Raw genomic sequence first — 144,179 nt, 5'->3', positions numbered from 1 at the left:
CAGAGGTGTTTGTTCTGGATACTGATTTCTCAGGATCTATGCACCCAAATTGCGTGAAAATGTAATCACATGTCAGTTCTAGTATAATATATTTGTCCAATGAATACCCGTTTATCATCTGCATTTCTTCTTGGTGTAGCAATTTTAATGGCCAGTAGTGTAAATTAAAACATGCCAGATACTGGCCTTGTCAAGCTTAAAAAGTTAGTACTACAGTACATGTTCATAAGGCTGCGTCACTTGTACTAATGTTTTGCCGTTAGGTCACACCAACGGGCCAGACAGGTGGGCGGCGGGCGATGAGTCGTAACTGGGCGCCGAGGGCAGCGACGCAGGGAGCTCAGCTGGTGGTGGCGCGCATGCGCGTGCGCAGTAATACTGACTTAAAACCAGTAAATATTAACTGAGATTATTATGGGAAATAGTTTATTACAATAGTTCGGACTATTAATGGTATTAAAAACATAAGTCACTGAAGTTACCGTTCCATAAAATCATACGTTTGTACAGTACACTTTTCATATGTCTTTTGCCTTTTACGCCCAGTTACGACTCAGCGCCCGCGGCCCACCTGTATGGCCCGTTGGTGCGACATACTACATGAGTAGAAAAGACGCTGTCTTATGACTATGTACTGTAGTACTAACATTTTAAGTTCGACAAGGCCAATATATGGCATGCTTTAATTTAATTTTATATTGTGACTTTTCTGAAGAAGGCTACAATATTATAGCCGAAACCTAGGTAAAGTTTTTTTGCTTATGTAAGTGGAGGCTGAAATTTAATATAATTTTGTAATGGTCTTTCTCTGATTTAATGTTCATGTGCATTATTACCCATAAAAATCACGATAGTGTATGTCAGATTTTCTGTTACCCATTAGAAGTTGTTCATTTGTACTCGCAGCCCTTGCACGTCACAGAAAATTCGAGTGACAATAAGGGAACAATTGACAGGAATGGGAGAAAGAAATATAGTAGAAGAAGAATGGGTAGCTTTGAGGGATGAAGTAGTGAAGGCAGCAGAGGATCAAGTAGGTAAAAAGACGAGGGCTAGTAGAAATCCTTGGGTAACAGAAGAAATATTGAATTTAATTGATGAAAGGAAAAAATATAAAAATGCAGTAAATGAAGCAGGCAAAAAGGAACACAAATGTCTCAAAAATGAGATCGACAGGAAGTGCAAAATGGCTAAGCAGGGATGGCTAGAGGACAAATGTAAGGATGTAGATGCTTATCTCACTAGGGGTAAGATAGATACTGCCTACAGGAAAATTAAAGAGACCTTTGGAGATAAGAGAACCACTTGTATGAACATCAAGAGTTCAGATGGAAACCCAGTTCTAAGCAAAGAAGGGAAAGCAGAAAGGTGGAAGGAGTATATAGAGGGCCTATACAAGGGCGATGTACTTGAGGACAATATTATGGAAATGGAAGAGGATGTAGATGAAGATGAAATGGGAGATACGATACTGCGTGAAGAGTTTGACAGAGCACTGAAAGACCTGAGTCAAAACAAGGCCCCCGGAGTAGACAACATTCCATTGGAACTACTGACGGCCTTGGGAGAGCCAGTCCTGACAAAACTCTACCATCTGGTGAGCAAGATGTATGAAACAGGCGAAATACACTCAGACTTCAAGAAGAATATAATAATTCCAATCCCAAAGAAAGCAGGTGTTGTGAGAATTACCGAACAATCAGTTTAATAAGCCACAGCTCCAAAATACTAACACGAATTCTTTACAGACGAATGGAAAAACTAGTAGAAGCCGACCTCGGGGAAGATCAGTTTGGATTCCGTAGAAATACTGGAACACGTGAGGCAATACTGACCTTACGACTTATCTTAGAAGAAAGATTAAGGAAAGGCAAACCTACGTTTCTAGCATTTGTGGACTTAGAGAAAGCTTTTGACAATGTTGAATGGAATACTCTCTTTCAAATTCTAAAGGTGGCAGGGGTAAAATACAGGGAGCGAAAGGCTATTTACAATTTGTACAGAAACCAGATGGCAGTTATAAGAATCGAGGGACATGAAAGGGAAGCAGTGGTTGGGAAGGGAGTAAGACAGCGTTGTAGCCTCTCCCCGATGTTATTCAATCTGTATATTGAGCAAGCAGTAAAGGAAACAAAACAAAAATTCGGAGTAGGTATTAAAATCCATGGAAAAGAAATAAAAACTTTGAGGTTCGCCGATGACATTGTAATTCTGTCAGAGACAGCAAAGGACTTGGAAGAGCAGTTGAACGGAATGGATGGTGTCTTGAAGGGAGGATATAAGATGAACATCAACAAAAGCAAAACGAGGATAATGGAATGTAGTCGAATTAAGTCGGGTGATGTTGAGGGTGTCTTTTCTGAAGAAGGCTACAATATTATAGCCGAAACCTAGGTAAAGTGACACTTAAAGTAGTAAAGGAGTTTTGCTATTTGGGGAGCAAAATAACTGATGATGGTCGAAGTAGAGAGCATATAAAATGTAGACTGGCAATGGCAAGGAAAGCGTTTCTGAAGAAGAGAAATTTGTTAACTTCGAGTATAGATTTAAGTGTCAGGAAGTCATTTCTGAAAGTATTTGTATGGAGTGTAGCCATGTATGGAAGTGAAACATGGACGGTAAATAGTTTGGACAAGAAGAGAATAGAAGCTTTCGAAATGTGGTGCTACAGAAGAATGCTGAAGATTATATGGGTAGATCACATAACTAATGAGGAGGTATTCAATAGGATTGGGGAGAAGAGGAGTTTGTGGCACAACTTGACCAGAAGAAGGGATCGGTTGGTAGGACATGTTCTGAGGCATCAAGGGATCACCAATTTAGTATTGGAGGGCAGCGTGGAGGGTAAAAATCGTAGAGGGAGACCAACAGATGAATACACTAAGCAGATTCAGAAGGATGTAGGTTGCAGTAGGTACTGGGAGATGAAAAAGCTTGCACAGGATAGTGTAGCATGGAGAGCTGCATCAAACCAGTCTCAGGACTGAAGACCACAACAACAACAACAACATAATAAATCAGATTTTACGTACAGTACATTCTACTTTTCTCCATAAGAAAAACCAACAGACTCATAATCTGAGCTGGGGAGGGCGAAAGGGGGGAGGGAGGGGAACGGTGGTTATAATAGAGGGAGGGGGGCCATGGCTATCACAGGCACCTAGTGCTTACTTAACCCTTAAATGCACGATTTTTTATTTCAAGCTGCAAAAATTACCACGTTTAGTTTATAGTGCCTGCATTACGAAAAAAATATTGAAATTTTTTTAAATTAAATTAACAAAGCCTTATTGTTGATAATCGCTACAAACCCAAAAACAGATCTAATTTCAGATCTATCGTAAAGACATTCGAATTAACTGTCTACACCATATCTACTTACGTTTTCAAAATAAAAAAGTAATTTTCAAACGCCGACCGAGGTTGCCGAGCAGTTCTAGGAGCTACAGTCTGGAACCGCGAGACCGCTACGGTCGCAGGTTCGAATCCTGCCTCGGGCATGGATGTTTGTGATGTCCTTAGGTTAGTTAGGGGACTAATGGCCTCAGAAGTTAGGTCCCATAGTGCTCAGAGTCATTTTAACCATTTTTTTAAATTTTCAAACCCACAAATCAGTGCATAAACGCCAAAAAAAGTCTCTACTTTCCGCCAAAACACATGTGCGGCAGTACATCCACACACCTGATTGACGAACTGGTTCAGTTCATCCTGCCATTTACGATCGCTATGAAGAACTACTAGCAGCTTAGCAGCTGCAGTAGAGTGTATACACTTAACTACGTAACGAATTTGTTACAAAATGTTGCTCAGTATAGGATACATCGAAGAAATAAAGTCTGTAGCTGATCAGTTACTCTAAGCATTAAAAGGTTAATTGAGAGAGTATAATTTGTACATATTACACATCCTGACAAAAAATGAAGCACCCAGAAGACGCGGTTGGATGTCATTGGAACTTAGTACACATACAGGGTGTTACAAAAAGGTACGGCCAAACTTTCAGGAAACATTCCTCACATACAAATAAAGAAAGGATGTTATGTAGACATGTGTCCGGAAACGCTTAATTTCCATGTTAGAGCTCATTTTAGTTTCGTCAGTCACCTACGCTCAATGGAACAGGTTATCATGATTTCATACGGGATACTCTACCTGTGCTGCTAGAACATGTACCTTTACAAGTACGACACAACATTTGGTTCATGCACGATGGAGCTCCTGCACATTTCAGTCGAAGTGTTCGTACGCTTCTCAACAACAGATTCGGTGACCGATGAATTGGTAGAGGCGGACCAATTTCATGGCCTCCACGCTCTCCTGACCTCAACCCTCTTGACTTTCATTTATGGGGGCATTTGAAAGCTCTTGTCTACCAAATGTAGAGACTCTTCGTGCTCGTATTGTGGACGGCTGTGATAAAATACGCCATTCTCCAGGGCTGCATCAGCGCATCAGGGATTCCATGCGACGGAGGGTGGATGCATGTATCCTCGCTAACGGAGGACATTTTGAACATTTACTGTAACAAAGTGTCTGAAGTCACGCTGGTACGTTCTGTTGCTGTGTGTTTCCATTCCATGATTAATGTGATTTGAAGAGTAGTAATAAAATGAGCTCTAACATGGAAAGTAAGCGTTTCCTGGTCACTTGTCCACATAACATATTTTCTTTCTTTGTGTGTGAGGTATGTTTCCTGAAAGTTTGGCCGTACCTTTTTGTAACACCCTGTATAAACCATCGGCGGGAATGTAAATAAATGATTTAGAGTCGCCGTTCTGTATGACAGTTAGGCGCCCACCAGAGTGCTTTAATATTGTTCATAGAAGGGAAGTGGACAGCTTCAGATGTTGAGTGACAACTGTGAAAGATGTGGAGATGCCGCATACTCATGGTGGACAGCGTTATCAGCACCTGACAGAGTTTGAAAGGAGCCTCATTGTTGGTCTCCATTTTGTCGTGTGGTCGAATCGTACAGTACCCAGATTTGTAGAGCACTCGAGTGTGACAGTGGCCTGCATGTTAGACTGCATAGTAACTTGAAGACAGACGTACTCGTCGTAGAGGTTCCTGTCGACCACGCCTGATCACCACAAGGTAGGTCGCCGTATTGTCCACCACACATCGTAAGCACTTCACATCTGCACCTGCCATACATGAATAAGTAATGTGCTCCCTGGGTTATTCTGTCATCCCGCTCCATTGACTGGAGACTAAAAATTACATTATAATCTCATGAGCCCCTTGCCAAGCCCGTGAGTTAATTTATTTCTGGCAAATGTATGTCTTGAGATTTTTGATACTCCCAAGTCAGGATTACACGGCGAGACGTTGCAAGGAACTTTCTGATATCTTGATACTCCCCGCCAGACGAACTACAAATCTTCCTTACTATCTGATCTCGGAACTTGTAGTTCAACAAACAGGCTTTAGCAAGGCAAAAACAACAGCAGAACTCGTAAACATGGCACGTATGTCGCTTGCCCCTTAGTGGCCCCTGTGTGTGAATACTCCTTCTAGCGCGTCGTAGCCAACGGGTTTTTGACACACAGAAGCGAACAGATTGCACAAATTATGTTGTGCAACAGGAAACCTGCGATGCGTGCGGGAAGTCGGGTTTCCGATAAGTGAGGTACAGTAACCACTGTAATTCAAGGGCCGCATTGTCCGACGCATCCTTGAAATACCGCTGGCGCTCTGCTCGCAACAACTACGTAACTGTTCGCACAGATGTCACCTGCAGCGTTTTGCACCGGTTTTTGGATACAGTAGCAAAATTTGAAGAAAAACAACTTGTCAAATGAATTTAATTTTTTCGTCATTGATCAATGGAGCAACGGTCATTGTCGATGGTGGCGTGCATTTTCCCATTGATTCTCAAACGCATCTAAAAAGAATGCAATGATTTCGGAATAAAATTGGCTTTTAAGGTTTTTACCATTTACGAGCAGTGGTAATTTAATACCACCATCACTTCTGTAGGATCTGTATCTGACAGAAGCGAGAGCAGCAGAGTCACAGTTCGGAGACAATGGCCAGATCATACATAATTTGCATTTGCTCAGAATGACTGCAAATCACCGTTAAATAATCTGCAAATAATCTCAGGGGCACGCTCTGCTTATAGAAGAATGAAATCAATGGCTAAACGCGGCCTGCATTCGGCACGTGGTCTCTTTTACCATGATCCGCTGAGCTCGGCGATTACAAATATGTAAAAAACCATAACTCATGTACAACTTAATAATTTCTGGGAGAACTTCTTCTTCTTTCAAACAACCCATTTGGAGAGTACGATGAATCAACTTTGGCTACTCTTCGTTGTATTAGATTTCCTTAGCTTCCAAATTTCCTTCATCCTTTTAGAGTGTTGTTCCCTTTCTTCTTGAGTCCACGTTCATCTAGTTGTTTTCTTTCTCTCCTGAAATTCTGCCTTTTGAACTGCCTTTCTGGAATGTGTAGCCGGCTGAAGTGGCCGTGCGGTTAAAGGCGCTGCAGTCTGGAACCGCAAGACCGCTACGGTCGCAGGTTCGAATCCTGCCTCGGGCATGGATGTGTGTGATGTCCTTAGGTTAGTTAGGTTTAATTAGTTCTAAGTTCTAGGCGACTGGTGACCTCAGAAGTTACGTCGCATAGTGCTCAGAACCATTTGAACCATTTTTTTCTGGAATGTGTTCTCTTTTCTATTGTGTCTATTGTAATTCCAGCGTTTTCCATGTCCTTTTCAGTCTCTGTGAACCATGCGGGCTTGGATTTGTAGCTATTGAGTAATGTGGGTAGCCGCTTGTTTAGTCTGTTGTTATCCATTCTGAATATATGTCCAAAAAACTGTAGAAACTGTAGTCTGCGCTTCCTCATTACATCAGTTGGTTTTTCAGTTTTCAAGTATAGCTCTTGTTTGGTCTTAACCTGTATTCAGCATTGCCGCGCGTGGTAGACGCACGGTCTAAGGCCATCTTGTCACGGTTCGCGTGGCTCCCCCCGTCGGAGGTTCGAGTCCTCCCTCTGGCATGGGTGTGTGTTGTCCTTAGCGTAAGTTTAAGTTAGATTAAGTAGTGTGTAAGTCTAGGGGCCGATGACGTGAGCAGTTTGGTCCCATAGGAGCTTACCACAAATTTCCAAAAATTCAGCATTATCGTTTGTTTTTTAACTCCCAGTATTTTTCTTAAAATTCTTCTTTCGACCTTCTCTAGCTTCTCAAGATCTCCATTTCGTGTATAAGTGTTTCTGCTGCATACAGAACTTCAGGTCTGGCCACTGTTTGGTAGTGTGTTCATTTCGTGTTCCAGGACAAGGATTTTTTGTTATAAACGTTTTTGGTCATATGAAACACTCATCCATTTTGTGCACTCTAGTTTCTATAGCTGTCTTTTCTTTTGCATTGTATGTAATCTACTCTCCATAATATTTAAAAGAATCTGTTTTGTGTATTGTCAACTGCTATATTTTGAAGAGCATCACAGATGCTTGTCATGAACTTTGTTTTTTCCAAGGATATTTGTAGTCCTACTTTGGCTGCTTGTTTTTGCTGTTCTCTTATTTGTTCTTGGGTATTATCTAGCGAATCTGTAATCAATGTCATGTCATCTGCGAAGGCTAAACAGTCGACAGTGATCTTGTTTGGATTTCTTCCTAGTTGAATCCGTTTGGTATAGATGGCCTTTCTCCATTCTCGGACTACCTTCTCTAACACACAATTGAAAAGCAGAGGTGACAAACCATCTCCCTGTCGGACACCTGACTTTATTTCAAACGATTTTGATAGCTTTCCCCTAAATTTTACTTTCGATTTTGTATTTGTCAAAGTTGCTTTTATTATTTCACCTGTTTTAGTATCGAGTCCCAATTCTTTTAAGATATCAAGCACAGTATTTCTGTCAATTGAATAATAGGCTTTCTTTAAATCCACAAAAGTAATTAGATATTTTAAGCTCCTGATTTTCCTCATTTCTATTATGATCTTTAAGTTTAATACACTCCTGGAAATTGAAATAAGAACACCGTGAATTCATTGTCCCAGGAAGGGGAAACTTTATTGACACATTCCTGGGGTCAGATACATCACATGATCACACTGACAGAACCACAGGCACATAGACACAGGCAACAGAGCATGCACAATGTCGGCACTAGTACAGTGTATATCCACCTTTCGCAGCAATGCAGGCTGCTATTCTCCCATGGAGACGATCGTAGAGATGCTGGATGTAGTCCTGTGGAACGGCTTGCCATGCCATTTCCACCTGGCGCCTCAGTTGGACCAGCGTTCGCGCTGGACGTGCAGACCGCGTCAGACGACGCTTCATCCAGTCCCAAACATGCTCAATGGGGGACAGATCCGGAGATCTTGCTGGCCAGGGTAGTTGACTTACACCTTCTAGAGCACGTTGGGTGGCACGGGATACATGCGGACGTGCATTTTCCTGTTGGAACAGCAAGTTCCCTTGCCGGTCTAGGAATGGTAGAACGATGGGTTCGATGACGGTTTGGATGTACCGTGCACTATTCAGTGTCCCCTCGACGATCACCAGTGGTGTACTGCCAGTGTAGGAGATCGCTCCCCACACCATGATGCCGGGTGTTGGCCCTGTGTGCCTCGGTCGTATGCAGTCCTGATTGTGGCGCTCACCTGCACGGCGCCAAACACGCATACGACCATCATTGGCACCAAGGCAGAAGCGACTCTCATCGCTGAAGACGACACGTCTCCATTCGTCCCTCCATTCACGCCTGTCGCGACACCACTGGAGGCGGGCTGCACGATGTTGGGGCGTGAGCGGAAGACGGCCTAACGGTGTGCGGGACCGTAGCCCAGCTTCATGGAGACGGTTGCGAATGGTCCTCGCCGATACCCCAGGAGCAACAGTGTCCCTAATTTGCTGGGAAGTGGCGGTGCGGTCCCCTACGGCACTGCGTAGGATCCTACGGTCTTGGCGTGCATCCGTGCGTCGCTGCGGTCCGGTCCCAGGTCGACGGGCACGTGCACCTTCCGCCGACCACTGGCGACAACATCGATGTACTGTGGAGACCTCACGCCCGACGTGTTGAGCAATTCGGCGGTACGTCCACCCGGCCTCCCGCATGCCCACTATACGCCCTCGCTCAAAGTCCGTCAACTGCACATACGGTTCACGTCCACGCTGTCGCGGCATGCTACCAGTGTTAAAGACTGCGATGGAGCTCCGTATGCCACGGCAAACTGGCTGACACTGACGGCGGCGGTGCACAAATGCTGCGCAGCTAGCGCCATTCGACGGCCAACACCGCGGTTCCTGGTGTGTCCGCTGTGCCGTGCGTGTGATCATTGCTTGTACAGCCCTCTCACAGTGTCCGGAGCAAGTATGGTGGGTCTGACACACCGGTGTCAATGTGTTCTTTTTTCCATTTCCAGGAGTGTATTTGTTCTGCACATGACCTTCCCTTCCTAAATCCGGCTTGATACTCTCCTAGTCGTTTATCAAGTATTTCTTTTGCTCTTTTTAAAAGCGCCTTAGACAAGAACTTATAGGTCACTGGTAAGAGGAAGATTCCCCTATAATTGATAGGGTCTGTTTTCTTCCCTTTTTTATGTAGTGGATGTATTAGTGCAGATGTCCATTCTGATGGTAAGCTGTGTGTTGTCCAGATTTCTTTGAGTATTTCTGATAGCCATTGTATCATGTTGTCACTAGAGTACTTCCATAGTTCAGCAATTATCCTCTCCAGGTGCTTTATCATTTTTAAAGTCTTTTATGATTTCTTTTATTTTTTCTGTGGTTGGCGGCTGCGTTTTTGAGGCCGTGAAAAATAGACTAGGTGGAGTGTATTTCTTTAAGCTACTTTTGAAAGTTTTGTAAAAGTCCCTAGCACTGTTCTGATTGAAGTTGGAGTCTATTGATGCTAGTTGGTCTTTCACGCATTATACTTTGATCTTTTTAAGGCCTTTTGATGTTTGCTTCCGGTCTTCTTTTTGTGAGTTCCTATTTTTATCATTTTTATTTGCATTCCATATGTTCCAAGCTCGTTGTCTTGTTAGGATTAGTTCGTCACACTCATCATTCCGCCAGGCATGTTTCCATTTTTTAGTAAGGAGAATGGTTTCTTCTGCTGTCTGTACTACGTCTTTTTGAAGTTGTTCCCATATTTTAAGAGTTCTCTTTTCCAAAAGTGCCCTGAAATTATCTTCCTTAGTTAATTTCTGAGTTTCAAACTTTTTAGGTTTCTATTAACTCTTTCTTTTATATATTGGCCTAATTTTGAATTTAACGTTAGACCCTCAAACGATGGATGGAAAGGAAAGTCCTCTCATTCACTACATGCCACAGTGAAGCCTATAACACCCCATTTACAGAGTAGGAGCTCCTCAGTACCTTTGCACATTGCCCCAACACAGCTCCTGGGCCAGATCGGATCCACAGTCAGATGATTAAACATCTCTCGTCTGACTACAAGCGACGTCTCCTCGTCATCTTCAACCATATCTGGTGCGATGACGTCTTTCCATCGCAATGGCGGGAGAGCACCATCATTCCGGTGCTCAAACCCGGTCAAAACCCACTTGATGTGGATGGCTACCAGCCCACCAGCCTCACCAACTTTCTTTGTAAGCTTCTGAAACGTATGGTGTGTCGGCGGGTGGGTTGGGTCCTGGAGTCACGTTGCCAACTGGCTCCACGTCAGGGCGTCTTCCACCAGGCTCGCTCTACCACTGATAATCTTATGTCCCTCAAGTCTGTCATCCAAACAGCCTTTTCCAGACGCCAGCATCTGGTTGCCGTCTTTTTTGACTTACGTAAAGCATACGACACGACCTGGTGACATCATATCCTTGCCACATTGTATGAGTGGGGTCTCCGAGGCCTGCTCCCGATTTTTATCCAAAACTTCCTGTCGCTTCGTGCTTTCCATGTCCAAGTCGGTGCCTCCCATAGTTCACCTCGTGTCCAGAAGAATGGCGTTCCGCAGGGCTCCATGTTGAGTGTCTCTCTATTTTTAGTGGCTATTAAAGGTCTAGCAGTAGCTGTAGGGCTGTCGGTGTCACCTTCTCTGTACGCGGATGACTTCTGCATTTTGTACTGCTACATCAGTACTGGTGTTGCTGAGTGGCACCTACAGGGAGCCATTCACAAGGCGCAGTCATGGGCTCTAGCCCACAGCTTTCAGTTTTCCGCCGCGAAGTCGTGTGTCATGTATTTCTGTTGGTGTCGCACCATTCATCCAGAACCAGAACTTTACCTTAATGATGCTCCACTCACTGTAGTGGAGACATATCAATTCTTAGGACTGGTTTTCGACGCCAGATTGACTTGGCTACCTCACCTTCGTCAACTTAAGCGAAAGTGTTGGCAGCACCTCATTCCCTCCACTGCCTGAGCAACATCAACTGGGGTGCAGATCGCTCTACGCTGCTGCAGCTCTACGGAGCCCTTGTTCAATCCCGCCTTGACTATGGGAGTCTGGTTTACGGTTCAGCAGCACCCTCAGCGTTGCATTTACTCGACTCAGTGCACCACTGTGGCGTTCGCCTAGCGATGGGAGCTTTTAGAAAGAGTCCGGTGACCAGTGTCCTGGTGGAGGCCAGAGTAGCTCCATTGGAGGTTTGGCGTGCACAACTGCTCGCCAGTTACGTTGCACACGTTCGTAGTTCTCCTGCGCATCCAAATTACCGACTCCTTTTCCCAACCACAGCGGTTCATCTTCCGCATTGGCGGCCCAGGTCACGGCTTACGATTGCAGTTCACGTCCGGTTCCTTCTGTCTGAACTGGAGTCCTTCCCGTTACGAGGCTGCAGATTCTTTTGGACCTTTCACATGGTTCTAAGGACTCCGTTAACCTTGCGGCTCTCCGCTATCACTTCCTCTCAATTCTCGACATGTACCAGGGCCATGAAGTGGTTTACACTGACAGCTTGGTGGCTGATAATCACGTAGGCTTTGTGTATGTTCATGGAGGACATACTGAACAGCACTCCTTGCCAGATGGCTGCAGTGTTTTCATTGCAGAGTTGGCTCTTGCTCTCATGCTCTTGAGTACATCCGTTCGTGCCCTGACGAGTCATTTCTTCTTGAGCAGCCTACAGGCTATCGACCAGTGCTACCCTCGCCATCCTTTGGTAGCGTCCATTCAGGAGTCCATCTATGCCCTGGAACAGTCCTTTCGTTCGTCTGTGTTTGTGTGGACCCCAGGACATGTCGGAATCCCAGGCAACGAACTTGCCGACAGGCTTGCCAAACAGGCTACGTGGAAGTTACTTCTGGAGATGGGCATCTCCGAAAATGACCTGCATTCTGTTTTACACCGCAGAGTTTTTCGGCTTTTGGAGATGGAATGGCATAACAGTATGCACAACAAACTGCGTGTCAGTAAGGACACGACGAATGTGTGGAAGTCTTCCATGCGGTCCTCTCGCAGGGAATCAGTTGTCCTCTGCCGGCTCCGCATTGGCCATACGTGGCTAACGCATGGTTACCTAGTCTGTTGCGAGGACCCACCTCAGTGTCGCTGTGGCTCACAAAGGGCGGTCGAGCTTTACTTTTACGCTTTATTCGAGAGGGAAGGTTTTATCATTTGATCTAATTTTTAGCGCATGTCCTTTGTCCCTCTGTGTCCTTTACCCTAGTGCTTTCAGGGTGGAGGTTTTAATGTGTTGCAGAGTGGCTGGTTTCTCCTTTTTATTCTCATGGTCAGCCAGCCATGGTAATCTGCTCTCTTGCATTGATCTCTTCTACATGTTTCTTGCGTCTCTATGTGGTTTTCTTGTCCGATTTTGTCCATTCTGAGTGTTTGTTGCCCTTCTGTCATTCTTGTGGTTTTCTCCTTTCTTCCAGCTGTGTTTTGTATGTCTGGCTTATTTCACTCCCACCCTTGTGGGATTATTTCAATCGGAACGAGGGACCGATGACCTAGCAGTTTGGTCTCCCCCCCCCCCCCCTCTCCCCTCTTTTAAACCAACCAATCTTCTTTTTAGAACGGAGATTGTAACAATCTCTGTTTCCCCAACATTTTTAGATTTGATTATTAAATGATGGAGGGGCGTTTTCATCCTTAATCCACTTAATTGGCACATACATTTCCTGAGCACGATTTACAGTTCGTTTAAACTTTGCCCCTGTACGTCTATCATATTCCAACTAAACGATGTCCACTCATTGTCCAAGTGGGATGCCAACAATTGCTTATCTGATATGTTTTTTTCTGGAATAAATACTCTCCTAGCCTTCTTCAGGGATTTAAAACTTTAGTAACCACCGTCGCTATAATGACATTATGATCTCTAACCCCTTCTCTGTACTGACACTGTTGATAAGGTCAGCCCTGTGTATAGTTACAAGGCCTAAAATACATGCGTTGTGCTGGAGTATCTAACTAGTTGCTCAAGGAAGTTTTAGGAAAACGTGTTCAAAAGTACTTCACAAGACCGTCTGTCTGTACCACCTCCACTGAATCCACAGATGTCCTAGTCTATACTCGGTAGGTTAAAGTCAATTCCAATTAATACTGCATGATCTGGATATTTCCATGCTACTGAGCGTAGAATTTCCTTGAATGATTCTACACCCAAAACGACTGAATCGGGTGGCTGGTAAAAACATCCAGTGATTAACTGACTACGCCTATGGCTGCTACTCGTTGTGCAGATAACTTCACATGTATAGCTCAGTTTCGACTTTGATGGACACAACGTTTTTGTCGACAGCAGTGAACACTCTTCCTCCTACGGCGTCTAACCTGTGTTTTCGATGTTTGTTCCATGCCTCTCTCAATATTTCGGAGCTTTCCACTTCGCGTTTCAGCCAGCTCTAAGTCCCGAGAATAATTTCAGTGTGACAACTTTCGTGGAGGGCAGTAAGCTCAGGAACTTTGTGACGAATACTTGAAAAATTTACTGATGAAATTTTGTGTCCTACTTTATAGTCAATCTGATTTCGCTCTCTGTGAATCGACTGACTAGCGTTGATCAGAGGATCTCAAACTATTGCCTAGCCTAAAAAAAAAACCATGTGCACACCACAGGTTCAAATGGCTCTGAGCACTATGGGACTTAACATCGGAGGTCATCAGTGCCCTATAACTTAGAACTACTTAAACCTAACTAACCTAAGGAAATCACACACATCCATGCCCGAGGCAGGATTCGAACCTGCGACCGTAGCGGTCGCGCGGTTCCAGACTGACGCGCCTAGAACCGCTCGGCCACAACGGCCAGCGCACACCACAGGTACTCTGCTATCTAAGTAGCTGCTTCCTTTGTGCAGTACATCCCTGGCCTATCAAGAGGAGCCTTACAACTCTCCACCACATAAGCAAGGTACAGAAATCTGCAGCCATGACCGCCACAGAATCGATAGAGTCTCTGGTTGAGACTCTTCACCTGGTTCCAATCCAAAGGGCATTGAAATTACAATGAAATAAATACCCCTAGCTGCATACAGGCGTTGATATAAGTCAACGGGGGCAGTTGAAAATGTACACCCCGACCGAGACTTGAACCCGGGATCTCCTGCTTACATGACAGACACTCTATCCATCTGAGCCACCGAGGACACAGAGGATAGTGCGACTGCAGGGACTTATCTCTGGCACACCTCCCGTGAGACCCACATTCCTAACTTATTGTCCCGCACTATATTCATAGTGCCCCTGCCCATTATACTCATTACTCGCGGCTTGCTGCCGATTCCTGTAAGAGTTTAAGAGTTTGGGCACTGTTTGTGCATCCGCACAGAAGAAGATCGTCAAATGGCTGGTGAGCCTTGTATATATATATATATATATATATATATATATATATATATATATATATATATATATATATATATACTCCTGGAAATTGAAATAAGAACACCGTGAATTCATTGTCCCAGGAAGGGGAAACTTTATTGACACATTCCTGGGGTCAGATACATCACATGATCACACTGACAGAACCACAGGCACATAGACACAGGCAACAGAGCATGCACAATGTCGGCACTAGTACAGTGTATATCCACCTTTCGCAGCAATGCAGGCTGCTATTCTCCCATGGAGACGATCGTAGAGATGCTGGATGTAGTCCTGTGGAACGGCTTGCCATGCCATTTCCACCTGGCGCCTCAGTTGCACCAGCGTTCGTGCTGGACGTGCAGACCGCGTCAGACGACGCTTCATCCAGTCCCAAACATGCTCAATGGGGGACAGATCCGGAGATCTTGCTGGCCAGGGTAGTTGACTTACACCTTCTAGAGCACGTTGGGTGGCACGGGATATATGCGGACGTGCATTTTCCTGTTGGAACAGCAAGTTCCCTTGCCGGTCTAGGAATGGTAGAACGATGGGTTCGATGACGGTTTGGATGTACCGTGCACTATTCAGTGTCCCCTCGACAATCACCAGTGGTGTACGGCCAGTGTAGGAGATCGCTCCCCACACCATGATGCCGGGTGTTGGCCCTGTGTGCCTCGGTCGTATGCAGTCCTGATTGTGGCGCTCACCTGCACGGCGCCAAACACGCATACGACCATCATTGGCACCAAGGCAGAAGCGACTCTCATCGCTGAAGACGACACGTCTCCATTCGTCCCTCCATTCACGCCTGTCGCGACACCACTGGAGGCGGGCTGCACGATGTTGGGGCGTGAGCGGAAGACGGCCTAACGGTGTGCGGGACCGTAGCCCAGCTTCATGGAGACGGTTGCGAATGGTCCTCGCCGATACCCCAGGAGCAACAGTGTCCCTAATTTGCTGGGAAGTGGCGGTGCGGTCCCCTACGGTACTGCGTAGGATCCTACGGTCTTGGCGTGCATCCGTGCGTCGCTGCGGTCCGGTCCCAGGTCGACGGGCACGTGCACCTTCCGCCGACCACTGGCGACAACATCGATGTACTGTGGAGACCTCACGCCCCACGTGTTGAGCAATTCGGCGGTACGTCCACCCGGCCTCCCGCATGCCCACTATACGCCCTCGCTCAAAGTCCGTCAACTGCACATACGGTTCACGTCCACGCTGTCGCGGCATGCTACCAGTGTTAAAGACTGCGATGGAGCTCCGTATGCCACGGCAAACTGGCTGACACTGACGGCGGCGGTGCACAAATGCTGCGCAGCTAGCGCCATTCGACGGCCAACACCGCGGTTCCTGGTGTGTCCGCTGTGCCGTGCGTGTGATCATTGCTTGTACAGCCCTCTCGCAGTGTCCGGAGCAAGTATGGTGGGTCTGACACACCGGTGTCAATGTGTTCTTTTTTCCATTTCCAGGAGAGTATATATATAATTAAGGCTCACCAGCCATTTGACCATCTTCTTCTGTGCGGATGCACAAACAGTGCCTGAACTCTTACAGGAATCGGCAGCAAGCCGCGAGTGATGAGTGTAATGGGCAGGGGCACTATGAATATAGTGTGGGACAATAAGTAGAGTATGTGGGTCTCTCGGGAGCCTTGCCAGAGATAAGCCCCTGCAGTCGCACTATCCTCTGCGTCCTCAGTGGTTCAGATGGATAGGGCGTCTGCCATGTAAGCAGGAGGTCTCAGGTTCGAGTCGAGGTCGGGGCACACATTTTCAGCTGTCCCCATTGACTTATATCAACGCCTGTATGCATGTAGGGGTATTTATTTCATTGTAATTTCATTCTAACAAACTGCATGGTCAGCGATGGTATCTGTTCTTACGGACATATCCCAAAAAACAGACACCATCTTCATATATATCCAAAGGGCATTGATCGAATCTATATAGGAAACCGCAAACTGTGAGCTCTGCTTGCACGCCGTGAGTGAGGCCAGCAACCTTCATCACTTCCGCAAGCCGCCTGTACAAACTGAGAATGGCTTCCGAACCCAAGCGACAGGTGTCGTTGGTGCCAACATGAGCAACAACTTGCAGGCTACTGCACCCTGCACCCTCAATAGCTGCAGGCAGGGCCTCCTCAGATCTCGTATAAGGCCCCTGACAGACACACTGAGTGCACACTGGAATTCTTTCCGGCCCTGAACGTTATTTCCCCAAGGGACTCCACAATGTGCCTAAAGCTATGCTCAAGTTGGGTCATTTGTAACGTAGCCTTGTGCCTGGCACATGTAGCCGGTGAGGTGTGGCACAAGTTTCAAGCTCCTGCGACATGTGCTTGTAACATCGACGCTGGTATTCCAGGAAATACTCTGTGCTGGTACATATTCCTCTACCCATTCGCTCATCTAAAACACGCCACAAATCTCTGATCCATTTTCTACTGTGCATGCACAATCATTTCACAGGCCGACTCGTGATGTTGCATCTTAGATACAAGTGAACAGCTTTGTACAATCGGTAGCAGTTTGCGAAGCTAGAGTGGACTGAGCAAATGGCTCTGAGCACTATGAGAGTGGACTAAATTATACCGTTAGACTAATTGAAGAATTTCGCCAAAAGCGTTCGTTATAAGATGCCGTGATTCTAAAAACCTCATCACCAAACGCGATGCAGTTCTTTATTTGCGTGTCGAATAAAAAATTGGGTAGTAAAATTCACAGCCTGAGGTCACGATTCCTCCTTGAATTTAAAAAATGTTCATCCTTGATGGGGCAAAGAAGAGCTGTACATATCGAAGTGGTCCGTCTACAATTCGCTGCTCTTCCTAAAGGATGTAAACAAACCAAGAATGAGTTTATCCACTTTTGAGATAAGTTAGGGTGTATTTATTTTATACAATTTTATCACAAATATTTATTTACATGTTAATGAAGAATTTGAATGTGTTGTTTACAGTTGTGCCTGAAAAAGAAAGTGTTTTTGATGAAGTTGATGGTTATCACTGAACTATCTTCGACACTATGCAAACAAATATTACCGCTCTATTTGTCCTTCGGCAGTGACAAAATATACTGAAAACCTGTTTCTCACTTCCTTAGCGTCTTTAGTAACATTTCTACTGATTCTTGATATTGATGTAAGTGATGATGACGATGATGATGATAATGATGTTCGGTTTCTGGGGGCTCAACTGTGCGGACATAAGTGCCCCTACAAAGTCCCAATTTTTACACAGTCCATTTTCTTATCGCAATCCAATCTAGTCACTCTCACAAATGATGATGATGATGACGAAATGATGAGGACAACACAAACACCCAGTCCCCGGACAGAGATAATCCCCAACACGGCCGGGAATTGAACCCAGAGGCATCAATGCTAGCCCCTAGACCAGGAGCTGCAGACATTGATGTAAGTGGTGGGTGATGTCTCCATCTTCTGGGCTCTAAAGTCCCCCTTTCTAGGTTTCGAGAATCGCAACCGCCTAGTGGTAGGCAAATTACGCGAGCTTCTCCATTTCTTCTTACAAGTTATGAAGATAAATGCAGCACAAAGTCACAATAGTTGCTTTATGGGGCTCGAGATGAATAGGTGGGACATGAAAAACAGACGATAGTATACCAAAAGCATTTTCGACAGCTTTTCGGGCTCTACTGAGCCTGTAATTAAGTATTCTTTCTTTGCTGCTTTTGTTATGACATATTCTTGAAGTGAAAAGACATCGTCAGCAATAATTACTTGGGGGAGGGGGTGGACATTGCTCTGTCAGGCAGAGGTTCTGATCTGGGTATGTGCAGCTCACCTGTTTGAAGGTTGTATGGGTAAATACGTTTCTGCACTATCAGACGCCACTGAAGGAGCGGCCACTTGTCCACTCACGGAGTAAATCGGCGAGGCCAGACGGCCAGCCTCCACATTGGCCATCTGCGACTGTGTAACAACCCGCCACTCATCCTTCAGTGAGCACGGATCCCCTGCATCTGGTACATTGGAAGGTGCCCCAACAACAGAGCCCGAAAGCAAGTGACGAAGCAAGTGACACCTGAGGTGTCATACTCGATGGCCACTTTCTCTGCTGCCACCACACCCCAAGCCAGCAGCCTGCGGACGTTTGACCACAGTTATAAGTGCCTTCAGCTGTCCCTCAACTCCAAGCAGCTCCTCCTACATCTGCACACAGCATGCACACAACCTGTATGTCCTACTACTGCTAACTTAGGAATTAAACCATGAAAAAAAAAAGAGTAGAGACTAAATGTGTGACTTGCTAGTCTCCTGGTACTTCAACAGAGGCTGGCAGCTGACTGAGCTGTGGTCAGTATCACTGGCCATCCAAAACAACATACAGCTACTGTGCTACACACATGTACAAGTGGTTACAGAATGCAAATTAGTTACAAAAAATTGCTTTGGTAGTAACTAACTAAACTGCTGACTGGCTAATTGATCAGGGTTGTATTGTGTAAAGTACGCTCATCAGCCAGAACATGACAACCACCCACCTAATAGTGCACACTTGGCATGGATAACAGCAGCACCACATCATGGAGTGAAAGCAATGAGGCCACAGTAGGTTGTTGGAGGGTGTTGGCACCACATCTGCACACACATGTAAATTCTGGGAAAGGTTGCGATCAGCTCTGAAGCCACGAAAATCACATCCCAGATGTCTTCGATTGGGTTCATATCTGGCGACTTGGGGGGCCAGCACATCAATTGGGAGTCACCACTGTGGTCGTCAAACATCTCTGTCACACTCCTGGTCTTGTGGCTTGGTGCACTATCTTTCTGAAAAATGCCACTGCCGTCAGGAAACATGACCGTCATGAAGGGGTGGTGTGCTGAAACCTGTGTACCACACTCCCTGGCCATTGTAGTGCTTTGCACAAGCTCCACTGGACCCATGGATGCCAACGTGAATCTTTCCCAGAGCATAATGAAGTCACTGCCAGCTCAGCTCCTTGTCCCAGTGCAGGTGTCAAGGAGCTGTTCCCCTTGTAGACAATGGATTAATGCCCTCCCATTGGCATGATGAAGAAGGTATTGGTATACATCAGACCAGGCAATGCTCTGCCACTGTGCCAACATCCAGTGCCGATGGTGATGCGCCCATTTCATTCACAGTTGCCTATGTTGCGGTGTTAACATTGGAACACGCATCAGTTGTCGGCTGTGGAGGCCCAACGTTACGAGTGTTTGATGCACTGTGTGTTCAGACATATTTGTACTCTGCACAGCATTAAAGTCATGTTAGTTCCACCACAGTTTGCCATCTGTCCTGTTTTAACAGTCTGCACAGCCTACGACTTTCGACATCTGTAATGAAAGGTGGCCAACCAACCACATGCCGTCTGGACATGATTTCACCTTGGTTTTTCCACCTTTTGAAGACCCTCACCACATCACTCCTCGAATAACTCACAAGTTGTACAGTTTCCGAAATGCTCATCCCAAGCCTCTGGGCCATCATAATCTCCCCTCGGTCAAACTCAGATAGGTCACACGCCTTCACCATTCTACACACAGACAGCACACTCACTGATACTACATACACATTGCGTGTGTCTGACTAGCAGTCATTCCTCGCCAGATGACACTGATGTTGCCTGGATTGGTTCATATCAATAATAGGTAAGTGGTCATAATGTTCTGGCTAATAATAATAATGTCGTGTGACTCGGGCCTCCCGTTGGGTAGACCATTCGCCAGGTAAAAGTCTTTCCATTTGACGCCACTTAGTCAACTTGCACGTCAATGGGGATGAAATGATGATGATTAGGACAACACAACACCCAGTCCCTGAGTGGAGAAAATCTCCGACCCAGCCAGGAATCGAAACCGGGCCCTTAGGATTGACAACAGAAGCTAAGCGATGTCAAAGTTAGCGTAAGGAGGGCTATGCGAGAAGCGTTCAGTGAATTCGAAAGTAAATTTCTATGTACCGACTTGACAGAAAATCCTAGGAAGTTCTGGTCTTACGTTAAATCAGTAAGTGGTTCGAAACAGCATATCCAGACACTCCGGGATGATGATGGCATTGAAACAGAGGATGACACGCGTAAAGCTGAAATACTAAACACATTTTTCCAAAGCTGTTTCACAGAGGAAGACCGCACTGCAGTTCCTTCTCTAAATCCTCGCACAAACGAAAAAATGGCTGACATCGAAATAAGTGTCCAAGGAATAGAAAAGCAACTGGAATCACTCAACAGAGGAAAGTCCACTGGACCTGACGGGATACCAATTCGATTCCACACAGAGTACGCCCCCCTTCTAACAGCCGTGTACCGCAAGTCTCTAGAGGAACGGAGGGTTCCAAATGATTGGAAAAGAGCACAGGTAGTCCCAGTCTTCAAGAAGGGTCGTCGAGCAGATGCGCAAAACTATAGACCTATATCTCTGACGTCGATCTGTTGTAGAATTTTAGAACATGTTTTTTGCTCGAGTATCATGTCGTTTTTGGAAACCCAGAATCTGGTATGTAGGAATCAACATGGATTCCGGAAACAGCGATCGTGTGAGACCCAACTCGCGTTATTTGTTCATGAGACCCAGAAAATATTAGATACAGGCTCCCAGGTAGATGCTATTTTTCTTGACTTCCGGAAGGCGTTCGATACAGTTCCGCACTGTCGCCTGATAAACAAAGTAAGAGCCTACGGAATATCAGACCAGCTGTGTGGCTGGATTGAAGAGTTTTTAGCAAACAGAACACAGCATGTTGTTATCAATGGAGATACGTCTACAGACGTTAAAGTAACCTCTGGCGTGCCACAGGGGAGTGTTATGGGACCACTGCTTTTCACAATATATATAAATGACCTAGTAGATAGTGTCGGAAGTTCCATGCGGCTTTTCGCGGATGATACTGTAGTATACAGAGAAGTTGCAGTATTAGAAAATTGTAGCGAAATGCAGGAAGATCTGCAGCGGATAGGCACTTGGTGCAGGGAGTGGCAACTGTCCCTTAACATAGACAAATGTAATGTATTGCGAATACATAGAAAGAAGGATCCTTTATTGTATGATTATATGATAGCGGAACAAACACTGGTAGCAGTTACTTCTGTAAAATATCTGGGAGTATGCGTGCGGAACGATTTGAAGTGGAATGATCATATAAAATTAATTGTTGGTAAGGCGGGTACCAGGTTGAGATTCATTGGGAGAGTGCTTAGAAAATGTAGTCCATCAACAAAGGAGGTGGCTTACAAAACACTCGTTCGACCTATACTTGAGTATTGCTCATCAGTGTGGGATCCGTACCAGATCGGGTTGACGGAGGAGATAGAGAAGATCCAAAGAAGAGCGGCGCGTTTCATCACAGGGTTATTTGGTAACCGTGATAGCGTTACAGAGATGTTTAATAAACTCAAGTGGCAGACTCTGCAAGAGAGGCGCTCTGCATCGCGGTGTAGCTTGCTCGCCAGGTTTCGAGAGGGTGCATTTCTGGATGAGGTATCGAATATATTGCTTCCCCCTACTTATACCTCCCGAGGAGATCACGAATGTAAAATTAGAGAGATTAGAGTGCGCACGGAGGCTTTCAGACAGTCGTTCTTCCCGCGAACCATACGCGACTGGAACAAGAAAGGGAGGTAATGACAGTGGCACGTAAAGTGCCCTCCGCCACACACCGTTGGGTGGCTTGCGGAGTATAAATGTAGATGTAGATGTAGATGTAGACATTCCGTTGCGCTGACCACTCAGCTACCAGGGGCTGACATGTTCTGGCTGATCAGTGTATAGTCTTGCCACTCACTAAGTGCAGTGTTTCAAATTATGGAAATTCAGGTTGGAGTATCAAAAATATTAGAGAATTGATGGTCTGCTACTCACGATGTCATCTTTACAGTGAGTAGCACTCTATCGTTTTTGTAACATTGTTAAAGGTGTTTCATTAACTATCTGCTTTGTTGTCTTAATTCCAGACCTTAATAAAATACAGTAGTTATTGTGTTAGGGATGTGAAAAGTGAAAGACCAGGCTGTCCTGTGACATCCTGATTAAACTTACACCATATTGGGGGGCTGTATCATTACTATGGCTACATGGATTGCTGATTGGTATCTAACTGATAACCACAAAAGACACTAAAAGACTGGCAAACATTTAATCAACATTTCTTCCTTGCTGACTTGTCACATCTCATGTGTCAGCCTGCCTTGTGCCATCAACTACCCCCATGTCTGCAGTAGTGCTACTCAATTATTGCTGGAATACTGGTTTTTCTTCCTCATTTACTATCCTTCTTAATACATTTTGACAAGTTGAATATTGTACTAGACTAACTTAGGACTGCTCTATCAACTGGCTATATAAAATTCTGCTTTAAAAATAATTTTGCTTGTGACAGGCAACAAACTGACATTGTACTTTGACACTTGGTATTGCATGGGAGACATGATGAGCAGTATTTCTGTTCAGAACTCCAGCTAAACATTGGAGAAGCTAAATTGCAAATATCTGCCAAAACACTAGAAAACTGTGGCTGATGGCTCTAAACCTATATATACCAGACGCTTTAAAAAAAAAAAAAAAAAAAAGAGTACGATTTCCTGTAGGAGTAGTACTGGTAAAAACAAGGAGGAAAGTTTCTATAATGATATGTTCAGAAACCAATACTTGTTGAGATATGGGCGGCTGAGGACCCACAGTTCACAGCTTGCATTTTATTTACAGATGAAGTAGGATTCGCAAGATATGGCATTGTAAAATACAACATAAATGTTTGGGCAGATGCAAGTCCTCAAGCAATCATGGAGATGTGGCATCAGTATCAATGTATCGGCATGAACTATCAGTGACAGCCTCATAGGGACCTAAATTTTACCAAACAGGTGTGGTGCTATGCATCAGTGATACAGTTTCCATGTGATGAATTACCAGCACTATTGTACAATTTTAAAGTCACAGAAAGACAAATGTTGATATCTCAACAGTTATTGGTTTCTATACATATCATTATAGGAACTTTTCTTCTATATTTGACCAGTACTACCTCCTGTATGAATATGTACATTTCCTAAACCTATGTTGAAAATGACTATAGCCCTTTCTAGATTTAATGATTCATTTAAAGCATCAGTTAACCATCCCTGAGAACCAGTGTTTCCTGCTATTTGTGTATGCAGCAGCATAAAACTCATAAAATTTGATTGTTATTGGACATCCTAGTATGAATCTAATGTTGTGACATTTCTGACTCCCTTAACAGTGAAATTTTGTTCTTATTATTACTGGTATGATTAGGCAGCATTTAATTTCCTCCAGCCATTTAATCATTACCTATTTTTGGTTGCTGGAGGATGGGGAGGCAGTAGTCACCTTAACAACAAGGAGGCATAAAACTGTCCTTTGAAAATGTCTCAAAGCTATAAAACAAAGGAATCTGCCCAAAAAGTCTCACATTCTCTGCACAACAATCTTAGGTTTTATTAACAGGTCCCCATGCTCCCAATACCCAACCCCAAAAAATCACTGCAATAAACCAGCAACTGATGTCCTTCCTCCGCAGCTAGTTATTTTCTCAGTACTCTAAAATACATTCGAAGACGAAAAAAAGTTGTACCACAAAGGAATTATCCAAATGGAATGGATATCAGTAGATGTGGTCTGCACGTGCAGACAAGCAAATGATTACAATTTTAGAAAAATTGAAAGATTTATTCAAAAGAAAGAGCTTCGTAAACTGAGCAAGTCAATAACATGCTAGATACCTCTGGCCCTTATGCAAGCACATATTTGGCTTATTATTGACAGTAGTGTTGTTGGATGTCCTCATGAGTGATATTGTGCTGAATTCTGTTCAGTTGGCATGTTAGATCATCAAAACCCTGAGTTGGTTGCAGGGCCCTGTCCATAATGCTCCAAACATTCTCAATTGGGGAGAGATCCAATTACCTTGCTGACTATGGTAGGGTTTGGCAAATACAAAGACAAAAGCAGTAGAAACTCTCATTGTGTGGGGGCAAGCCTTATCTTGCTGAAATGTAAGCTCAGGACGGCTTGCCATGAACAGCATTAAAATGGAATACACAACATTGTTGACATATCATTCTGCTATTAAGGATGTCACAAAATAATGACTAAATGGGTCCTGATATGAAAAGACATGGCATCCCAAACCATCACTCCTGGTTGTTCAGCCACACAGTGTGCAACAGTCAGGTTGGTAATCCATCACTGTCCACAGCATCTCCAGACATGTCTTGGAGCTGGAATCTCATTGACTGGAGTAGAATTCTCTTCAGTGATGAATCCCACTTTAAACTGAGCCCCAATGGCCAGCAAAGATGTGTTTGGAGGTTCCCCAAATAGCGGTGTGATACAAACCTGACTGTTACCCATCATATGGCCTGACAACAACGAGTGATGGACTGGGATGCCATTTCTTTTCATAGTAGAAGCCCTTTGGTTGTCTCCCTTACAGCACAGTGGTACATCAACAATTTTCTATGTCCCCTTTTGTTGCTCTTCGTGGCAAGCCACACTGGGCTTACATTTCAGCAAGAGTTTCTACTGCTTGTTTCATCATTGCCAAACTGTAAGTTGGCAAGTAAGGTTGCCAGATCTCTCTCCAATTGAGAACATTTGGGGCATTATGGACAGGGCCCTTTAAGTGACTCAGGATTTTGATGCTCTACCATACCCGTTGGACAGAATTCAGCCCAATATCCCTCAGGAGGACATCCAACAACTCTATCAATCAGTTCCTAGCTGAATAACTGCGTGCATAATGGACAGAGGTGGACCGGCATGTTACTGACTTGCTCTACTTGTGAAGCACTTTTTCTTGAATAAATCATCCAATTTTTCTGCAACTGTAATCATTTGTTTGTCTGTACATCTACATTGCTCCTAATGATTTCCGTCCCCGTTGAGATAATTCTTTCATGGTGTGTCTTTTTTTTCTTTTTTGTTTTAGACTGTTTGTTAGTTTCTTCCACCATATTTATCCTCTTTGATAGTAAGCTGCAATTTTGGCTTCACAACTTAGGAGGGCTTGAGCCTCTCTGCTGCTGATGCACTTTTGGCACATCAGTGGGTCACTTACATGTTATTACTCATGAAGAGACAGATATCATCTTGATATGAATTAGTTCACCTCATTAAATGATTGAAGAACTTTAGGTTAAATGCCAAAATGACTCAGGGAATTTTACTGCTGACACAATCTTCCATATCCTGCATGCTATTCCTGGGTTTTCAGCATATGTATGTGGTTATAAAGCATCCTGTCTGCCTTATGTACCTGGCTATAAAGCACCCAGTCTGCCTTACTGAGCATCTGTACAGAGAGTCAATTTCTATGTACTGCTCTGTATGGCAGAAAAATGATCTATTACTTTTAGATAGGTTTTTCAAGTTTTTAGGCCAACGTATTTTACTGAGAATCTCTATATTATTATTATTATTTCTTTACTTTCTCAGACGTTAAGTCTGGTTGAGAATGGAAAGTGACGCGGACCTTGATCAAGCGTCACTTCCTATTAACTGTACGGTATGTGTTATATTGCATTTAGGAACTTTCGGGTAATTGAACATGTATCAATAATTACGGATTTCTGTAGTTGTATATATGTGTTTGGATGTACCTGTATTGCATTGATGTACTGGTGGATATTGTGTGGTATGACTCCTGTAGTTGATACTATAATTGGTATGATGTCAACTTTATCCTGATGCCACATGTCTTTGACTTCCTCAGCCAGTTGGATGTATTTTTCAATTTTTTCTCCTGTTTTCTTTTGTATATTTGTTGTATTGGGTATGGATATTTCGATTAGTTGTGTTAATTTCTTCTTTTTATTGGTGAGTATGATGTCAGGTTTGTTATGTGGCGTTGTTTTATCTGTTATAATGGTTCTGTTCCAGTATAATTTGTATTCATTATTCTCCAGTACATTTTGTGGTACATACTTGTATGTAGGAACTTGTTGTTTTAAAAGTTTATGTTGTAAGGCAAGCTGTTGATGTATTATTTTTGTGACATTGTCATGTCTTCTGGGGTATTCTGTATTTGCTAGTATTGTACATCCGCTTGTGATGTGATCTACTGTTTCTATTTGTTGTTTACAAAGTCTGCATTTATCTGTTGTGGTATTGGGATCTTTAATAATATGCTTGCTGTAACACCTGGTGTTTATTGTTTGATCCTGTATTGCAATCATGAATCCTTCTGTCTCACTGTATATATTGCCTTTTCTTAGCCATGTGTTGGATGCGTCTTGATCGATGTGTGGCTGTGTTAGATGATACGGGTGCTTGCCATGAAGTGTTTTCTTTTTCCAATTTACTTTCTTCGTATCTGTTGATGTTATGTGGTCTAAAGGGTTGTAGAGGTGGTTATGAAATTGTAGTGGTGTAGCCGATGTATTTATATGAGTGATTGCTTTGTGTATTTTGCTAGTTTCTGCTCGTTCTATAAAGAATTTTCTTAAATTGTCTACCTGTCCATAATGTAGGTTTTTTATATCGATAAATCCCCTTCCTCCTTCCTTTCTGCTTAATGTGAATCTTTCTGTTGCTGAATGTATGTGATGTATTCTATATTTATGGCATTGTGATCGTGTAAGTGTATTGAGTGCTTCTAGGTCTGTGTTACTCCATTTCACTACTCCAAATGAGTAGGTCAATATTGGTATGGCATAAGTATTTATAGCTTTGGTCTTGTTTCTTGCTGTCAATTCTGTTTTCAGTATTTTTGTTAGTCTTTGTCTATATTTTTCTTTTAGTTCTTCTTTAATATTTGTATTATCTATTCCTATTTTTTGTCTGTATCCTAGATATTTATAGGCATCCGTTTTTTCCATCGCTTCTATGCAGTCGCTGTGGTTATCCAATATGTAATCTTCTTGTTTAGTGTGTTTTCCCTTGACTATGCTATTTTTCTTACATTTGTCTGTTCCAAAAGCCATACTTATATCATTGCTGAATACTTCTGTTATCTTTAGTAATTGGTTGAGTTGTTGATTTGTTGCTGCCAGTAGTTTTAGATCATCCATGTATAGCAAATGTGTGATTTTGTGTGGGTATGTTCCAGTAATATTGTATCCATAATTTGTATTATTTAGCATGTTGGATAGTGGGTTCAGAGCAAGGCAGAACCAGAAAGGACTTAATGAGTCTCCTTGGTATATTCCACGCTTAATCTGTATTGGCTGTGATGTGATATTATTTGAATTTGTTTGGATATTAAGTGTGGTTTTCCAATTTTTCATTACTATTATTATTTCTTTACTTTCTCAGACGTTAAGTCTGGTTGAGAATGGAAAGTGACGCGGACCTTGATCAAGCGTCACTTCCTATTAACTGTACGGTATGTGTTATATTGCATTTAGGAACTTTCGGGTAATTGAACATGTATCAATAATTACGGATTTCTGTAGTTGTATATATGTGTTTGGATGTACCTGTATTGCATTGATGTACTGGTGGATATTGTGTGGTATGACTCCTGTAGTTGATACTATAATTGGTATGATGTCAACTTTATCCTGATGCCACATGTCTTTGACTTCCTCGGCCAGTTGGATGTATTTTTCAATTTTTTCTCCTGTTTTCTTTTGTATATTTGTTGTATTGGGTATGGATATTTCGATTAGTTGTGTTAATTTCTTCTTTTTATTGGTGAGTATGATGTCAGGTTTGTTATGTGGCGTTGTTTTATCTGTTATAATGGTTCTGTTCCAGTATAATTTGTATTCATCATTCTCCAGTACATTTTGTGGTGCATACTTGTATGTAGGAACTTGTTGTTTTAAAAGTTTATGTTGTAAGGCAAGCTGTTGATGTATTATTTTTGCGACATTGTCATGTCTTCTGGGGTATTCTGTATTTGCTAGTATTGTACATCCGCTTGTGATGTGATCTACTGTTTCTATTTGTTGTTTACAAAGTCTGCATTTATCTGTTGTGGTATTGGGATCTTTAATAATATGCTTGCTGTAATACCTGGTGTTTATTGTTTGATCTTGTATTGCAATCATGAATCCTTCTGTCTCACTGTATATATTGCCTTTTCTTAGCCATGTGTTGGATGCGTCTTGATCGATGTGTGGCTGTGTTAGATGATACGGGTGCTTGCCATGAAGTGTTTTCTTTTTCCAATTTACTTTCTTCGTATCTGTTGATGTTATGTGGTCTAAAGGGTTGTAGAGGTGGTTATGAAATTGTAGTGGTGTAGCCGATGTATTTATATGAGTGATTGCTTTGTGTATTTTGCTAGTTTCTGCTCGTTCTATAAAGAATTTTCTTAAATTGTCTACCTGTCCATAATGTAGGTTTTTTATATCGATAAATCCCCTTCCTCCTTCCTTTCTGCTTAATGTGAATCTTTCTGTTGCTGAATGTATGTGATGTATTCTATATTTATGGCATTGTGATCGTGTAAGTGTATTGAGTGCTTCTAGGTCTGTGTTACTCCATTTCACTACCCCAAATGAGTAGGTCAATATTGGTATGGCATAAGTATTTATAGCTTTGGTCTTGTTTCTTGCTGTCAATTCTGTTTTCAGTATTTTTGTTAGTCTTTGTCTATATTTTTCTTTTAGTTCTTCTTTAATATTTGTATTATCTATTCCTATTTTTTGTCTGTATCCTAGATATTTATAGGCATCCGTTTTTTCCATCGCTTCTATGCAGTCGCTGTGGTTATCCAATATGTAATCTTCTTGTTTAGTGTGTTTTCCCTTGACTATGCTATTTTTCTTACATTTGTCTGTTCCAAATTATTATTATTATTATTATTATTATTATTATTATTATTATTATTATTATTATTATTATTATTATTTTATCTTCTATGAGTAGCCTTCATTGTGACACTGTGAAGTTTAGAGATATGTTGCATAAATACTTTGTGAGATGTCACAGTTTTTTTAGTTGCACTATAACAACACTTTTCTCTTCATCACAGTTTTTATTGACTTTGTTACACCTTACGACTTATGCATTTAAGCATTATGCCATTTTCAAAGGATCTGAATAAGAAGGGTATGCATGAGAAACATGTGATGACATCAAATAATTGTAAATACACCATGACAAGTGAATCAAAATAACACTTACCAAATATATTATACACAATGTCTTATAGATAAAAAAACAGCAAAAATGTTTCTGTTGAACATATACAGGTATGACATAAGACTGATGAGATACAATGTATTGGACAGATTCGTTTTTGCTTTTTGTTAGCCTACAAAGCAGTGTGTCATATACACACATCAAAAAAAGTTTTGCACCACCCTAGTTCCCAGAACTCCTGAACACAGATGTCGACTGTGGATATTGTAGCATAGACAAAGCCCCTTTGACTATTCAGAGATGTTCCTAAACCCACCCAAAAATGTAAACAACCATGCACGAGCAGCGCCTGTTAGACGGTGGGGCTCCGACAGCCGATCAGTTCGATTCATTCCATCAGGAAGGAGGTACACAGCTCATGTTGTCTGTAGTTCAACCATGTCTAGATGGTCAATACTGTGGTTCAATGATGTCCACATTGTTACTTTTTGCCAGGAAGGGCTCTCAACAAGGGAAGTGTCCAGGCATCTGAAGTGTCCAGGCATCTCGGAGTGAACCAAAGCAATGTTGTTTGGACACGTAGGAGATACAGAGAGACAGAAACTATTGATGACATGCCTTGCTCGGGCCACCCAAGGGTTACAGTGGATGACTGCTACCTACAGATTATGGAAGGAGGAACCCTGACAGCAATGCCACCATGGTGAATAATGTTTCTCATGCAGCCACAGGACGTCATGTTACCACTCAAACTGTGCACAATAGGCTGCATGATGCACAGATTCACTTCTGACATCCATGGCAAGGTCCATCTTTGAACCACAACACCATGCAGCACGGTACAGCTGAGCCCAACAACATGCCGAATGGAGCGCTCAGGATTGACATCACGTTATCTTCACCGATGGGTTTCGCATATGCCTTCAACCAGACAATTATTGGAGACGTGTTTGGAGGCAACCTGGTCAGGCTAAGCACCTTAAACACACTGTCCAGTGAGTGCAGCAGGGGTGGAGGTTCCCTGCTGTTTTGGGGTGGCATTATGTGGAGCCATGTACGCCGCTGGTGGTCATGGAAGGCACTTTAACAGCTGTACGATACGTGAATGCCATTCTCCAACTGGTAGTGCAACAATATCAGCAGCATATTGGCGAGGCATTCATCTTCATGGATGACAATTCATGCCCTCATCATGCATGTCTTGTGAATGACTTCCTTTAGGATAACGACATCGCTCGACTGGAGTGACCAGCATGTTCTCCAGACATGAACCCTATCGAACATGCCTGGGAGAGATTGAAAAGGGCTATTTATGGACGATGTGACCCACCAACCAGTCTGAGGGATCTACGCCAAATCACCGTTCAGGAGTGGAACAATCTGGACCAACAGTGCCTTGATGAACTTGTGGAGAGTATGCATCAATGCAAGAGGATGTGCTATTGGGTATTAGAAGTACCAGTGTGTACAGCAATCTGGACCAATCTGGACCAGCACCTCTGAAGGTCTTGCTGTATAGTGGTACAAAATGCAATGTGTGGTTTTCATGAGCAATAAAAAGGGCAGAAATGATGTTTATGTTGATCTCTATTCCAGTTTTCCTTACAGGTTCCAGAACTCTCAGAACCGAGGTGATGCAAAACTTTTTTTTATGTGTGTACTTGGTAAGTGTTAATTTCCATTTACTTGACACAGTGTATTTACTATTTATTACTTGATGTCATCACTTGTTTCTCACATACACACATTTTATTGCAGATCCTTTGAAGATGGCGTAACACCAAAACACACGAGGTGTAACAAAGCCAATACAAACAATGGTCAAGAAAAAAGAATCATTATATTATAGAGTTTCTAGTAATGATAGCGCCTGTCAGCCAACTGACAGTGTTGTCACAGATGATAATGATCTCCTTCATGTGTTATAGCTTTTGACAAGTTGCAGAACTTCAACCTTGTTTAACTTTGGGCTAATAGTGACAAATATGAGAATCAATAGAAAACACAACAAATGAAAGTTGTTTAGGTGTATGTTAATAAAATCTTTGTCTCTAGTAATAACACAATCCACTATGGAAAGGTAACTGATATGAAAGCTCATGATTCATTCATGAGCACACACTTTCATACTAGCAAAAACTTTGACATTGTGAGGGACATGCATCATTCTAAATACAAGGAGGAAGGAGCTCTTTTAAGGATAACAGATCATAGTAACAACAGGTGAAATGCAAAAGTAAAGAATTATAGGCAAAATGTAACAAACGTTAATGTATATTCTCTGAAATGAAATACATTACTCGAGAAAGTTGTAAATAAGAATTAAAAATTACCACTGAATTTATCTTGTAAATTTTCTCTCTCATAGTCAAAATTGTTTGAAAACAATTTTTCATAATATCAAAATCATATTTTCAAAACAGCTAGTCATTAATTAATTACACAATATCAGTCTGTATTTGAAGAGTCCTTTCGTGTATGCCCTGATCTTATAAGTAAGCACATGTGCATAAGACATGTAGTTATCTAGAAAAACATACATATTTATTCAATACATTGTTGGTTAATAAACCTGATCTCAAAAACAAATTTAGTGCTGCAGTTTTGCAAGCATCCTTTTCATAATCATTATTAAATAAATATTTATTCCATTGCAGCACATACTTTGTTGTTCAAAAATAAGCCAGATCATTAAGTACACATCCATCATTTCTAAGATTGTAAAAGTGATGATTATTCTAATCGAAAACATGAGTAATGTGAGGAACAATTACTGATATTATGTGTTTATAATGTATGCAGGTCACCAAAAAATAAAAAGAACATGAAAAAAATGTTTACAAAAAGTTCCAACATTCATTTTAGAAGACCTCTGAAGTGTATACCTGAACATGATGTTATACTATTTCAAGTACATCCAGGTATACCCACAATGTGTAACTGCATACATCATGTTACTGATCAGTTCACCATCCAAATTTACATTAGTATCACAAACCTCTATCCAACCAAGCACTTACAAAGAATTGTCATTGCATATCATCTGCCATAGTGACAAGGAAAGAATATCATCAAAATAGCCATAGCAATGTGTGATATCACTCCCAATACAACTATAATGAGCAGGTGCATTATCGTGTTGCGCTTACAAATAACTGTATGTCGGTGAGGTAAATCTTCAAATTACTCAGACGGCTTTTGTTGAAAGTAACGTAGATGTATTTCTTGTATAAAACTTTCTTTTCCAACAGCTGGCCAAGTGAACAACTTATTAATCGTGCCACAATATTCATTGTGAGGATATTAAAATCAGCCTTTATTTTCAGTGACTTCTACAGAAATTTTTGTAAAGTGGAAGTGGTGCAAACATAATACCTTGATAACTGTTAGTGATAAAACTCTTGTTATAAACTATTTTTCTTTAAGTGATAACAATAATATTCCTAGTCTATGACAAAGGCTGTGTTCAGTTACAGTACTTCATTTTCACATTTTCAAAAAATAAAATAATACGGATAACTGTCAGTTTTGAAGCATTGAGAAAAGTGTGTATGTGTGTGTGTGTGTGTTTGCCACATTTGAATAGTACAGTTAAAGACTATGAAGACCATGTTAAATAGCCAACCTTAATAACACATTGACAACCGTAGAAAATAGTTACTAATCATTCAGAGAAACACAGAACACAGAAGTCTTCAGGTATGAAATTATTTGTTTGTGAAGTCATGATAGTTACAGTTATAACACAGTATATTATAGAATCAGAGTTACAGAGTGTATACCAGAATGTAAATGATCAAATGTCAATTGCTTATGGACTTCCACTAAACAAAATTAGTATCTAAATTCTTTAATTCCAGGCAGCTGAATATGTTTATTTAAATACAAAGAAAATGACACATCACCAAGAGATAATGCAGGATGCTGTTTCCTCAAATAAAATTAAATGATTCCAGAAGCACTAAAACAATGTGTATACGTAGGTGATCAAGAAATGACAATTAAAATTTTCCAGTTCCTATGTGTATTTATTATGAAGGTGAAAGTTTTTGCCATATGTATTTGGTATCAAACAGTTTCTGTATTGAATATTTTACAATCTACAGAGTATAAATGATAACTGTTTACAATATACCATATTGGTGTAAAGAGAGAAGAGATGAATAATTTTAAAGTAGCAAACTTGTGGTCTATCAAGCCCGGAAACTGCCTCAAATTGGCCTGCAAAAACCACCTAACCTACAATGCATGCACACCATGAGATTTTCAGTATTCTCTCATTCTCTTCATGCAATCTATTACTCCTAGAGAAAAAATGAATAGAAACTGTTTTGAATGAAATTTAATGTAGTTTAGTTTTGTGTTGGGATTGTTACAGATCATGATTTTAAAGTTATTCAAGAAAATCGTATGAAAGTGACCTTCAAAAGTGTCCCACCCTCTACCCACCCGACTCCAGTCAGGATTTTTCATGTGTTGTCCTCCCTCCTGTCACTACAAAAATTTGAAGGTATGCAAATTATTTCCATTTTCAACCTTTTTGGGGTTCTGTTCATAAATTAGTAAAAATGGAACCCTTATGGGGTCACTTTCTTGTCCATCTCCCTGCCTGTCTGTCCAGCTCTTAGAAACCCTTTCCTCAGGATTGGGTAGATGTATTAAATTGAAATTTATGTCAAATATTGAAGTCTATGGTCCCATAGATGTGTAATGAAAGTAAGCTTCTAAATCAATGCAGACATGAGATACAGTTATTTATGTCATATACTTTGATACTCACAAACTCATTCATAAAAACCTACAGGGTGATCCCCATTGGTCTAGAATTGTGAAATTTGGCAAGAAGCAATGTTTCGTATACAAGTAATGGAAAAAACAGAAAATTGTTTACTTGTAATTATATCGCATGAAAAACGTATTTCTTTTGTCACTTGTTATCTGACTTCAAATTGAAAATTAAAACATTCTCAAGAGCCTTGGAAACCACAGGACCAACATTTTGCAAGTATCAATGTTGATAAAAGGCAAAAATCATTTCTGCAATAAATGAACAATCTATACAAACAGTTAAGTCTGTGCAGAATCCTTAGAGTATGAGTCCTATTCTAATCTGACCAACTATTCTGGTCTTCACTGACTGGGCTATTATACCATCGGCTTAGTCGTGCACTCACAAATTGTATAATTTATGTTTGTGTACGTTTTACCTCACAATTTTCTGATTTTAACAGCACGAAATTGACATTTAAATTGTGTTGTTTGTGTGGTCTTCTTAGTATGAAGCTACTACAGTTAAATGTAATTAGTTTTTGCAAAATGTCTAAGTAACACTTTTTTTCTTTCATTACCCTCAATGGAAAGTTTAAATTAATAATAGTCAACTAAGCCAGTGGCATAAGAGCCCATTTAAATAAGATCGAAAAAAAAAATAGTTGAATATGGGAAGTAACTTATGTAGTCGCAAATTTTTGTACAGTGTTAGGAGGAATGCCATGAACAACATACTAAAAATCCTGATTGGTGTGGGAGGGGGGAAGGGGGTGCACCTGAAAATCACTTTCGTATGTTTTTCTTGAATAACTCCAAAACTGTGTCCTATAGTGAAAACTTATCCCAATACAAAATTGAAGTACATTCAATTTCCTACAAAAAAGGACCCATTCATTTTTTCTCTAGGGCTAATAGTCTGCTCAAAGAGAGTGAGAGAATACTGAAAACCCCACATGATGCAGATGCACTGTAGCCCAGGAGATTTTTGTAGTCCATTTTGAGGTAGTTTCCCAGCTTGATAGACCACAAATGTTGCAAATGCTATTAGGATTATGTGTGACTGAAGATGGCAGATTTAGTACTATTGATAGGCACATACAAAAATAAATGCAACTATTTTAGTTTTGGGAATTATTACTTATTTCCTTAGAGAGGAGAGATGGATCGATTGGGCAATTGGGCAAGGTTAAAGATGAAAGGTAGGTCACTCAGACTTCAGGATGAGACAGTCCTATCAACAGCTGTGTTTGAGCAATTGAGCACTGTAACCATGTAGTGAGCCAAGTGAGCAGCAGTTATTCCCCGTCACTAACTATCCATGCAGCTTCTGTCTTGCTTGCTTCCAAGTGGGCAAGCACTTGGTGAGTGTGACCCAATGGACATGTCAAATTTTCCAAATGGCTAAGGAAATGTGATGATTAGCTATGTTAAAAAAAATGCAGTGCAAGGCCTATGGGAGAGCACTGAGCCTGTACACACTGGAACTTCACAGCCTTTGTGCATCATATGATTTGCGTTTGGCTATGCAATCAGATTTGTCATTAGGCAAGTCAATGAAATATCTTTGGCAACTTCCGCTAAGCTGTGCTAAATTTATTCGTCTTCTCTTACACACAGCTGCCGAGAAAACAGCACACAGGTGGGCATTTGCTTGCAATGCTCTACTGGGTGACCTCCCTTCCTTTTTAACCCTCCCTGGCCTACCCCTCTCTTCTCCCCTCTCTTCTCCTTCAGGAAGGAACTAATTGTTCTGAAAGTTAGGACAGTGTTTACTGTTAAATGTGTTTGTTGGTTTTACTAAATATTTTGTTTCCTAAAGCCAGGTCTCATAATTTTATAGTTTTCTTGAGGAAATTTTACTTTTGATGCAATTAACTCTAGCAATAACAACACCCTTTTTTTTATAACGTATTCTACAAATGGGAGGAGGGTACTTTATGGCCACCACAAAAAAATGCAAATTTTGTTAATCGTTGTTGACTTTTATTAACAACATACTTTTTAAAGAGATTCTGATGTCTAAGTATGGTCCAGACCTGAAAATATTGAATATGGCATCCACTGTAAAATGTTGCATCTATTACTACACATCAATTACACTTCAATTTTTGGATTAAGTTAACCTCAAAAAATTAATACAACTAAAGAATTTGGTAGAAGCATTCAGTGAAAATAATAAATATTTCCTCCAGAATTTTAAAATATAAAGTACATGGCTAGATTACAATATTTAAAAAAGGTGGGCATAAAGTAACCCCTGTTGGAATTGTTGAGAGTTGAACGTAATATAGCATACTCAGTTACAATAATGGTGAATAAACAATCATTCCATTGTTAAAATCCTGTACACATCTGTAACAAAATCCATACTCCAAATAAAAAATAAAACTACTCCTATAGATAATGAGACTTGATATTTACATTACATGAAATTGCTAGAAACTATGGTGTCTGTTACTGTAAGTCAGGCTGAAAACTACTTCTGTCATAAGTTACGAAACATATTTCCCCTTCCTGCTATTGACCACAATTATGTGTTAACAAAGTACTGAACTACACGAATTTTGTTTGGCATCACAGAAAAGACAGTGACTGTTCATAACCACAAATGCTACTTCCTATCAAATTGTAAGTTACCAACAAGACAATAGCTCATCTTTTGTAATAGCAATTCTGTAAATGTTCAAAAAATTTAAAAGAACACTCATACTCATATACACCATTTGGTAAACCTCACACCAGAGGTTACACGATGAATTTTTTCTTATATTTAACTTGCAATGTCTGCCTGATTCAGTTTTTTAGTTTTTATCTAGATATAATTAATGATATCACCTGCACTAAAGATTTGTCTCTGATTTCATTTTGCATTTTCCCAAATCATTACTGAGAAACGCTGTGCTACCTTGGAAACAGAGTAAATTCATTGAATAAAGTGACCTGACTGTTAACACTACAGTGGTACTAAATTTGTATTTGTACACTTCACTTTAGTTTAATTTGTCCAAGATCACAAACTAGATGTTTCCGTTTTGAGGAATTTGCTTTAAAATGAGTGGGGCTGCGTGTCATCAAAACATGAATTTATTTTGAGGAGTCTGTTAGTGTCAATACAGTACATAACACAAACTAGATATCATTATAAAACTATTTCATGAAAATAAAATTTGAAAATTATCATTTATTGTAATATATATAAATATTTCTTTCTTGTGAATAACAATAGTTGTTAGTAGAAGAAGAAGAAGAAGAAGTTATTAAGAAAACATAAATAAACAAGATCAACATCCCAATGTTTTGTATCCAGGGACTCTTACATAACCATCATAGAAAACAGCCACATCATTTGCTGTGTTGAGAGCCAATGCTAAAAGCTTCTCTGCTGCCAGAGGATGCCAAACACCAAATGTACATGAAAGGTCTTCAGCTACATCCCAGTAATGACATCGTTTTGTCAGTCGCACAGAGGGCACATATTCAAACAGATCAACATATGCACAATGTGGAAGCAATAGTGCAAGTCCTGCAAAGCAAATATATAAGACAGAAAGCTACTTTCATAAAAGACAAGAAATTCAAGTATTTAAGTGTAACAGACAGACTGGAAATGAATTACAGAACATTTAACTATGATGTACTACCTTTGGCATGACAAACAAAAAGAATATCATTGCAAAAGTCTTGAATTTTGAGTTTTCTTGAAAGCATTTAACATTATGTCCTTATTTTCTTTCCACACATTTAGGGCAAAAAATATATATTGATTGTACTCTGCTTACAGTATAATCATTTCAGCATGACCATTTTCATAGTTAGAAGTTATAGCTCAAGAAGTTTCCTTTGGTGCCAACAAAGGACTTACAGGCTATGAGAACACAGAAATGGAAGTTTTTATTACATATAATTTTTTCTTTTGATGCCACTTGATCAAGACCAGATAAAGAGATAGATCAGTTTTATAAAATGAAAGTGATAACAAGTGAATATGTGTGCAACACTTACGGAACCAGGAAATAAGAAGAACCAGAAACAAATGGAGAAAATGTCCCAGCATGAAATGCACGATGTAAGAATAAATAAACTAATATTGTAATGTAGCATACTATGTGGAATGTAAAATATTATGTAAGAAAATCCAGACATTCACAATATAGAGAAAGCACTGAGCACTGAGTAGTGTCAGGAAATGTAGCTTTGTTAAGTCCATATGACAAAACATTAATCATCCCATTCAAAGGGCACAATGGTCAATTTAGAGCACTGCAGACGGTGCAAAACTGCTAGCAGGTTGTGAGATCCTCAATAGCTGACATAGGTCATGGCAGTGAAGCAGTGTGTATGTGGCAGTCAATTGTATGGAGTCAGTGCAGTAAGGTGGGTCAGCATGGCGATGGGACGGAGTCAGGAAGGAGCTATCATATTTGGACATGCCCATTACCACATCATGAATGAAGTTGCCTGGTACATTGCTGTATCAACTGCGTGACATGTCTACAAGAAGCAGTGTAACATTCACAGACATGTATCACAGCATGAGGAGTGTGGTTGTAAAAAGATACTAACTGTATTGGTGCCACTTGACATTACCATGGAAGCCAAGTAGTTGGCACCACTTTACTGTCAGCTGCTATGGCACTGTTTCTCACACATGCCTGCTGATGGGACCATGCCAGACTCCAGCATATAAGTCAGTGACAGACTGGCCTGATTCTTACCTATGTGTGTCATGATGCCAGCAATGGAGTGCATGTCGAGTATTATCTTTTTGGCTTGAGCATTATTTTGTGTACTCTATCCGTAATGTGCAGAATTCTAATAGGGCTTGAATTGTACTTTGTTTTCCAACAGACTTAACACTGTTTCTGAATAGCATCTTATATATATATATATATATATATATATATATATATATATATATATATATATATAAAAACAAAGATGATGCGACTTACCAAATGAAAGTGCTGGCAGGTCGACAGACACACAAACGAACACAAACATACACACAAAATTCAAGCTTTCGCAACAAACTGTTGCCTCATCAGGAAAGAGGGAAGGAGAGGGAAAGATGAAAGGATGTGGGTTTTAAGGGAGAAGGCAAGGAGTCATTCTAATCCCGGGAGCAGAAAGACTTACCTTAGGGGGAAATAAGGACGGGTATACACTCGCACACACACACATATCCATCCACACATATACAGACACAAGCAGACATATTTAAAGACAAAGAGTTTGGGCAGAGATGTCAGTCGAGGCGGAAGTGCAGAGGCAAAGATGCTGTTGAATGACAGGTGACGTATGAGTGGCGGCAACTTGATATTAGCGGAGATTGAGGCCTGGTGGATAACGAGAAGAGAGGATATATTGAAGAGCAAGTTCCCATCTCCGGAGCTCGGATAGGTTGGTGTTAGTGGGAAGTATCCAGATAACCCGGACGGTGTAACACTGCGCCAAGATGTGCTGGCCGTGCACCAAGGCATGTTTAGCCACAGGGTGATCCTCATTACCAACAAACACTGTCTGCCTGTGTCCATTCATGCGAATGGACAGTTTGTTGCTGGTCATTCCCACATAGAATGCATCACAGTGTAGGCAGGTCAGTTGGTAGATCACGTGGGTGCTTTCACACGTGGCTCTGCCTTTGATCGTGTACGCCTTCCGGGTTACAGGACTGGAGTAGGTGGTGGTGGGAGGGTGCATGGGACAGGTTTTACACCGGGGGCGGTTACAAGGGTAGGAGCCAGAGGGTAGGGAAGGTGGTTTGGGGATTTCATAGGGATGAACTAACAGGTTACGAAGGTTAGGTGGACGGCGGAAAGACACTCTTGGTGGAGTGGGGAGGATTTCATGAAGGATGGATCTCATTTCAGGGCAGGATTTGAGGAAGTCGTATCCCTGCTGGAGAGCCACATTCAGAATCTGATCCAGTCCCGGAAAGTATCCTGTCACAAGTGGGGCACTTTTGTGGTTCTTCTGTGGGAGGTTCTGCGTTTGAGAGGATGAGGAAGTGGCTCTGGTTATTTGCTTCCGTACCAGGTCGGGAGGGTAGTTGCGGGATGCGAAAGCTGTTGTCAGGTTGTTGGTGTAATGGTTCAGGGATTCCGGACTGGAGCAGATTCGTTTGCCGCGAAGACCTAGGCTGTAGGGAAGGGACCGTTTGATGTGGAATGGGTGGCAGCTGTCGTAATGGAGGTACTGTTGCTTGTTGGTGGGTTTGATGTGGACGGACGTGTGAAGCTGGCCATTGGACAGATGGAGGTCAACATCAAGGAAAGTGGCATGGGATTTGGAGTAGGACCAGGTGAATCTGATGGAACCAAAGGAGTTGAGGTTGGAGAGGAAATTCTGGAGTTCTTCTTCACTGTGAGTCCAGATCATGAAGATGTCATCAATAAATCTGTACCAAACTTTGGGTTGGCAGGCCTGGGTAACCAAGAAGGCTTCCTCTAAGCGACCCATGAATAGGTTGGCATACGAAGGGGCCATCCTGGTACCCATGGCTGTTCCCTTTAATTGTTGGTATGTCTGGTCTTCAAAAGTGAAGAAGTTGTGGGTCAGGATGAAGCTGGCTAAGGTAATGAGGAAAGAGGTTTTAGGTAGGGTGGCAGGTGATCGGCGTGAAAGGAAGTGCTCCATCGCAGCGAGGCCCTGGACGTGCGGGATATTTGTGTATAAGGAAGTGGCATCAATGGTTACAAGGATGGTTTCTGGGGGTAACGGATTGGGTAAGGATTCCAGGCGTTCGAGAAAGTGGTTGGTGTCTTTGATGAAGGATGGGAGACTGCATGTAATGGGTTGAAGGTGTTGATCTACGTAGGCAGAGATACGTTCTGTGGGGGCTTGGTAACCAGCTACAATGGGGCGGCCGGGATGATTGGGTTTGTGAATTTTAGGAAGAAGGTAGAAGGTAGGGGTGCGGGGTGTCGGTGGGGTCAGGAGGTTGATGGAGTGAGGTGAAAGGTTTTGTAGGGGGCCTAAGGTTCTGAGGATTCCTTGAAGCTCCGCCTGGACATCAGGAATGGGATTACCTTGGCAAACTTTGTATGTGGTGTTGTCTGAAAGCTGACGCAGTCCCTCAGCCACATACTCCCTACGATCAAGTACCACAGTCATGGAACCCTTGTCCGCCGGAAGAATGACGATGGACCGGTCAGCCTTCAGATCACGGATAGCCTGGGCTTCAGCAGTGGTGATGTTGGGAGTAGGATTAAGGTTTTTTAAGAAGGATTGAGAGGCAAGGCTGGAAGTCAGAAATTCCTGGAAGGTTTGGAGAGGGTGATTTTCAGGAAGAGGAGGTGGGTCCCGCTGTGACGGAGGACGGAACTGTTCCAGGCAGGGTTCAATTTGGATAGTGTCTTGGGGAGTTGGATCATTAGGGGTAGGATTAGGATCATTTTTCTTCGTGGCAAAGTGATACTTCCAGCAGAGAGTACGAGTGTAGGACAGTAAATCTTTGACGAGGGCTGTTTGGTTGAATCTGGGAGTGGGGCTGAAGGTGAGGCCTTTGGATAGGACAGAGGTTTCGGATTGGGAGAGAGGTTTGGAGGAAAGGTTAACTACTGAATTAGGGTGTTGTGGTACCAGATTGTGTTGATTGGAATTTTGAGGTTTTGGAGGGAGTGGAGCTGGAAGTGGGAGATTGAGTAGATGGGAGAGACTGGGTTTGTGCGCAATGAGAGGTGGTTGAGGTTTGCTGGGAAGGTTGTGAAGGGTGAGTGAGTTGCCTTTCCGGAGGTGGGAAACCAGGAGATTGGATAGTTTTTTGAGGTGAAGGGTGGCATGCTGCTCTAATTTGCGGTTGGCCTGTAGGAGGATGCTCTGAATAGCCGGTGTGGATGTGGGAGAGGAAAGATTGAGGACTTTTATTAAGGATAGGAGTTGACGGGTGTGTTCATTACCTTGGCAAACTTTGTATGTGGTGTTGTCTGAAAGCTGACGCAGTCCCTCAGCCACATACTCCCGACGATCAAGTACCACAGTCGTGGAACCCTTGTCCGCCGGACACTAACACTAACACCAACCTATCCGAGCTCCGGAGATGGGAACTTGCTCTTCAATATATCCTCTCTTCTCGTTATCCACCAGGCCCCAATCTCCGCTAATATCAAGTTGCCGCCACTCATACGTCACCTGTCATTCAACAACATCTTTGCCTCTGCACTTCCGCCTTGACTGACATCTCTTCCCAAACTCTTTGTCTTTAAATATGTCTGCTTGTGTCTGTATATGTGTGGATGGATATGTGTGTGTGTGCGAGTGTATACCCGTCCTTATTTCCCCCTAAGGTAAGTCTTTCCGCTCCCGGGATTGGAATGACTCCTTGCCTTCTCCCTTAAAACCCACATCCTTTCGTCTTTCCCTCTCCTTCCCTCTTTCCTGATGAGGCAACAGTTTGTTGCGAAAGCTTGAATTTTGTGTGTATGTTTGTGTTCGTTTGTGTGTCTGTCGACCTGCCAGCACTTTCATTTGGTAAGTCACATCATCTTTGTTTTTAGATATATTTTTCCTACGTGGAATGTTTCCCTCTATTATAACCATATCATTAATTTGAACCCAACAATTACGTTTGTTATTGTCGCTGTTGCATTTCGAAATCTTTCCTGTCGTCTTATTTTCTCTTTATTTTCTCTTTCTGTTTTTTCCAGTAATCTCACTTTGTATTCACCTTCCGCTTTTCACCGTAATCTACTATACAATTTTATCCCGCCTATATATGTACTCAATAACACGAACCCACTTCCAAACCATAACCAAAAAAATTTTATTTTCCGCTTTCAACACTACCGCTGCTATAAAATCCACCGTTTCTAGTTCAATAACAGCTGCTTTCACGTATTAAACAACCATTTCGGCCAGTTCTAATAACTTTCACTTTATTTCCACTTCCGTTTTTCGCACATCACTGATCATTTTAGCCGCTCCCCACAGGTTTTAACGTCATTATTTCTTCGTCAGACAATTTTTAGCCCCATTTTCGTAATCTTTCACCACAACACCACTCCTTTCAATACGTTTTTTCGAAATTTTCCCGAATTTCTCCGTCCTTTAACGTGTTTTAGCGGCAACACAACCACCTAACCTTTATGCACATCGCTGTCTACCAACCCAAGTTCACCACAGGATAAACTCAACCAACACTTTTTCGCCTTTTTTCATACCAGATCTCCAGTTGCTTTTTGTTCACCTTTACCTCTCCCCATATATTTTTATATTTCATTTTCATTTCAACCTCATGTTAAACTTTCCACCTTCAATACCATGTCACCCTCACAACACCCCCACAACAACCCCATTAAGTTTTATTTACATTCCCTCCGCAAACATGCCTTCAGCCTAGCCAGATTACGCTCGCATATTTTATTTTCCCAGGCTTGCCTGACATTTGGCATAACCCCCAAAGGCCTCACACTTAAAGTTCCCATCTCTGGCTGCAACCCTTCTTTCCATCAGTCCCTATACCAGTTCCAAACTGAACAATCCATTGCCCTCACCCACCTAATCCTTCACCTACACATCAACTCAGCCAATGAACACACCCGTCAACTCCTATCCTTAATAAAAGTCCTCAATCTTTCCTCTCCCACATCCACACCGGCTATTCAGAGCATCCTCCTACAGGCCAACCGCAAATTAGAGCAGCATGCCACCCTTCACCTCAAAAAACTATCCAATCTCCTGGTTTCCCACCTCCGGAAAGGCAACTCACTCACCCTTCACAACCTTTCCAGCAAACCTCAACCACCTCTCATTGCGCACAAACCCAGTCTCTCCCATCTACTCAATCTCCCACTTCCAGCTCCACTCCCTCCAAAACCTCAAAATTCCAATCAACACAATCTGGTACCACAACACCCTAATTCAGTAGTTAACCTTTCCTCCAAACCTCTCTCCCAATCCGAAACCTCTGTCCTATCCAAAGGCCTCACCTTCAGCCCCACTCCCAGATTCAACCAAACAGCCCTCGTCAAAGATTTACTGTCCTACACTCGTACTCTCTGCTGGAAGTATCACTTTGCCACGAAGAAAAATGATCCTAATCCTACCCCTAATGATCCAACTCCCCAAGACACTATCCAAATTGAACCCTGCCTGGAACAGTTCCGTCCTCCGTCACAGCGGGACCCACCTCCTCTTCCTAAAAATCACCCTCTCCAAACCTTCCAGGAATTTCTGACTTCCAGCCTTGCCTCTCAATCCTTCTTAAAAAACCTTAATCCTACTCCCAACATCACCACTGCTGAAGCCCAGGCTATCCGTGATCTGAAGGCTGACCGGTCCATCATCATTCTTCCGGCGGACAAGGGTTCCACGACTGTGGTACTTGATCATCGGGAGTATGTGGCTGAGGGACTGCGTCAGCTTTCAGACAACACCACATACAAAGTTTGCCAAGGTAATCCCATTCCTGATGTCCAGGCGGAGCTTCAAGGAATCCTCAGAACCTTAGGCCCCCTACAAAACCTTTCACCTCACTCCATCAACCTCCTGACCCCACCGACACCCCGCACCCCTACCTTCTACCTTCTTCCTAAAATTCACAAACCCAATCATCCCGGCCGCCCCATTGTAGCTGGTTACCAAGCCCCCACAGAACGTATCTCTGCCTACGTAGATCAACACCTTCAACCCATTACATGCAGTCTCCCATCCTTCATCAAAGACACCAACCACTTTCTCGAACGCCTGGAATCCTTACCCAATCCGTTACCCCCAGAAACCATCCTTGTAACCATTGATGCCACTTCCTTATACACAAATATCCCGCACGTCCAGGGCCTCGCTGCGATGGAGCACTTCCTTTCACGCCGATCACCTGCCACCCTACCTAAAACCTCTTTCCTCATTACCTTAGCCAGCTTCATCCTGACACACAACTTCTTCACTTTTGAAGACCAGACATACTAACAATTAAAGGGAACAGCCATGGGTACCAGGATGGCTCCTTCGTATGCCAACCTATTCATGGGTCACTTAGAGGAAGCCTTCTTGGTTACCCAGGCCTGCCAACCCAAAGTTTGGTACAGATTTATTGATGACATCTTCATGATCTGGACTCACAGTGAAGAAGAACTCCAGAATTTCCTCTCCAACCTCAACTCCTTTGGTTCCATCAGATTCACCTGGTCCTACTCCAAATCCCATGCCACTTTCCTTGATGTTGACCTCCACCTGTCCAATGGCCAGCTTCACACGTCCGTCCACATCAAACCCACCAACAAGCAACAGTACCTCCATTACGACAGCTGCCACCCATTCCACATCAAACGGTCCCTTCCCTACAGCCTAGGTCTTCGCGGCAAACGAATCTGCTCCAGTCCGGAATCCCTGAACCATTACACCAACAACCTGACAACAGCTTTCGCATCCCGCAACTACCCTCCCGACCTGGTACGGAAGCAAATAACCAGAGCCACTTCCTCATCCTCTCAAACGCAGAACCTCCCACAGAAGAACCACAAAAGTGCCCCACTTGTGACAGGATACTTTCCGGGACTGGATCAGATTCTGAATGTGGCTCTCCAGCAGGGATACGACTTCCTCAAATCCTGCCCTGAAATGAGATCCATCCTTCATGAAATCCTCCCCACTCCACCAAGAGTGTCTTTCCGCCGTCCACCTAACCTTCGTAACCTGTTAGTTCATCCCTATGAAATCCCCAAACCACCTTCCCTACCCTCTGGCTCCTACCCTTGTAACCGCCCCCGGTGTAAAACCTGTCCCATGCACCCTCCCACCACCACCTACTCCAGTCCTGTAACCCGGAAGGCGTACACGATCAAAGGCAGAGCCACATGTGAAAGCACCCACGTGATCTACCAACTGACCTGCCTACACTGTGATGCATTCTATGTGGGAATGACCAGCAACAAACTGTCCATTCGCATGAATGGACACAGGCAGACAGTGTTTGTTGGTAATGAGGATCACCCTGTGGCTAAACATGCCTTGGTGCACGGCCAGCACATCTTGGCGCAGTGTTACACCGTCCGGGTTATCTGGATACTTCCCACTAACACCAAACTATCCGAGCTCCGGAGATGGGAACTTGCTCTTCAATATATCCTCTCTTCTTGTTATCCACCAGGCCTCAATCTCCGCTAATATCAAGTTGCCGCCACTCATACGTCACCTGTCATTCAACAACATCTTTGCCTCTGCACTTCCGCCTCGACTGACATCTCTGCCCAAACTCTTTGTCTTTAAATATGTCTGCTTGTGTCTGTATATGTGTGGATGGATATGTGTGTGTGTGCGAGTGTATACCCGTCCTTATTTCCCCCTAAGGTAAGTCTTTCCGCTCCCGGGATTGGAATGACTCCTTGCCTTCTCCCTTAAAACCCACATCCTTTCGTCTTTCCCTCTCCTTCCCTCTTTCCTGATGAGGCAACAATTTGTTGCGAAAGCTTGAATTTTGTGTGTATGTTTGAGTTCGTTTGTGTGTCTGTCGACCTGCCAGCACTTCATATATATATATATATATTGTTATGAATAAATACCTCCCCATGAACCATGGACCTTGCCGTTGGTGGGGAGGCTTGCGTGCCTCAGCGATACAGATAGCCGTACCGTAGGTACAACCACAACAGAGGGGTATCTGTTGAGAGGCCAGACAAACGTGTGGTTCCTGAGGAGGGGCAGCAGCCTTTTCACTAGTTGCAAGGCCAACAGTCTGGATGATTGACTTTATCTGGCCTTGTAACATAACCAAAACGGCCTTGCTGTGCTGGTACTGCGAACGGCTGAAAGCAAGGGGAAACTACAGCTGTAATTTTTCCCGAGGGCATGCAGCTTTACTGTATGGTTAAATGATGATGGCGTCCTCTTGGGTAAAATATTCCGGAGGTAAAATAGTCCCCCATTTGGATCTCCGGGCGGGGACTACTCAAGAGGGCGTCGTTATCAGGAGAAAGAAAACTGGCGTTCTACGGATCGGAGCTTGGAATGTCAGATCCCTTAATTGGGTAGGTAGGTTAGAAAATTTAAAAAGGGAAATGGAGAGGTTAAAGCTAGATATAGTTGGAGTTAGTGAAGTTCGGTGGCAGGAGGAACAAGACTTTTGGTCAGGTGACTACAGGGTTATAAACACAAAATCAAATAGGGGTAATGCAGGAGTAGGTTTAATAATGAATAGGAAAATAGGAATGCGGGTAAGCTACTACAAACAGCATAGTGAACGCATTATTGTGGCAAAGATAAATACGAAGACCACGCCTACTACAGTAGTACAAGTTTATATGCCAACTAGCTCTGCAGATGGCGAAGAAATTGAAGAAATGTATGATGAAATAAAAGAAATTATTCAGATAGTGAAGGGTGATGAAAATTTAATAGTCATGGGTGTGACTGGAATTCGGTAGTACGAAAAGGGAGAGAAGGAAACGTAGTAGGTGAATATGGATTGGGGCTAAGAAATGAAAGAGGAAGCCGCCTGGTAGAATTTTGCACAGAGCATAAGTTAATCATAGCTAACACTTGGTTCAAGAATCATAAAAGAAGGTTATATACATGGAAGAATCCTGGAGATACTAAAAGGTATCAGATAGATTATATAATGGTAAGACAGAGATTTAGGAACCAGGTTTTAAATTGTAAGAAATTTCCAGGGGCAGATGTGGACTCTGATCACAATCTACTGGTTATGAGCTGTAGATTTAAACTGAAGAAACTGCAAAAAAGGTGGGAATTTAAGGAGATGGGACCTGGATAAACTGACTAAACCAGAGGTTGTACAGAGTTTCAGGGAGAGCATAAGGGAACAATTGACAGGAAAGGGGGAAAGAAATACAGTAGAAGAAGAATGGGTAGCTCTGAGGGGTGAAGTAGTGAAGGCAGCAGAGGATCAAGTAGGTAAAAACACGAGAGCTAGTAGAAATCCTTCGGTAACAGAAGATATATTGAATTTAATTGATGAAAGGAGAAAATATAAAAATGCAGTAAATGAAGCAGGCAAAAAGGAATACAAACGTCTCAAAAATGAGATCGACAGGAAGTGCAAAATTGCTAAGCAGGGATGGCTAGAGGACAAATGTAAGGATGTAGAGGCTTATCTCACTAGGGGTAAGATAGATACTGCCAACAGGAAAATTAAAGAGACCTTTGGAGATAAGAGAACCACTTGCATGAACATCAAGAGCTCAGATGGAAACCCAATTCTAAGCAAAGAAGGGAAAGCAGAAAGGTGGAAGGAGTATATAGAGGGTCTATACAAGGACGATGTACTTGAGGACAATATTATGGAAATGGAAGAGGATGTAGATGAAGATGAAATGGGAGATACGATACTGCGTGAAGAGTTTGACAGAGCACTGATAGACCTGAGTCGAAACAAGGCCCCCAGAGTAGACAACATTCCATTAGAACTACTGACAGCCTTGGGAGAGCCAGTCCTGACAAAGCTCTACAATCTGGTGAGCAAGATGTATGAGACAGGCGAAATACACTCAGACTTCAAGAAGAATATAATAATTGCAATCCCAAAGACAGCAGGTGTTGACAGATGCGAAAATTACCGAACTATCAGTTTAATAAGTCACAGCTGCAAAATACTAACGCGAATTCTTTACAGACGAATGGTAAAACTAGTAGAAGCCAACCTCGTGGAAGATCAGTTTGGATTCTGTAGAAATGTTGGAACACATGAGGCAATACTGACCCTACGACTTATCTTAGAAGCTAGATTAAGGAAGGGCAAACCTACGTTTCTAGCATTTGTAGACTTAGAGAAAGCTTTTGACAATGGTGATTGGAATATTCTCTTTCAAATTCTGCAGGTGGTAGGGGTAAAATACAGGGAGTGAAAGGCTATTTACAATTTGTACAGAAACCAGATGGCAGTTATAAGAGTCGAGGGACATGAAAGGGAAGCAGTGGTTGGGAAGGGAGTGAGACAGGGTTGTAGTCTCTCCCCAATGTTATTCAATCTGTATATTGAGCAAGCAGTGAAGGAAACAAAAGAAAAATTTGGAGTAGGTATTAAAATCCATGGAGAAAAAATAAAAACTTTGAGGTTCGCCAATGACATTGTAATTCTGTCAGAGACAGCAAAGGACTTGGAAGAGCAATTGAACGGAATGGATAGTGTCTTGAAAGGAGGATACAAGATGAACATCAACAAAAGCAAAACGAGGATAATGGAATGTAGTCGAATTAAGTCGGGTGATGCTGAGGGAATTAGATTAGGAAATGAGACACTTAAAGTAGTAAAGGAGTTTTGCTACTTGGGGAACAAAATAACTGATAATGGTCGAAGTAGAGAGGATATAAAATGTAGACTGGCAATGGCAAGGAAATCGTTTCTGAGGAAGAGAAATTTGTTACCATCGAGTGTAGATTCAAGTGTCAGGAAGTCATTTTTGAAAGTATTTGTATGGAGTGTAGCCATGTATGGAAGTGAAACATGGACGATAAATAGTTTGGACAAGAAGAGAATAGAAGCTTTTGAAATGTGGTGCTACAGAAGAATGCTGAAGATTAGATGGGTAGATCACATAACTAATGAGGAAGAGAAGTTTGTGGCACAACTTGACTAGAAGAAGGGATCGGTTGGTAGGACATGTTCTGAGGCATCAAGGGATCACCAATTTAGTATTGGAGGGCAGCGTGGAGGGTAAAAATCGTAGAGGGGGACCAAGATATGAATACACTAAGCAGATTCAGAAGGATGTAGGTTGCGGTAGGTACTGGGAGATGAAGAAGCTTGCACGGGATAGAGTAGCATAGAGAGCTGCATCAAACCAGTCTCAGGACTGAAGACCACAACAACAACAACATGAATAAATTCTGTTGGTAGTACATGGAGATCACCTTTTTTTACAAAGGTGGCAACAAGGATGAGATTTGTGATGCTTGTAAAATGGATTCTGAAAATTTTTGTAATTAGGAGAGAGTGTGAGTTACTCAACAATGGAAGAATTCCAACAGCTCCTAATGCAAACTGTGCCGACTTAACAGGACTTAGTGACATTTATATAATAGGCAATGCATGTGTTAGTGACTGTAACAGGAATGCCTCCCATGCCACTCTCACTTACAACCTTTCCACCATTTAATGAACAACAATACCAGTTATATATTTTGGCTTGACAAGTTTCTGATACAGAAAGACAAAAGTCCATGTTCTTATCAGGAAATCATGAACTATATCAGCTTATACAAAAGCTACAGCCATGAATAAATCTGTCAGAACTTGAGTTACCTATATTGTTTCCTCTATTGCAAGAACATTTTTCAATGAATAAACATATTATTGAAACCAGGTTAAAATTTGGCAGTGAAAAAAGTGCCCCTATCACTTTTATGCAGACTGGGCCACTGACCTACAGAGGTAAAGGAGGGATGGCAATTCAAATGTTTGTGCACGTAGAATTATGCAGACACTCTAATTAGGGGCATTATAGTGTATCTTATTTCCAATGCAGAAGTGAAGGATCGCATACTGCAGGAATGAGATCCATCTTGTATGGAAGTTATGTGGGTAGCTCAAGCCTATGAAACTGCCCACACAGCCCACAATTTGTTTATGGAGGAAGGACACATCACAGCGATCTGCTCCATGGCACTGGTTATGTGGGACTACACGCCACCTCAGATGGGGTCCCAACCTGCTCCACAGTCCAGGTAGCATCAGCAGCTGAGCTGTTATCCTGCTGTAAACATTGTTCCTTCACCTTGCACACAATATGTGCACATATCGACATGTGACATGCCACAGGTGTAAAGGAAAAGGACACTTGCAAGACATATGTCAAAGCAGGATCTAAGTGTATATGTCCCAATCAACGGAAGTGTACCAAGTGAGTGATGACTCTGCAGAAGTGCAGATGTCTCAGGATGAAAGCTAGCAAGTGTACTTAGATGTGTTCAAAGGTAAACACCCAGTGCAGTTACTTCTCAGCACCAGTGCTCTGTGACCTTGCTAGTCCAGTTAACTTACTTAAGTTTCAGATTGCTGCCCTTGAAGGCAGCTGAAACAAACCTATGGATGGACCTATGGTTACTATCAGATGCCCTTGCTGGGAAAATTTAGTTACAACAAAGAAAATTTCCTTGTGGCAGATGATCTCATTTATGGGATAGACACTTCCCATATTCTTGGATTTACAATTCGTGAAGAAGCAAAAGGACTAAAATGCAACCTGCACATTGTTTCAGGCAACCCCTCCTGATAGATTTTTGTTTCAACTTCTCAGGCAGGACTCAGACTAAATGAAGATTTTATCACAGTCACCATTCGTGTGGATATGATGCCTCACACTGCATCTGATATGCACTCTGGTATTCTGGTAACTTATAGGGCCAACCTGACTGAAGGTCACAGCCCTGCACTGCCAGTACTTCATGACTGCCCATCACTGCACCCTCTCGGACATTTTGCATCTGCTTCTGGAGCATGTCTTTGCCAAGTGACCTCCCTTCTAGGTGGGCTCTTTGGTACAGACTCCTCAGCTAGGACTCAACCCAATGTGGATTAGTGGCACAAACTCTGCCCACTGTGGGCCTGTGTTGTATGCCATGGGATCCATCCATGGACTTCTATAGCAGTTTTTGTTACAATAAGATTCTTTCAAAACATGTTGGAGAGAACAACCAGTCACATTATTTCTATGAATCATTAAGTCATGACAGGAAGTATACCAGATGTGAGCTTTGTTCCATGGATGGCTCAACACCCTCAGACTTGATATGACTGTGAAGGTCAATAGATATCCTCATTGGTCAAAACTGGGTATGTATATGTCAAAGTGATATAATGAAGAGGTTTCACCATAGTGAACGTAACATCATCTTTTCTGTGACAGTCATGCAGTAGAAAGTTATGGATCTTGCTTAGTGTAACTGATGTAAGATTGTGCCTATATTGAAGTCTTATACATCTAAACTAATGTTTCTGGTTGCAGCAACTGACATGTCAACTGACATGTCAATTTCGTTATTCAAGAAAACATAGTATTAACTCAACAAGAGTAAATAATTAGTTCTCAGTCTTCTCAAGAAACCAACCTGGACCTATATAATGAAAAGTTTGGATAAATTATTACAGCCCCTAGATGACAACAACTAAAGGGTAGATGAGTATTTATCGACTTTTTCCAGTAACATTCTCTTAATGGAACCCATTTATCCTTTAAGGTTGGTGATGATTCACTATGATTGTATGCTAGTATTTTTGTCAATTATTGTTAGTCTTACCATTGTGTGAGAGTGTTATACTAGTATTTGGGTTCATCAGCTGGTACCTGATAATCACATTCTGAAGTACTAATTATTATTGCATTTTTCAGCAGAAAATGTCATTTCCAAGATGCATAGGTGGCAAATGCAGAAGAAAGAGGAGGCACTTGAAACCTGAAAATTTCTGAAAAAACTGAGAACAGGTCCCACTGTCAGAAACAGCTGCTGAATTGGACTGCATCACATGGAGATAAGCATAGTATCACGATTATAGAACAGTGTGGTGTCTTTCAAGAACTTTATTTTTCATTATTTTGTGTGTGTAAAACAAAAGGAGCACAAACATGGCAAAAACAGAAGATGAAATAAAATCAGGATATAGATGTTGTTTTAAATCTGTTAAATCAGTCCATGGCAAGTTAGAAGGGGTAAAGGATCTTAACTTTGCAGAACTGATTGAAATACTTTCCACACATATGAAAGGAAATAATGAGAGTTGGAATCAGAAATGAAACTTAACAATGATGAAACTAGTAAACAATTACAAAACAATAAGAAACAGTTTGAGGCTTTCAAACTAGAAAACAACAAAAAGTTTCAATTTATAAGATGGAAATAAGTGATCAATTACAGGTGAAGCCAATGGACAGTTTATGGTGTTCAGGGAGGAAAGTAGCAAAATCCTTGGTGAAACTGAAGGTAAAATTGCAGTAAATACTACTCAAATGGAACAGCTAAAAGTCTTTGTTGAGACTGATCTATAGGGAATGGATAATGTTGAAAACAGGATTCTTAACTTAGAAACTGAGTTTATACAAGAAAGTAGTAAATGTGAACAGAAGTTTGAGGAGACTGGATCTGTTATTAAAAAGGAAGATAATAAAATAAAAACAGCCTTCACAAAATATATTAGCAAATGAAATGAACCGTGGTGGTATCTTAGATCATGCAGATTTTCTCCAACACTCTAAAGATAACTTTAACTTTATGAGTGGTATGACAGACAATTTAAAAATTAAATTCATCAAAATATTTCTTGATGGAGAAGTTTATATTGGGCAATCCAAACCTTTAATCAGTGGGTAACACTTCCTGTGTTTGAAAATGTCATTTTAAATAACTTTTGATCATATTCTGAACAAGGCAGAATTAAAAGCAAGTTCTGAAATGGAACAAACTACAGGGGAGGAAATGGGGATATGAAAAACTTTTTCAAAATCTAATTGAAGAGATTAGTACATTTAGACAGCCTTTTAATGAAATGACACAAATCGAGCCACTGAAAAGGAGATTGCTTGAGAACTTACAATGGAATTTAATTGATGAACTGGATGATTCAATGCAACAGTTTTTAAAAATGTGTTGACATGTTAGGTAGGGTTTTGGAGAGTGTTAAAAGACAAAACTTCAGTCAGAGAAATCATCAATATGGGGGATGAAATCAAAACTCAGTATGGAAATTTTAGAAATGAACATCACAACAGTAGAATGAGAAGTGATTGTACTGGAAATGGTAGAGACAGAAATTGAAGAGGCAATTCTGACAATAGGAACAATGGATGGAAAAGGACAACTAAAGTGCAAACACAAAAAATACCTGTTAACAGGGGAAAACAAGCAATAAACTGAGGATTGTTCCAATGAGGCCCATAATTTTTGGGTAAGGGGATCAAATATTAATCAGACCAATGAATTTTGTTGGAATGTTAAAAGTAATTGCAGTCAGATGACACAAAAACATATTGACAATACTTTACACCAAGTGAATAGATTCGAGTTTAACAGTGAATTTTGCTATACCATGAGAAAGAATGATCTATTACAGAATGACAATAGGCAAAAGGATGTTAGAAACTTGGGTCTGGATACAGAAGTAGTTGCAGACAGTTACAGTTTGGTTGAAAGTGACTTCAAAGTAATGAAGTGGGAAGAAGTGGAAATAAGAATAATGTTGATCCTGAATTTGGGGGGAGGGGGGGCAAGGTTGTTTAATGAAGAAGGATATGATGTAGTGATTACTAATGCTGTTATGCATAATTCTGATGATTAGACACTGGGAGCTGAGCAGGCTGAAAACAACATTATTGATTATAATGCAAATAAGGAAACTAATATAAATAGTGGTGATAAAAGTTCTGAAGCTGCTACTGAAGTTTATATTGAAATAAATGAGGAATAAGCAGTCACCAACAATCTTTCCCTCTCATCCCGTTTGGTAAGTCTCCCTCATCCAGGATTCCAGATGGCATTTCCAAACTCTACCCCTTTTCTTAAATATCACCAGTCCTTTCCCTTCACCCCTCTTCCTTCCCCTTCAACCCTTCTGCCAGAAGAAGGAGCCATTAGCTCTGAAAGCTAGCAGACTGTCATATCTGCCACTTGGCAAGTAGATTTGTTATCTATCCAATTACTTACATGAAGAAATAGTAAAGTTAGATGGTGAAGATGAAGTTTCAAATGAGGATAGGGTTAGTGATCCATTTGTATCTCATAGACCATTGTTGCCCATTGGAGTAAGCAAATCACCGAACATTACAAATGGTCATGATGATTTGGGCAATTAAGTTTTTTATGTGTGTGGAGGGGAAGGGAGAGACATTGTTAAGATTATTCTGAAATTACTGTGGGAAAACAAATTGGAAAGATTTTGGGACAAACTTGGGGAAATTTGTGAATCTTTTAAAGGAAAGGGGTGTAACAACAGATTTATTGTTTTGTAACCAACTTATGTCAGAGGAGAACACATGCATCAGAGACCCTGGTGTATCCATCAATCTGTTAAAAACTGAGATGGAAAACTTAAGGGAAAAAGAGATAATAAAAGAAATGAGTTTTAAAGGAACTGAAAATGATTTGTTGTATGAAGATTCTGAAAGAAGAATTGGTTCCCAGATAGAAATTACTCCAGAAGTTGTATATGGATTAATTATCATATTTTTTGTCTCTTCCACATTCCCAGCAGAGTGATATGTCTCTGCTAATTTCAACATGTCATTAACAGCCTAAAATGATCCAGAGTGGTAAAATTTGAATGATTGCTTTATTGTTTATAAGTGTTTGTAGATGTTCACCTTTATATGTTTTACTGAACTGCTCAAGTGTAACATAATTTTGTCAATACTTACACTATGAATTCAGATCAAAATTTTTGTGTAATGATTATTTAGATTACTTGTAATGATTTATGTTGAAATTGTTTATTAGAAAGTAGGAAGGAAGAAGGCTGTGGAAAAGTCGAGAGCAATGGAAAAAGGTTTTGCTGATTTTCAATATGGGTTTACCTTTTCAATTTACTAAGCAGTACCCTATGATAGGAGGAAACCCTTATGTAAAAATTTTATTACTGTTTCTGAAATGATGTAAAAGTCCATAGAATTGTCAGACCTGCCTGTTACCTAGCCCTCTCTTTAAATGAGACAAAGGCTAATTTTGTGATAGCAGAACACCACTGTTGGGTTGGAATAGCTGGGTAAAAATTGATTGTGGCAAGTTGGATAAGCTATCGTTTTATCCTTCAATGTGAAACACTATTGAAGATTGTATATAGTATATATCTTGGGCAAATTCTCTTTTCTTCCCAGAATGAAACTTCTGTGGTAGTTGCACATAGTAATTTTTTTAAAACTTAGTCTTACTTACATAGTATGACACTGTAGGTAGTGGAGAGAAGGTGTTGTAATTACAACAATAACTAATCACTCGCACTCCTGTCGCTTACTATGAATACTTTCATTCTCGCACGTACACACAATGTGTGTAGCATAGACTGCGTACTACAGAGAACTGATCTGGCAAGGTTACAGTTGTTCTTGTTGCAGTAGGGCAGTGTAGAAGTGTGTAACTCTAATATGAGAAAAAGTTACAGTTATGTGCTAAAAAAGGGAGTTTGCGAGAATTGTAACGTCGAAATAACAAATTTAAGAGAAAGAATTTCAGGTCTACAATTCTTAGTCAACACTTTAAGAAGCAAAATCACCACACTCAAGAATGAAAATCGGGAACTATGGTCGAAGAACAAATCAAGCGAAGTGGCACCTGACGAAAGGCACAAATCGTCCGAGTGGACAGAAGTGAGACACAAAGGTAGGACTTTAGCTGGAAAAATAAAAACGAACTTTGGAACAGCAGTTACATTTACGTATAAAAACAAATATGGTGTTCTGCAGTCCAGTGACAGTGTTAAAGACAGTGTAAATGATCCAGACCATTCAAAAGACAATGCGCTGAAAATGAATAATCACTCTGGGAAAAAGGTTGACAAACGGGGAACAACAGGTACAAATAACAGTGTGCTTTTTCTAACAGACAGCCATGGCAGGAATTTATCAAGTATGTTTCAAGAAATAAATCGAGACTTAGCAGTGACCAGTGTTGTTAAACCTGGAGCGGGAACTAAACACTTTTTAGACCCTTGCATTCAAACAAAATCCACGCAAGAAAATGACTTTGTCATATGCATAATGGGATCAAATGATGTGAAAAATGAAGCAGATGTCTCCGTAAAAGTGCTTTAGAACTTTCTCGAAAAAAATAAATCAAGGAATACAGTTGTTGCTACAGTGCCTCATAGGCACGATTTAATCTATAGTTCATGTGTTAATAAAGAAATTCGAAGAACGAATATTAAAATAAAGAAACTGTGCTCTGAATACACAAATTGTGCTGTGGTCGATATAAGTAAACTGCAGCATAACCTTCACACCAGACATGGGCACCACCTAAACTATGAAGGGAAAAAGTTTGTGTGCAAACGTGTCAATGAAATAATTAAAGAAAGACTCACACAGAATAAAACAATCTACGAAAGTAGCGGTTTGAGTAATACCTGGAATGTACGTCATTTTTTAGTATAAAAGTCTGTGAATCGGCAGGTAATAAACCTCCTGTACTTGAACTAGGTGCTAAAAGTGACATTCGAATGAGAGAGTGTTCACAGACAATAAACAATAAAGATAAATCTGTTACTGTGATGCAAACGAACATCCGCTGCATTAGGAACAAAGTATTACAATTAGAACATTTTTGCAGTATTGAAAACATTGATGTTGTTTGTATCTCAGAACATTGGTTGACAGAAGATCAAGTACAATATTTTGTTCCTCAAGGGTATGCTGTCGGAGACATTACGTGTAGAAGTGAAAGAAGGAATGGAGGTGTCCTAATATTTGTTAAAGATAGTATAATGTTTACTAAAATAGATGTTAGCTCTTACTGTGCAGAACTAGATTGAGAATTTAGCTGTATAAGACTAAACGCAGAGAATACTATAATTGTTAGCTTATATAGATCACCAGGAGGAGATGTAAATACATTTTTCGAAAGATTTGAGCTGCTTATGAGGAAAATACTAAAATCTAACATAAAACTAATTATCTGTGGCAATTTCAACCATTGAAATGGCCAACAGTGATGAACATGTTACTAGAACGTTTTTTTAATATCTTAAGATCACTAAATTCACAATGTACAAATTACACATCAACACGGGATAAGGCGTGCTTAGATAATATTATAGTAAATTTTTCTAGAGATATGTATGACATCAGACTTGCCAGTGGAGCCCTAGCTGATCATGAACCAGTGATTTTAACATTCTCCTGTGATCAGTTGCCCAAATCAGTCAGAATCAAGTCTAATGCCACATGGGTAAGAGGGCAGAAAGATGAATATATTAATTTATTTATTGACAGAATATCTGATGTTAACTGGGACTTTGTATACAGCACACAACCTGAGAAGGGTGCTGGTGAAATGGTGTTTAACAACTTCCTGGAAATACTCATAGAGTTATGGTACTCCTGCTCACCATTAATCAAAAGTAGCCCCAAGCATAAACAGAAAAACAAACAGCTAAAATGTTATACAGATGAGCTAGCTCTCACTAGGGAGATGCTCAGACTGTACAGAATATATAAAAATTCTTGTCAACAAGGACCTGAGCTAGATAATACTTCTTATAGAGCTTATCTAAAATGTAAAAAAATCTACAAAGACAAACTGTCCTTGGCCAAAAAACAAGCATGTGAACATTACATTGAAAGTGCTCCCAACAAACGTAAAGCAGCATGGGATATCATCAACCAATATAATTCACCAACCCATACACAAGATGCAATGCTTGGTCCCAGAAGAAGTAAATAATTACTTCCTAACCTCAGTGAATGAGCTGAAAAACAAAATCAAGCAAAATGGCACTTGTGCACTAGATCATCATCTTGGTGCTGTGCCCCATAGGATGTATACTTTCCACTGGAATGTTGTCACCCCAGAAGATATTGTAAAAGCTGTGGCAAGATTCACCAACTCCAAAAGTACGGACTGTTATTGGTTTTCTAGCTATGTAATGAAAAAAATAATACACCTTATCTGTCAACCTCTTTCTTTCATTTTTAATGTGTGTTTAGAATCTGGAGTTTTCCCAGATGCACTCAAAACTGCTAAAGTGATACCAGTCTTTAAAAAGGGAGATAAACATCTGCCCCAAAACTATCGACCAGTTTCTATTGTCCCAATTTTCTCTAAAGTTTTTGAATATGTAATGTACAGTCAACTAAATAACTATTTTGATAAGCATGGTCTCCTCTTCAACAGACAGTTTGCATATCAACATGGTAAAAATACCACTACTGCTGTCACTGAAGTTGTTGACCAGGTGTTAACTGCATTCGAAAATAAGGATTTAGTATCAGTCATACTTTGTGATCTTAGCAAAGCCTCCGACTGCATACCATCTAACACCCTACTTGCAAAACTGGAATTTTATGGAATACACAAACCATCTTTGGATGTAATCGAATCATACTTAAGTAACAGGAGACAGTTTGTATCAATTAAAAATAGATGCTCCTCACTGAAGAAAGTTCGGACTGGAGTGCCTCAGGGCTCGGTTCTAGGTCCTTTTCTGTTCATCGTTGCAATTAATGACTTACCTTACCATGTAGGAGAAAATTCAATAGTGTGTTATGCAGATGATACAACATTGCACAATACACACCATGACACAACAGAACTGCATCAGGCAACACAGGAAAAACTAGAACTAGTAATGGATTGGTTTTCTTCCAATGAACTCCTGTGTAATCCTGATAAAACACAAGAACTAATTCTGGGTTTAACTACAGCTGTTGAAAGCAAATCAATAAAATTGTTAGGATTCCACATTGATTCAAAATTAAACTGGGAGGAACACATTAGCCATATCTGCAAGAGAATAGCAAGAGTGCGTTATCTCATCTGGAAACTGACAGATGTAGTCACTGATGAGTATCTAAAGGTGGTATATTTTGGCCTCTTTCAGTCACACATTTCCTATGGCATATTGTTATGGGGACATTCTTGCTTTGTCAGTGAAATTCTGAAAATTCAAAAAAAAGTAATCAGAATAATGAGCAAAGTTAAGCCCAAGGAACACTGCCGCCCCCTCTTTATCAAGCATATGATATTAAGTGTTGTGAATCTATACATCTACACAGCACTGCTTTATGTCAAAAGCAACTTAAATGTGTTCGAGACCAGAGGGAACATACATCCCCACAACACCAGAGGCAAACTGGACTTCGACATACCAAGACACAGACTCACAAAGACTGCAAACTCACAGAAAATAATGAGTTTAAAACTCTTCAATAAACTTCCAGCATCTGCCCGGTCACTGACCAGTAATATTTTCAAACGTAAGGTTTATGACTGGTTACTCAAACACCCATTTTATAAGATAACAGAATATTTTGAAATAATCATTGACATTAGTATATAAGAATATTCCTAAAAGAAAAGGAATTAAATTGTAAAAACTTTACTGTAAAGTTATTGTTAATTATATATTTAATGTTCAGACCTATTCCGCTGTAAGTGGTCAATGGTGAATAAACTGAATACTGAATACTGATGTTATTGGGTGGGGGGTAGAGCCAGTGATTCTACAGCTCCACAATATTTCTGCCCTAGAAAAGTGCATTTTAGTGGAACTCCTTTGAGGATTGTACATAAAAAGTAAACTCTATAATCTTTTGCATATTTCAGAGTTTAGGAGATCTTCTAGAAGAAAGAGCATCAATTTCATGTTTTATTTTGAGAGTGAAGTTCCTTTGCTTCCATAATCAAAATAAATCTGTGTACAAAGTATATTATCTGGGGTTTTATAAAATGTCAATTTAAAAAACAGTGCTCAACTTTTGTCACACAAAATAATGATGTCTAAGATTATTGCGGGCACAAATTTAAGAAAATTGACTGTATTGCAAACTGAAATGTGGCACAAAAGAAACAAGGGCTGCATTGCACCAGAAGTATGACTAAAGAAAAGGACTAATATGTCACATGAAGTGAAATGTAAGAAGTAAATTATTGAAAACAACTTATGTAAAAATAACCTGTAGAACAGTGATAATTTACTTTTGACAATATTATGAAAAGTATAGTTGCTACTGACCATATAGCAGAGATGCCAAGTCGCAGACAGACACAACAAAAAAGCTGTAAAACAAAGCTTTCAGCCACACAGGCTTTCATCAGAATTAGAAAATGTACACACACACACATTCACTGGCCACAATCTGTGGCCACCAAGACCAGCTTTGTTTGACAGTCTTTTCGTTATTGCTATCTGCAACTCAGCAACTCCGCTATATGGTAGGAGCAACTGCCCTTTTCATAATATTGTCATTATTCCATCCTGGATTTTCCATTATTTGACAATTTGCTTATATTACTTCATTATGAAATTAATTAATAGACATTATGTCATTTTACTTAACATTTTCTTGAAGTCACTAGGCAAGTCACTTAATTATAAAAAGATGTTTCTGACAACAACAAAAATAAAATAAAATGTAATATATGACATAACTAAGAACTAATTACTGCTTTACTAAACACTATGACATATGAAAAGATAGGAGTAATTTAATTTTGCAAAATATTATATCCTTCTTACTTTAAATTTGTGAAGAAGGGAGACATTACCTAAGAATCCTGAAGATGGTGGATTTTTTCTTATACGTACAGGAATGTGGCTCTGTATGTATTCCCATAGAAGCCACTGTGAGCGTGGATCCAGCAAGTGAAACACTGCATCTGGAAACTTTTCTCGATGTTTGAAGTATGGGGTGAAAACATCAAAATCAGGATTTTCATACCACTGTAATTCAGAAATAATCAACTATGAACAACTTCCTAGAAACTGAAATGGTTAATGAATAAATTTACAGCTTGCACGACATAAAATTTTGTGACATAAGGGAGAAAATAAAAAAGGTAAATGTCCAAAATTGAAAATGTTAAAAGAAGAACACCATAAAGCAGGGCAACTTTGTTACTTAACTATTTTATTTTGACAATAGCTTTTTGTTCTTAAATACTGTAAGTTGGATCAATGTTCAACACTTAGCTATGCTGCAGTGTGTTCTTGCATAGTGCTGCAATTAGTGATGGAAGCAACAAGTATGTGCACTACACTTGAGATTGTCACAAAGCCATTTTGTCTGCAAGTGGAAAAAGTCTCTGAAAATTTCTTTGGATCTCTTTTCCACTGTCAATAACTTTGAAGAGCTGGCTAACTGAAGGTAAGTTGTTATAAATAAGTTTCATCCACAGACCATTCTGTATAAGAGTTAAATTTCCTTCAGGCATTGGAGAGTGAAATAAGTTATTTCCATAGATTATAAGGGTAAGTTTGTGACTACACACATACCTGCAGAAACAAGTGTGACAATTTAAAATACAGATAACAAGTCTCATTAATGAAATTAGTGATATCTGTGAATGGTTTAGTAAAAAAAGATAAAATATTTTTCACATTTTAACTTCATTTCTAAAAATAATACACAGTTGCTCATAATATAGTATTAAATACATCACGACATTTTTTTGTTTCTCATACCACTGGAACATGTCTAATAGTTTGCACTACTTATCTTGCTTAAAATATATAGAGTTAAATGCAAGTGTTGTGACCTGCCCCTTTTTTCCCTCCGTCTCACAGTTCCACTGAACAGATGGGTAAATAAGTGTGTAGAAGTTTTATTTAATTACTTTTCTTATTGCAGTTTACCATTTTTCTTCATTTTTATTTTGTTTCAATCAGGATAGGTGTACAATCATTTGTATTTTAAGAAAGTTAGAGAAATAAGTCTCACCAATTTGCCAGACTTTGTAACTAATGTTTTTCTGTGTATTGATGAAACAAAAATCATAAAACTGAGCAAATCTGTAACAAAGTTATAACTGTGTGCCATAAAGAAACACTAAGTCAGCCCATCTCATGTTATGGATAAATTTAACCCTATTCTCCATGTCTTAGACTTCATGTCACAATTTTGTCCTGAGTTAGGTGGTAACTTTGTGACAATTAATATTCTATATTCTGAATACCCCATCATCATAGTCATTTGTTGCACATAAACAGGCCATTTAGGCCCAGGCAGAAGACAAAAATATACAAATACTTAAACACAAAATATAAGAAAATAATCATCCAGTCCATCAATCATAATTAAACAGAATTGTAAAATCATAAAAATTGATTACATATGTTTGGCCATTTACTTCTGTCTCAGGCATCTTCAATCCTGGCTGTTGGATCTGTTTCTTTCAGGGTCACTAGAGTTCTGTCTTTCCACCTTGTCCACAGATGATCCGTTGGACATCTACCAGTTGGCTGATGTACTACTTCTTTGTTAGGGAGAGTATCAACTTCTGCTCATAGAACATGTCTTCTCAAATGTGCCCTCAAAAGCATGGATCCACTCTTCTGTTGCCTGTGTACTTGCACATCTCACAACCATACATTATAACCAGTTGCACTAGTTACATGTATCTTGCTTTCCTGGGATACAATGCATGACGTATGTAGGTGGTTTAAACTGTAGTACACTCAGGTCACATTTATTGTCCTTTGTTGAATTTCTTTCTCTGTTCCATTTATATTTGACAACATTGACACTGGTACTTGAATGTTTCGACTCTCAAAATTGTGACTGTCTATACTGGTGGCGTCCTTATCATTTTGTCAACTAGAAACTACCATATATTTTCCTTTCTCACCATTGACCAGTATGCCTAGTTTGCTTGCTTCTAGCATAAATCAAGATGTATCTGCTGCCATCTTATTCAGAGTTTCACCTACCTTCACTACATCATCTGCAACTGCAAGGATAATCTCTCTTCCAAGCATTTCCATAATCCTGTTACAGCCAACTGCACACCACCATTTCCAGTGCAAAGTTGAACAGGACTGATGACAGAGTGTCACCCTGTCTCAGCCCATTCTTAACTGTGAACGGTGCTGACAACTGACTTGCGAAGTGTACTAGTCAACTTGACCAGTTGTAACAAGCTGCAATCACCCTAAAATACTTCATTGGTATACTGAACTCCCATGTTATCTTTTGGAGGGGTGGCCTATTCATGCTTTCATATGCCTGCTGGTAGTCAACGAATATAAGGTGTAAGTCTTTATTGAATTCATTAAACTTCTCCATCATTTGTCTCAATGTGAATACCTCATTCACATAAAAACTTATTGTCACCAAAATTAAAGGATGCAGGTTATAAAATTATATATATAGAGTACACATTTGTGTAAGGTTATGTTATAAAAAGTGCTCGTTCAAGGCATCACAAAGTTGCCAGTTTATGGTATATTTCTACCTTCATAAGATATAACTCATTATGTAGTGCATTATATAATTCACAGATCCTCCAAAATAAACATTAAACCATTAAGATAAGGTGGAGTTTACAACTAAATTAAAGAACTTTCTGTTGCATGGCTCCATCTTCTTCAATAAAGAGTAACTTTACAGACTCTGTTTAAATCATTGGTTTAGTTTATTTCATGATTAATGTCAGCACTAAAATACAGCAATATGTCATACTATGAAAATAAAGGGTTTTAGAGCAGGAGGAAGTGTCTTCCAAAACACTCTGACACACTATGAACTGATAGGCTAAAAAAACTGAAGAAACTTACACTGTGAGTGTCGGTAACACTAAGTCATTTTATTGTATTGCTCTTAAATAAAATGTACATTTTACACTTCTTTCCACATCCCAGAGATTGCTTGGCATTGTGTCCATATAACACAATTATTTTAATGTAATGTAAACTAATACTTTCATCTGGAAAGTGCTGAAGAAGAAAAGGAATTGGGAAGGAATTATTCGGTGTTAAGCTTGAGGACCATTCTACAATATCTTCTCCTCCCTTTATCTCTGAAAGTATGTACTACTGTTTCACAAACCTGGGGTTTATATTTACAAATATTTTCTTTTGGCCAAGATAAAGTTTCCTTCTAACAGGAAGATGTCAGTCCCACTTCTGAAGCATGTCATTACCAACACTTAGTACACAAATATACAATCATATACCATTTTAAATTACACCACTCATGACTATGATCATGAAAGGCTTAAAGTCTTAATGAAGAAATGGCGCATTTATGCAATGAAAGAACTGTTTGGGTTACACTTCATTTCTCTACATCAATTGTTATAATGTGTTTCATCAGACTGTCATCACTATCTCCTGCTGCAAAATTTTTCTTTCAAGATTTCCTGTTTTGCTTATTTTTATGATAGAACTTAATGATGGTAGTCTGCTCAATAGATTATGCAATCCAGACAGTTCTTTCACTGTATTCTTGGTAGTATCACAGAACATCATTATGGCAACAATCTATCCCTTCACCCTCATTTTGAAAATAAAAATAATACAATTCTTGTGAAAATACAGTGAACAAATTCACAACAATGCACAAAACATCATCATTATGCTATTGATCCACACCTCAGATTATTTTGGTGTCACATACATTTCTGGAAGAGAGATATGTATCCCTGCTTCTACTTTACCAACAAATGATACTCACAAAGTATAAAACAATGTAATAATTAATATTTAAAAGAGTACTACTGTTGTGAATGTTTTTGGTATACATTTACATGTGGTGAGTAATCTGGAGTAACGACTTGTGTCTTCGAAGTGGGATGATGATCACATAAACTACACAAGTGGCTGTATCCGCAGGGTCATTTGTATATCCTCCAAGAATCGAGACACATTGGCCCTGATGCAAGAGCAATAGATGACAATATGGAAAGCAAATAAACTGAGCCAAAGAACTTGAAATGTGTATTCATTCTATTGTTTATTTCAATCTGTCATCTTGGCACTGACACTGCAATAGAGAGTTAAGGAACTACTGTATTATTCAATGTAAAGAAATGTTTAATATGAATAGTTGCTGTATTTGAGAGCAAGAAAATATGGCTCACAGATCTGGGAAGTGTCATATTTATGTGCACTGTTGGATATTGTGCTAAATCCATAGCTTCCAACATTTACTGCCAAATCTGAAGACAAAGTCTGAGCCTTATCCCTGGTCATGATTAAAAGTGAGCTTAAGTCATAATCAGGAGTCACCACTCATGAGAAATGTCAAGTTCTATAACACTAATCATGAATATAAGGAATATTACACTATGACTTTGATTGTCAGCCTGTGTGCGCAGTGTTGTTGTGTTCAGTGTAGAAGCTTGCTTTCTTGACTTCGTAAAATATTTTAATTAGTGTTTATCACAGTCTAAAAGATGCAAGGACTTGTTTTTATTTTTTGTTTTGCTTCTTTGTCGTTTATATGTTCTAATAGTGTAGCATTATGCTGACAACAGCATCACAGTGTAGTTTGACCTCTTGCTGCTGGAAGGAGATGAGTATATACTCGTTAACATGTCATGTTATCTCAGCACTGCCACTTTACCAGAGGTCCCAGAGATTTGCATCACTTGCATTAACATATTTTACAGGAAATAAATTCCTTAACATGAACCTCAAATTTACAGTGTGTTTGCATAGTTCCTCTTCCAAGATACTCTAGGACCAGTAAAAACATCAATTAAGGAAAACAGACAAAATAAATTAACTTTCTGGCACATTCACCTTTAAACTCAATGTAATGGACACATTGTTCATCTTAGATATTTGAGAATCTGTCCAATATGTGATTAAACAATGTCCAGTGCTTTTCAACATTTTTCTGTGCATAATGTCTCCTAGGTATCTACAATAGTCTAAACAGAGATGTACACATTTACAAAGTAGGAGAGACTATGGTTATCATCTGGAAAGGCACAACACAAAAAGTGTAGACCACAGCTCCTCTTATGTGGGGATCAAATTTTAAAACAAACTTCTAAAAAATTTAAAACTCAAGTGGAAACGGCTTTGAAGTAGCCTTGAAGGAGTTTCTTATCAATATTTTTTTTTCAAAGTATTAATGAATTCCTTTTAGAGAAGGAGAATACTTCCATTTATACAAATAGCATTTATATGTAGCATTAATCAGGTTATTAATTATTTCTTTCATTTTTATTGTTCGTAATAGTTGCCACAATGTTATGACAGGAAGTGTAAAATATGACCACAATCTAAAACAAACCCTTACATTTTTCTATGGAGAACAAATAAAAATCTTTGGCACCTCTAATTAATTGATAAAGAATTAAAGAGATTAAAACAATATATTAAACAAGCGATCGGTTCACAAAATAAACAATTCATTCATGCAGTCACAAGTCGTGTTCTGTAAATCCCAGAGTTAATGTTTTAAATATTACTTGTGTGGATAATAAATATATATTTATCAGTGAGATATGGAAGCAACTAAGTGGCCTCAATTGAAAAAATAATCTTTTTTTTTAACCTTCTTTAACTCATATTCTGTAAATACCATCATGTAGCAGAACCATGTGGAATATTGGATTATTCGAAGTATATGGTAACAAAAAAAAGGTGCTTAGCTAAAATGCATGCACTAAAAGTAGCAGTAAAGCCTCTTATGTGAAAAATGCTGCTTCTCCCCCATTACAAAAAGTATTTGCTATTGCTTGCTAAATAAATCTGAGAGTTATTGGACAGAGATGTGCAATCATACATCATTTGCTGATGCTTGCAGTGGAATGGTTTTCTGAAATAACCTGACTCATACTAAAAGTAGGTGCCAATACTGTGGGTACTGCATTTCTTTACCATTATCTGGTATTTACGTAGCAATTGAAGTCAAACTATACTCTACCAACAGCTTTGTCATTCAACTTTTTATGCATTATTTTGATATTCTTATGAAAATGTCAGTGCAAACACTAATGAGCACAGTATTATTGTACCCTTCTTTGCAAGAGCTACTAAAGTAAAACTAAGAAACTACTTTTATCCCTTGAGATGACTGTATACTTTTTAATAACTTGGCAACAAAAAGAGTTACAAATATTAATCACACCACAAAACTTTTCTTGTTCCAAGCATTAGTCAAAAACTTTGATTTAATATTTTTAACAGTCTATGATATATTAAGTCTGTTTATGAAACATGAAATACACTGTGTAAGCCTACGACAGCTGTTTAAGAGGGCACTGCTGGGTCCATATTTGTGTTATTGTCATTTTGTTCTAAACAGTTGTTAATTCACAATACCTTCCCCTGCATGTCATGCAACTCCCTTATATTTTACATGCTTCATACATTGTATTAAATTCTCCACAAATAGCAGTATATTATTACATAGTGACACTTGTACTTATCATTCAACATTGGCATTGAAATATTTTCGCTATATTATTTATCATGCTGGAAAAGTTCCATTAATAACATAATTTTATATGTCAACAAGCATAAAAACAATAGCATGATGCACACAATTAACTCTAGAACATTTTGCATAATTTCAGTAAATTATCATTGATCAATAGTCTTCCTTTATTTTCCCTAGCATTTATCCTGTCAAGTATGGGGTCCACTTTTATATGGCAAATTTTATTTTGTTATTTAACTGTGTAGCTGGATGCTCCTACTGATGCCAATAGTTGTCAAGGAACCTAAGGGAAGGAAGTTGTGTGGAGCACCTGCCTGTGAATCATGTACCTTTGTTAAGTGCATTGTCATATTTAAACTGCTTGCATATCATATTCTCTGATGCGGAAGTTAGGGTCCAGCCCAACAATTCCCTAAATGAGCATGGGAGACAGCCTATAACACACTCATGCTGTCACTAAACCAGCTGACAGTTGTTAATCCGCCATGTGGATTCAGTGTGGGTCTGGCGCATCTCCCTATCTCACAAGCCACCGCACTGCATGTTGAGCAGATGCTAATCAACAGTACATTAAGAATAGCTAACAGTTCAGCATCAGCAGGTATCCGTAGTAGACCACATGATTTCAAATCCTTTCATCCAAGGTATCAGAGATGTCAGCAATCACTGATTGAGTAACATATGAGAAAATGTTCATCCAATGAACAATAAGTAGCAGGATTTACTATGAGTATCATATACTGCTATACAAACAAGAAGGAGACAATGCGAGAAAGTTGATTTTCCTCTTAAACCACTGAGCAAAATTTATCTGATAAATTAAGACTGTGGGTATGTTCACTGAATCTCCAAGTTTATATATTACTTTCATTATTATTATTATTATTATTATTATTATTATATATTATCAGAAGTGACACCAGTAAAATTAAGGGACAAGCTTACCTCTTCAAGAGATGATGAGTAATTACTTGGATCCCAAGCAAGGAGAGAGATACCTTGATAAAGTGCTGATGTAAGGAAATTGAATTCAGGTTTTGATACAACCTGTGAATTAAGAATGCGCAGAGTTGTCTTTGATCCAACATCAGATTCATAACCTTCTGTTGGTGCATGGTTGAACCTCAGAACAACATCATGTGTATCTAAATCGTATAAAGTCAAATGTCAGTACGATATTCATGTAACAATTTAAGACTGCACAGAAAAGAAACAAATGAAGCAAAATAATAATGCATGCCAGAACTAATGTTATTCATTATTACAAAGCACAAAGCAATTTGTGTTCAGAAACTGCAAATATATGTCTTTGGATCATTGCTTTTCTGATTTGTAGAACTGCATTTGCTGACTGTAAGCCTCTGAAAATAAAACTATCTGGATATATTACTCAGTGAGCAGAGAACTATAGTGTAGGCATACAAAATTTATTTCAGATGAAGACATGATTACACTAAGTGTGCTCTCTTGGGTAATATCAGCTTGTTCAGATAATTAGACTGGGAGCATGTTGTCAACTCAATACACAAATATTTACTCTGCAAGGAAGAATTTCAGCACAATTGTAAGATGACCACAAGTATCTTAGTTATGAAGCTGTAATTTGATGCTGTAAGCATTAACATTATCATAAAACAAGGAGGGACATGGTATTAAGCAAAACTGATACTCCTTAAACCTACATAGAAAGCATCTGGAGATGGTTGACCACCTTTTTGAAAGTCTCATCTATCCAATTCCTGGAGGAAAAAAAACATGCTATCTACATGTTAATGGGAATTCTCCACGAATTTATAAAAAGGGGATTATTATTATCTTTCTCCATATTCATGGATACTTTCCTTCAACCCAAATATGGAAAAGATGAAAGAGGATAAGTTTTGCTTTGTTGCAAAAGTGGCACAAGTACAAAAAGTCATAATGCAGCGGCAGAAAAATGCTCCTATCAGAGCACAGAAAAGGCAAATATGCTCATATTTACAAAAATACTCTGACTGAAAAGTGGGGTACCAGCTGCATCATTCTACCTTCCTCAGCACCTTTAAACATGTTCACAAACATATTCATGCTCTTTCTAACATGTAACTCACCTCTCACTCCCATAATCTTCCATAAATCTACACAGATACTCCACGAGCCAACGCACGTTGAGTAGCAGAAGGTACCCTGTCATTTCCTCCCCTGTTCCACTTGCAATAGAGCAAATTACTGTCTATATGCCCTAATTTCTTGTATGTTAACTTCGTTATCGTTACGCACAATGTACATTGATGGTACTAGAATCGTTTGGCCATCAGCTTCAAATGTTGGTTCTCTAAATTTTCTCAATAGCGTTTCTCAAAAAGAATGTCGCCTTCCCTCCAGGGATTCCCATTTGAGTTCCCAAAGCATTTCCATAACACATATGTGTTGTTTGAACCTACCATTATCAAATCTAACAGGCTGTCTCTGAATTGCTTAAACATCTTCCTTCAATCCAGCCTGGTACAGATCCCAAACACTCACGCAGTACTCAAGAACAGATTGCATCAGTGTCCCATATGCAGTCTCCTTTACAGGTGAACCACTCTTTCCTAAAATTCTCTCAATAAACCAAAGCTGACCATTTGCCTTCCCTACCGTAGTTCTCACTTGCTTGTTCCTTGCAATGTTACCCCCAGATATTTAAATGACTGACTGTGTCAAGCAGGACACTAGTAATACTGTATCCAAACATTACAGGTTGATCTTCCTACTCATCCGCATTAACCTACATTTTTCCTTCCCACTGCTGGTGTCTCTTCTCACTGTCTCTGTCTCTCTCTTCCTTGTAGCCATTGTCACAGACTCTGTCTCTCATTATTACTGGCTCTCACCAAGTTCCACTTTCTCTTTCTCTTTATTCTTCTCCCACTGGCACTGTCTCTGTTACTCTTCTCTCAATGTCTACTATGTTCCATTACGACAGTATGCCTCTCTTTCTCTCACACTGCCATTGTCCCCTTTGCTCTTTTTATGCCACAACCACTGTCTACCATCTTCCAGTATTTGTTAGTTTTCTGTCTCTTTCTTACTGCCACTTTTTCCTTCTTTCTCTGCAAAAAAATGTGAATATGTTTGTATGCCAATATTTTTGTGAAAATTTGACAGGTGCTGAGGAAGGTAGAATGTGGCAGCTGGTATTTCACTTTTCAGTCCGAGCTTTTTAATAAAGAGGAGCATGTTCACCTGTTTAATGCTCCTCTTCTTTCTGCTGGTTGCCTTCTTTTCCCTGCCACAGCAAGACATGTCACCCATATGAAAAGAAGTTGATAGGCTAGCAAAATTTTGGTAGTTTACTTGTGTGGAACAGAAATAACACAAAACTAATTTTACACCTCAGATTGCAGTTCATGAGCACAAAAACGTTTCTTGTGCTTTAGTTTCCAGAACCCTTCTGATGATAATGGAGACACTTTACAACATGTTTCTCCATTGTATGTCACTACATTTTCACTTCACACCACAGCTTATGTGCATATTTTATGTGCACAAGTAGAGTAACTCGAAAGCTCTGTATCTCGGTAACGGATAAAGATATCTAGAAAATATTTAGAGCTGTTTGAGACTGGAATCTTAGGAATATATCGTAAAATCACAGCAATTTGCTGCACATAGCGATCTCAGAATCCACAATTGGGTTTTGGTCTGCTACTGATGGCACAAAAAAGGTGAAAAATGCATTTTTTGCGGTTTTCTCAAGAACTGCCCATAAGCTTATGCAAATGTATCATTCATTCATTCATTCATTTCGATATAACCCTCAGTTTAATTAAATCACATGTTTATCAAGGGTATACCAGTCATCAGTCAATCTATTTAATGTACACCTATTACAGAGCCTGAGATATTAACAACCTCATCTCTAACTGAGGACACATATCATGTAAATAAGTAACAAGAAACACACTTTTGCACAGCCATTGTGTCATCATTCTTATCTGATAACCGGGCTGTTAGTGCCTCCTCTGAAGATCATACACTGCAAACAGTTCATCTGCTGCACAACACACTCAAAATAAATGACAATGGAACCTCTAAAACCAAGTTGAGGCCTTTAAGGGAAAGGTAATTATAAGATAAAAATATGTTTGGTTGCCACCTGCATCAAAAATATCAAACTTTAATTACAAAGGCTGCAATATCACATATGAATACAACTAAGACATCCTGAGAAAGTTATCCATTCTCAGGGATGTGCAGCACAATATATAGATCATTGCCAAAAACCTACGGCACAGAGACCCTGACAAAATTCTGCAAGACAATGAAAGTCCCAACCCTTTTGTACAACAGTGAAATATGGAGCCTGAAGGCTAATGGCAGGAGTCAAATTCAAGCCACAGAAATGAAGTTATCAAGAAGAATCAAAGGTTGAAGCAAATGGATCACATCCACACTGAAGACGCCAGATGAGAACTGGTAATCTTTCCAACATCAGAAAATCGAAGAATATAGCCAAAAATGGCTCAGCCATATACTTTGAATGGACAATGAGCAGCTAGCAAAAACAGGGTGTTGAATACTGACTGACAGGCAAAATATGCTAAGGAATACCAACAAAGAGGTGGACCGATAGACTGGAACAGTCCAATAGGACGAATCATGATGTAGATGACGATGGAAAACTTGTATGGGCTTCCATTCTAGTGACTACCATCCTATATGGTTACCACAAACAACAGTGCCTGAAACTTATGCATAAGCAGGATAGAAAATATGGTAGCTTTCCAGACTGCTCTGTATCTGGTGATATGCCTCAATCACCCAGAAGAGGAAAAATATGTTTCCTGACAACAGAACAGACAGACAGACAGAATGATACTTATGACAGAGGACCTGCCAACTGACCATCAAGAGCTCTGCAGACTCTTAGGGCAAGCATGCACACGATGAGGTGAGGGTTTAAACATAGAAAAAGTTTGTAAGGATTTTTTGAGGGTGTATGGGCACATTTATTTCAACCCTAAAGGGACAACACCTAAATGCTTTGCCTTCAATAGAGCCCCCCCCCCCCCTAATGTGAAGATCTTACAATTAAACTGCAATATCAGCACTTTGGTTGTTGTAGAACTGTGTAGACTTCTGAACAAAGTACAGGCAGATATAATCTGTCTCCAAGAGCCATAAATGCACGGTGACAAACTTCCAGGCCTTTCCGTAAATCTCACAATTACTGTGACCTAAAATACCAAGCCTGGGCTTGTAATAGTGAAGAAAATTACACAATCACAAAAATAATACAACCATGTTCTAAACATGTATCCAACCTGAAATTATGCACGGATGAGAATCTTGAATCATCGCATCCATGTAGGCACGGTACTATTATGACATACGGCCTTTTTCTGACCAAATAAGAGATATAGCACAGTTTTACAGTTTTCTAGGGAGAAAAGACTAATACTTAGTGACATCAGTGCACGGTCAAAGCTCTAACATGTAGGCAGAACAGACAATAGCGGACAAATCGTAGTTTACACAATAAATGAATGCCAGCTCTTTGATCTAAACAAAGCAGGACAAACACCTACATTCTGCAGCAATGTAGGAGGAACGAGCAGTAGTGACATCTCACTAGCAAATGTAAAGTCCATATTATATCTCAACAAATGATAAGTACTAGAAAATAGAAACAGTGTCTTCTTTCAAATGAAGCTGGCTGGCAAAAATTTGCACTGAAACAGAAACTCCATTGGTTCACTGAGGCATCAAACCAAGAAAAGATACTAGTGAAAAAATGAAACATTACCAAAAAGTGAAAACAGCACAAGAGAGGAAAATAACACTAGAACTACACAGTGATGCAACACAAACATATGAAAACAAACTACACAAACTAGACAGGATCACTGGAACAAGTTTGTCAAAACTCAGCTACAAAACAATATATGGGGGAATCATTCAAACTTCAAACAGGTAAGGTAAAGATGTAAACACTACTGTCAACTCTTAGCCACAAAGAGGTCACTATTACAAGGGGCTGGAAATGTTCAGCAGAGCACCTGCTGAACAAGTTTCTCCCTGATGATGAAAAAATGAATAGCTAGTAACATCACAAAAACTTACAAAGACAAATCGATGACACCTACACAAATAGCCCTATTGCTGTCACATTTGCCCAAGGAGAGCTAGTGTTAGCAGTTAAAAAATTAAAGAATAAGAAGACTCCCAGTCCAAATGGCATACACTCAGAAATACTCAAAAATTCAGTTGCACATATCACCCATTTTCTACAGCTACCGAATGAAGCACTGCTGCCAGCTAGGGTCCCTGGCATGTGGAAAGAAAACTTTGAAGATAGTAGTCAGCTTCAATCCTAAGGCTGATTTGGTGCAGCTCTCAATTCTAGCCCATGCTGTACAAACCCTTTTCATCTCTGAATAACTGCTGTGACCTACACCCATTTGAACTTATTTTACCCCCTACACTTCCATCCATTAGCAATGATATGCATGAAGTATAGCAATTTCATTGAAGATTGATGATAATGGTTGATCTTTTAGCGGACAAAATGGTGAGGTCATCAGTGCCTTGGACTGAAGACAACAACCACAACAACAACAACAACAACAACAACAGCAACATTTACTTGGTTACGGTGGTACTTATCAATGAAAATAGTTACCTATACCTCCAAATTTTAATCCCAATTTACTACCTTCCATGCAGGATTACAGCAAACACTGCTACTTGACACTGCGCTAACAGAAAAAAATTACTGAATATAGGTATTCAGATCATTTGTAGAAGGGGTGGCTAATGAGATATGTTTTAGTTTTCTTTCGAATTGGTGGGCATTCCTGATTCCTTTTAGATGGAAGCTTGTTGAATATCTTTGCACCAGAGCTCATAATGACACCATGACTTCCAGACAAGGAGGCAAAGACAATGAAAATTAATTTTCTGTGCTGTATTGTGATTCTATACATCACAGTCCAGCTGAAACTGATTATTATTGCCAGCAACAAAAGCTGTTAAGGAGTAAACATATTTGGAAGTGATCATAAGAATTCCAAGACATTTAAAAAGGCTTCTGTGAGATTTACAATCATCTAGTTTGCACAATATTCATATTGCTCACTTCTGCTGAAAAAAACATTTATTTACTTTATGTTGACTATCCCACAAGATAATTCCATAAAACAGGGGTGTGAAAAAATTTGCAAGATAAGGCAACACTTGTCTTTAGGTGAACACAATGAGATATATTTTTAGGACAAAACACATCAAACTGAGTTTCTTAATTAGTGTATTGATGCCTTGATCCATTTTAGTGCATCATCCACCTGAACACCAATAAAATTTATACAGTGTATTTCATTTCATGTATGAATGTTAATGTCTATTTCTGATGCTAACACATCATTATTGCTTGTTTGAACTCACATAATACGAATCTTTATAATATTAAAATTTAAACTGCTAGTGGGAATCATTTTTAGCCTGTTCAGCTATCACCTGAGCTGTGTCTGGTTGTATTAAAACTGTGACACCAGGAACGAAAACAAATCACGATATTTTACTTATTGTGTGCACACAGGATAGAAGAATACGAGATTTTAGAAGAATACAAGAGTAAATTCATAGATGGTTTGAGGGTGTACAAGAAATGAAATTTAGTACAATGGGCCCCATCTCTGGCAGAAAAAACTGCTCTAACTAAGCTGGGAATCAAGTCAAATTGAGCTTGGATGATGGATATATGCTGCTTCATTTCTACACCAGATCTAATCAATCATGGAGTTTGGCAAGTGGTGGCATGGAGATATGAAAAGACCACTGTCCACAGCAATAGTTAAATACACAGCATATCAAAGTAGGTCTGGACAGCAAAGGCAACATGTGTTCTTGCAGTATCTTGTTGAAAGATGACTTCATGGAGACCTCATAGATAGTGCACAGTCAACAGTTTAGCAGAGGCTGTTCCAGCTCAAGTGTCAACCAGTGGACAGTCAGGCACCCATGTGCAGCTCTGGGCAGGGGTGGGGAAACAGCTGAAGCATTGGCTGTCAGGCAGCAGGGCCATAACGTACATCACCATACTGTCCCGATTTCACACTCACAGCATGGTGAAGTGGTTCACATGGACAGGTGCAATGTGAGCAGAACTGGGAGTCATCTAAGAAGACATGGTGCTAGTCTAGTGTCCATTGCTATTGTTGGTAGAACAACTAGGAAGTTACAACAATTGTATTGTATCGTATTGTATGTTAACCGGGGGGCCCTGAAACAATGGAGAGGCTCCATCCCCACCGCAGCCACAGTGGTCATCAACCCCATGGCGACTACCGCAGTCCACTTCACCCCCCACTGCCCCACACCGAACCACTCTTTCAGGGTTATTGTGCAGTTCGGCCCCCGGTGGACCCTCCAGGGAACGTCTCACATCAGACGAGTATAGACCCTATGTTTGCATGATAGAGTAATGGTTTTGTACGCGTACATGGAGAACTTGTTTACGCAGCAATCGCCGACATAGAATAGCTGAGGCGGAATAAGGGAACCAGCCCGCATTTGATGAGGCAGATGGAAAACTGCCTAAAAACTATCCACAGACTGGCTGGCTCAGCATACCTCAACACAAGTCCACCAGGTGGATTCGTGCTGGGGACCAGGCACTCCTTCCCAATCTGGAAAGCCGTGGATTAGACCGCACGGCTAACTGGGCAGGCAGTTACAACAATAATCACTCTTCAGGCAGTCCATGATGCTCCTGTCAGTGTACCATTGTCCATATGGCTGCTTTTCTTGATGCAAACAAACCCATTTGCTCATCTGAGGCAAGCTGAGTGAATAGTGTGAAGTGGTCAAAAAGTAACAATATTTTTTTACATTTGTGGGCTTCATACATTCAATTGTTAGGGCACATGTTCCTGATGAATGTTTACATTTTCAGCTCTATTGCATATTTAGTTTATTGTTGACAGTCAAAAATGTTATACATGTATTTGGTGCTTGATGAATTTTTACTTTCGAAAAGATGGGTCACATAATCTGAATTAACTTTTGATTGAGAAACGTAATAAAACAGAACACTGAATTCAAAATGTTGGCTGTAGATATTTGAGTGTCCGCTATGAGGAAAACAAGAGTTTATGAGTGGTATAAACGTTTCAAGAGGGTTGAGAAGATGCTGAAGACGACGGCCACCCTAGCACATCAGTTACTGACAACAGTGAGGAAGAAGTAATGAATTGGTTCTGGAAAATTGCTGAATCTCTATCAGAGATGTTGCTAATGATGTTGACACATCCTCTGATTCATCCCAATCAATTGTTTTGGAAATTTTAGGCATGAAATGTGTAGCAGTAAAGTTTGTTCCAAAATTATTGAATTTTGACCAAGAATGGTGTTATGTAGACATCGCTCAGGAATTGCTGAATAAAGTCTACAATGATCCAGTACTTCTAAAGAAGGTTATAACAGGTGGAAAAACATTGGTGGATATGAAACTGAAAACAAGGCCCCATCATCCCAATGGAACCTGCCTGAAGAGCAAAGAGCGGAAAAAAGTTCGACAAGTTTGATTAGATGTGAAGGTTCTTCTCAGTCCTTTCTTCAATTACAATGGGGTAGTGCATCCTGAGTTCCTGTCTTATGGTTGTACAGTCAACGAGGAATACTCTGTGGAAGTTATGCACCATTTGCATGAAACAATCCAAAGAAAATGACTAGAATTGTGGCAAAACCACTAATGGAAATTGCATCACAATCGTACTGCTGCTCACATCTCAATGCTTGTTCATGTTTTTTTGGCAAAAAACAAAAGTGTTATGTTGCCTCAGCCAATGTATTCACCAGACATGGCTCCCTGCAACTTCTTTCTATTCCCGAGCCTGAAGAGAACCACGAAAGGCCGTCATTTTGCCACCACTGATGAGATGAAACAGATTTGCTGAAGGAGCTGAACACTATAACAGAAAGTGAGTTCCATAAGTGCTTCCAAAATTGGAAAAAGTGTTGGCACAAGAGTATTATATGTGAGAATGATTACTTTGAAGTGGACAAAGTTGATGTTGATGAATAAGTAAAAATTCTATGAGAAAAGGAAAACTTACCATTACTTTTTGATCATACCTCGTATGTCTCTCTTCTAGGGCCCTAGTCAAATGGGCCTATTGAAAACTGAATGGCACTGAGTGTGATATTCTTCAGTAGATTAATACCATCTTCACATAACAGTTGTGGAATCCCGACTTACGCAAGCAGAAATATCAGGAAGCTGTGAACCACAGTTTTGATACTCGACAATCCTGTCGCTGTCACATTCAATCATGTGTTGGTACACATTTCTCCTTCACATGAGGCTTAACATGATATTCTCACAAACAACCTAATTCAAATTTGATTTCTGAATGAGAAACCCATTGTGTAATATTTCATTATATACATAAAGTAGACAGAATTACTCCCATCTGTATTGTGCAGTTGTACTAAAACCCTAATTGTCTGCATATCAAAGCACGTTGTAGGCTTCATGCTAATTTTATTTTTGTTGGATGCAGTTTTTATGGTGTCGCAATTTCAATGGCCAAAAGTATGTTTGAACACAGCAAGCCAGACTGTACAAAATAAAATGTTTATTTAAAATAAAGGATACAGTATCAAGCAAGCTGAGATACAATGCTACATATGCATACATTATATTGTATAGACTTCATCATGAAGGAGAAGCTCTAGAACTCAAGAGTCAAAGAAAATACTAATAGCAATGATACTATTTCCAAAGAATGTATTTGCAAGTAATTTTCTATTTGTGATATAAAAATAAGCTAATACTATTGGCCTAAAGAGACTTCTTTGAATAATATTTCTGTTTTTTGATTAACATTAAGTAGCTGTGGTTCTGCTGTTTATGCTTGCTTCAGATTTACATACCCATGGACCCAGGAAAGGAAAATCATGATGGTCTACACCAAGTCAATTAGAAAACTAGTTATTGTCACAGGATACTTAAATGATATAAGAATATTACCTGTAGATGGTGATAACAGTTATTTAGCATGTTACTAATATAAGATTTTTAACTCACAAATCTAAGTAGTCAAATACCAAAACTCTTAGACAATTGTTATAACAGAGTACATTGTCTTAGTATCTAGTCGCAGTTTGGTTCCTGTCATAAGTGTCCATCATTATTCTATGGGCTACTTGCTAGCAATGATCACGTCCCCACAGTGGACTGATACAAACACAAGATGATGGACTGCCTGCTCCCCTACCCATTCCATGACTACCACATGCTGATGGGCTGCCCATGCAAAGCCAACTGCTGACATTACTTTGGACAACTATCTCCTCATCATGCTTATGTTTCTTTGGCATATACTTTATTTCTTATCCTTTGTAATTTCAGGCATATTTTACATTACTTCTATTACTTTTAACATATCACTTTGTTTTTACAAGTAATGAATTCACACTCCTCTATGCTATGAAGTATACTGTTGCACTACATTTTCTTGTAGCCTTTTTCTAAAATTATTTTTACCATATATGTACTTGGCAAACGTATAAACATCACTTTTGACTGAACTTAATTACTCTGTAAATGTTAGCTTATTAAAGAGCTGTCACTGCCCCAACCATCAGCACCTGTAGTGCTAATATTTGTAACTACTACCCATTATTTAAGTCTCATACATGTATATTGTTTATCACTCTAGTTAACGACTACACTTTCTTTGTGTGGATGGCTTCTACAGTAATTAGCTTACTTGTTTTCCATGTGCATGTAATATGTTCACGTCCATGTTTCACAAATTCTAAAATGCTTCTATTTTTCATAATGACAACATTTTCACAATTTGACTGTATTTATATTTATCATGTCCACTGTCAAAATTTAGACTTTTTGGTAGTTTCAAGAGCAATATAACAACCCTCAGCATATGTCAAACATGTTATGCAGAAATCTGCAAACCCAAAATTGTAAATGTATACATAACAGTCATAATTGCAATCAAATGGCAAAAATGTTGTCATTTTAAAAATTTTGGATGACTGTGGTCCCCAATAAAGAAAAACTCCTATTTTTATTTTCCTTTTATAGATGATTCCTGTACAGCTGAAGCCCTTTAACTGCTAAAATAAAATAAAATTTGTCAAATAATGTGAATCATCTGGTTTATTGAAGTAATGTATATTACAATTCAGCAGAAATTACCTTGTTACCAGCAATAACTACCATCAACAAGTGAAACGCCTACAAACCAATTGCAGGAATCTCAAGATCTTCCAGTAATCCCCTGCAAGACTGTAGCATATGAAATATACAGTATGTGTTTAGTCTGCAGGTGAACACAGTGAGTGATATTTCTAAGTGGAAAATATCCCAAACTGTGCTTCCTTATCATTCTGTGTCATCACTCCATTTTAGCTCAATATCTATTACATTCATGTAATGTATTTATAAATTTTTACATATTGTTAGTGAAACATGACACTATGGTTTAAAATTAAAAGTCTAGAGTCACAAATTTCTATTTTATTTACTGGTAATTGATTTCAGTTATTTAAATATCAGACCTAAAAGAAAAAAAAATGTTTTAATTGTTCTAAAAATATAATACTGTGGATGTAAGACTACTACGTCCATATGGTTAAGTCTGCCACCAGCGCACTGCCAACATGGATTGCAACTAAATTACCACCTAGGCAGGTACACATTGCTTGCCAGAGATACCTCATAAGTGAGTTCTTCCAGTGGACAGTTGGGCATTATATGACAACTGGCTCTGCCCACTGTGCATCAGTCACCCAATGATAAGGTTGTACCATACATTACATAATTTGATTAGCAACTTCACAATACAAGGATTTCTCTAAAATAATCCTTTCAACATGAACTTGCTCACCAAATTATGCAGTGTAAATGATGCACATGTAGTAGGTGGAGTATGTTGCTTTATAACGTCAAAGAGCTCAGTTGTGAAATACCTCCTAGCAAGTGACATGTGCCTACCTAGGCACTACTTTATGATCAATCTATGCTGGCAGCAACCTGACAGAAAGAACGGACCATACAAATATAGTGATCTTGCAATTGTGGTATTGTGTCACATTTTAAGAGTATTTATAACATTTCCATATCTTTTAGATCTGATGATGGTTAAATAACTGAAACCTAATACCAGTTATAAATGTGAAAACTGCAACTCTTACACTTTCTTTCAGTTACATTGTATTCATGTACTGTATGACCATAATGTCTCTACCTGACTGCTGTTTTTGTCATTTGTTTGAAGATTCATCAGTGAGCACAACTGGTGGATCATTTATAAAGGTTCACAACAGGAGAGGAGTTCCTAGATAACAGAACGCAGCATGTCATTCTCAATGGAGAGAAGTCTTCCGAAGTAAGAGTGATTTCAGGTGTGCCGCAGGGGAGTGTCATAGGACGGTTGCTATTCACAATATACATAAATGACCTTGTGGATGACATCGGGAGTTCACTGAGGCTTTTTGCAGATGATGCTGTGGTGTATCGAGAGGTTGTACTAATGGAAAATTGTACTGAAATGCAGGAGGATCTGCAGCGAATTGACGCATGGCGCAGGGAATGGCAATTGAATCTCAATGTAGACAAGTGTAATGTGCTGCGAATACATAGAAAGATAGATCCCTTATCATTTAGCTACAAAATAGCAAGTCAGCAACTGGAAGCAGTTAATTCCATAAATTATCTGGGAGTACGCATTAGGAGTGATTTAAAATGGAATGATCATATAAAGTAGATCGTCTAAAGTAGATCGTCTAAAGCAGATGCAAGACTGAGATTCATTGGAAGAATCCTAAGGAAATGCAATCCGAAAACAAAGGAAGTAGGTTACAGTACGCTTGTTCGCCCACTGCTTGAATACTGCTCAGCAGTGTGGGATCCGTACCAGATAGGGTTGATAGAAGAGATAGAGAAGATCCAACGGAGAGCAGTGCGCTTCGTTACAGAATCATTTAGTAATCGCGAAAGCATTACAGAGATGATAGATAAACTCCAGTGGAAGACTCTGCAGGAGAGACGCTCAGTAGCTCGGTACGGGCTTTTGTTAAAGTTTCGAGAACATACCTTCACCGAAGAGTCGAGCAGTATATTGCTCCCTCCTACGTATATCTCGCGAAGAGACCATGAGGATAAAATCAGAGAGATTAGAGCCCACACAGAAGCATACCGACAATCCTTCTTTCCACGAACAATACGAGACTGGAATAGAAGGGAGAACCGATAGAGGTACTCAGGGTACCCTCCGCCACACACCGTCAGGTGGCTTGCAGAGTATGGATGTAGATGTAGATAGCACTGACTACTGAAATTTGTGATGCAGTAAATTTTATGTGCCTGTGTTTCAAGTTTTGTTTTGCTTCTACAGTGGATCCCTTTTATTTTCCACACAATCAAAACTTGTGGTGGAATCAAATGGCAGGTACTTTTTCTTGTTTATTTTAACCACAATGTTACTGCATACAGATTTTCTTTTTATTTTAAGACATTAAAGAAATATGCCCTGATTTACTGACTAATTACAATTCCAAGTTATGGGATTTTATAAAGTCAATTTAGGTTTTCAACATTCTACAATAAATATAATGACAGTCAGAAGAACAACAGATTTTCACCTACATAATGACTTTTGTAATCTTGGTTGTTGTATGATACCTACTATTGTTGACTGGGCATCATTCAAAGGCATGTCAAATGTTTTTATGATATATTTTATTTCTTACTTTGGACAAATTTGAATGACACGATTTTAAAAATCAAATATGACACCAGTGCAACTTCTTATGTGCAAAATAGCTAGGCCTCAAAGAGATGAACCTTTCGACACTTCATTTACGCAAGTAGTAGCAACTGTTCGTGAAATATTTAAATTTTCCCTCAAACCACTAACTAAGTTTTTCTTAATTACCCTGATTTATTTCAAGCAATTAAATATTTTTTTTGCAAAACTAGACACCACACTGTTCAATTTGATATCCCATTTCTCCATTTCCAAATCTTTGTTTGGCTAGAAAATTTGAACAAAAGCCCATTGTGTTATTTGCAGGGAATCATGTTTTTGTTACACTCAAACATTTCACCAATTTGTGTTCAATGATTTCAGTGCATTGTCATTTTTTCCACCATAGCTTCCTGAGACAGAACCTTACATATGTGCTTCTATTTGTTTCTATTTAAGCCTGGTACATACTATTCTTATTGTTTTATTGACAGGGGTGTTTTCAGTGAGTAGTGCATTCTTTTTATATTTGAAATACTAAATCAAGAGTCTTAGGTACTGTTGCTTTCAGTTTTTGATTACAGCCTGTCATCTGAATTATAATGAACTCTATCTCCCTGACATAACATGCTTTAATCCTATGTGTTATTTAAACTACCTGACTCCATGTATCCTTACCTTCATTTCTCTTTATGGAAAACAATGTTTGAACTGTTACAGGAATTGATTTGCAAATGATTTTTAGTTCACATTTACCAAATCTGCTTCCTTTACATAACTTGATGAAATCATCTTGTGTTATCAGTGAAATAAAGGACTTGAACTTAGACAGTGTTTAAACAGGTTTCCTTCATCTTCAGCTAAGGTGTCAAGATTCATGGGGGAAATAATTTTTATGGTTTCCAAACAATACTCCTTATCTCTCAAAGTGTGTATATAGAAGTGTGTCCCAGCCATTGGTGTGTGATAAGGTACTGTCAGTCCAAGAGTTGAGTATCTGTCCAGTCTGTCAGTTGTTCACGCTAATCTCAGCAGGGCACATTCATACTGAATGTGCATTAATGCAGCATCCCTTGAAGAAATTAAATGAAAACTTCTGCCTCCGTTAACAAGACCACTGTTCACTTCTCCAACATCTTGATCACACAGTTCCAGAATTCACTGTCATGACATATGCCTGTTTCATATGATATGGTCACAGGGTCACCCATGGACACAGCAGAGCCTTATGCCCAACACCATGTGTCCACTGGCAGCCACAAGCTCCACTACGTTTAGTACAGTATATCTATGGATGGCATATTAGTAACTATCACAATCACATACAGTCTGCTGATGAAACACTAATGTGTACAAACATGTTCTGTGAATGTGCTCTTGGTTTGTGAGGTATTGCCAATTTAAGCTTGGTCATAATTGAAGTTTCTTACAGTTTTAGTTGCTGTGCATTTATTGTAGTCTATTGCCATCACAATTACCAACACAAATGTATGTGTGTGTGTGTGTGTGTGTGTGTGTGTGTGTGTGTGATAATTATCATCAAGACAAGGTTCGTATGAAAGAAAATTATTGGAAAATCTACTGAAAAAGTCAGAAATTTGGATTACATTTTTGTCTGAAAATCTCAATGCCAAAAATGTGATGGTCAGTTTTATAGTTCTGCTGTCATGTTTTCATAAAAATAAATAAAAAAAAATTCCGATGTTTAGTTTTTATTGTTCTGATGTCACCTGTTTTCATAACAGCAACAAATTCCACACTGCATATTGATATTTTGCAGAAATGAATACAACTGAAAGTGGTATTTCAGTGTGCTATCAATGGTGACCATATATTTGGTGTGTTGCAGAAATTAAATTGATGTCAGTTGATGGTAATTTCGTATGTTGAAAACATTCAGTTAATTTCAGTTTGTGGTTTATTTCTTTAGCAAAAAAGCCACCCTTAAGACTTCAAAATATTGGTTGATGTACTTGCAACACAAGCCAAATACATGATCATCGAGTCAAAGAGACAGATGAAGAGCGTAGACAGCATTTGGAGACAAATTGAACAAGCATTTCTCAAGCATGATCCATTGTGATTGCAGAACAATGGATATAGACATGTTTCAATCACTCAGTTGGAGTGTACGCACAAAATAATTTGAAATGTTGATAAAACAGACAGTGAAACATGACAATTCATACTGAAGATAAGGTGTTCAGATATGATGTAACAGTTTGTTATGCAGTGCATGTATTGGTCGACTTTGGAACAATGGGCAATGTTGCAATGCTGCCAGGATTATGTTGTGCGAGTGGGATGGTCAAATTACCACAATTGACACCGCCATTAGAGCCACTGACATCATTGCTTCCTGGCCAAGAACTGTTTGAAGCATTCCTTGCAGAATATAAAAAAGTACAACACTTACTTCCAAATGACTTCATTTGAGGCAAATATTATCAAAGAATGAGGGTTTAACCCAACTTTTAAGGTAAATTCTTTCTTGTCTGCATCACACATCAAGATTCCATTTACAATAACAATAAATAAGTTCAGAGAGAAGGGTGAGGAGGAGATGGACAGACAAAGGAGGAGGAAATGTACACAAAGAAAGGGAAGAAGGATATGGACAAAGAGATGAGGGAGGAGGAAATGAATAGAATGATTGTGGGGTAATAGATGTACTGGGAGTGGGGGGAAGATGATGGACAGAGATAAGGGGGGGGGGGGAGGAGGAGATGAATAAAGGGAGGGGGAGGAGAGTTATAATGGAAAATTTTGTCTGGATGGCAAAACAGAAGATAGTTTATTAGTTGGAACTGGTTTCAGTCTGCACATACCATCTCCTTTGGCGATCTGTGAAGGCGCTGAGTGAAGCTGAACTGTATGCCAGAAGGCACATTCATCAAATGGTGTAACACATGAGCCTGCTGGAATACAGCTCAGCTTCGATCAGTGAGTTTGTGGATCACTTGAGGAGATGCCATTTGGTCTGAAGACAATTTATATAGATTGAAACGAGTCCCCACTAATAAATTAACTTCAATTTTGTATTCAAGACTGATTTTTTTTTTCATTATAACAAGTGGTTCATGTTGGGCTGGTTTGAGCTCTCTGTACAAAGTTAGTGAGAATAGTATTCCATCACACTAGGTACAGACATGTGTTTTTCTTAGTGTAGACTGAATGCCCCTGCATCCATCCACATTATTCTTTATCAGAATAACCAGAAGTGGAAAGCATCAGTTTTCCTATACCACCATAGTGAATTTGATACTGCTGTATATTGCAGAAAATCTGTCAGATTTTCTCCACCACACATCCAAATCATGAAAGTATTATCCATCTGAAGAACAATTTTGTTTTCAGGTGTCCAATTTCCAGTCTTTTTCCTTAATGTGCTCTATATACGTCATGTATTGGAAAATCTTTTATAAATTTTGAGAAGAAATTCCTCCCACCAAAACAGGAAAATGGTCACATAAACAAATAGTTAAAAGGTTTTTAATGAAGGAATGCTTTGCCAAACATCTCAAATCAGTAACCCATAAAAAGTGTTTGAAATGCCTTTGTCTTGCTTCTACGCATCCATGTACACAGCAGGTAGTGGACTGTTACACCAGTTTGTATACTCTTTTTCAATTTAGGGAGAAGCCAGAAGTCACAAGATGCTAGGTCAGGGAAAAGGGAAGCTGACAAACCGCAGCCTTGATGTTTGGCAAAAAAATCACGAATTAACTGAGAATGATGATGGGTGTGTTATCATGGTGAAGGTGCCAACTGCCTGCTGCCAACAAGTCAGGCCATCTGCATCTCACTGCTTCACAAAGGCAATGCACAACCTCTCGGTAGTATTCCTTATTGACATTCATACCTTCTGGGGCATATTCATGGTAGGCTATGCCTCTGGACAAAAAATGGTCAGCATGACTTTCACATTGCTAAGGAACGCCTTCACTTTTTTTGGGTCTCAGGGATGATGGATGTTTCCATTGGGATGCTCTGTTTCTGGGTCATACCCATAATACAAGTACTCATCACCAGTGATAACTGTGTTAAGAAAGTTGGGATTACTGTTCACAGTATCCAGCATGTCCTGTGCAATCTCCTAACAAGTTGCTTCTCCTCGATTGTTAGCAACTTTGGCATAAATTTTTCAGAGATCCTCCTGAGGTCCAAATATTCCATTAAAATGGAATGAATGAAGCCAATACTAATTTTCACTTCATCTGCAAGTTCTCTGATTCTGATTCATCTACACTGCATCACTAGAGTCCTTACGTGATCAATAAGAACCTCATTTGCAGTTGATGAGGGCCTACCTGAATGTGCTTGACTCTTCACTGATGGGCAGCTATCTCTGAAGTGATTGTACCACTCCTTTATCTGTGTGGTACCCATCACTTCATCTCCAAAAACCAGTCGAATCTTGTGCATTGTTTCAACTTGAAAATCAACAAGACTGAAACAAAATTTGATGCAATAATATTGTTCCACTGTTTCTGTCTTTTTGCTCACAACACAAAATCTAACAACTACCACTTACACGTGTTCAGCTGTCAATGGCTAGCCACCAACTGGCTGTCTGCACAGTCATGAAAAAAATCAGAAATGGGCACTGCATATGCCAACAAACATACAGATCATGCATGCCCCAATACCATTGTTAGTTTCAACAGCAAAAAATAAAGTCAGATACTTTCTGAACAGCCCTCGTACAACCAATGAAATTTGTACCCAATAATTAAAACTCATTTTGCTAGAAAATCAAGCTGCCTCAACACAAGACAATGTGTCAATAACTCACAGTATCCTCCGTGGTGATGTGTTGTAATAGGGATAAACTTTGCTGATATTAACTAGCACTCTGCTGAGACAGGCTTTGTAGCACCAGAAATGGTGGACTGAAATTGAGCATGACTCATTCATATGCCTGACCAGGAAGAATGCAATCTGCAGGCTGTCAAACAAAGCAGTTATAAGCACAGGGCATGTCAAAACAGGATGTGATATAAGTACCCCACAGACAGTTCATGTACTCATATTGCCTTCAATGTGCACTGGGTCTTTTGACATTTGTCAACTATGGGAAAAGTCTTGTCATTGCTATATTGCACAAATACTAATCGATTTCTTATTTCTAATGTCTTATTTACAGATGCTGCAACATTTGGAAGAGATCCATTTTTGGACATAAATCCTCACCTTACAGTTCACTCTAGGCAATAATACCAGTTTAATGTGAGAGCTGCAATTGCGTACGACTGTCAGATAGGCCAAAGACATCAGTATTGTCTACATGGATTTTATTCAAAGCAGTCTCTCAGACTTATTAAAGAGAGAGTCCCTGAGACAAAACAGATGCCTTATTGCACAACGGGGCTCCACCAAAGTTCAGCCACATGGGTAAAGATGCACTGGAAGATATTAGGCTGGCACATGAGTTCATAGTGTTTTTCCATAAGTTTAATAAACACAACAACACAAATAACAGAGACTTTAGTCATCAATAATACATTCTACTTCACTATTTACTACAGTCTCCCAATGCTGGTGTAGAAATAATGTGGTTTTGAGGGAAAAAAAAAACACTGAGCCATGTTTAGAGTGCATTTGCATTCAGAAAGGAAGTTCCTTGAAGGCTGTTCAGTAGAGAGCAGAAAATATGAAAATCTGAGACCCAAGATCAGGTGAGTGTAGAATGACCTCCAAACCAAACTCCAGTATAGTGGTTTTTGTAAGTCTAGCAGAACGCAGATGGGCATTACTGTGCTGTAGCATCACTTCACACAGTCTTCCTAGTCACTGTTCTTGGATTGCGTCTGCAAGACATCTCAGCTGTTGACAATAAATGTCAGCAGTGATGGTTACACATCAGGGAAGCAATTCGTAGCACACAACACCATTTTTGTTCCATCAGACGTATGACATTACCTTTTGTGGATGCACATAGGGCTTTGAATGGGGAGCCGCTGCGATGTTTAGGCTCAATCATTCCTTTCTTTTACTTATGTTAGCATAAAGACACCATTTCTCATCACCAGTAATGATACAGAATAGGAATGGTAAGTGATCTTCACAAGCCGATTAATGACAAGCAAGCAGAAATGCACATACGGCAGCCAACTGATTTTTGTGATTTTGGCTTAGAGCATGTGGTACCCATACACCCAATATTTGAACCTCTCCCATTGCATGAAAATGTCACATGATGATGGAGTGATAACTATTCATCGCATTTACCAGTTCTACAGTACACTAATGTGGATCATTGTGGATTAATGCATTTAAATGATCTTCATCAAACCCCAGAGGTCTTCCTGAATGTCACTAATGTCAAAATGATCCTCCTTAAAATGAGAAAACCATTTTCTTGACTTGATCTGTCCACTGCCATTATCCCTATATACAGTGCAAATGTTTCTGCCTGCCTCCACTGCTGTCACCCCTCTACTGAAACCAAACAGAAGAATATGTTGGAAATGTTCTGCTTTCTTCACTTGGCACTCCATTTTCCAGCTTCCACAGATCCACTAACTACCTCCAAATGACAATATGTACATTCTTCCAACCTCAGTTATTTGGGGTATTGTCTGTGGAGCCACCTCAAACTATTGGCTTATGAAGCAAACATTCCTAACGCAATGACCCTTCATTAATAGGTCAGTCAAAGTTTTTTACCATATCCAGTAGTATTTTAATAGTGTTTGACAATTTATGGTACAAATGAATGCATGTTTAGAAGCAAGTAGATATTGACATTTGCTATCAATTTGACTGTCATTAATAACTCAAAAATGAAGGATTTTCAGTTCTGTGTTTATATGGAAATTATAACATGTTTTGGTGTGAAGCATCTGCTACCTCCCCCCCCCCCCTCCCCCCAACCCCCAACCATCACAAAAAAAGAACCTATAAGACATTTGTTTAGTAACAGAAATGCACTTCACGTTAAATATATGTACTGGATTTGTAATCAGGGTCAGTAAATGAGGCTTGGTAATAAGTCTGTTTGTACAGAGTTTATTTGAATATACAATAGGATTAACAGTATACAACTCAATGGCAGATGGCAATAATGCACACAGAGACTAAAGGGGGAGATGGGGCAAGCATACAAAAACAGAAATAACAACAACCCAAAAAAGCAGCATTGACACCTTAAAACAGCATTAACATTATTCCACTAACACCTTCCCTCAGTGTTAATTATTGGTGTTACAAAAACTAAATTACAAGATTTAAATAATTTTATTTTACCTAGTGGCTTTGTCAGAACATCAGCTAGTTGCTCATTTGTGGTAATGTGCTTTAACACAACTTTCTTAGCACAAACTTTCTCCATAATGAATAAAATTTTGACATCTATATGCTTAAGATTATGTGGTAACTGTGAGATTTTGCAAAGACTTATTATTGGTGTATCATGTTCATAAAATACAATAGCTCGCTGAATGCCAGAAAGAGTATAATACAATTACTGAACCGGCATGTTGCACTAGTTGCCATACTTAAGGTTACAAATACTGATTTTGTTGATGACAGATACTGTGGGCTGATTCTTAGAGCTCATAAAACACTGCAACCAAAATCTTTAAAAATATAACAAACTGTGGACTTTCTATCTACTCTGTCACTGACTCCGTCAGAGTCAACATAACCAATTATACTATAAGTACCATAAAAGTTTTATCCCTAACATATAACATACTGTGTTTTAGGGTTCCCTTAATATAATTCAATACATGTTTTAAAGCATTCCCTAAATCCAGACTTGTGTGTGATTGGTACCTGCTTAGAATACTTGTTCTACAGAAATATCTGATCTGGATCCTAACATGGCATATATCAATGACCCTACTAATTTTCTACATCATTTCTTAATGTCATCATTTTCAAATTTTTCTCTTTTTGACACACTGTGATAAAATTTTGCTCAGTAGGAGTTGAAACAGAATTACATTTGAACATATCAAAAACTTTTAACACTTTTTCAAGATAGGTACTTTGTCAAATAGTGGTAGTTCCCTCCCCTGAATTTTGAACAATATTTATTCCCAAATAGTTCATAATCAGACCTAAATCTTAAAGTTATCACTAAATAACAGCTTTACATTGTCAATTCCACTCTGAGAAGTTGAAGCTGTCAGCAGATCATCAATGTAAACAAGTATGTCTTAGTTTTATTTCTGTCTTTATATACAAGCAACACTCAAAATCAATTCCTAAGAAATCCTAAGCCAGATATTACTGTGTAGGATTTAACATTCTAATTTTTGGGTTAGTGGTCCTTTAAACTATAGGGGGCCCTCTAAGTCTACAAACTTTACCACTCATTTTATTGAAACATCCAATATGTAATTTAACATAAAAGTCTCCAACTATTTCTCCATACAGAAAAACACCACAAACATCAAAATGGCTCTGAGCACTATGGGACTTAACATCTATGGTCATCAGTCCCCTAGAACTTAGAACTACTTAAACCTAACTAACCTAAGGACATCACACAACACCCAGTCATCACGAGGCAGAGAAAATCCCTGACCCCGCCGGGAATCGAACCCGGGCGTGGGAAGCGAGAACGCTACCGCACGACCACGAGCTGCGGATTCTACAAACATCCAGTTGATAGATGAGAAAATTATTCTCATGATGATAGAGCAATACTGATATCAGCCACATAAAGGCATTGAAATAATTCAATTGCGAAAAGTAAAACTTTGTGTCACACCTTGACTCGAACCCCTATTTTCCTCTTCACGAGTGGTCATTCTAACTGATTCAACTATCTGAGCACGCTTCCTGTCCAACCCAAATTCCCAAATTGTCATACACTTCTTCAGTAGCACCCTCATGTACAATAGTAAAGTTATTCTCATTACAAAGAAATGTCACTGATGTTTATTACATTTCAGAATAAATCAATTTTTAAAGATATTTTCTTTGTGGGAGACCACAGTCATACAGAATTTTCTGAAAAAAATTTCTGTCATCTGACTGTTAATTGTTCATTTATTGTACACAATCATGATTTCAGCTTTGTAGCCGTACCCAAGTGCATACTGAAATATTAAAATATGTCGGACATGTCTATGACATGTGACAAAGCAAGCTGGGATCTTTTTACTTCCTCTCTTCTTTTGCCATCTGCCTCCTTGAAATCATTTTATTTTCATTTTTCCTTAATTATCATTAACATGCCTAAGTGTAATCTGCATTTTTATAAAAGAGAAAGGTTGGTCCTCAGTATTAAGGAATGTAGCACCAGACCTAATTTTGTGCTTAGTTTTGTATATATAATTAATTTACTAATTTATTTTGACCATTCCAAGTTAATATCTTTTGTTATGGGGTGAAATCAGTAATTGTTCTGTGACTTATATTCTATTGTTGACTTACAAATAAATATAAATTGTGTGCTCATTATAAACATTTGGAAGAAGAACCACTAGACTCTTAAAGTATTTATTTGGCTCTATTCTAAAACATGTTAGCAAAGCCAGCCATTAATTAATTCCACAGCAATTACCAGTTTTGTCAAAGTATTGTTTGTATAACTATAGCTGTTAACTTCATTATTTAAACAAATAATTTGGCCTAACCCTTGTAGTAGAAGAATCTGTTAAAAAGAAGGAATTTTTCTATATACTCAGTTAATGTGATGAGTTGTGTTTTAATTTTAATTTCTGTAACTTAAACATTGAACAATGTATAGTTTCAGTACCTATTATTTTGAGGATGTATAAAGGCCAGATTTTTGGTCCCCAGACAGTCAGTCCACAGCCGATTTTCAGACGTCAACCTGTATTAGTTAGCTCAACAACAATGCATCCACTTAACCAGGAAATAAGTTTAACACAAATAGCCTGTGTGTTAAAATAATGACAGTGTCTGTTCAATAGTGCCACACGTACTGCATTATTCTGCAAGAACTGTGTGGTTAGGTTTTTACTGCTTATGGATATTCAACAGTAGCAGTATGCTGACATTTGCCTGCAAAATATTAATGAGGCTTATCAAAATTAACCTATAGTGAACTAGTCACATTAACTGGGGGGGGGGGGGGGGGGGGGTTGTGAACAGTGGAAGTAAAGAACTGTGAAACAGCAACTGTGCTACTGTCAGCTACATCATTTACAGCGGTCAGTGTTGAAGTGAGTGTTGCTACCTTAAAACAACATTAACATTATACCACTAACATGATTAGTTCCATATTTCCTATTTTTAACTCTGACTGCCAGTTAAATATATGTGTGTCGAAACCTACATGTTTGGGTTGTATGTATACAGTGGAACCCCTGTTTAGCATTTGTCTGGATGAATGTGGTTAATTTATAACTGTGAGGTGGTAGCCCCATCACCAAGCTTAACCTCCGCAGCACTCGTAACGCGGCCAAGGGATTCTATACCTACTGGCTCACATAAATGATTTGCCTCAGATAAAGGATTCAAAGGAAACGGACATAGGCTATGGAACAGGAATTTGCGAGATAGAAACAAGAAACACTGCTTCACATTTGGGGCATGGAACGTTCATAGTCTTAATTTATAGAACCACACTACAATTGTCTTGTAAAGCAGCCTAGAACTGACTCAAAACAGTCCTTGTATTCCCAGTTTAACACATTGCTGTGCAGCATTTTCGGAATTTCTAATCTGTTTTCATGTGATGAGTCAATGAGTCACTTAGCCATGAACACTTTTTTTTTGTCCACAGATGCGAACAGATAGGATGAACACACCAACAGCACAACATGCTCTGTCATGTAAAACTCAATGTAGTTTGGCTTGAGAGAGAGAGAGAGAGAGAGAGAGAGAGAGAGAGAGATGTGTTCGATGAATCTGTCTTGACAGAGTTCTGGAAAGGTTCATATATGTCTTCATTGTAAGATGGCATGAAAACTGCTAGTGAGTATGACAAGAGAGTAATTAAGACCACAGGACTTCCATTCATGCTTGGCAACATAATACCAGAAAAGTGTGAACCTGCAGTTTAACAGAATAACATGCAATTATCTACCAATGTGCATTGTAATTCTGCAACTAAAATGCAAGTCTGTACTTCAGAATCCAGATGGTCAGGTATGTGAGGGTGCACGGGTACTCAACAGTTATTTAGTCTATGAAAAAAAAATAAAAATAAAAAAAAAAGTGTTACAGATACGCAATGTTCATTTTATATTCAGTTTTGATCTATTAGCAGCTATTTGTACTTTTTTGCTGTTTCTTAACTCACAAAGTATGGCTACGTGTTTCAGTTTGCAAGTGCCAGACTACAAATCCAAAAGTCTGTATTCTGGTCCACAGTCAGACTAGGACCTTTTCTGTCAATGCCTCTTTTTCTCACCTATGGCTGCAGATTTCTAGACTTGCACTATAGGGTGTGGAATTTTAGGACGCCCCTAGATAGGTCAGGGGTGCACTACACAAAGGAAGCAGATACTTGGGTAGCAGAGTACTTGTGGCATGCACATGGGTTTTTTTTTAGGCTAGGCAGTAGTGCGAGGTGTCCTGATGAACACTCACCAGTCGACGTGCAGGCAGGGAAATCAGGACGCGCTCAGTGTAAAGATACTTCACTATCAAGATATTAGCAGTAAATTTTCAGAGTGTTCAGAATAAAGTTCCTGAATTTACTGCCCTCCAGGAAGCATGTGGCGCGCAAATTATTCTCGGGACTGAGACCTGGCTGAACCCTGAGATAGGAAGTTCTGAAATATTTAGTGAGGGTTGGAACGTGTATCGGAAAGACAGATTAGACACCGTAGGAGGTGGTGTCTTCATTGCAGTTGACAAAAATATTGTGTCTACTGAGGTCGAAGTAGAGTGTGATTGTGAAGTTATCTGGACACGTTTAACAGGGCTAGGAGAATAAAGTTAATTGTTGGGTGTTATTACCAGCCATCAGGTTCCACCGTGACAGTTCTAGAATCATTCAAAGGGAGTCTACATTCTGTATCGCAGAAGTACCCGGACCATGCTATATTAGTCGGAGGCGACTTCAACCTACCTAGTATAGACTGGGATGTCTATGGATTCATTACAGATGGTACAGACAAGCTGTCTTGTGAATTACTTTTGAACACATTATCTGAAAACTGTCTTGAGCAGCTAAATCGACAGCCAACGCGTAATGGAAATATTTTAGATCTGGTAGCCACGAACAGACCAGACCTCACCGACGGTGTCAGTGTTGAGACAGGGATTAGTGATCATGATGTTGTCATTACAGCTATGGTTACAAAAGTTAAAAAGTCGGTCAAGAAGGCTAGGAGAGTATTCTTACTAGAAAGAGCAAATAAATCGACTTCATTTACTTCCGGTACGATGGACATGGAAGAATTACAGGCAAATTTTAAACACACTGTAAATCACGCATTGGAGAAGTATGTGCCGAAAAAGTGGGTTACGGACGGGAAAGACCCACCGTGGTTTAACAGCGCAATTCGGAGAATTCTCAGGAAGCAAAGACAGTTGCACTCGCGGTACAAGAAAGATCGGGAGAATGAGGACAGGGAAAAGTTAGTAGAGATTCAAAAAAATGGTTCAAATGGCTCTGAGCACTATGGGACTCAACTGCTGTGGTCATAAGTCCCCTAGAACTTAGAACTACTTAAACCTAACTAACCTAAGGACAGCACACAACACCCAGCCATCACGAGGCAGAGAAAATCCCTGACCCCGCCGGGAATCGAACCCGGGAACCCGGGCGTGGGAAGCGAGAACGCTACCGCACGACCACGAGATGCGGGCAGTAGAGATTCGTGCTGCTGTAAAAAGAGCGATGTGCAAAGCATACAACCACTACCAACATCATACCTTAGCAAAAGATCTTGCTGAAAACCCAAGGAAATTTTGGTCTTACGTAAAATCGGTAAGCGAGTCAAAGGCTTCCATCCAGTCACTCACTGATCAGTCTGACCTGGCAACGGTAGACAGCAAAACGAAAGCTGAAATTTTAAATTTAGCATTTGAGAAATCTTTCACGCACAAGGCTTGTACAAATCTACCGCCGTTTGAGTCTTGTACAGATTCCCGTATGAAGGACATAGTGATGGACATCCCTGGGGTTGTGAAGCAGCTGAATGGGTTGAAAATAAATAAATCGCCAGGTCCTGATTGGATTCCAATTCGGTTTTACAGAGAGTACTCTACTGGATTGGATCCTTACGTAGCTTGCATTTATCGCAAATCTCTTGCCCAACATAAAGTCCCGAGCAACTGGAAAAAAGCGCAGGTGACACCTGTATATAAGAAGGATAGAAGGACGGATCCTCAAAATTACAGACCAATATCCTTAACATCGGTTTGTTGCAGGATTCTTGAACGTATTCTCAGTTCGAATATAATGAATTTCCTTGAGACAGAGAAGTTGCTGTCAATGCATCAGCACAGATTTAGAAAGCATCGCTCCTGCGAAATGCAACTTGCCCTTTTTTTCACATGATATCTTGTGAACCATGGATGAAGGGTATCAGACGGATGCCATATTCCTGGACTTCCGGAAAGCGTTTAATTCGGTGCCCCACTGCAGACTTCTAACTACCTGCAGACTTCTAACTAAGGTACGAGCATATGTGATTGGTTCCCAAATACGTGAGTGGCTCGAAGACTTCTTAAGTAATAGAACCCAGTACGGTGTCCTTGACGGTGAGTGTTCATTGGAGGTGAGGGTATCATCTGGAGTGCCCCAGGGAAGTGTGGTAGGTCCGCTGTTGTTTTCTATCTACATAAATGATCTTTTGGATAGGGTGGATAGCAATGTGCAGCTGTTTGCTGATGATGCTGTGGTGTACGGGAAGGTGTCGTTGTTGAGTGACTGTAGGAGGATACAAGATGACTTGGACAGGGTTTGTGATTGGTGTAAAGAATGACAGCTAACACTAAATACAGATAAATGTAAATTAATGCAGATGAATAGGAAAAAGAATACCGTAATGTTTGAATACTCCATTAGTAGTGTAGTGCTTGACACAGTCACATCGATTAAATATTTGGGCATAACATTGCAGAGCAATACGAAGTGGGACAAGCATGTAATGGCAGTTGTGGGGAAGGCGGATATTTGTCTTTGGTTCATTGGTAGAGTTTTGGGAAGATGTGGTTCATCTGTAAAGGAGATCGCTTATAAAACACTAATACGACCTATTCTTGAGTACTGCTCGAGCTTTTGGGATCCCTATCAGGTCGGATTGAGGGAGGACATTGAGCAATTCAGAGGTGGGCTGCTAGATTTGTTACAGGTAGGTTTGATCATCACGTGAGTGTTACGGAAATGCTTCAGGAACTCGGGTGGGAGTCTCTGGAGGAAAGGAGGCGTTCTTTTCATGAATCGCTACTGAGGAATCAGAATGAGATTTTCACTCTGCAGCGGAGTGTGCGCTGATATGAAACTTCCTGGCAGATTAAAACTGTGTGCCTGACCGAGATTCGAACTCGGGACCTTTGCCTTTCGCGGGCAAGTGCTCTACCATCTGAGCTACCGAAGCACAACTCACGCCCGGTACTCACAGCCTTACTTCTGCCAGTATCTTGTCTCCTACCTTCCAAACTTTACAGAAGCTCTCCTGCGAAACTTGCAGAACTAGCACTCCTGGAAGAAAGGATAAGTTCTGCAAGTTTTGCAGGAGAGCTTCTGTAAAGTTTGGAAGGTAGGAGACGAGATACTGGCAGAAGTAAGACTGTGAGTACCGGGCGTGAGTCGTGCTTCGGTAGCTCAGATGGTAGAGCACTTGCCCGCGAAAGGCAAAGGTCCCGATTTCGAATCTCGGTCGGGCACACAGTTTTAATCTGCCAGGAAGTTTCACTACTGAGGAAATTTAGAGAACCAGCATTTGAGGCTAACTGCAGAACAATTTTACTGCCGCCAACTTATATTTCGCGGAAAGACCACAAAGATAAGATAAGAGAGATTAGGGCTCGTACAGAGGCATATAGGCAGTCATTTTTCCCTCGTTCTGTTTGGGAGTGAAACAGGGAGAGACGATGCTAGTTGTGGTATGAGGTACCCTCCGCCACGCACCGTATGGTGGATTGCAGAGTATGTATGTAGATGTAGATGATTTGTTAATGTTAGAAATGCTAAGCTGACCATACTTCGGAGGTACATTAAACTGTAGTTCCCCCTACAATTGACTTGGTAATTCAGTTTGAAGGTTGGTAGAAAGAAAGTACCCAGTAAAGCACTGTGGTGTTCACACCAAGTTCCACATTGAGGACAATTTCACTTGATTACCAGAAAAAATATCCATTATCAATGGTGAATGGAGAAAAAATAATTAATATCACTAACATCAATAACTGTAAGAAGTACCAATTCACAGCAGTGTGTTCAGTTTCCAGTACTATCTGTGTTCAACTGTCGTTATTGTGGCTTTCAGCCCAAAAAAGATTTGATACAGCTCTCCATGCTAGTCCATCCAGTGCAACCCTCTTCTTCTCTGTATAGCTACCACTACATCTATCTGAATCTGTTTACTGTATTCATTCCTTGGTCTCCCTCTACAATTTTACCCCCCCCCCCTAAACATTTCCTTTTGGTATCAAATTAACAGTTCCTTGATGTCTCAGCATGTGTCCTATCAATCAATCCCTTCAAGTACTGCCATAAACTTCTTTTTTCCTAATTTGATGCCATAATTCCGCTTTTACTATTGATCTACACATCTAGTCTTCAGGATTTGTCACCAGCACCACGTTTCAAAAGCTTCTATTTTCTTCTTGTCTGAACTACCTATTATCCAATGTGGTCACATTAAACTCACATTTGTACACATATATCTCACAAATTTCTATTCCACAGAAGAATTTCTGTTACTTTAATGAGTAAAAGGTGCTGGGTAGGAATTAATAACTCACATTTTTATATTTAAAAAACTTACAAATATTCATCGAGTAGCCATATTTACAAATTAATATGGGATGTAAATGTAAAATGACTCATTCCACATCATTACAATTTTTTGTGCGAAATGATCCCTGGAACATAAAACTAACTAAATAACTAACTAATTGAGAAAAAGAAGCAGCATATCTGACAGAATACATACATGAACTGAAGATATTGTCTCCATGTTTTCAAGTGCCCACTAACCCTCTACACCTTTAATCTACCTGCCTCATAAGTCTCCCCCTCCTACCCCCCTCTCTGTCCATTTCCCCTGCCCCTTGTGGTCTGTGAATAATAATTTCAGTTCATGTTCGTATTTTGTCAGATATAGTGATTCTTTTTCTCAATATGTTTATAGGTATGACTATGTGCTCAAGTCTGAAAGATGTGTGTTTAAACCACAAGTTCGATATGACCACACTGGATGATACATGCACTAATGATTGCTCCTCTACAGCCAAAATCAATCTTCAATAAATCCAGAGTATTCACCAGTGATTGCTGCATTCTTCCATTTTAATTGCTCTTATGTAACTCAAGTCCAGAGTTAAATGTTTATTTTTGTAGTTCCTATGTACACTTGACCATATGTGCCAAGAAATTTATATATTCCTGGTGTGGCAAGTGGTGGGTATAAGTCTTTTGCAGTATTTAAATATTCATGCACTTTTCCTTGTTTAAACACTCTGTCTTCTTAGTGCTCTGCTGATGTGTTCTGTTACTTTTTTAATGATTGGGAGGGAAACTTTCCCTTTACTTGGTTATTTTTCAGTTCTTTTGGGATATGGTGCCCTACTTCCCTCTTTCTCAGGGTAGCCATTTCTTCTGAAAGCAGTTCTTAAGTATTTAAGCTTGTCCTCTGAGTACTGTGTTCCTTCACCCCTCTCTCTGAGCATATCTTCCTCCCCCTCCCTCTATTCACATCCTCTCCCCCCCCCCTCATTTTCCACCTCCACAACCCCCTGTTACTTTCCCACCTGCCCACTACTACTCCTCTACATCTGTCACCTGTCTCATTCATCTTCCCCTCCTCCTCCCTCTCTGTCTATACCCTCCTCTATCTCTAACTCTCCCTAGCAATGCTCATTGGCATGTGTATCCCCTGGAATACAATTCAATAAAGCATGCTGATACCACTTCCACAACATGCCGCGCATGCAGGGAGGGCTACACATCAAGGGCTTGAAAATCATTTATTTGCCACATCAGGGGGCAAATAAATGATTTTCAAGCCCCTGATGTACAGCACACAATGCAAAGTAGGCCAATAAAGCAGGACGGTACTACTAAAACACAATACGCTTGTCATGCCAGGCAGACTACATGTCAGGGTCTGGAAAACCGTTTCTTGCCCCTGTCATGTAGGCTGCCTTGCCAATCATGTTTATTTGGCCGGCTCATACTGTTCCCACACAAAATGTCTGTTGTATAGGGCAGCCATGCCAGGGGTTGGGAAAAACTTGCTTTTCCCCATATCTGCATTCCTATTGGAGCTAGGAGTTTATAAACCCCACAGTGCTGAGACTCGCGAGGCCTGCTGTTTCTGTGCCGAATTTAACTGAAACTGATTGTGGGGCTTGGAAAGAGATCTCTCTCTCTCTCTCTCTCTCTCTCTCTCTCTCTCTCTGTGTGTGTGTGTGTGTGTGTGTGTGTGTGTGTGTGTGTGTGTGTGTGTGTGATATTGTCTTCAAGTTTTTTCCCTTACATAGACACTCTATTACATTCCTTTCCCCTTTGCCTTCTTTGCTTAGTACTCATTTGGCATTTGAGCTCTTAATACTCATACAGCTGCTTCTTTTTGTCTAAAGGTCTGTTTAATTTTCCTGTAAGTGGCATCTATCTTTTCACTAGTTATTCATATTTTTACATCTTCCTCCTAAGCCACTCCCGCTTAAACATTTTGCAATTTCTGTCAGTCTCATTTTTTAGAAGTGTGTATTTACTTGCTCCTGCTTCATGTGCTGCATTTTTATATTTTCTCCCTTTTTCAGTTAAATTCAATATCTCTTGTGCTACTCGGGGACTTCTACTAGGCTCTGATTCACCTATTTTACCATCTGCTGCCTCCACTGCATCATCTCCCAAAGCAAAGGTATAAATTTGTCTTCCATTCCATTTCTTGCCTATTTCAATCAATCATTGCCTGAAGCTGCCTCTGAAACTCTGAACAATCTAATTCTTTCAATTTCTCTCCAGATTCCACGTCCCATCTGCTACCGTTTTGCCATTTCTTGAGTTTGAACCTGCATTTCAAAGTAATAAATTATCGACATAGCCCACATCTGCCCATGGAAATGTCTTAAAATCTAGATTCAAAATCTATCATAGCTTCAATCAGAAACTTTTCCATACACCCAGATGTCTTTCAATTACACAGCCTTCTTCAGTGAGTGTTAAATCAAGTTTCTGTGATGATTAAATTCTGCTGTGTGCAGGATTCTACCTGGTAGCTTTCTCTCTAATTCCTTTCCACCAATCCATGTTCTCCTAATACTTTTTCTTCTTTTCCTTTTCCTTTCCTTTGCCACATTATACATTCTTTAAATCTTTTCTTCATCTGAAAAGCTAAGTGGCACATAAACTTGTGCTACTGTGGTGGCGGCTGAATTTTTGTCTATCTTACTATGACAATGTTTTCACTATGCTGCTAATATTAGCTTACCTGCATTCCAATTTCCTTATTTATCATGCGTTACCCCTATTTTATTTTGTGTTGATAACCCTGTACTGAAAAGTCTATGAGTCCTGGTCATACTACCATTGAACTTCACTAATTCTCAATATAATTTCAACCTATCCATTTCCTTTTTTAAATTCACTAATGTCACTAACCAATTAAGAGATCTAACATACCACAGTCCAATCCTTACAATGTCAATTTTGTTCTTCCTGATAATGACATCCCCCTGAGTAATCCATGGGCAGGGATCCAAAAGGGGGGGGGGGGGGGGCTATTTTACTTCCGGAATATTTTACCCAAGAGGGTGGCATCATCATTTAAACACACAGTAGAGCGGATTGCCATCGGGAAAAATTACAGTTGTAGTTTCCCTCGCTTTCAGCCATTCGCTGTACTGACACAGCAAGGTCATGTTGGCTAATGTTATAATGCCATATCAGTCAGTCAACCGGACTGTTGCCCCTGCAAATAATTTAAAGGCTGCTGCCTCTCTTTAGGAACTACAAGTTAGTCTGGCCCCTCCACAGACATTCCTCCATTGCACTTGCACCTACAGTAAAGCTATCTGTATCATTGAGACATGCAAGCTACCACACCTTGACAAGGTCCATGGTTCAGGGGATCAGCCTCTCTACTGATGTAATGAAAAACAAATGAATGGAATATATGATTCACAATTTGGCTAAATTCCTTGGTATTCTTTAACATGATTATGTTTGACATTCTCTAATCAGAATACATTCTGGAGAAACCTATGGAAAAAGGAATAAAACAGTGTAATATAAGGGTTGGAACTTTAATAGTGGCAACTATGTATTTACAGCTAATACAAAATAGGTAAGTGTTTCAAAGTTTTACTGACCTTCAAAGTAGTCACCAGCACAGTGTATAACCTGTTGCCAGCAATGTGGAAGTCATAGGTTACTCTTAGCAGTAACAGTTGTGTTGATAGTTCAAGCGCCGTGGTATACTGCCCAATGAATTTGTAACAGTTCTGAAGCGAATAATAATAAATAATACTAACACGAATTCTTTACAGACAAATGGAAAAACTAGTAGAAGCCGGCCTCGGGGAAGATCAGTTTGGATTCCGTAGAAATACTGGAACACGTGAGGCAATACTGACCTTACAACTTACCTTAGAAGAAAGAATAAGGAAAGGCAAACCTACGTTTCTAGCATTTGTAGACTTAGAGAAAGCTTTTGACAATGTTGACTGGAATACTCTCTTTCAAATTCTAAAGGTGGCAGGGGTAAAATACAGGGAGCGAAAGGCTATTTACAATTTGTACAGAAACCAGATGGCAGTTATAAGAGTCGAGAGACATGAAAGGGAAGCAGCGGTTGGGAAGGGAGTAAGACAGGGTTGTAGCCTCTCCCCGATGTTATTCAATCTGTATATTGAGCAAGCAGTAAAGGAAACAAAAGAAAAATTCGGAGTAGGTATTAAAATCCATGGAGAAGAAATAAAAACTTTGAGGTTCGCCGATGACATTGTAATTCTGTCAGAGACAGCAAAGGACTTGGAAGAGCAGTTGAACGGAATGGATGGTGTCTTGAAGGGAGGATATAAGATGAACATCAACAAAAGCAAAACGCGGATAATGGAATGTAGTCGAATTAAGTCAGGTGATGTTGAGGGTATTAGATTAGGAAATGAAACACTTAAAGTAGTAAAGGAGTTTTGCTATTTGGGGAGCAAAATAACCGATGATGGTCGAAGAAGAGAGGATATAAAATGTAGACTGGCAATGGCAAGGAAAGCGTTTCTGAAGAAGAGAAATTTGTTAACATCGAGTATAGATTTAAGTGTCAGGAAGTCATTTCTGAAGGTATGTGTATGGAGTGTAGCCATGTATGGAAGTGAAACATGGACGGTAAATAGTTTGGACAAGAAGAGAATAGAAGCTTTCGAAATGTGGTGCTACAGAAGAATGCTGAAGATTAGATGGGTAGATCACATGACTAATGAGGAGGTACTGAATAGGATTGGGGAGAAGAGGAGTTTGTGGCACAACTTGACCAGAAGAAGGGATCGGTTGGTAGGACATGTTCTGAGGCATCAAGGGATCACCAATTTAGTATTGGAGGGCAGTGTGGAGGGTAAAAATCGTAGAGGGAGACCAAGAGATGAATACACTAAGCAGATTCAGAAGGATGTAGGTTGCAGTAGGTACTGGGAGATGAAGAAGCTTGCACAGGATAGAGTAGCATGGAGAGCTGCATCAAACCAGTCTCAGGACTGAAGACCACACCAACAACAACAACTGAAGCGAATTCTGTGAACTGTTTCCTTCAGTTTAGAAATTGAGTTGAACTTATGAGGGCTTAAGGCATGCGAGTGCAGTAGATGGTGTAGCACTTAGCAGCCCCATCAGTCAAGTAACAGCTTGCACTGTATGTACGTGCTTTAGCATTGTCCTGCAAAACGATGGTCAGGTTCTGCAGAAAGTGTCATCACTTCTCTCTCTATGCTGTTCATTTTTGGAACACAACCTACAACCAGCTTAGAGACAAAAGTGATGACACTTTCTGCAAGACCTGACCATCATTTTGCAGGACAATGCTCAAGCAAGTATAGTGGAAATTGTTACTGATTTGTTTGACTGATGTGGCTGCTAAGTGCTATACCACCTACTGCACTCCCCTGACTTAAGACCTCGTGTGTTCAGCCCGATTTCTAAACTGAAGGAATCACTTCACAGCATTCACTTCAGGACTGCTACAAATTCGTCGGGCAATAGACACGCCGCTCGAACTGTCAGCACAACTGGCACTGCTTAGAGTATCCTAAGGCTTCCACATCACTGGCAACAGGCTATACACAATGCTGGTGACTACTTTGGAGGTCAGTAAAACTTTGAAACACATATCCATTTTGTACGAGGTGTAAATAAATAGTTGCCACTATTAAAGTTCCAACCCTCATATATAAGGAAAAAGGAATAAAACAATGTAATATGTAAGATCATGGTTCCCAATGATATTAACTACTAAAACATCATATTGTATATGAACTTGGTAAAGAGAGATAAGATTCAGTGCTGTGGTGCACAAACACTATTCTGTAACTGATGGAGCTCCTAAATTTCTAAACATATAATTTCAGCCAATAGGTATCTTCTGTGAACTGGCAAAAACCTTTATCTTGATCAGAAATTATTTTAAAAAGAGAAAGAGAGAAGGAGAGGCAGGGGTGGGAGAAGGCAAGGCATGGGGGGGGGGGGGGGGAGAGGGGGTTGCCACGTAGGTACCAGACAGTTATAATTAAAGTGCAGCTATTCACAAAGACCCAATGTGGGCTGTAATTATTAATGCATTGAAGCAGAACTAATTTATACCACCAAAAAATTAGTTCAAATTTTCGCCACCAGGTGCAAATCTGGCTCTGTGAATGTAACAAGATGTATAGAATGTTTCTGTTTGTAATGGATTAGGAATGGGACGTTGGCAGAAAAGGTAAAACTAGTGAAAAGGCATTATGTTAGTTTTATTAGTAACCGCTAATTACACAATTTGTTCAGCATGAGCATCAGAGATGCTGGCAACACGCTGCAGCCATAAAATGACGTAATCAACAGTTGCTTGCAGCAATTACAGTGGAATCTGAGCAAATTATTCCAGTATACTTGGTTCAGATCAGGTACTGGCTGAATGTGGCCCTGGAAAATGCGTTCTTTTAGATATCCCCAGATCCAAAAGCCTTATGAATTCAGATCAGGTGATCTTGCAGGCCATGCATCTGGAAAACCTCTGAAGACAACACTTTTTGTGAAAAGCTGCATTAAGCAAATCTTTCATGGGCAAGTGACATTAGGTGTTGCCACAGCTTGAATAGAAACAGTAATTTGCACACAGTTGCACTCTTTCAAAGCACGAATCACATGTTGTAGAAGAGGTCTTGCCAATGTGGAAATTTTATGGTACACCTGACAGGTCCTCTGGGTGCTTGTGAATCCACACCACACAGTCACATATGGCAAGTACAATGGCTCTTTGTGCACAACACCAGGTTTAACAGTAGCCCAAATTTGAAAGTTCTGTGTATTCACTTTGGTCTGTAATGTAAAATGTGCCTCATCACTCCATAGAATACTGCTCAGTCAGATGTCAACAACTTTGATCTGTGCCAGAAACTGAAGACCAAATTTAGAAAGTTGCTGCACATTATGATGTTTCAGTTGCTGCATCATCTGGATCTTGTAAGGATACCAGTGTAATATAGACCGCAAAACTTTCCAGACTGTTGACCTAGGATGGACAATTCTTGTGATACTAAATGAGCACTAGCACTATCCGGGGCATGTGCTGCATGGGCAGTAAGAGTAACAGCAACCTTGTCAATAACTTCCACTGGAATATGATGCCTTCCTCTTCCAGGTGCCACACCAAGCTCAGCATTGTTTTCAAATTTCATTATAATCTTCTTTAAACAATTTAATGACACTGGGCCTCTTCTCAGACCTTTTAGTTGGCAATACTCAGTCGATACAGTACTGTAATTGCTGCGGTTTCATATAAAACAGGTTCACTAACAGTGCACGGTCTCTCTTCCAAATAACCATACTGTCCATTGTGTTATGGCTTGTCAAATGCCAGTGTAGATGTCATACAGTCATACTATGTGCAGTGCCAGATTTGCACCTCATGGCTAAAATTTGAACTAATTTTTTTTCCAGTGTAAATTGGTTCTGCATTAGCATATCTACCAAGTTTCAGTGCAAGACAACAATTATTTTCATTATAACCACTCAGTATAATCACCCCATCAAGTAATTCCCCAAGTTCCTTTCTCACCAATAGCAAGCTGAGTGAAAATTCAAAGTAACGACTGTCTCAGACTAGGGTCTCTCACAGTCTGATACAACATAGTCCCTAATGATCCTGTTCTGGGTCTCTTGCTCCTTTATTTTCCTAGCTACAGACAACCACCATGACTTTCAACTTTTTGCATATGATATCAGTATTATGACAATATTTTTCAGCTATAGACAGCATTAATATCCTGTCCTATGTTTGTATTGTGTTTATTCTCTGTTATGATTCACCTTATCACAGCCTGACATATTTCATTCATTTTTATATCACCCAGAAAGTCTCAGCAGACTTTACAGTGTGACACAGTAACTATCAGGCACAATCAAACAATGGAAACTTCAGGTTGGAATACCAACAATATTAGGAAAAGGATCGATTGCTAATCACTGTAAAGAGGACTCACTGAGTTGCAGACAGGCACAATGGAAAGATTGTTACACATTATAGCTTTCAGCCAAAGCCCTCTTCAGCAAAGAAAACACGTGCACATTCACACAAGTGAACATACCTGACAAACACATGACCACTACCTCCGGCAGCTGCAATCGCAGTTAAGTACAAACAGTCAATATTTCCAAGTTACTGAGTTGTCACTTAAATAGAACAGACAAATTGCACCTCTTAAGTGTACACCACTAGCTCTTTTGGAATTTTTTCCTGAATAAACTTTTCTCTTAATTACTAGCAACAGGGAGATTAAATTTATGTTCACAGTGCAAACATTAGGCAGTTGACAGTACTTACCTTTGTAACAAAATAACATCCCTATTTATTAAGATTAGCTCCATACTTAAACTACTGAACGTATTTAAGGTGTGTTCCTTGGTTTTTTTTTAAATTATTTTTGATTTTTTTGGCTTGGTGTATTGTAGGTAGAGTAGTAAAGTATGCGAATCCATGCGTATCATGTAAAATTCAATCCATTAGCTTTAATACTAAGACCACTTCCACATTATGTTTCTAACAATTATGTTGGTGGAACAAAACCACCAACAGGAAATGCCAAATTCAACATGTAATTACCTGAAAGTTTCACAAATTTCTCAAGTGTCAAATAAATGCAATGTATGTAAGACTGTCATCACTTAATAATATTGCAGATTGTGTATGTCATAACTGTATTTATACATACAATTTGAGCTCCATGATGAGAAATGGGCCTTTCAATCTGTTTGTAACATTTCACCTTCTAAGTATCCAAATTCCGTTTACTTGTGGTCATACTGATAGATTCTTCACCAACTTATTTGTTGTCTAGCCTGTAGGTGCGTGTAATGACCAAGTATTGAATATGCGAACTGTCTCTTTGTGCATTCGCCTATGGAGTTGAATTCTCAGCAAAGAAATAGCAAGCTTGTGGCTTGACAATACACAGTATTCATACAGACAAAATGTATCTGAACTACAGACTATTTTTTGTCTCTAAGGTAAGAACAACATAAGAACATACATAAAAATCATAAAACGCTATGACAGCTTGAAATAATGCACCACCAATTTTAGCAACCCTCATGACTGATACTCAAAGGTAACTGACAACTCTGCCATAACGATACTTATTTGCATGTGCATGGCACATCTTGACACTGCATTGCACTACACTGTGTAGTGCCCCCGGAATTTTACGAAAGTCTGGAGATACTTGTGTTCCAGCTGTTTCGAACACACGTTATTTTAAAGCAGGGTGTAAGGATGAGCATGGGATACTGCACCCATTTATTGTTTGTGCAGGCGAAACTGGAAGGCAGATAATTCGTCGGTGCCGGCAAGTGTTCAGCGCGACCTGCCAAGAATGAGCAAATACGGCCCGCAAGCTCCGTGGCCGGCTGCAAAGAGTAATGTAGCATTGTATTGTTAAAAAACATATGGAGACACTGGAAAAAGTGACTATTAGACGTTGAACTGCTGTTGAGAGTACATGGACTGGACATGGATAGTCAGCCACGATAAAAGCTTATGTATTAATTGTGTTCAAAAATGTGTAATTAACTGATTCTGGGTGCCCGGTAATGTGTGGGCTTATGTCGTAAAGTTAGGTGTTTTATTTTTTGTACAAAGTGGAAAGAAATATGTTCTGGTGCATTGAATGATATTCCAAGAGTAGCGTATTTTTTAAATAAGAAGAGAGAGAGCGTGAGAGTGAAAATTTCCCCTTCCTAGCAGTGAAATCTTCGGAGAAGCGTCCAGTACTAGCAGAAGACATCGGCGCTACAAGAAAGCAGAACCAGCATTCTTCAACAAGTAAGTCAATGAAAACACTTAAGCTGTATAGAGAGAGCTCAACATTACAGTGGGCCACCACAACTGCAAGAAAAACTACACCTCGGCTACTAATGAGCAGAGAACCATCTAGGTAGCATGCAAGAAAGTGCACTTGTTGTCCAGATCCCATTGTACTTGTCAACGGCAGTTCTGAAATAGTTGGTGATGGTGTTGATGTTAGTGCTGGTGATGGTGCTGGTGGGTGTGGTGGTGGGCTATTGGGTATTCAGTCATCACGTGGAACATATGCTGATTTTACTCTTTCTATGGAGACTGTAATAGGCTTGCCGTTCACCAATACCTTGAAGGTGCATTCCCTTGTTGCAACACACTGTGTGCAGGCAGTGTACGGTGGTTGCAGAAAAGGTCTGACACCATCTGTGCAGAGCACAGGTCCTGATGAACTTATATAACAGGCATGCCATGCCTTGAAGCTAGGTGTGGGTGAAGTCAGGTGACACATTCCCCCAGTCCAAGTTGCTATGATTGATATCAGGTAACTGCAATGGTTGTGCTTCTACAAACTCTCCAGGTAGGCACAGGGATTCGCTGTAAACAAGTTCTGCTGTTGAGATGTCTAAATTGGGTTTATTTGGCATCTGGAGGCCCAGTAATATCATTGGTAGTGCTTGCATTCAATCTGAAACTTGGCTCCTGATTGCCACTTTGAGTGAGTGGTGCCAGCACAGTTACTGCCCAGTTGGTAACTGGTGGTCCTATGGTGCACTGTGCCACAGAACTCTGTTAGTTAGGACAACATGTCCAACTCGAATTGGCAGACATAATCTGTCATTATGTACAGCCAGCAACCAAAGTGAAAAATCCAACTTGATGTGAAAGCAGATGCTAACATTTCTGCAGACATGTTACACAATTTGGTTGCTTCAGGCTAGGTGTAAAACAATCAGTCATAGTAAGGGTATATCATTATCCACTGGAAGAAGGTAGTGGACCCATGATGTTGACATGGACATGTGCAAATCGCGTTTTAGTTATGCATGTGCGTGACGGTCGATCTTGTTCCACTCATGGCAGTCTTTTTGTAGTCTTGGTTGCACAAAATGGTAGGAGACTGGGCAAACTGTTGACCTAACACCAGGATGACTTAAGTTGTGCAACCTGTTGTCGATGGGCTTGTGAAACACTACCAGCAATAAAGACCTTGGCTTTCCACTCAAGAGGTCACAGTATATTTTGGCTTTTGTACCAGACACATCAACTAACCCCAATTCTATGGCTGTCAACAGGTTGTTGAGATAGTTTTGAAGCTCTTGGTCAGATTTCTGTGCCTTGGAAAATCATATAAAATCTATAGTGCTTGAGCTGTTCAAAACACGAGACAGGCAATTGGCCACCACATTCTCAGTACCCGATACCTGCCTGAAGTCTGTGCTGAACTGTGCTATGAAAACGAGTTGATTATGATGGCGAAGTGAGCAATTGTTGATCTGCTGAAATGCATATATAAATGGCTTATGGTCTGTAAAAATCATGAAATTCCCTGCTTCCAGATGTAAGTGGAAGTATTTGTTGCCTTATATATTGCGAGGAATTTCCAATCATAAGTGCTCCACTTCTGCCATGATGATGACAGCTTATGGGAGTAGAAGGCCAGAGGTTGGCATGTGCCCTGATGGAACACTTGTAGAACAGCCCCAATTGCTACTTGACTGAAGTCAACTGCCTGTGCAAGGGGTGCTTTCGACGCTTCAAAAGCCATACTCATGGCATCAGTCCACTGAGTTAGGGAATTGGTCTGACAAGTTCTGTGGTAAAAGATTCTTGTAATGCCGCTGCTTGTGGCCAATGTCGTAACTCCTGAACATTATATGAGTTGTGATCTACAAAATGGCTTTCAGCTTTCCAGGCTAAGGAAGTGAGCCCTTGGACGAAATTTGGTGCTCTAAACAATCAATCTGTGGTTTAAAAAAAAAAAAAAACTTGGATGTGTTCAGTATCATGCCATATTTATTTAGCCACTCCAAGACCTCTTTCAGGTGTTGCTCATGTTTTTCCGAAGAGAAGATGAGAATGTCATCTAAGTACATGAAATAGAAGAATAGTCCTTGTGGTACTGCATCCATAAACTGCTGCCATGTTTGTGCGGCATTTTGCGAGCCGAATGTCATATACAGAATCTCAAACAACCAAATGGGGTGATGATTGCAGTTTCTGGAATGTCTTCTTCCACTATGGTTATCTGTGTATACAGCTTAACACAGTCTTGTACAATAAAAATTGTCATGCCACATAGTGTATAATAGTAATCATGCAGCAGAGGAACAGAATATCATTCTAGCACCAACTGCCCATTGACGACCAAGTAATCCCTGCATGGATTCCGTGCACCATCTTTCTTTGGCACCAGGGAGACGACCGTGGACTACTGAATGGGACTATAATCCCCTCTCTCTGCATGGCATTAAATTCTGCCTTTGCGATCACTAACCAATCTGTAGCCGGACTTTGTGGTCAACAGGAAACTACAAGGCTGTCTGTGATCTTATTATGATTTACAGTATCATGACATCCCTCTTCCAGTGCTCTTGGGGGTCATGTCAAGGCCAGGAACCACTGTAGAAGGCACATGTATTCCCCAACATCTGCCTGCACAACTTCGGCTGAGTGCACCACAGAGCAGCGACAGAAGCCAGAAGTCACCAGGCCAGTTACACTGACCACAAATTGCACATTTTCCATGTCCAGTAGCACACGGTATTACGCCAACAAATCAGCACCGAAGATGGGCTCAGAGACATCCATGATCATAAAATCCCTCATGAACAGACAGAGCAGCCCCAGGTCTAATTCCATACGCTGGTTGCCATAGATTAGTACTGCAGAGTTGTTCATGGCGGACAGACGGAACAAGGCTGCTGGTCTATGATAACATATCAGTCTCTGGGTCAAGATAGTAGTATCCATTATGGGTCTGATGTAGTATCCATTAAACATTTGTAGCCCAATTTCCAGTCACTAATACTGGAAAGACACGTGGCAATCAGAGGCAGTGCTTATGTCCGATCATCGCAGGCACTTTGGTACGTGCATGGCAATATGCACTTGTGTGCCTGGTCCCAAAATCTTCAGTGATACCAGTGAACAATGTTGTTCTTGTCTTGTTATTCAACGAGGTAGTGGAGGAATGACTTCTAGACCTCCTGCAGTACTGGTTTCTGTTGTCACTTCTGTCACACCAGGACAGCAATTCATCGATTCACTTGGTGAGGGCCTCGACCATAGCTGTTAGATTGTCCATAATCTGCTCATGTGAGCATGGTTTATGTTAGGCCATGAAACATCACAGCTGGTGCACCAGTCAGGGAAGAGAACATCATCAATGGTACTGGATTATTTGACTGTCAACACACTGTGACATACAGTGACTGATGCACCAATCGGGGCAGGAGCCGTAGCATCTGCTATCCTGTTGTCTAAGTTGGCCACCATATCCAAAGGAATCTCCACCTGCTATGCTATTATGGCAAGCAGCTGCTCCACAATGTGCGCAGCACGTTATCAGGTTCAGTTTAAGTGTCCAACTTGCTGCACAAATGCTGTAGCTATTGTGGAGATTTTTGGCCCCCAATACCCTCTTCTTTTGACACTTGCTGGATGCATTCCTCTTGTGAGGTGGAAACCTGTCGTATCAATTCTGAGTTAAGCTTTTCGTACTCATCACCTCCAAGGGGTGTGGTGATCACATCTTCCATTCCAGCAGTGTAACTGTTCTCCCGCTGACTAACAACCAATGCAAATTAAGTGGAGCCTGTCATAATACCCACACAGAGGAATCTGGCTTCCATTTGTGTGAACCATAGTGCCAGGTTGTTTGGCCAGAATGGGGGCAAATACATTGAAAATCTTTAAACTGACCAAATTATCGCCCCCAAGAAATCCATCATACCAGATCCAGCATAGTTGCACCTCTCTTGCATGCTAGATCATGTTGGAGTCACTACTGTGATCATACTGCTGGATTCGTCATATAGGCCTAGCCTCTAGGTGCATGAAATGACTTACGCCATATGTGAACTCTCTTTACTGAGTTTGCCAAAGGAGTTGAATTCTCTGCATAGAAATAGAAAGTTCATGCCTTGACGAGACACAGACTTCATATAGATAAAATGTATCTGAACTAAAAGCTATTTCTTGTTGGTAAGGTAAGAACACACATAAAAACCATAAAAATCTCTGAAGGAATAATTTACTGTTGACATCAGTGCATCTGGTAACTCATAAAGATAGCCAATTGACATCTACGTCGAACGATATTTATATATTTGTGTGCACATGATATTACTTGTCACAGTACTGCACTACACTACAAGAGAAACTGAAGCTAGGCTGCTCAACACAATTAGATTTGATACCATTTGATACCATTTGATACCCCCCCCCATGAACCATGGACCTTGCCGTTGGTGGGGAGGCTTGCGTGCCTCAGCGATACAGATGGCCATACCGTAGGTGCAACCACAACGGAGGGGTATCTGTTGAGAGGCCAGACAAACATGTGGTTCCTGAAGAGGGGCAGCAGCCTTTTCAGTAGTTGCAGGGGCAACAGTCTGGATGATTGACTGATCTGGCCTTGTAACATTAACCAAAACGGCCTTGCTGTGCTGGTACTGCGAACGGCTGAAAGCAAGGGGAAACTACAGCCGTAATTTTTCCCGAGGACATGCAGCTCTACTGTATGATTAAATGATGATGGCGTCCTCTTGGGTAAAATATTCCGGAGGTAAAATAGTCCCCCATTCGGATCTCCGGGCGGGGACTACTCAAGAGGACGTCGTTATCAGGAGAAAGAAAACTGGCGTTCTGCGGATCGGAGCGTGGAATGTCAGATCACTTAATCGGGCAGGTAGGTTAGAAAATTTGAAAAGAGAAATGGATAGGTTAAAGTTAGATATAGTGGGAATTAGTGAAGTTCGGTGGCAGGAGGAACAAGACTTTTGGTCAGGTGATTACAGGGTTATAAATACAAAATCAAATAGGGGTAATGCAGGAGTAGGTTTAATAATGAATAAAAAAATAGGAGTGCGGGTTAGCTACTACAAACAGCATAGTGAACGCATTATTGTGGCCAAGATAGACACAAAGCCCATGCCTACTACAGTAGTACAAGTTTATATGCCAACTAGCTCTGCAGATGATGAAGAAATAGATGAAATGTATGACGAGATAAAAGAAATTATTCAGGTAGTGAAAGGAGACGAAAATTTAATAGTCATGGGTGACTGGAATTCGTCAGTAGGAAAAGGGAGAGAAGGAAACATAGTAGGTGAATATGGATTGGGGGGAAGGAATGAAAGAGGAAGCCGCCTTGTAGAATTTTGCACAGAGCATAACTTAATCATAGCTAACACTTGGTTCAAGAATCATGAAAGGAGGCTGTATACATGGAAGAAGCCAGGAGATACTGACAGGTTTCAGATAGATTATATAATGGTAAGACAGAGATTTAGAAACCAGGTTTTAAATTGTAAGACATTTCCTGGGGCAGATGTGGATTCTGACCACAATCTATTGGTTATGAACTGCAGATTGAAACTGAAGAAACTGCAAAAAGGTGGGAATTTAAGGAGATGGGACCTGGATAAACTGAAAGAACCAGAGGTTGTAGAGAGTTTCAGGGAGAGCATAAGGGGACAATTGACAGGAATGGGGGAAAGAAATACAGTAGAAGAAGAATGGGTAGCTCTGAGGGATGAAGTGGTGAAGGCAGCAGACGATCAAGTAGGTAAAAAGACGAGGGCTAATAGAAATCCTTGGGTAACAGAAGAAATATTGAATTTAATTGATGAAAGGAGAAAATATAAAAATGCAGTAAATGAAGCAGGCAAAAAGGAATACAAACGTCTCAAAAATGAAATCGACAGGAAGTGCAAAATGGCTAAGCAGGGATGGCTAGAGGACAAATGTAAGGATGTAGAGGCTTGTCTCACTAGGGGTAAGGTAGATACTGCCTACAGGAAAATTAAAGAGACCTTTGGAGAGAAGAGAACCACTTGTATGAATATCAAGAGCTCAGATGGAAACCCAGTTCTAAGCAAAGAAGGGAAGGCAGAAAGGTGGAAGGAGTATATAGAGGGTTTATACAAGGGAGAGGTACTCGAGGACAATATTATGGAAATGGAAGAGGATGTAGATGAAGACGAAATGGGAGATAAGATACTGCGTGAAGAGTTTGACAGAGCACTGAAAGACCTGAGTCGAAACAAGGCCCCCGGAGTAGACAACATTCCACTAGAACTACTGATGGCCTCGGGAGAGCCAGTCATGACAAAACTCTACCATCTAGTGAGCACGATGTATGAGACAGGCGAAATACCCTCAGACTTCAAGAAGAATATAATAATTCCAATCCCAAAGAAAGCAGGTGTTGACAGATGTGAAAATTACCGAACTATCAGTTTAATAAGTCACAGCTGCAAAATACTAACGCGAATTCTTTACAGACGAATGGAAAAACTGGTAGAAGCCGACCTCGGGGAAGATCAGTTTGGATTCCGTAGAAATGTTGGAACACGTGAGGCAATACTGACCTTACGACTTATCTTGGAAGAAAGATTAAGAAAAGGCAAACCTACGTTTCTAGCATTTGTAGACTTAGAGAAAGCTTTTGACAATGTTGACTGGAATACTCTCTTTCAAATTCTGAAGGTGGCAGGGGTAAAATACAGGGAGCGAAAGGCTATTTACAATTTGTACAGAAACCAGATGGCAGTTATAAGAGTCGAGGGGCATGAAAGGGAAGCAGTGGTTGGGAAAGGAGTGAGACAGGGTTGTAGCCTCTCCCCGATGTTATTCAATCTGTATATTGAGCAAGCAGTAAAGGAAACAAAAGAAAAATTCGGAGTAGGTATTAAAATTCATGGAGAAGAAGTAAAAACTTTGAGGTTCGCCGATGACATTGTAATTCTGTCAGAGACAGCAAAGGACTTGGAAGAGCAGTTGAACGGAATGGATGGTGTCTTGAAAGGAGGATATAAGATGAACATCAACAAAAGCAAAACGAGGATAATGGAATGTAGTCAAATTAAGTCGGGTGATGCTGAGGGAATTAGATTAGGAAATGAGACACTTAAAGTAGTAAAGGAGTTTTGCTATTTAGGGAGTAAAATAACCGATGATGGTCGAAGTAGAGAGGATATAAAATGTAGACTGGCAATGGCAAGGAAAGCGTTTCTCAAGAAGAGAAATTTGTTAACATCGAGTATAGATTTAGGTGTCAGGAAGTCGTTTCTGAAAGTATTTGTATGGAGTGTAGCCATGTATGGAAGTGAAACATGGACGATAACTAGTTTGGACAAGAAGAGAATAGAAGCTTTCGAAATGTGGTGCTACAGAAGAATGCTGAAGTTAAGGTGGGTAGATCACGTAACTAATGAGGAGGCATTGAATAGGATTGGGGAGAAGAGAAGTTTGTGGCACAACTTGACTAAAAGAAGGGATCGGTTGGTAGGACATGTTTTGAGGCATCAAGGGATCACAAATTTAGCATTGGAGGGCAGCGTGGAGGGTAAAAATCGTAGAGGGAGACCAAGAGATCAATACACTAAGCAGATTCAGAAGGATGTAGGTTGCAGTAGGTACTGGGAGATGAAGAAGCTTGCACAGGATAGAGTAGCATGGAGAGCTGCATCAAACCAGTCTCAGGACTGAAGACCACAACAACAACAACCATAGTAGTATCTTGAAAATTTGTCTAGTATTTAATTAAAATTCAATCTAAAACTGAAGGGTTAGACCCATAATCTTAACATGTTGCACATCCAGTGAGAGTTCACAGATCTACAGAATACATTTACAAGTGTCCCACGATAATTACAGAGTGACAATGTTCCATATATTTCTTGGACATCACACAGAAAAAGAAAATGGTGAACGGAGAAGGTAAAAAGGAGAATGTAGTTTGTGTGCTCCTGCAAAACACTATGTAGCATATGTCAAAAAGTACATAATCTCTCAGTCACTGAAGTTATCAAGTGTGTAGAATTTTCCAATGCAAAATTGCTTTTTATTTTATCTGCCATTGCAACCTTCTGAAAAGGTCTCTGATTCACTAATTTACCCATGATGAAAATTTTGTAGGGTCACACACTGCAGTACACTAATCAATGACAATTCGGATGGGAATTCTCTAAGTCGTCTCTTGTGTAGGTAAGAATTCATGTGATGAAACATACTCCAACATTTGCCTTTTCTTTGAACAGATCAGATTTCCATGATTGTCCACAATTTAAAAAATAAAATAAAAAACAACAACTTAAACACACTACACTACACTATTTGTAATGATATACTCTTGACTAGTTAACAAAGCATTGAGTTACAATAGGTACTGCAACATGTGTAGGGCTAAAGCTCTTGGGTTTCCAGTCAGACTTCTTATCACCACTGCCACCATCTGGTGAAGTGTCAAAATGTTCCTGATGTCCCTATATTTATACTAGTGAGGCAGCTGCGTCTTCTGCCTGGGTGGATATTCTGTGGCTGGCATGTGGGAAGGGAACTGGGGACAAGGGGGAGGGGGAGAGATGGGGGGGAGGGGTCAGGGCAGAGTGTGCACTCGAATCTTGAATCTTTGCAAGGGCATTCTTGACCCATCTCATGACGCAGACTCTGCTTGTCACACTCTCTGTTACAGCTACTAACATGAGCTTTCATGCCTATTGGAAAGATTCTTTTGGACTCTTTATTTCTATTACAATGAATGTTGATGCCAACATCAGCTAAACACAGCTCTGTGTCTTGAAAAGCTGCAGGGCACACATCAGATCTATATATCTGGGATAGAGCACAGCCTAAATTAAGAACACTCATTTGACTTTGGAAACACAAAGTTACTGTGACCAACAAATGGTTACTGGAGAAGTATTACAAATAATACAAACAATGACACAAGAGAATCCTTTAAACAGGGACAAGAATTATCACCTGAATTCAGTGTAGAATACTTTGTTAGCAATTACACGCCCAGAGCACATCTGATAGTGGCCAGTATGCAAGATGACTCAAGACTGTCCATGCAGAGATTCAAGTGCAATGTCTTATCACTACTACTATGCTCCCCACTCACAAAAGAAGCAGACAGCTGGAATGGGCGACCACCCCCTGGTACAAATATAGGGACATCTCAATAGTTTGGCAGCAGATGAGTAAAGATAAGTTGTGTGTACGAAGAAATTATATACACCATAAGGATTTACTTTGCTCATAAAACAACATTAGAATCTGTAATTAGGGTTAAACCAGTTGCATTTATAGACTCATAAGTTTGTTCTTCTCATAGTGATTGCTATGAGAAATAATTTGTATTAAAATAATTATGTAGTAACTACAGTCAGATAAAGAAACAAAAACTGCCACTCCCCAGACAATAGCAACAAACAAAAACAAAACCTATTACTGACCATCAAAACTGAAAGTAAACAAAAGAAAAGGGGTTGCAGAATTAATTTCTCTTTTTCTACAATAAAATCACCCAGAAGCAGTTTCAAAAAATATGACCCTTAATCACTACTGCGTTTGTAGATGAAAATGAAGAGAGATGTCAATACTAATACATATGTGGTTATTTTGCACATCATTCCACAAATTTACAACTAAAAATTAGTCCAAACAAAATTAAAAGACCATCTAAAGAAATGCTTTCAGTTTGAATAATAAATGAAAAGCACTATATTGCTTATGTTCTACAGGATTAATTAACTGCATTAACTAGTTTTTTGGCTTAAAAGTCTTTAAAGTCTGACGAAGGCCTTGTACACTGAAAAACCAATTAATGCAATAAATTAAACCCACAGAACACAAGCAATATAGTGCTTTTCATTTATTATAATGTTGTTCTACTAAGAACCAATGGAAGAATCAGCTAACATACTATCAGTTTTACAGGTAACTATGCAATTAATCTATCATGTCACAGAACAGGGTACGAGATCGGACAGTTTGGTTATAACTACATACACATTTTGAACCAAAGCTAAATACCATATCCCTTTTCTGTTCACGTTGTCGCTGTGGAGAATTTTACTCCTTTTAAGATTCAATTATTTGTAAGGAATGTTACTAGTGAAACTTTAATCGCACTGTCTCTTCAATAAGGCTTCAGTCAGTACATTTACATTTTGTACACTCATACACAATGAAAATGTTTATTTCCAAAATTTAAATTACCCCATAAGGTATTTGTGAATGAAAGTAACCGAAGTATATGTTAACACACTCGTTTCTCGATTTCGATATTACTAATGACATGAAGAGCAGACCCTGCATTACTTTTTTTATGGAGTGCCAGACAGACTGATACAGAAACAGAGAGATATAATGTAACTGAATAGATAAAAAATCTACTCACCAAGCAGCAGTAGAACATGCACATAAAAAAAAGGTTATCATTATGCAATGTTTCATAGCCTGTGGCTTCTTCTTCTGGCAGGTTTAATGGGGAAGGAAGAAGAGTGAAGGAAAAGAACTGGAGAGGTCTAGAAAACGGGGTAGATTTTGGAAAAGTCATTCAGAACCATGTGTCGGAGGTGTTGACAGGTTGAGAAGGACAGAGCTTTTTTTATGTACGTGTTCTGCTGTCACTTGGTGAGCAGCTTTTTTATCTATTCAGTTACATTACATTGTCAAAAATTGATTGTTTTCATTGGGGGGAGGGGGGGGGGAGGGGGGGAGAGAGAGAGAGAGAGAGAGAGAGAGAGAGAGAGAGAGAGAGAGAGAGAGAGAGAGAGAGAGATATGTGAAATTGTAGTAATATTGTAATACATTCTCCTGCATTTCATGTTGTCCCTGACGACATAAAATGGTTTGCCCTTCAACACAATTAATTACTACACATTACCATGATCACATTTTATACAAGAATGACTCAGAAAACCAATAACCAAATAACTAATAGTTCTCAGTTCCTGAAGAAGAATAAACTGATCCAGGATCGAGTATTTCCATTGTAATGACTCATTTACAGACAGCAATGGATCTGATTTTAAATGAAAGAAAATATTCATGGATAAGATACAACAAATGTAGACAATGAAACATAAATCCATCATTTGTAGTATCCCACAGGGAACCAGGAAGTGAAGCAGTTGTCAATATGGAAGTTTCTTTGAAACCACAATGATTTACAGGGCATTATCCTGTTAGACGTAATGTCTCACTTTTTACTAGGACAGATATTGGCTCATTCAGATATATATTGGGATAACTACACATAAACTATATACTAATAATAGTGCACAAACTTACATTAATATCTGGTATTTTCACCACACAGTTAAATTTTTAGTCCCAAAATATGGAGGATCTGGCACTCCTATTAATATGAGTACCATACTGCCATAGAATACACACATTGCCAGCAACACAATGAAAGAAGTCAATATGATTTCTAACAATGCTAAAACACTGCCTTGACTGTCAAGTTTCATATTGGACAGGAAAAGGGCTATACACATTAACCATGTCACATTATAAATTCAATCTACAATGTAATCAAATCACGTGGTATTTCAAGAGTACACTCTTCTACATCATATCCTACAGAACTAGGCACTTCATTCACATTGTGCTTATGCTGTTCCTCGACACAAAAAATATATATGATACAAAGCATATTTAATGTGCCAAATCTACAAAGCACTAGTCGAACTCTAATGAAGTACTGTCTGCCAGGGGAATTGATTGAAGATGCATGAAACTAAATCTACAACTAATACAACATTTACCAGATCCATGCAGAGGAATATAATTTGCCTGATAGTCTCACCTATAAAGTTACCAAGTCCTGATCCATCTAAAGAGCCAGCATTAGTAACAATTGCACATGTGTTGAAATGCTTGCCTGGTTTTCCTAAAAGAGGTTCATCTGGAAACTGCTTACTAAGACCAAGTGTTGAAAAGGGTTCATCATTCTCTGAAAGAGTTCGGATTTTTACCTTTTTCTGCAGCTCACAAACTAATTCGTGAACACTTTTGCCTTGGTATGACCCTCTTGGGCCAGCATATTGAACATTGTAAGGGTTATTACCATCTCCACGAGCTTTAAAAACGCTACTCTCTTCCAACAAAACTCGACGCAGTTGAACTACGAGTTGACTTTTATATGTGGCAACCCTTGCTGAGAGTTTGTCATTTACCAACGGTAAGTCTGATGAAGCAAGGCATTCTGAAGAGTCACCGCTGCACCTAGGTCCTTGGCTCTCTACGTCTGTGTCCATACCTCGGAGTTTAGGAAACCGAGGTTGACTGTATTTTTTAATGACTGTAGTCGACGTTTTATTTGATCTGCTTCTTAGGTGGTGTCTTGGAGAACTCTTATTTGTTACATAATTTTTGACAGTTTGATTCTCTCGGTTAGAGCTGACTCCCATTGAAATAGTTTCTGACGAACCGTGATAATAAAAATAGATCTGACCATTACTGCTATAAATGTTGTGATTATTGTTAATAATACCAGCTAACTGATTATGCTGTCTTTCCACATATTGCCAGTATTGTGACCACAATAAATAAATATAGCCACACATTCCTATAAAAACTAAATTTATAAATATCCACACAGATACAGCAATCGCTCTCATACTGCGAATTTGACGAGTACTAGTCTTGCTTAAAATTATATACACATTTTATAATCAACAGCAGTGCGGTACTGTGGCGTAAACTTGCCGCACAGCTTTAATTAAAAAGAACCTAAAGCAAATAAATTTGTTATAAAAATGACACAGCCTAAATACTGCGGAAGACAAAACAACAATGCCTATTACATGTGATTCTAATGCCAACAACGACATTAACAAAACACTACATCCCATTAGCAGACAAATTCAATTTTTGACAGCACATGAAGCTTAAGATCTTTGGTCTCAAAGATATTCCACTAACGTAACAAAAACAATCGAACTCAGAAGTCTTGTATACGGGGAGCTTGTAAGATGGTTGCTTGTATATCATAACGCATTCCAATAAAATCCGACAAACAAGACTATAAAAATGAATTTCTTAGAATTATACATGTTGATTCACGTATCTTTCAAAACTTTGTTAATTTTGTCGATTTACGGCGAGAAACTTCTATTTTGTTCATGTATAGGCAGGCAGTTTTCGAATATAATAGTTGTGCATAGATTGCAACTATAATATGAATATATAAATTCAACAAACATCCCGAAGTGAACCTTGTCGCTTTTCTTAAATATGGCAACCCTGATGCGGACTTTGAATGAATACGAACAGATGCATAAAGAAAAGCGCTGCGCGACGCGCTTTCGTGATAGGTTTGTTTAAAGTTCGCTGCACTGATTCAAATTACGGATTGTTAATTTTTTTATGTTTGCCATAATATTTTAGCAGTACAAATTATGAAAAATGCGGCATGAAGAAATTTTTTTCGGCAGCATTCGATCGCATTTGTTACCGATCTATACAATACTGTCTGAATAAGAAAATTATCGGCAGTTCACTGTTGATGTCATTAAAGATGCTTCTGTGAATAATGTAATAAAAGTTCCACTAATAGCCTATAGCCAATGTATTTAAGACAAGTAGCAGATCCGTATACAAATCGAACACAACCACGAGCACAGTGTTTAATTACGCATCTACTTTCGATAGGCTTCTAGAATAGCACGATATTGTACATTCCCGATTTTGTGGTATGCAAATTTTTGTGCTTTCTCGTCTTAGTGATACTACTTTGTACGACAGTTAAGGTCGGTCCACAAGGAACTATTTGCCTGATTATGACACAAATCGCCGCAAATCTGCTGCTTCGTCATGTGTCGGTGTAGTAAAGAATTTCAGTGTAGTAAAGAATTTCAGCAGCCAGTGTCCTGCGTAGCTGGGTGGGCCGGCACGGTAGCTCAGCGTGTTCGGTCAGAGGGTTTAGCTACCCTCTGTAACAAAAAAACTGAGTAACCGGAGCAACGAACAACCCGAACGAGTGTCATCGGACGTCCGCCACGAACAAATTCAACGAACAAAGTAGAACAAAATAAAAAAAAAAGAGGTGGTAACGTTCTCGCCTCCGATGCAAGCTGGACCGGGTTCGATTCCTGGCCGGGCTGGAGATTTTCTCCGCTCGGGTACTGAGTGTTCAGTTGTCCTCCTCATCAATTCATCCTGGTTACCAGCGCGCAAGTCGTCTAATGTGGCGTCGAATGAAATAAGACCTGCACTTGGAGGCCGAACTTCAGCGAATAGAGGCCTCCCGGCTAACGATGCCATACGCTCATTTCCTTTTCAGTGGCAAATGGTAAACAGCTCACTACAGCTGTAGATTTTAATTTCCGTTTTCCTGTTTGCTGTTGGGTCAACTGCTCTTCTCTATCAAAGAATTTTAAGTAGCTGTGAAAAGCCGATAGCTGCAATGCTTGCTCTTATTTTTCCGCAAACGTGATTGGCTCACATGTTTTTCAATAAATTCAGAATGAAGTCTTTACAGCAAAGATGCGTATCAGTCATTTTAGAATTTCATGTGCACGCATAGCCGAGAAAACAGATTGAACACACAGCTGACTCAAACACGTTTCGCGCCATATTTGCATGGATTTCCAGCCCACATGTAACAATTTGTCTGCGCAGATGTTACTGGTGTCCTTACATTTGAGCTGTTGTGCTCTACTTCGACTCCAATTTCCACATTTGTACACTTCTTACATCTGCGCAATTTCTACTCCACGTGATTTGTGTCTGGGCATATGTGATGTGCGCACACAGATGGCAGCAAGTTGGCCGGCGTTAACTTGTATTTGAGATTACGTGATAATAGGCCCTGACTGGCCGATGGACGCTTCTTATTTAAGTCAACTTTGCTAGGCAGTGCACTCTTCCGAGTTACATCAGCAGTCGGCGTTAACGCTATGAAAGAGCGTGCTGCCTAGCATAGTTGATAATGTAATTTATATTGCGAAATGACAACCTAACAAATTCATGGTTTTATTTGACGTTAATAATTTTATATTCGCCTAGTATAAAGCTTAATTGCTTTTGAGAACCTGATGATGGTCTGCCGAGCGAAACTAGCGGTTAAATAAAGAAGTTTATCAGCAGCTCGAAGCGGTAATCGTGACGTTTCTCCAATATCTATGAGCTGTGGAGCATCACCTCCTGAAAAGACACAAAAGCACTTCCCGACCTTCCAGGGAAATGTGATAGTACCTCAGTTGTTAAAGTTATATTGTTTGTCTGGCGTGTAGAATTTACTGATTTTGCCCTGATACGTGTCTTCGTCCATCAGGAGTATAATCAAACAAAGAGGGCACCAATGTCTATCAAATTTTCACTAAAAGTTGCGCTCTTCAGCAAAAATAGAAAGATTAATGGGTCACACCCGGAGTTTCAAATGGCTCTGAGCACTATGGGACTTAACTTCTCAGGTCATCAGTCCCCTAGAAGTTAGAACTACGTAAACCTAACTAACCTAAGGACATCACACATATCCATGCCCGAGGCAGGATTCGAACCTGCGACCGTAGCGGTCGCGCGGTTCCAGATGTAGCGCCTAGAACCGCTCGGCCACAACGGCCGCTGCACCCGGAGTCATATTGTATAAAAATCTTGGAGAAACAGTGAGTGAATATATGAAATTTAACGATCAAATAGGTTCAATTTTGAATTTAAAAAATGTAGTAACCTTCCGTTCTTTGGTAGTATAAGGTGAAATTTCAGCTTATCTACGAAGGGGTTGTTTGTAAAGCGTTTCTAGGACCTACATTGCAAAACTTCTGGGTTGTATGAGATCCTTATCAGGTTAGGCAAACAGGAAATGTAGAGAGCTACCCAAGAAGGGCAGGACAACAGGTCAAAGGTTTATGTGACTCACGGCAGAGTTTTGCGGAAATGCTGAAAGGCCGAACGAGGTCATACTGGAAAGAGAGACGCCTAATATCCAGTAAGAAACTGCATAGCAAATTCCATGAATCAGTTTTAAGACAGAAATCAAAGAATCCCCGTCAAATATCTACATACAATTGCACTACTGTTAAGATAAGGCTTGAACAACAGAAATAATGTTGTGAGTAACATCACAATACGACTTACAGGAAACAAATTATTGCTCAAATGCAAAAAATCACATCCTTTTCTAATGCGTAAATCTCGTAAACGTGACAGTTTGTTATCAGAATCTTATCAAATTATCTCTATAATCGAAAACTATGAATTGTTAAGAGTGAAGACGTGAGTAGGTGGAAGACTTTCTCGGCAGGGAATGAACTGAACATTTCTGTTCTTGGCCTGTGAATACTCTTTATTTTCACTAACAATGAAGCATAAAATCTTTGTTTCTTGCCTTATTTTCATTCTTCTGTTCCCTGTACATATTTTGAGGTAAATCTGGGCAGTCGCAAAGAATATTCGTTGCACGGAAACAGAATATCAGCGCTATCTGCAGTGTCAATTCGCCAATTTCGTGTAGGTCGCTTTTTAAATAACTCGGAATTTGATTATTCGTATCCCAGAACGTATCCTCCAGTATGGAACATATTCCAAATTAACTGCGAAATTCACACAGGAAGGTGCACATTATTCTTCGGCGTGCGTTTTCAATAGGCTTTCAACATAAATGGAAAATTTCAGCTATAAGCTTGAAGTTTGAACTCTAAGTGGATGGGCGTCTTTTAGACACCTTCCCTTTATTATACAGGCGGCCAGAAACAGTCCGAACAGCTTGTAAGAGTGTGTAGGCTGTGCTGAGAAATAATTTTTAAGAAAAAAATTGGATATGTTGCGCCGGTTGCGATTTAATTAGCACTGAAGTTTGCCAATCAGGCTCGTTCAAGTCGGCCGCCAGATACAATTAGTGTTAGTTTTTCTCATAGTGTAGAGGATAGCGAACGAGACTGCTCAGCCTTTGACCAGGGTTCGAACCTTGTTACCATCCCACGTCCAATCTTCGTATCTCTCTCTTGTTCGATTTTATGAAACCGAACTAAGAACACGTTTGGTGACACCGTCTGGAGCGGGCCGCTAGAATTTGCGCATGCAATGGCCAGAGCGTTAATGCAGATTTACACAACATGCGAAGTATCTCCTCTCTCATGTAGTTTCCACTCCACTTTAGTTTCCAGTTCGTCAACATCTGTTAGTTCTTTTATTGATCAAAAAGTCTGTATAAATTTGAAAACTTAATAAACCACGGAATAATATAGATAGAGAGGTAAAAATTGACACGCATGCTTGGAATGACATGGGGTTTTATTAGAACAAAAAAAAAAAAGAACAAAGTTCACAAAATGTCCGACAGATGGTGCTGGACAGCAAAACGTCAGTTACTGCGCATGACAATCGTGTATAAAAGGAGCTGTAATGAGAGAGAGAAGCCCCACCGTCCTACCTTACCCCCAAAGGCCGTCCTCCTCCTCCGTGAATCCCGCCGTCTCTACCGTGCCTTCCTCCGCACGCGTGATCCGGATCGAACTGACACCTCTGTCCCTCCCCTCGCCCCTGGTTTTCAGTACTTGGACAACATTGCACACACGGAACTCAATGCCCTTATCACTACACGGGATCTCATTGCTACACTCCGCACAATGTAGTCCTGTCCACCGGTTACTACCCCGACCTGTGGAAAACCTCCCGTATCCTCATGTTCCTTAAACCCGGCAAACCGCCGTCCGCCGTCTCCTCCTACCGCCCCATCAGCCTTACCTCGGTCTTCAGCAAGGTCCTGGAATCTATCCTCACCCGCCGCATCCACCAGCATCTCCGCCAGCACCGCCTCCTTCCCGTTACCCAGTGTGGCTTTCGGCCGTCCTTCTCTTCCGACGACCTTCTCCTTCACCTCACTCATCTCCTTTCCGAACAGCTTAATTCCCGTCGCTCCGCAATCTTCCTCTCCCTGGACCTCGAACGTGCCTATGACCGCGTATGGCATTCCGGTCTCCTCTTCAAGCTCCAAACCTTCGCCCTTCCCATTAACTACGTCCGTCTGATCGGCTCCTTTCTCTCCCGCCGTCCTTCCTATGTCACCATCCATAACACGGATTCCTACACATTTTTCACCTCCGCCGGTGTGCCCCAAGGCTCCGTCCTCTCCCCCCTTCTGTACCTTTTGTACACGGCGGACATGCCGCCGCCGTCACCCCCCGTCCACCTTCTCCAGTTTGCCGATGACACCGCCTTCCTTGCCCTTGTCCCCACCCTGCAGCGCTCCCAACACCTTCTCCAATCCCATCTTGACCGGTTCACCGCTTGGTGCAACCAGTGGTTGCTCAAGGTCAATCCCTCCAAAACCCAGGCGATCATGGTAGGCAAAACCACCCCTTCCTTCCGCCTCCTTGATTTCTATCTCACCATCTATGGCCGTCCTATCGCCCTCACTCCCACCCTTAAGTACCTTGGCGTCACCCTCGACCGTCGCCTCTCCTGGACTTCCCACCTCCGGACAATCCAAGCCAAGGCACGATCCCGACTCAGTCTCCTCAAGCTCCTCTCCGGCCGTACGTGGGGTCTGGACCCCTCCACCATCCTCCACACCTATAAATCCCTCATCTGCCCTATCCTTTGTTATGCCCATCCGGCTTGGATCTCCGCCCCCCCCTACCTTTTATAAATCCCTCCAAATCCTTGAACGCCATGCTCTCCGCCTCGCCTATCGCATCCATCTCCCCTCCCCCACGTGGATCCTGTACGAACTCGTCCCCTTCCCCCACCTCCTCCTTTTCCTTGAAAGGATATGGATCCTGTACACCTCACGTAAACTTGATCCTCCTCACCCGCTCGTCTCCCCGATCCTCTCCCACCCCCGCCCGCTGCCGCGCCTGTATTCCCACGTCCCACCCGGTCTCCATCTCTCCACCCTCCTTACCCTCTCCCGAGGTGGTTTCCACCAGCTCCCCCTCCATGATGATGTCCTCCTCCCCTCCATCTACCCCTCCTATCAACTTTGACCCTGCCCCCCCACTTCCGGTGTCCTTTCCTTTAGGCACCCTTCCTCCCTTCTCTTTCCTTTTCCCCCGTCCCCTCCCTCCACCCCTCTTCCCCCGGGCTTCCCCTCCCCCTTCCTCCCTCCCCCTATCTCCCATGCCCCTGGCATCTCTGCTCTCCCCTCTCCCTCTCCCCTTCCTCCTCCTCTTCTCTTGGCAGGTCCCTGGACTCGCACACACTCAGTGAACATTCGCGCGCCGGAGATCATCGCCATCAGTGTCTCGTGTGTGTGCCTTCGTCTGCGTTTAGTGTTCTTTCGTGGTCACGCCTCAACTGTTCACGTGTGCCGTCGCCGTCGTCCGTCTTCTGTGCGCCGTGTCAACAAGTGTTAGTGTTTTTTTCGTCCAGCGTGAACGGCTTCATGTTTATTGTTTTTGTATCTACTTTTTTTGCCCGCCATTTTTTTGTATTGTCTGTGTCACCTATATATCGTATTATTGTACCCCTTAAGGCTGAAGAGCAGCGTATTATGCTGCTGCCAGCCCGCCTTGTATGAGGTGCTTAAAATTACAATAAAGAAAAAAAAAACAAAGAGAGAGAAGCAGATGCGCCAGCATTCGCAGCATGTTGACGTTACCTGAAAAGGCGCTTTTAGTGAAGCTGTATTATCAGAATGGGGAATGTGCTGGTTCAGCGTTACGATCCTATTGCCATAGGAAGGGGATTCGAACGGGTAAAGGTCCGTTGACAAATGCAGCTGTGGCGAGAATGATTTCGAAGTTTGAAGCCACGGGTTGTTTAGACGATAGACCCCGTAGTGGCCGACCGAGCACAAGGCGTAATGCTGCTGAGACAGTTCAGGAAGAAATTGAGACTGTAGCGGGTTCGTCTATGCACGGGGAAGTCAGCGCTCGTGCAGTCGCACGTCGCACCGGCATTCCAAACACTACTGTTTGGCTGGCACTGAGGCGTACCCTCCGATGCTATCCGTACAAAATCCATCGGAATCACCAACTGTTACCTGGCGATTTAGTGAAGCGGAGGGCATTTGTGCTGTGGACGTTTCAAAAGATGGCAGAAGATGACGATTGGTTGAGTAACGTGTTGTGGACCGACGAAGCTCATTTCACGCTCCGAGGGTCTGTCAACGCCCACAACTGCAGAATTTGGGCTACCGAAAATCCTAGAACTGTCGTGGAAACTCCACTGCACGACGAGAAAGTCACGGTATGGGTTGGATTTACTACATCTACCGTTATCGGGCCTTTTTTCTTCGAGGAAATGCGTGATTCTGGTTTTGTAACTGCTACCGTGACGGGTGAGAGGTACGCCGATATGTTACAGAATCGCATCATCCCCAGCCTGGCTGATAAACGCCTGCTGGAACGTACGATGTTTATGCAGGATGGCGCTCCACCCCATATTGCTAGACGCGTGAAAGATCTCTTGCGCTCGTCGTTTGGTGATAATCGTGTGCTGAGCCGCCACGTTCGTCATGCTTGGCCTCCCAGGTCCCCAGACCTCAGTCCGTGCGATTATTGGCTTTGGGGTTACCTGAAGTCGCAAGTGTATCGTGATCGACCGACATCTCTAGGGATGCTGAAAGACAACATCCGATGCCAATGCGTCACTATCACTCCGGACATGCTTTACAGTGCTGTTCACAACATTATTCCTTGACTACAGCTGTTGTTGAGGAATGATGGTGGACATATTGAGCATTTCCTGTAAAGAACATCATCTTTGCTTTGTCTTACTTTGTTATGCTAATTATTGCTATTCTGATCAGATGAAGCGCCATGTGTCGGACATTTTTTGAACTTTTGTATTTTTTGGTTCGAATAAAACCACATGTCATTCCAAGCATGTGTGTCAATTTGTACCTCTCTATCTACATTATTCCGTGATTTATTCAGTTTTCAAATTTATACTGACTTTTTGATCACCAGGTTTCACGATGAAGCAGATAGTGGAAGGTGGGGTAAAGCGCCCAGGGAGGGAAATGTGGCCATTGCATATTGTTTGCCCTGAACAGCGCTGTTGCCAACTGAAAAGTGGTCAGTCCTAATACGAACCACCACTCTTCTCAGCGAGTTTGACAGGGAAAGCTCGTTTTACTGTTTTCTAGTAAAAACTTTAATGATTTTCAAGCGTCTGATTTTAGGTGAGTCATTTGTACTGTTCTTGTTACCTCATTTAAACCTAGAACAAAACTTTTTTACAATAGCCAAGTTTAGACAACGACATTTTTCGGTTTGATAGTTTCATCTGTGAACCACTAAAGCCGACATGGCGTCCGATAGGGAAAAGTGGCCACACTATTTCTCGGAAAAGTGGCCAAGGAATTAGTTACAACCGTGTATTGCACATAACTCCACAGATGAGATTGACGTTTAAACTATTTTATATACAAAGCTTTGATCCGCAATTCTACCCCTTTATGACGATTTTGAATTAGCTAATTATATTACTTAAAACCGTCTCTCTTCTGCTATATTTTTACTGAAATACAAAAAGCCAATCGAAAACGTTCTGCTGTCACAGCTTGATATCGTTGCAGATACTAAGGCATTAACATATCTAAAAAAAAGTCCGGAAATCAGAAAAACAAGCAAGGGATCTCTCGTTGCGATGGGACTGGCTGCCCACCTTTTGTAGGGTATAGTAGCCACTAACTAAGTTTTCAGAAAATGTTTATAGTTTGCAATAGACCAATATTATTTTCTTTTTCGCTTAAAAATATTTGGTGTGATACCTTATAATACAAGACTCAAAATGTGTAAGCGAAACGCTTCTATGAGTAAGCATGGTTTGGTAAAAATTCAGTTTCCCTTAGGGTGGTGGCTTTACCCACCTTCCACTACTCCCACCGAAAAGGACAAAAAATGTACTTGATCTTATTCTTGGTTGGAAACGCCAAGTTTTCCACAGCTGTAGATGTCAATCTTAGGAAAGTATGTCATATATTCGCACATCGTGCCAGACGATGCCATTTTCCTAGAATCTCTCTGGTCGTGATCATGCAGTTAGTTGTATGGTATGAATACCCACAAATAAGGACATTTACTTTCATCCAGTAAGGCCAAAGTACAGGGTGTTTCAAAAATAATATACATATTTCGAATCCATATATTTATTAAACTTTAAGACATACGAATATGAAACTTTACACACACATTTATGAACCTCTCAAGTTCAGATTACAGATGTTCAGTATGTCCTCCATCAGCGACACGAACAATATCACATCAATACTCAAATTCCTACCATACTCAGGCAACCATGTCCTTCGTCACTGATGTTATGGCAGTACGGATCTGGTTCTTCAACTCTTCCAGGTTCTGTGGGAGTGGTGGTACATAAACTTTGTCTATTACGAAACCCCCACAGGAAGAAGTCAGAGGGTGTCAAATCCAGTGACTGTGGAGCCCAGCTGAGGCATGCTAAGTCACCAGCTCCTTAACGACCAATCCAACGGTTCGGTAGAGTTTCATTCTGATATTCACACACTTGGCGACTCAAGTGAGGGGGTACCCCATCTTGTTGTAAAATGAAGTCGTCTTCGTGCACCCTCGGAAATAACCAGTTTTGTAACATAGCGAGATACTGCTGACCATTAACCTTGCTTCCATCAAAGAAGAATGGGCCGTAAACAGATGATCGGGATGTCGCACAAAACACATTGACTTTGGGCGAATCTCGTACATGTTCAATGGCTGCATGTGGGTTCTGTAGGCCCCAAATTCGAATATTGTGTTTGTTTACTTGACCACTTACATGGAAAGCTGCTTCATCACGATGCATTGTGTGAAGGTGTTATCATTGTCAATAGCATCAAGAATCTCGTTGCAAAATACCACACGTTTGCGTTTGTCATCAGAACGCAGAGCCTGTAACAGCTGTAACTTGTACGGCTTCATAACCAACCGTTATAACAAAACACGCCAAATTGTTGTTGTAGGCAGTTGAACTCCCGACTGGCACGACGAGTTGATTTTCAAGGACTACGCTGGAAAACAGTTTGAATTCGTGCAACATTTTCTTCAGGAACACGAGGGCGGCCGGGACTCATTCCTGTACACACACAACCTTTATCTAGAAAATGTCGCTACCATCTGCCATGGGCGTACCCAGAGAGGGGCACAGGAGGCAGCTGCCCCCCCCCCCCCTTGAAAATATTCGCAGTTTTTCACTAGTTTACTATTTAATAAATGCTGCATGTTTTCTCGGATTGTACAAGTGCATTCTTGTATTTAAAATGTTTATTAAAAGCAGTTTTTCACTGGTTTACTGTTTTATTTAATAAGAAGTGCTGTATGTTGTCTCGAGTCCTTGTTTCCTGAGACTAGTAGCATGACCTCCCCCCCCCCCCCCCCCCCCTCTAGTTCAGATCCTGGGTACGCCCTTGCCATCTGTGAATGTTCCACCCATTCAGAGGATCAATTTGGTACCTCAACCTGAAACATCTTTGCACTGTAATCACGGAATTGCACTTAGCAAACTCGAGAACATAAAACGATTCTGCTGCGGAGTAACCATTTTAAACATATGACTTTTAGCAAGCAAAACGGAAGACAACTGACATCTAGCGGCTATTAAGATAAACTAGACTATGTATTCGTTTCTCCAATAGCCGAGCCGAGGCGCAGCGATCGATGATTTGGACAAAATAATACTTTGAAATACGTATATTCTTTTTGAAACACCCTGTAGACTGAAAAATTACGAGGGCAACTAAGAAGAAACAGTTAAGATTAATCAACTAATTTTAAAAGCTGTAGTTCAGAAAATTCCGTCTTACTGATACGATCCTCGAAAGAGGACAGCTTGACCAGGCGTCAGTATCCTCAACAAGGAGAGATCGGAACCACTAGAAGCAGTATCTGATGTTCTGCAAACTGTTAGCGTGATAACAGTGGCGCTGGGTATACAGTATTACACAGTTATCCGTTACTTGCAGGAACTCGCGTAAGCCGAGCAAACCCAAAACCACTCCATCCGATAGCGATAACTTTATAACCAATGCTGCATTGGAAGCTGGAGTGTACAGCGTCCTTTCCCAAGAAAAAAAAGTGTGAAGCTACGTCTCTTACACTGTGATAGTGAGCCGTTTCAATCATTTTTATAGTCCCGTAGCTCAATCGGTAAAAACGGAACCATTATAGGATCACTTTGTTTCCCATCAGTCTGTTTACCTGTCCGACTGTTAAGGCCCCTTTTCCTCAGGAAAGGGTATAGGAATGAAGTTGAAATTTGCGTCACATACTAACGTGTACGATCCCTTGACGACGAGAAAAATTTAAGCCATTAAGCTAATACAATCAAAAGGTAGGCGCTTTACGTCGCACATCTTGACACTCGCAAACTCACTCATCAAAACATACAGGGTACTTCCCATTGACCTAAGATCACGAAATTTTACATGGAGCAAGGTTTCACATTACAAGTAAAGGAAAAATTTCGAAAATTGTTAATCTGTACTTATACCACAAAATAATTTTTTTGCCATTTGTTGTCTGTCTGTCTGTCTGCCTGTTAACACTCCTTTTCTCAATAAGATGTCAAGGTATTGTGAAGTGCACCTGAGCTGTTTAGTACACCCGCAAGATGCCACAGATCCGATGCTTGGTGATCTTCCAGCAAGGCAAGCTAAAACGGACATTTTAATGAAGGGGACCATTAAAATACGAAAGGAAGCTCACGGTGACTATTACAATATGGCTTATTGTCATAAAACACCAAATAAACTGATTTCTTCGCTGAATTAAGTATATAAACACTTAATAAGTGGACAAGGGTCTGTAAATATGAACTACAACCATGGCATAACTGTGTGGGTGCATAGAAAACTGGAATGAAACAATAGCCCGAATAAGGCCAGTGATCGAAAAAAAAAAGGTTAGTGATCTGATGAAAAGGTCCCAGAAAAGCTTGAACAAACACCAATATTTTCACCAAAGCGCATGAAGGGTGCAACTACACTCCTGGAAATGGAAAAAAGAACACATTGATACCGGTGTGTCAGACCCACCATACTTGCTCCGGACACTGCGAGAGGGCTGTACAAGCAATGATCACACGCACGGCACAGCGGACACACCAGGAACCGCGGTGTTGGCCGTCGAATGGCGCTAGCTGCGCAGCATTTGTGCACCGCCGCCGTCAGTGTCAGCCAGTTTGCCGTGGCATACGGAGTTCCATCGCAGTCTTTAACACTGGTAGCATGCCGCGACAGCGTGGACGTGAACCGTATGTGCAGTTGACGGACTTTGAGCGAGGGCGTATAGTGGGCATGCGGGAGGCCGGGTGGACGTACCGCCGAATTGCTCAACACGTGGGGCGTGAGGTCTCCACAGTACATCGATGTTGTCGCCAGTGGTCGGCGGAAGGTGCACGTGCCCGTCGACCTGGCACCGGACCGCAGCGACGCACGGATGCACGCCAAGACCGTAGGATCCTACGCAGTGCCGTAGGGGACCGCACCGCCACTTCCCAGCAAATTAGGGACACTGTTGCTCCTGGGGTATCGGCGAGGACCATTCGAAACCGTCTCCATGAAGCTGGGCTACGGTCCCGCACACCGTTAGGCCGTCTTCCGCTCACGCCCAACATCGTGCAGCCCGCTTCCAGTGGTGTCGCGACAAGCGTGAATGGAGGGACGAATGGAGACGTGTCGTCTTCAGCGATGAGAGTCGCTTCTGCCTTGGTGCCAATGATGGTCGTATGCGTGTTTGGCGCCGTGCAGGTGAGCGCCACAATCAGGACTGCATACGACCGAGGCACACAGGGCCAACACCCGGCATCATGGTGTGGGGAGCGATCTCCTACACTGGCCGTACACCACTGGTGATCGTCGAGGGGACACTGAATAGTGCACGGTACATCCAAACCGTCATCGAACCCATCGTTCTACCATTCCTAGACCGGCAAGGGAACTTGCTGTTCCAACAGGACAATGCACGTCCGCATGTATCCCGTGCCACCCAACGTGCTCTAGAAGGTGTAAGTCAACTACCCTGGCCAGCAAGATCTCCGGATCTGTCCCCCATTGAGCATGTTTGGGACTGGATGAAGCGTCGTCTCACGCGGTCTGCACGTCCAGCACGAACGCTGGGCCAACTGAGGCGCCAGGTGGAAATGGCATGGCAAGCCGTTCCACAGGACTACATCCAGCATCTCTACGATCGTCTCCATGGGAGAATAGCAGCCTGCATTGCTGCGAAAGGTGGATATACACTGTACTAGTGCCGACATTGTGCATGCTCTGTTGCCTGTGTCTATGTGCCTGTGGTTCTGTCAGTGTGATCATGTGATGTATCTGACCCCAGGAATGTGTCAATAAAGTTTCCCCTTCCTGGGACAATGAATTCACGGTGTTCTTATTTCAATTTCCAGGAGTGTAGATGGCTGTGAAAATTAGATCTGTGAAGTGAAGCCTGACGCAAGTCAGAAACTTTGCATTCTCCTTGTTTCGCTGGCTGTAGCAATGGCGCATGTTTACCACTCTTAGGCCATGCGAGTGACGAAGACAGCTAATATGGTTGCTAGAAATTCTGTCTGCTTGACTTCTGTAATCTGCTCCAAATCAGATGCGTTTCTCTCCGCAGCATCCTGCAACGATCTGTAACAAGTTTGTCCTCAACGGTGTCCCTCCGCAAAGTCTGTTCTGACTTTAATTTCTGGAACTTAGCTGGTTCTGCTAGTGCAAGTATATCGTCAGCCAATTGAATCAGATATTGCAGATTCCGATCGCTGATGATTTTATAAACAAATTTAAAAATTTCATTCTCTTCTGGATTTTGTTGTGGTTAACCAATGAAGTATGGTACAACGAAGAAGGTAGAAAAATCTCTCTCGTTACATAATAGATTCCCATTCAATGCCAACCAAAATTTCTGCACATCTGCACGTGGGAGAACTAGCCTCTTATACCGAAATAATTACTGTGAGCCAATCAGAAAATTGCCTACTAGAATTTGAATAACCTTCCCAGCAACACCAGACCTCAATGGCTGTTCCCATGCTATAAATGCCTTTTTTTCCGAGTCCTCGGTCTTCTGACTGGTTTGACCCGCCAGGGTAGCCGAGAGCCCTAACGCGCTGCTTCCTGGACTCGGGTAGGCGCGCCGGCTCCGGATCGAATCCACTCGGCGGATTAACGACGAGGGCCGGAGTGCCGGCCAGCCTGGATGTGGTTTTTACGCAGTTTTCCACATCCCGCTAGGTGAATACCGGGCTGGTCCCCACGTTTTGCCTCAGTTACACGCGTCGTAGACATTTGAAGCATGTCCGCACTATTTCACGATTTACACTCGACGCAGACAGTTGGGGTACACTGATTCCATTCTGGGGGGTACGGGGTGGCGGCAGGAAGGGCATCCGGCCATCCCTAACACTAACATTGCCAAATCCGTTGTAACCACGCCGACCCTGCGATCGCTGTGGGAGTATGACGCAAGCGAAAGAAAGAAAGAAAGAAAGAAAGGTCATCTGACAGGTTTGGTGCAGCTCACCAAGACTTCCTCTCCTGCGCCAACCCTTTCAGCTCAAAGTAGCACTAACAATCTAAGTCCTCAATTATTTTCTGGATGTATCCCAATCTCTGTCTTCCTCTATAGTTTTTGCCCTCTATAGCTCAAACTAGCACCATAGAGGCTACTCCCTGATGTCTTGTCAGTGTTTTCCATATATTCCTTTCCCCTCTGATTCTGTGGAGATCCTCCTCATTCCTTACCTTATCAGTTCACCTAATTCTGAACATTCTTCTGTAGCACCACATCTCAAATGCTTCGATTCTCTTCTGTTCCGGTTTTCCCACAGTCCATGTCCCACCGCCATTCGATACTTTTCTAGAAACGTACAATCTCAGAAATTTCTTCCTCAAATAAAAATCTATGTTTGATATTAGTAGACTTCTCTTGCTCAGAAATGCCATTTTTTCCAGCTCAAGTCTGCTTTTTATATCCTCCTTGCTCCATCCGTCATGGGTTATTTTGCTGCGTAGCTAGCAGAAGTTCTCAACTTCGCCTGAGTCGTGATCACTAATCCTGATGTTAATTTTCTCACTGTTCTCATTTCTGCTGGTCCTCATTACTTTCTTCGATTTACTGTCACTCCATATCCTGTACTCATCAGACTGTTCATTCCGTTCAACAGATCCTGAAATTCTTCACTTTCACGCAGGAAAGCAATGTCATCAACGAATCTTATCACTGATATCCTTTCACCTTGAATTTTAATCACACTCTTGAAGCTTTCTTTTCTTTCGGTTACAGCTTCTTCGACGTACAGATTAAACAGCTGGGGTGAAGGATTACACCCCTGTCACACACTCTTTTTAATCCATGCACTTCGTTCTTGGTCTTCCATTCTCACTGTTCCTTCTTGCTTCTTCTATGCAGCGTGAAAAGTATTTAAACCGACAAACTCTGGTACAGGACCACCTCTGTCACTCCACGTTTCTGGGAACGGTCGATCCAGGAATCGACGCACACGACGACTGAAACGTGCCGGCGCTCCGTCATGCTGGAACCACCTGCGTTGTCTTGTAGGGAGCGAGACGTCTTCCAGCAATTCTTGCAATGCTCTGGCGAGAAAATTGTAATAGTGCTTGCCCTTTAATGGCCTAGGTAGCAGATACGGCCAAATTAAACAGTCCCCAACAACACCGACCCACACATTAACGAAGAACCGCACTTGATGAGCGCTTGTAACTGTGGCATGTGGGTTATCCTCACTCCAAACATGTGAATTGTGCGTGTTGAAGACTCCATCACGCCCGAACGTTGCTTAATCGATAAACAACACAGAGGATGGAAATGTAGGATGCATTTCACACTGTTCCAGGTACCACTGCGAAAACTGTGCTCTGGGTGGATAAACAAGTGGTTCCACGTTGTGGACACGCTGTAAGTGAAGTGGACGTAACAACTGCTCTCGAAGGACTGTTATTACATTCGTCTGATTCGTCCCCCTGTTACGTACAATTGCACGAGTGCTGATTGAAGGATCCTGCTCCGCATACTGCAAGACAGCTTCCTCAAATTGCAGCGTTCTTACCGTGCGACGGCGTCCCTGTCCAGGTAATCTGTTAAATGACCCGGTCTCACGCAGACGTTGGTACACAGCAGCAAAGGTCGTATGATGCGGGATACGGCGATTAGGATATTGTTGTTGATAAACCCGCTGTGCAGCTCGTCCGTTGTGGTGCGCTACGTAGCACGCACCAACCATATCAGTGTACTCACTCCAGGTGTATCGCTCCATTAGCAAACAGAGACAATGCACTACTACACTGGTGGACAGCAGTTGCCTACAACTGAAGAGCGTAATATGCCCTCTAACAACTGAAGATCGTAATGCGGCGTCTAACAACTGAAGAGCGTAATACGGCCTCCACCAGTTTAAATAATCTTCATAGGAAAAAATGACATTAGGGAAAAATATTTGCTTTGATGTTCCCTACAACCTCACAGAGTTTGTCGGTTTAAATACTTTTCACCCTGTATGTTGTATATTACTCTTCTTTCCCTATAGCTTACCCCTATTTTTGTCGCAATTTCGAACATCTTGCGCCATTTTACACTGTCGAATACTTTTTCCAGATGGACAAGTCCTATGGACGTGTCTTGATTTATCTTTAGTCTTGCTCCATTATCAACAGCAACGTCAGAACGGCTCTGGTGTCTTTACCTTTCCTAAAGCCAAGCTGATCGTCATATAAGAGATCCTCAATTTTCTTTTCAGTTCATCTGTATATTATATTTGTCAACAACTTGGATGAATGAGGTGTTAAGCTGATTGTGCGATAGTTCAGTCTTCGAAATTGTGTGGATGGTGTTTTTCGGAAAGTCTGATGGTATAGCGCCAGTCTCATACATTCCACACACCAATGTGACTAATCGTTTTGTTACCCCTTCCCGAAATGATTTTAGAAATGTTATCTGTCCCTTCTGCCTTATTTCATTTTAAGTCTTTCAAAGCTCTTCTGAACTCTGATCGCAATACTGGATCCCCTATCACTTTCCCGTCGACCCCTGTTTCTTCTTCTATCACGTCTTCAGGTAAGTCCTCCCCTTCACACTGGTCCTCAATGTACTCTTTCCACCTACCCGTTCCCTGTTCTGCATTCAACAGTGGAATTCCCATTGCACTCTTAATATTAGCGACCTTGCTCGTAATTTCGCCGAAGGTTGTTTTGTCGTTTCTACATGCTGAATCTGTCCCTCCGACAATTAATTCTTTTCCGATTTATTCACATTTTTCATGTAACCACTTCGCCTTAACTTCCCTGCACTTCCTATTTATTTCGTTCCTAAGTGACTTGTATTTCTATATTCCTGAATTTCTCTCAACATTTTTTGTGTTTCCTTCTTTCGCCAATCTTGTTACTCATGGTTTCTTTGCAGTTATCTCACTACTACCTATTTTTTCTCTCCAACATGGCCATTCCTCTTCAACTGAACTGCGAACTGAGCTATTCATTATCGCAGTATCTATAGCTCAGAGAACTTCAAGCGTTATCTCTTCATTTCTTAGTACTTCCGAATCCCACTTCTTGGTGTCCTGATTCTTCCTGACTAGTCTCTTGAACTTCATCATTACGAAATCGTGATCTGAGTCTATATCTGCTCCGGGGTACGCCTTACAATCCATTATCTGATTTCGAAATCTCTGTCTGAGCATGATGTAATCTAGCTGAAAGTTCCCCGTATCTCCCGGGCTTTTCCAAGAATACCTCCTCCTCTTGTGATTCTTGAACAGAGTATCATCTGAAAATTATTGCAGAACTCGATTAATCTTTCTCCACTCTCATTCCTACTGCAAAGTCCATATTCTCCCATAACCCTTCCTTCTACTCCTACCCCTACAACTGCATTCCAGTCACCCATGACTACTAGAGTTTTATCCCTTATTTCACACTGAATTACGTTTTCAACATCCTCACAAAACTGACATTTTTTTTCAAGGTTTCCCCTGGTATCCACGGACCAGTCCCCTTATATAGATGAACTACCCATATACATATCAATCCCGCTTTTCTAGCGGTAAAGGGCGTGTGTGCAAATTGAGAGGCCGCAATATCGAATCTCGGTTGGAACACGGATTTTTTAGTCTTCGTTTTAACATCGCCTTCATGTGTCAATCAGAAGAGGAGTCGCCTGAAACAACACGTGGTTCGGATTTCACGTTAAACTGTAGGTCCTGTTTCCCTGGTTAGATAACTGGTGTCGGTTAGGAAAACACATGTCACTCAAGTGGCGTCCAATAGAAAGACCTGCACCAAGCCACTGAACCATATGAAATTACTGTTATTATCATCTGCATGTGTCATCAAGTTTGTACAGAACCCTCATAGTGCAAGCCCAACTCACACTTGTCAGGTTTTAGGAGACACCTTGCTGATCCAGTGAAGAACCACAACCTATTTTTGTGATGGGAAAGATCACCTGGACAAGAGTTCTGGCTCAGATGTTTCTTCAGCACAGGAAGTGGAATACTACATTAGCGTAACAGACTCTTGCCGGGAAACGTGAATGCCACTGAATATTAGTATTCTCTCGCAAGTAAGGTATCGATGTTTAGAGCTTCAATAAAAGATTAGCTCTTCAAGTCGAAAAATGTAATAGAGAAAGTGAATGATTTCACTTGAGGACGAGGCAGGCAGGCTGTGAGAGCTTCACTCGCAAAATCGTAGGGGCTTGCGACGTCGCGCAGCGTAAATAACAGCTTCGTGTCGATCGAAAGAAAAAGTCGCTTGGAGCAAACTACCCAGAGTTTTTAGTCGCTGTGCGATGTGTGGAGCGTAGTCACTGAAGCCTAGCCGAGATAATCACCGTTTCATATCGCTGGCACAGTTCTAACCTTGTGACGTTCATCGGAAAAAAACGTCGTTTGCGATGGAATGGTGTGGATTACGAAACAGTATCACGGGAAGCTCAGCTCGGGCTGATCTTGAGGTCGTACGGTGAATAATAATGATCAAGCTAATCAGCTACTGTGGATTCTGGCTTTACAAAAGCGTTTAATTTAACACTACAGTGCCTTTACATGCAGTAGTTCAATGGCTGCGGGACTGAACTTAACAACGTCAGTAGTGAAAAGTGGCATGTTTATTCGAGAAGGAGTACCACCAAGAAACAACAGTGTGACTCCGAATGTAACCGACATGGAAGGGTTTGACCACTGTTTTTAATTCGTGACATTCATGTATACCATACAAGACAGGTCGTTAACAACGATTTATCATGCATTGCGCGGATATCCCAAAGACCTTCACAAATATTCAGTAACATGACTTCTTTACGATTCAGCGACTAGGAAAAGATTGTCAGATGCAGTATAAAAATTTCCCCCGAGATAATAAAAAATGATTTACTATGCACTCGTCACAGTGAGTTATGTACTTAAAAATAATTGCGTGACCCCGTAGAATAAAGACAAAATTATCTTCGATAGTCCATATTCCGCACAGATGATTACTGCGTTGAAACGCAATGGCTTGAAAGATCTCATAAATGCCGAACATAACACAACTAGAGGAAAAATGCTCTTATCGCAGCACCAAAAAGGCGAATATGCTCCACTTTATTAAAAGTCTCTGACAAAAGTGGGGTTCCAGCTGCATCATTCTACCTTTTTCAGAAACCTAAAAAATTTTCGTAAACATATTATAGTAGTCACGTGACCGAATAATTGTGAAGGTCTTTGGGACAACCACACAATGCATGATAAATCGTTGTTAACGACCTGTCTTGTATGGTATATATGAAAGTCACGAATTAACAACAGTGGTCACACCCTTCCATGTCGGTTACATACAGAGTCACATCTGTTGTTTGCTGGTGGTACTCATTCAGAATAAACATGCCACTTTTCGCTACTGACGTTGTTAAGTTCAGTCCCGCAGCCTTTGAACTACTGCATATAAACGCACTATAGTGTTGATTCAACTGCTTTTGTAAAGCCAGAATCCACAGTACTCAGCAGATTAGCTTGATCATTATTATTCACCGTATGACCTGAAGATCAGCACGAGCTGAGATTCTGGTGATACTGTTTCGTAGTCCATACCATTCCATGGGGAACGATGTTTCTTTCGATGAACGTCACAAGGTTAGAACTTTGCCAGCGATATGAAACGGTAATTATCTCGGGCAGACTTCAGTGACCACGCTCCAGACATCGTACAGGGACTAAAAACTCTGGGTAGTTTGCTCCAAGCGACTTTTTCTTTCGATCGACACGAAGCTGTTATCTACGCTGCGCGACGATGGAAGCCACCTAAGATTTATTGAGTGAAGCTTTCAGAGCCTGCCTGCCTCGTCCTCAGGTCAAATCATGCACTTTCTCTATTACATTTTCCGACTTGAAGTGCTAAATTTTTTATTGAAGCTCTAAACGTCGATACTTTACTTGCGAGAGAGTATTCAGTGGCATTCATGTTTCCCAGCTAGATTCTGTTTCGTTAATGTGGTTTTCGTAAGATACTCCATCTCCTGTGCTGAAGAAACATCTGAGCTAAAACTTTTGTCCAGGTGATCTCTCCTATGACAAAAAATAGGTTATAATACTTCAAAAAGTTGCACTGGATCAGCAAGATGCCTCGTAAAACCTGACAAGTGCGAGTCGGGCTTGCACTATGAGGGTTCTGTACGTTCTTAATGACACGTACAGATGATAGTAACAGTAATTTCATGTGGTTCAATGGCCTGGTGCAAGTCTTTCTATTGGATGCCACTTGAGCGACTTGTGTTTGCCTAACCTACACCAGTCATCTGACCAGGGAAACAGGGCATACCGTTTAACGTGAAATCCAAACCACGTGTTGTTTCAGGCGCCTCCTCTCATGACTGATACATGAAGGCGATGTTGAAACGAAGACTTTGTTCCAACCGAGTTTCGGTACCGCGACCTCTCTGTTTGCACGTACGTCAAATGTTCAAATGTGTGTGAATTCCTAAGGGACCAAACTGCTGAGATCATCGGTCCCTAGGCTTACACACAACTTAAATTAACTTACGCTAAGGACAACACACACACACACACACACACACACACACACACACACACACACACACACACACATGCCCGAGGGAGGAAGGGGTCGCGAGATTCGTAACATGGCGCCTCTAACCGCGCGGCCAGTCCGCGCGGCTGCACGCACGTCCTTTACCGCTAGGAAAGCAGAACTGACAGGTATGTGGATAGTTCATCTATATATTTTTAAGGGGACTGAATACCAGGGGAAACCTTGAAAACATTATCAGTTTTCTAAATGGTGCAAGTCAAAGTATGAGATTTGTAAGCCCATAGAATGCTTACCACCTTTTAAGATATATTTTGGGAACATTTTTAAGTGTGAGCCATAGCTTTAGCTCTCACACTTTTTTAATTGTATTTTTTGTTGCAAGTGAAATAAAGCATGTTAATTATTTATGTGCATCATAGGTATCTAAGCTATAGGTATCTAAGTATCTTAATACCTATAGAACAGAAAAAGAACAGCAAAAAGGGCGAGGAACATGGAACAGTGAGCCTGATATCGCATGCAGCCAAAGTCTTGCTGAGGACGCTCAACATTAGGCTATATGGAAAGCTGAACTGCGTAACAGGAGTTGAACAATTTGGTTTCAGCCGAGTGGTGGTGGTTAGTGTTTAACGTCCCGTCGACAACGAGGTCATTAGAGACGGAGCGCAAGCTCGGGTTAGGGAAGGATTGGGAAGGAAATCGGCCGTGCCCTTTCAAAGGAACCATCCCGGCATTTGCCTGAAACGATTTAGGGAAATCACGGAAAACCTAAATCAGGATGGCCGGAGACGGGATTGAACCGTCGTCCTCCCGAATGCGAGTCCAGTGTGCTAACCACTGCGCCACCTCGCTCGGTCAGCCGAGTGACGTTTCCTGTTACAGCAGGGCACGTTACTCATATGACACTGGTCAGTTTAATATTGATAGTTTACTACTGTGAAACTGAAATAACGCAAAACTAATTCTACACACCAAACCGTATTTTACACCCATAAAAATGTTGCATATGCTTCTGTACTACAACGTGGAGTTCCCAGAACCCTTCTGATGACAACGGAGACACTTGGGTACATCATATTGCTCTGTGCTACGTTACTTTTAAACTATGTTTTCCCCTCATAACTGATTTTACATGCGTACATGTACAAGTAGGGTAACTTTGATCCTCTGTACCGCGTAAAACGGATAAAGGTATCTAGAAAAGTTTTAAGGTTGTTTGAGACCGGAATCTTAGGAATATATCGTACAACTTTCAGCCATTTGCTGTGCAGAGCTGTCTTGGAATCATCGGCTGGATTGTGGTCCGCTGATGACGGCACAAATATAGTATAAAAACCCTTTCTTTGATGGTTTACCGAGGAACCACCCACGAACTAGTGGTGCGTCAATAAGTCCCATCAAGTCCACCGTAGATCATATCAAAACCAAAACAGAACTAACCGATTTGCCTAAGCAGGAGGAAGCGTGTAGTATTCATAGTTTGACCCTGTACTGTGGAATAGTGACACTAAGGCCATCCTTTTGTTGGATATAACCGAGCGAGGTGGTGCAGTGGTTAGCACACTGGCCCCACATTAGGGAGG

At 40.7% G+C, this 144,179-nt stretch overlaps 1 protein-coding gene across 1 annotated transcript; it reads right to left on the bottom strand.

Annotated features, from left to right (window-relative positions):
- Nucleotides 1-36,445: 36,445 nt before the first annotated feature.
- Nucleotides 36,446-121,514, bottom strand: LOC126234678 (beta-galactoside alpha-2,6-sialyltransferase 2). The gene is made up of 4 exons (XM_049943417.1): nt 120,466-121,514; nt 69,251-69,450; nt 61,680-61,854; nt 36,446-38,067 (listed from the first exon to the last, which is right to left on the bottom strand). Exons 1-4 carry the CDS (start codon nt 121,277-121,279, stop codon nt 37,826-37,828), a joined length of 1,431 nt encoding a protein of 476 aa, XP_049799374.1. The 5' UTR covers nt 121,280-121,514; the 3' UTR covers nt 36,446-37,825.
- Between the last annotated feature and the right edge of the window lie 22,665 nt (nt 121,515-144,179).

Source organism: Schistocerca nitens, chromosome 2 (assembly GCF_023898315.1).
Source record: "Schistocerca nitens isolate TAMUIC-IGC-003100 chromosome 2, iqSchNite1.1, whole genome shotgun sequence".
Taxonomy (NCBI): domain Eukaryota; kingdom Metazoa; phylum Arthropoda; class Insecta; order Orthoptera; family Acrididae; genus Schistocerca; species Schistocerca nitens.
Note: the sequence above shows the minus strand (reverse complement) of the source record. Positions and strands in the feature narration are given on the sequence as shown.

What these genes read in the sequence shown, in the direction of transcription:
- LOC126234678 (XM_049943417.1), bottom strand. Translation starts at nt 121,279, where the DNA reads ATGAGAGCGATTGCTGTATCTGTGTGGATATTTATAAATTTAGTTTTT. An exon ending in AGGACTTGGTAACTTTATAG is followed by an intron (nt 69,451 to 120,465) that starts GTGAGACTATCA and finishes TATACGATTTAG; the next exon opens with ATACACATGATGTTGTTCTG. An exon ending in ACCATCTTCAGGATTCTTAG is followed by an intron (nt 38,068 to 61,679) that starts GTAATGTCTCCC and finishes TTTGCTTTGCAG; the next exon opens with GACTTGCACTATTGCTTCCA.